We start from the raw sequence: 121,896 nt of genomic DNA on the forward strand, positions 1-121,896 counted from the left end.
ATTTGAATTTGAAAGAACAAGTGGACATAAATTTAGGTATAAGGAAGGTGAATGAGATGCTTCATTATCCAATCCCTCTTGATCTATATAATCTCAGATCCCAAGACAGGGTTAGGTTTCCAATAATATTAAATTTCAAATTATAAAAATATTTGGTGGCTTTCAAAATTTAAATTCCATTCATCTCCCTTATTATTACTCGAGAAAAAAAAAACAAACTGAAAAAACAGCTGTGAGAAAAATAAAAAAGAAAAAGAAAAAAAAGGTAAATAAATATATGTATATAGTTGGAAAAAGAGATTGATTAAATTAAATGAAGTTTGCTGGGGAGGGCTAGGGTTTGATTTCTTAGCATATCGTACAGATTCGGATTTTAATCTCCACCGATTTTTTTTTTTCTTTCTCCTTTTAATTTAATATTCCACCTGTCAAGTTTTCATTTATTTATTAATGCAATACCGATTCTTTTCTCTCGTCTCTCGCATGCACCTCATTTAATATTTTTGCCTTTTCTTCTTTTTTCAATGCAATTTTTCTTTTGTTTGTTGGGAAATTTTGTGACATTTATTTATATCTCGTATCTAATTTTATATATCATTCCTACTTTATTTATTGTGTGGGAATTGGTATGTGTTTTCAAGTTTAGGATGATTTAATTTTACAGTTTTAAGGAAATTAATTATGTTGGTCATATTTAATAGTTTATTATTAAAACAAAAATTACTCTTGTTATTAAGCTAATATATGGTATTTAGTTCTCTAAATTAAGTGCATAAACGCCACATCATCTATTAATTTTGTGAGTATTTTCAAAATCAAAGTTAAAAAGAAATAAAAAAAAACAATTTAATTAACATATAATATTGCATGAGAAATTAAAAAGAAAAGAAAATGTATAGCTTCAGAATTGGGAAGTTTGAATATTTCAACCAAAAATTAATGACTTCATAAAAAGAAAATCATAGTCCACGTGTGTTGTAGAATGGGGGAAAAAATAATAATAATAAGGAAAAGGGTGGGGACTTGGGAAGAGAGATTGAATCATGTGGCGGAGAGAAGAGGATGAAGAAGCATCAGAAACAAAAACACGCGTCGTTGGGTGGGCGACACGTGGGCCAATGAACCAGTTCGACTTGTCGGAGGTGTTACCCTACAATGTCGTCTTCCTGTGGCGGTGCTGTCGTTTCTTTTGTTTTCTTTCTATACCCCTTTCTCCACCTTTTGATCCTCATCTCTTCTCAAATCCTACGGTCCCACCCTAACCAACTGCTGTACACACGCCTATACCTGATCACAACCCACAACTACACCCGCGCGTGCGCTTCCCATCCTGCTTTTATTTTTCTTTCTAATTTCTACCACCTCTACAATTACCTAATTAATTTAAATACGATCAAAGAAGGTATTCGTGTTTATGTCATCTTTGCATTATTTCCGATTTTCTTTTTCATAAAATTTAGATAACACCCATAAAATTATCTATTATGTATTTTGACGTTATTTTCTCTAATAAATACCCTTTCTTCATCGATGTAACTTTATATTTTGATTTCTTATAATTATACGTTTTTATTTATTGATTATATATAACAAAGATACAGTGATTAAGGATCTGCTAAAAGCAAAATTGAAAAAATATATATACTTATAAAATTTTGTAGTATTTATTATATACAAATATGTATTAATTATCAACCGATGAAGCATTAAGTTAAATTTGTTACAACCGAATAAGAAGAAGAATCGTTAGGAGTTTGCAGTTTTGAGATCAACCACGAGAATGCAAGGAGAGAACAATAAACAAATTAATATCATACTAAGTGTGAGAATAAATTAAACTTACCCAAATATTATTAAAACAAATGGCTATATAAATATACAAAAAAAAAAAATTAAGAAACCCTAATAATATTTCTTCTTATCTCGTAATAAAAATCAAGAAACATCTTTATTAGTTCATCTTACTAACGTTGTACGATTCAGAATTATTTGACAAGCATGTTGGGTAGACAAATAGTCTAAGAACTATATTTAACTACTCCTAATTGTTCCCTTTTAATTAAAGATAAATGTACTTCCATTAATATTTTATAACTTGAATTCCTATTTCCAAAGAGGTAAATTCTTATTAATTTCCTTAATTTTTAAGCTGAGGTTGTCTAATCTCAATTAGATGCTAAATTTATATAATATAAGATGTTTTATTTTAGTCATAAATTTTCTATTGACAGAATCTAAGTTTGGCATCTAATGCTAGATATTCATATTGTCATTAGCATAGTTTATATTAGGGCTATATATTTTTTTAAATAATTTGAATGTACTTTAATACTACTATATTGCTTAAAAGAAATATAACTAAAAAAGGGGTTTCAAATGTACTTTAGATTTTTGTATGTATCGCATTTGTAGTAACATTATTATATTTATTTGAGTTTAAATAGTGGGCAACACTTAATCTATAGCCACTACTCACTACTATATCTTGAGTTCAACTTTTTTACTATTACTTTAGCATAACATATTGTGATTATTTTAGTATAAAGTAAATGAAAAAGAAAAAGTAAATTATTTAAAAAATATTTTTCTATAAACTCTTTTGACAATAATTGTTCAAAATAAGATTTGAAAGTGTTTACAATACTATTCTAACGATTATCAAACTGTTCTTTTTAATTAAAATGATCTATTTAAAATTAAAAAGTGAAATAATTTATTTTGGCAGAGTCTTGTTATTTGAATCCAATCCACCAAATTTTATGCTCAATTAGATCATTTCCACATCCATCTCATTTTTCCAAATTCAATTTTTCTTTTTATCATTTTACCATATTTATAGATAAGTCAATAATTTTATTATATATATATAAAAAAAACCCTTTTGATATATATTTTTTAAAAATGAATTAACAATCATTAATATTATAATATAAGACGAATATTTAACATAAAATCAAACCCTAAACCCTAAAATTACATATTAAATAGAAACAAAACAAAACATTCAATTATATAATACTAACATTTTAAAAATAGCAACAAAATTAAAATCGGATCCAAAATTTCAATACTGAAATTATAACTTGTTTTTTTTCCAAAAAAATAAAATAAAATGATGGTAGAAAAGTGTATTAACTATATCCTAAAATAGGTCTAAAAAGCTATACGTCGAATCTGATAATCATAGGGAGGGTAATAGTATTAGTAATATATATAGTAATAATAAAAGGAAATTGAAGAAAAATAAAGAGGAAGGAATTGGAAAATGAAAGCAACGAATGTGTATTATAATAGAGGGTTAATAATAATAATAGTGATTGTTGTACGAAAAACAAAGTCAATCAAAGTCACGCGTGTGATGGAACTAGAGCGGGGTCCACTTTCCTTTATAATAATCATAATATAATAATAATAATAATTCTTAGTATTTCGTTACAAACAAACCTTATAAATAAATAAATATGTATATCTTTTTATTTTTGAAAATTAAAAAGGGTAGATGATCTAATAGAAGCCGTTGGATTTAGTGGGAATTTCTGAAGTATGCGTCAGCAATTGTGAATAACCGTATGATGGTGACTGATTAGAGTAGTAGTGGTGGTGGGCCCAGAATTTAAAGGTAGAACTTAGAAAGAAAAAAAATCTATTTTTTTAAAATAAAAAAATTAAAGAGAAAAAGAAAAATAGAATCCCGTATATCTGAAAATTCCGTTGACTGGGAGTTTTATTCATTCAAAAATAAAAGTGAAGATTCTAACTGTTAACGGAACGGACTCCGCCACTATCCCCTCCGTGGAATTGACAATTTAATTTTAATAATAATGATAAAAAGTGGGATTCTTTTTTTAAAAAAATTGAACTAAAATCCTTCTTTACCATAACACATCAAATTTTGGTGACACGTATTCTTTTAAGTTTTAATCCGATTCGAAATAATTCCAATTTGGGTTATCAATTTATTTGGAATTGAATTGAGTTTGGAATACAAATTTTATGGATTGAGTTGGTTCTTGAATTTACCTAAAATTATTCAAACTAATCTAAACGAATCCTCTAATTATTATTATTAGTTTTTTATTATGGCATATATTCCTTTTCCTTGTATTAGGGTTGTACACATAATTATATTTGGACAATAAGAAAGTAAGATGTGTGGGTCTCTTATTTGGAGATTAGTCTCTCTTTTTCGATTTGATGGTGTCAAATAAAGCTACTAGCTTCTCTTCTCACACTCACTTTCAGTTACGTGTGAAGTGACAATATTAGTGTAGTTATAAGACTCGAGGTGTTGTTCTTCCTTTGACACTCAACTTGTGTTTATGTGTGATGTCAAATAGTGTAAGGGAGAGTGTAGACTTGACACGATTATTCCTTAAGCTCATTTAATCTTCTTACAATCTGAGGTATTGAGTTTTGCCTTTTGAACCCATGTTTTCCTTTATGGGGCATTTTCATTATCCTTGAGCTTTTAGACCTTGTCTTGAACAACTCTCAACACATTGTAAATAATCATGGGTATGAATATATATCAGGAACTATATACCTATGAATATAAATTATTTTGTGTTTTTAAGAAAAGAACAAAATATATTTTTTTCTACTACGTTATTTTTCTCAAAAGAAAAAGGGGTTTAATGTACTCAAGAACATTAGACATAATATTTATAAATATTTACACAAATACAACACAAATGGGAAGAACAATATATATTTCAAACCATGTCACTAATGTACATGGGCACACCTTGTGAGTCAAAAGACCAACGATCATAAAGTGCCTTTGAAAAATAAAATAAACCAATATAACGTAAATAATTAGACGGTTTGTTTAAAGTAAATTTAACTCAATCGTAAATAACATATACTCACTTTAAATGCACTTGTAGTTGAATGTTTGACATTGAATCTCTACTGTTATTGTAATAAATAAAACATATAATAAACAATATTTTTCTTTACCTGTAAATTGAAAAAGTGAAAAGATAAAGCCGAGATGAACACGTGCCTTTAAATCTTACCCTATACTCAAAAAGTTGGCCATCCGCCTTCCCTTCCCTGGTTAATTAAATTGTGATATTGATAGTTTAGGGGAAATTAGAAAAAAAAAACGTTAATTAAAAGTAAAACAATGAAATTTAGAAATAAATAAATAAAAATATATATAATAGGGAAAGAGAAGATTTAATTTAATTGTTTATTAAAAAGGTTGAAAGGAAGGGTTAGGTTTGAAGGGACGAAGATGGATGTACGGGCGCGAGACAACGAGTTTTTGGTATGAGCGATTTTTGTCTTCTTGTTTCACTTGCGCCTTTTGACCGTAGCCAAAATATATCAGTCATCAGTATATGCACCATACCATGTCTCTCTTTCTCTCTCTCTGATCTCTCTCTCATTAAACATACGTTACAAGTATAAGATAACATAATATATAATATTATGGTATTAGAAATTTCTTAATTATCATGCGTTAAGAGTTGGCAAGATATTGGTGTGAGCGAGACACAGGCTAGAATTCCCAGGCCGAAAAAATCAAAATGAATATTTTTATACATAATGATAAGAAGAAAAAATAATTTAGGGGTTCGAAGGGAAGGGAAGGGAAGGAAGGAAGGAAGGAGGGAGCTTGAAATTAGGGTTTTGAACGTGCGGGTCACGAGGTACCACGTGGTAGCACCCCCGCCCAAGTGCCGGTGGGTCCCACCACGGTGTTGTAATTTGTTTTTAAAAAGAATTGAAATTTTGTTAATTGTTTAATTAATTTTCTTTTGGGTTTACGAGGCAGACTCGACTTTTTACGCTGCATTAAACTTAAATCAATAAATATATATTAATTACGTATTACTAACAATTTCTTTATTTCTTTTTTGGAATTATGTGACGAAAAATACATTGATAATTCCACAACATCGACGTTGAAATTAGTAGACCTCACGTGCATTACCCTTTTTTTTTTCTCTTTATTTTCTTTAATGTTTAGTTTTATTTATTTTTGTCTTTTTTTTTTAATATTAATTAATTGATTAACTATGGTGGGCAATTTAATCTATCTTAATCGTCTCATTACTTTACACGTACTTCGATTATCACTGACCCTGTTTTCCTTTGGTAAACATCATTAGAAAGTTGTTTAGTGATGTTTCCTTTTATTTTAAATATACATATATATATATATATATATAACCATATAACTATTCTATTCTTTTAATTTATTTGCAATCATTTTTACATATCTTATATAAATATTCAAACTATTAATTACTTTTTTAGACTCTCTCTCTTTTATATTCATATTTACTAAAAAAAGAAGGCATGGCTAACATGAAGATAAACAAATGTATTTATTTGTAAATTTAATTTTAAAAAACTAAAAGATAAAAAATTATAAATTTACGTTTCTTGGCATTAGAGAAATTAAATTTAAAATATTAAACCGTGGATAAGTTTTTAAATCTTTTATTATTCTAATAACATTGATCAAGCAAATAGTTAAAAAGAAAAAAAAAACATGTTCAAATATTTACAAATAAGAATGAAATAAAAACAAAAATGTGAAGTCTAGAATTATTTTACGTATGTTAATATAGGGTTTTATTAATCTATTAAAAAAAGGGTTGGGGATAACAAAGGTACGTACTCTTCTTGGTACCGAAATTGGGTGAAGGCATTTAAACCAAAATTCAATGCATTGTAAGGTTGATGTTCGACTTGGTATCTTTATTAATTCAGCAACAACAATAAAAAGAAAACCACATAATAGGATTTTTTTTTACAAATTGAAACTTTATTTAAACTTAAATAATAAACAAAGTTTTATGTTAGTGTTTAGAAATAAACATTTAGTCTCTTCTACGCATCTCAACAAATAATATATATTATGGATAAAATTAAAATGAAGATTCTTTCGATTATCAAAAACATATAAGTGAAACATAACTTTATATGGAGAGGAGAGGAAGAAATTATTATATTTTGTTAATTTTATTTGCGATCGCAATAATAATAATAATAGTAGTAGTAAAAATAAATGTTTATGTAAATTTACATTATTCAAATGTGTAAATAGATCTTTTAATATTATATAGTTATTTTATGGTCGAACAAGGTCCAAATACTTCTACTTTTAACACCCATCGTGATGATAACCGACTATCAAATCTCCAACTTATATAGGAAGAATTGATGATGCATTGATAATGAATGGAAATACTATAAAGAAAGTTGAAAAGTTTGAGAGAGAATTTAAGATCATTGGGCCTCCATTTAGAAGGAAGAGTCCCACCATTGATTTATTACACAACACTTTCCCTTTTCATTTGTCTTCTTTGAAACCCTATACTTATTTTTTCAATTGATTTGTAAAACAATTTCTTTTCAAAACCCTTTGTCTTCAACCTCTACATTTGGGCCCCTACCCCCATACAAGATCGAACCACTTCCTTTTGTTGTTGTTTTTTTAGGTTTTTTCTCTTCCCATATCTAAAAAAACAACAAAGAAAAAACTTTTAGTTTATTAAAACTTTTACATTTTACTTTTATAAAGTTGAATTTCAAACTTAAGCTTTATTGATTTATATGAATTTAATCATTAAGGATTTGAACTTTTTTTTTTTTTTAAATTCAGTTTATTTCCTTTCAATTTCTTATAAAAACATGTTATTTTCTACTTCGTTTTCTAAGTTTAACTTGATTTTTAAAAACCTCGTAAAATTGATAACAAAGCAAACAATGTAAAGGTATAACTTATAAAAGTTGTTAATAGTCATAGTTTTCCAAAACCTAGAAACCAAAAATTAAATGATTAAGTCTAAATAAAACAAAATAAAAAGTTGGATTGAGTAAATTTTCTCCTTTTTTTTTTTGTACACAACTTGATTTAACCAATTGTCAAGAAACCATTTTAAACTTACTAGGAGAAAAAAATCTTGGATTTCTGAATAATCAATTTAAAAATTCAAATCTAAAAATATTTTGCAATATTCTAAATATTTTTTTGATCAAAACTTTTGAAGTTTAAAATCATATAGGATATGTGTCATGTCTATTTGTTTGATGGCCTCTAATAATTGCTGAAAACTCCATTGATATATATATATATATATATATATATATATATATATATATATTCGTTTTTTAATTTCTAAAACAAAACCCACCTAATGCTATTTTCTGTTAAAAGCCCAATTTACAAAACCACACATGGCAGCCCAATCTCTCCCAAGTAGCTTATAGCTCAGATGAGCCCAATATTCAAAACACGTCTTGGCCCAATAAAACAGAAGCCCAGCCCGATAATGGAAACTACGGCTTTTTAAAGGACCATAAAAGCCCAGAAGCCTGTAATTTTGGGCGATGGTATTTGGATAGTGTCAAATCTTTAGACTTAAATACCCAAAGAAATACTTAAAATGCATAAATTATATTTTATGTAAATCGTTACATAAAATAATTTTTAGATTGCATTTATTTTAATGCGACCATTGTTATGGGGCAAGGAGATCAAATCTTAGCTCACACCATGTTCAATAAGTGCATCATTTGTTATTAAACTAAGCTTACTTTATTTAAATAATTATGCACAGTAGTTTCAATAAAATCCAGTAATTAGTTTAAAAAATTGTTACCCAACAAACCAAGATTTTTAAGATTTTCAAAGAAGATTCCACGGAAAAGAAAGGAAAAAAGAAACATAAAAGATAGCCAAAACTCCATGAATATGTGTGTATGTGTAAAAAAAGAAAGAAAGAAAAAAAAAGGAAACTATCAAAAATAAAAAATTGACAAAATATTTACAATCCATAAAAAAATTACTTCTAATAAAATCTTGTCTACTAATTTATGTAGGTTAAATAGTTAAAAAAAAAAATACTAACTTTGGGACAAACGGTTGCTAACTTGGTACAATATGAAATTAAAACAGCAATTGAAAATATGTAAAATGAAGATTGAATCATTGGTTTCGAATGATTATAAAGATTAAAATTAGTTGAAAAATGACACCAAAAAAAAGTTGTCTTCATTGTCAAATATGTATTTAAACGTTACCTACAACTTAAAATTTATATAATAACAAAAAATGAGTTGGCAAAAAGCTCATATTGAATTTGTAGTTAAACTTTTTAGATATGTTTTAGACGTAGCAAAATAATTAAACTAAAATATTTACTGTATATGAATATTAAACCTAATTAAACTTTGGCAAAGATGTCTTAGCAACGAAGGAAGAAGATGGATATATAAATTTTTTAAAAAAATCAAAGCTAACTGATTCAATCATCCATTCAAACAGACTTAATTAATAATATGTATCAATTATCTACGTTTTTCCTAACCTAATAACCCTCATTTGAAAGCTTAATTTACAAGGAAAATTAATCATCATAAAGTTGAAACACAATATTGATCTTTATTATATTATAGAAAACCCAAGGCATATATATGACTAATTCTAGCAGAAGAAACTGGTGAGGTGGGAAGAGGGTAAGTGACCCATTATAGGATCTTCTAAATTATGATCCGAAGGGGAATGAGCATGTCTTCCTTCATAAGTTGTTATCACCATTCTTGGATCATCGGCTAACCTTTCTACTCTCTTTTTTACCTTACAATTCTCTTCCGTGCAACGATAGTAACTCCTGCATGCACATCCAACTTCTCTCTCACAATTACATAAAATTTCATTCCTAATGTTTATACATTATAAGCATCAGTTTGTCACGACAGTTTTCATAACACGAGAGATACATATAGACGAACGGGCTTTTTTGTAGACACAAATTTCAAAGATCACTTGTAAAAAAAAAAAAAATTAGCAAAATTGAAATTTACCAATTCTTAAAATTTGGGGTTGTTTTGTATAATTTGAACAAAGATGGATCAAGAAAGCTGTTCTATTTTTTAGAAAAGCAGCACCTAATTCTATATTCTCTTTGTCTATAATTTTTCACAGCAAAACATGGTTTTGTCATTTTCAGTTATTATTTTAGCTAGGTTTCAGAATATATATAATTAAGCTCTACAATGGGCCTAGATCTTGACAATACACAAACAAACAAACATATAAAATGAATTTTCTAAATTACCATCATTGTGAATTTACTTTTCAGATCGATTTTAAAAAAGTTTAACCTATGATTTGGCTAATGAGATCGTATGAACAATTAAGAATAAAATTTGAGATATATTTTTATTAACTCAAATATGTTCCATTGATTATATAATTAGAGCAATAAAAATAACAAACATAGTAATATATAATATAGGGTTTATAGTATTATTGTAGTATATACATAGGAGCAAAAAATATCAATGACAATAATAATGAGAACTAGCTATCTTTCTGCATACAATCGTTGAAAAGATAACAATAGATCTCCATATTCCCATTTAACATGACATTATGATTATTATTATTATTATTTCGCATTTAATAAAGGTGTTCCAATATGGTAATAATGAAGTCTTCATTTGGCAATTATTTCAAAATAATACTTACACACGCTCAAAATAAGTACATTTATTCAAATAAATATAGCAAGCAATCCATACTGCCCATGCATACTTATAAAACTAAAACACACCAAAGTTAATTAATTCAATCATTAGAGATTATTCATAAGAAGCCCAATGGAAAAAGAAATAGTGAAAAGTGGAAGGAGTAAGATGATATTACCTTGGATGGAGAGTGTTCTTAACAACTTTTTGGCCATACTTTCTCCATTTGTAACCATCGTCAAGAACATCCACATCCGTCATGGTTTTGAAGCTGAATCTTGGCTCTCTCACTTTCTTCCTACCTTTTATCCTCTTCATCTTCATCGTCGACACCCTCAACCGAGGCTTACCGTCATTTTCCTTGTCGTCATCACCGCCATAATTTCCAATCGCATTTCTCCCTCTCATAAAGCTCAACCCCCTCTCATCCCTGTAAAAAAAATGATTAACATTGATAATGGAATCTTCCAACAAATGGGAGATCCCATGATCTAAATAACCTAATCTCTCTAACCTGCATGTGTGGCTGAGAGGTTTGATTCTCCTGCTTCACAAATTAATTTAATATCTTTGTAAATATATTTGAAAACAAATGTTCGATTCTCATCTCATACATTAATTCAACGTCTTTACAAATTTCATGCTATAAAAATTGTTTTAAATAACAAAACCCTTATTTTCAAAATAATTCTGTAATCAACAAAAATTTATTTCAATAGCTTACAAACATGACATAAGTTTGAGATCAAAACTAAGAAGTGTGAATCTATGAGAGAATTTTAAAACCCTGAAATTCTTGCATCAAAATGATTGAATTAATTTTTCGTCGATTAGTTTGTAAAGTTAATAAAACCTAAAACAAATATACGCAAGAGGAAAATACTGAAAAAAAACATTATTCTAAAAAATTAAAAAAGGAAAGAAAAAAAAAACAGAAAAACAAAGGACGTCATAAATTACCAGAGAGATGAAGGAGAGGATGTAAGGAGATGGGAGGTAGTAGTTGTTGAGGGGAAGCAAAAGGGGAAAAGGGATTGTTGTTGTTGTTGGTGGTGGTGAGTGGTAGTGAAGAAAAGGGGTTTCAAAGATTGTTGAACAACATTAATAAAATTGTTGTTGTTGTTGTTGTTTTCAGGCAAACAAATCAAGTTGGTTGTCACAGCGGCGGCCGCCACTTGATCTCCTCCTTGCAGTAGACTCACAATCATCTCTTCTTCCGACGCCGATGATCCCATTTCTCTTTTGATATGATAATATGATATAGCTTCACAGCTCTTTTTCTCTCCTTCTCTTCTCTTCAACTTTGAACCTTTGTTTCTTCAACTATCGGTTATGGAGACAGAAACTTGGCCCAAATTCATGGTATCATCTAAATCATATATATATATATATATATGTCAAATTTAATTAGTACTGTCCCACTCTTTTTCTTTTTTGTATGGGTTTAGATTTAAAAAGTAAGTTATTTCTAGAAAATTGAAATATTTGGCAATTTTTAAATAATTTTTAACGTTTAAATAAAAATAATTGTTTTTAAAAATACTTTTTCTTTAATCAATCCAAGTATAAATTCTTAAATTTTGACAATTTAGTTCTGGAATAAAATATTAATTCAAGTATTCTTTAGCTACAACGATAACATCACCACAATCTATTGAAAATCAAAATATCATCATATAATCATAACTAAATCTCAGCCAATTCTACTTTCCTTGCTTTAGATATTTTTAGCTTTGACACTTATTATTGCTTCAATTTATTTTTTTAAAGCAAAGACTACTTTTTTAGAGATTAACGTGTGATATTCTTATACAGTTAGTCTTATATTTTTCAATATAATTTGAACTTTCTTTTATTTGTCTTACTTATTTATGGTCGAAGGTAAGTATATTAGTTCAATAATTTGTATTCTTGTTTTTGTATATTCTGGATTGTTATTTGATATACTTTCTCGCTTTCTGTGTTTTTGAGGTTATTGTTGTTCGCCTTTGGGAGTTTTCGTTCCTGTTTTACCGTTGTTTGGTGCCTTGGCCACGGACACGAGGTTTTTGTTTGTTCTTTCGTTCTCTCTTTCCTCATGGATCACTTTACCAAAGATTGATTTTCATCTCATTGAGATTGTTCTATTAATTTCTTTGTTTGTTGGGAATCTTTGTAGACTCTGAGTGATGAGAGAATGACTCAATCTCTCTCAATTCCAATTTCATCGAGCCTTGTTAAAATAAAATTAGTTACTTTTTTTTTTCCATTTTTTCTTCTTACAAAAACCTTGTTCATGACTTAAAAAACCCTAATATATGTAATTATAATATTCTACTGTTCTTGGCCCTCATATATCATACTTACATAGAAGCTAACATACATTTTTAAAAAAAAAAAAACCATAGAATAAAATACCTAAGGAGGGTTTGGCTCATAGATATTTTAGACTTATATAATTCGTATCAAGCGGTCAAGCCTATAAATGTAAGAGAATCAAAGTTTAAAATTCACAGACAAAATTGAACTTACAAATCCTAATTTTCACGGGTTCAATCTTACTAAACTGGTGAACCAAAAAACTCTTGCAAAGAGGAAGAAAAAAAATGATATTTTGATACAAAAATCTTAAACCATGTACACAAAGCAATAATTTAAACAAAATATAGGCAACACACTGGTCTACACTCCGAACTAACTAATATAGTTGTATTAATTTAAATTCTAAATTTAGAGTTTCAATTAATATAGTTATTAGTTAAACATTTAAATTTATACCTCTCGTTTAAACTAATATTAAATAATAATGAAAAGACGTGTATTATCTGTTAGAAAATTAGAAAAGAGGGAAAAAGAAGAATTAAAAAAGAGATCAGAAGACAATGATGGATAAATATCTGATGTTCAAATCTGTCTTTTCTTGTTCTGTATCGGCGGTGAAGAAAAATGATTGTGATTCATACAGATAAAACCTCTCTGCTTGACCTTTTGCCAGAGAGGAATATTTCTAAATTTTCCCTTCTTCTTTTCTTTCTTCCCAGAATATATTGTATTAAAAGTAAACTTTTAGTTAAATATATTTATCGTTTTGTTTTTTAATTTTAAAGTCGCACAAAATTGGTTTTGATTATTCGCTTTTTTGTGCTCCAACCAACTCCACATTTAACCACCAAACCTCTCAATGTGATTCAAAATTTTCTGAACTCCTAACATATTATTTTGTCATCATATTCTCACCTCTCTTTATTTTGAGCATCATGATCCTTTGTCCTATTGTTTTGAAAATATGTCGAATGTATGCCAAATTACTTTTTATTTAGGGTAAAAAAATTAATTAACCTTTGATAAAGAAACCCCATTACTCCTTTAAATCCCCTATGAAATTAATTATAATAATATACTTCACAGATATGGAAGAAAAAGGATGAATTTTTTTATGAATAATCTACTTTCCTTTATTGTTTTGTATATATTTTTTCATTGCTTTTCTTTTAGTTTTAAAAAATTATTAAATTGTATTTTTCTGATAAAATACTTACATTTCTACTCTCTAAAAGTTTCGATTACTTTTCTATTTTAATCTCTCCTATTATTGATTTTATTCAATAAAAAGATGTTGATAGATATATTTACATATAAGTTTATAATTATAGAGTAATTATACTTTCATTCATCGTTGTGTAATAATTCATCTAAGCTAATTAGAGAATGATTCATGTGAATTGAGTATAATATTCACATTTCATCATCCATACCTCATATGGCACTCATGGAAGATCATATAATAATGTCATAGTTAAATATCGATTTAAAAAGGAGAGTGTAATTAATAAATTTAAGGTAGGGAAACCAATGTATGGTAGATTTAAATCATTGAAAATTTAATTAATGACAAAGCTTTATTCAAAACATGCATAAAACTAATATCCAAAGGCCAAATAAATATGAAAAATAATTTCACTTTTTTTTTTTCAAAAATTAATAAAGATTTGGAGTAAAAGTCAATGTAGGCGCAGCCTTATCATTGTTGATCTTTGGGGCCACAATTCCAACAACAATAAAAATCAACTCTAGGTTAAAGAAAAGGTGGAAGAGTAAGTTCTATGTTATTCATTTCAACACTCCAAATTTAACAAAAAATATATATATATATATATATATATATATTTATTATTATTATTTTTTTTTCTCTCTTGTTGATGCTCTAAATTAATTAAAGTCGTCATTCCAAAGTTCATTTGAACGTGTTAAATGTTATTTGAGACAAACTATTTCAAACTTTGATGTATTCTAGATTTTTTCACTTATTTTCAACATCAAAAATAATTTTTTTACAGTGTTATAGTAACTATAATAACAAGTATGATTACTTTTCTCAATTACATATACAAAAATGTTTGGCATAAATTTATTTTAATATCTGGATTATTTTTCCTAATCTGTTTTATTAATTAAATGGGAAACATGAAGAATAGTGGTGGCAAATATAGATAGAGTTTGTCGAACGAGAAAGAACACGTTGATGGTGGGTAGTGAAAGAGAAAAAAAAAAAAAAAGAAGAAAAAGAGTAATGATTAGAAGATAAATTAAAAGATAGAAATATAATAATCAAAAAATATTTTATCTTTTCATATTTAAAAAAAAAATGGATCTGAAACCGTAAATTTATAAAGTATGAAAGAAAAGAGAAAATTGGGGGATGAGCTTTTGACCTGAGTTTTAAAAATGGTCGAAATTATTTATCTGTCTCTAAATTTTGTACAAGGTCTTATTATGCTCTCCAATTTCTCGTTTATTTCATTCGCTTTAGGTTTGTGGTTCGAAAACTCTCTAACAAGTCATGACAATAAACGTAGTATATTTTAATTGTATTGAAGTGTTTACTTTCTTTCTTTGTTTGCAGTTTGATTTTCAAGAAAAAATTATTTTTATAATTATTTTAAGTTTAGTTACCATCTTAATTTTTTGGTTTTGAGTTTGTTCTAGTTGAGTCTCATCTACTTTTAAATATTCAATTTTATAATTTTAAATTTTATTTAATCTATTGATAAAATAAATTTTAATAATAATGATAGTAATAGTTTTCATTCAAGAAGTTTGATATGTGAATATTTTTCCAAAATTTATAGTAAAAGGTTAATAAATAACAAAAAAAAAAAAAATTGAAACATTAACTAAAGAAAAAAAAAACTAGCATTAAAGCTCAATTTAAGATTGATTGTACAACAACTAAAAATGTCAATTCTTAAGCTGCTTTGATTTATGTTGTATAACAACTTTGTTCTATTATTTTGATATTTCTTTCTTTTTGATATATTCTCGACTTTTGAGCTATTCTCTTGCACTTTCCGGTAATTATCTCGGTGCGTATTCTAGAGGTGTAAATGGATTGGATTAGGGTTTGAGACGATATTTTGGATAATGATCAAATTGACAGCTCAAATAGAATTTTCAACGTAATCCAAACCTTTGAAATTCAAATTAGGTTGTCAAATTATTTATTTACTTATTTAAGTACATTTTTTATTAACTTAAAATGCTTAGACCTATCTGTAACATAGACAAATTTTACAATGATATGTAATAGAAACATTTCTAGAAATAGCAAAATCATCCAATTATTTAAAAAAAAAATTAAAACTTTAAGTATATAAGTTATCTATATGTTATAATATATATATTTTAATAATATTAAAAATTCATGTTAGGACAGATCCAACCCAATTCAAAAAATACATACAAAATTTAGTCAAATCCAACTCAAAGTAAAAATTAACCTAACCAACCCTTACAATATATCTTTGATAGTCCGGATCATTCGAACACCCTTAGCGTCTTCGATCTTTCAGTCTTGAAAATATATAAATTACTAAATCTCATGATTATTCATCCCCATATTCATAATATCTTTTACCATTAACTTGATTATGTGGGAACATTTTGCATTGATTATCATATGGAGTTGAATACCTTTATTGCAATTTCTTAGTACGTACAACAACAATCATACAAATATTTTTGACCTTAAAAACTTTAAGGGAAAAAAGAAAAAGAAGAAATATGATTATTAGTACTTAGTTATGCTGGTTTAATTTTATTAGCACCCTAATTCATTCTCAAATCACGTGAAATTAAAACTTAAAAAAAACCATAATTACCTTTGGATTGAAATTGGATACGAGGTCTTAAGCACCCAACATTTTTCCAAATTGTTCACTCATTTTCCTCACATTCTTTTACCTTTTACCACTTTTTAAGATTCGATTTTATGGAAAAAGATCAAAACAACACAAAACCCTAATTATTATGAACAATTAATTAGGGTTTCCTCGGAACTGTGTTGGGTTGGTGACGTATTGATGACCTATATATATCGTCATAATTAAATCCCACTTTTATATATATGTCTTAAAGGTCTAGTTTTCAAATTGATGTTTTAATAAATAAAAGAAAAGGAACATTTTAAAATTAAAAGGAAAATTGACTCTCTTTTTCTGGGCCATGGTCTAGTGGGCCAGAATCCTGAGAAGAAGATAGGTAGGGGATGGGTGTGGGGGTGCCAAACACATCATTTCTTTTTGTCTCTCCTTCTATAGGGTTCCCATTATGCCCCACTTTTTTTTATATATTTCCCTTGTCAGTATTTACTATAAAATTAGAGGTATCCTCTCTATTAATAACCAACTAAAATTATAATAACTATCGTCTTTTAATGTAAATACTACTTAACAGTTCTTAACGGACTTAACTAGACCCTATTTCAAATTTATCAGTTGGATGTCCTTTTTCTACCGTGTTTTAATTAGTTATTAGTTTATACATAAAATATATACTATTATAACTCAAACTAAAATCATTTATATCTAAAAATAATTTATTATAATCCAACCACAATAACTTATAATTGTAATGATTTATTACTTGTTTCAAACGTCCTCTTATTTTTTAGTATTTATAAAATTAGAAGAAAAATATGATGTTTTGTTTTGTAATTTTTCATTTCTTTAATTAATAATCAATTTGGAGGTACTAAAATAAGTAGTTGTGCGTGTAGATTAGGGTTTTGTTTGTGCTATATTCAATACACTCCTTTATAGACTTGGGTTTTTCTTTTCTTTTTTTTTTTTCTTTTGCTCTTTGGTCGATTTTTTCTCGCAACTTCTTTCTCCATTGGCTTTGGATGTTTCTATCATCTTTTTTGTTTTATCTTACTCTTTTGTTATATAACAACATACACAATATACTCTCATGACTTTGCTTTTGGATACCAAAATGTCTCATATCAATATAGATAGTTGTCCTCATTTATATATCCAAAATTACCTCCTTATCTAACCCATGTGGGGTTTTGGTCGGATTCACCATCCTCCCCTCGAACAAGTCCCCATTTTTTCGACTCAAAGAAATATGCCCACTTTTTTAAAATGGAAGTATTTTGTTTTTGGAAATTTTTAGTACAACAACCTCTCTCCCCTCCTTCGAATATCTCCACAATGGTATACACTCTTATGACTTTATTTTTAGTATCGTCCCAAAATGCCTCATTCCATTGTGGAGATATTCTAGGGTCGAAAATTTAAGTCGAACTATACAAGTGTCTCATAACATTATTGTGATCAATTATTACTACGAAAATAATAACAACTTACTCGTATTACGATTTCATCAAAATATACTCTACTTAGAAAAATATTGTCAATCTTGACTTTAAATTAAGGTGTTATAATTTAAGCTACTTTGTTAAGTGGCTATGTTAATTATCATCGAATGAAGTTTGAATTTTATTAAAACCAGTGGTTTATTGGAAAAGTTTTACCTTTTTTCTTTATCTAATTAAGCATCATACATTTTTAGGAAATATTTAGGTATATTAAGAAAATTATCCTTTTGCCTTTCCAATGGTAATTTCAATATCTTTTAAATTTATTTATTAATTAAAAATTAAACGTACATTTGACCACATATATTGATGGTAGGAAAATATATATCAATGAATTATACTCGTTTTTTATATTATTTCTTTTTATCCAGAAAGGTCATCGATCTTAATAGTAGACCAATTACAAATTGACATGTGAACATAGAAAAATATAAATAATTAATTAAATTTATGATTAATTAGAAATCGACGTAGATCTCAAATTGAATTTAAATATATAAATTAGTCAATGTCATGTGTTTTCATGTCGTTGATTGTTTTTGTAAACGTAAATATTGTTTATTTGGGAAAAGTGCAATTAAGCTAAAAAGAAATAGACTTAATTTATCCTAAATACTAGATATGATCTAAATTCACACGGTTGAACTTATAGATGATCTAAAAATCAACAAAGCCCAAATTCATAAAGACAATGAGACTCTAGTTTTGGAAGACAAAAAGTTTTACTCGTTTAAGAGAATTATCTAGATAATAGGAAGATAAAGCAGGATCAATTTTTAGAAAACGAACAATATCACGTTATAACCAACATCAACACAATTTTAATTGTACGAGAATAAATCGTGAATGACTGTAAAATTCAAAAAGTTGTTTGTAATTTTAAAAGTATAGATTTAAAAAATAGAAGATATTTAATAGAAAAATGGCTAGCAAATACAATGTAAAGTTAGAAGTCGAGCAGTAGCGAATATTAAGGAAGGAAAAGAACAAAAAATGAAAAGGTGAAGTGAAACAAACAGAAAGAAGCCAAGGAAGGGGATTGAGATGTGAAGCATGCTATAACGGTGGGCTTGCGCGGCAGGGAATCACTCACTTCGTATGGATGAAATTTAATCATTACCCTCACCGTCACCCTCACAGTCACTGTTCCTCTCTCTCTCTCTCTCTCTTTACTAAGGAATATATTTTAAATTCTATACAAATATTTGATAGAATCGTAGCACTAATGATAATGCTATATCTTTTTTTTCCTTTTCTATATTTTATAAATACGTATATGAAAATAATTATAATAAAAATAATGCGACACCAATGCATGTGTGGAATGGATAATTAAGAAGATTTGTTTAGTTGAAAATTAAATATATGTAGGAAAGTTATATCTGAATTAAAAGATGAGAGTTAATTAAGTAAAATTACATGCAGGATCATGGAAACTCTTTCGAGAATTAAATAGACTAAAATGCCTAAGTTATAATTAGTAATGAGACTATTTACTTATCCCTTTGAGATTGATCGTACTAAGTTATTTGCCAGACACTTCCTCTAACATCTATTTAAAGAGATACTATTATGTCGGCGGTGCCATAAAAGTGTGACCCTTGCCAATTACGGGGTTGACTCGAGTATTTTTTTTTTTTTGTTTGATGATAAAACTCCATGAGCTCGGTTGGTCAACTTGAAATCATGTGCTATTTAACTTTTCATTTTGAGTGTATGGACCTCTATGGAAGCCTCCCTATTCTTTCTCAAGTTGAAATTAGATTAACAATGAAACCATACTCCATAATCACAATTGTTATTTTAACATATATAGTACCAAAGCAATACAAAATGTCTTGTGCATCCAAATCCTTGTCATGTTATTTTCTCACTAATTAATATTGATATCTACAAATTAGATCTTCTGCATATTTCAAGCATACAAATAACAAAAAAGATTAAATATATAGTATCAAATTTTCGTTCCCATATAAATTTAAGCCTTTTTTAAGTCCATGATTTAATCGTCCTAAACTTTAAACCACAACCAACTCTCATACAAAAATGTGGAACATCGTTCGACACCTTTTCTACTCCTGCACTATTAAAATATAATATATATGATTCGACCAAAGTATATTTAATATCATTTGAAATTCAAAATCTAAATATAAAGCCTATTCAAATAGAATATAATATATTTGTTGAGAAAAATCGTAAAGATCTGGTTTTTTATAGCCATTTCTGTGTGAAATTTATGACGAAAGATCATATATATATAGCTTTTTAATAATTGTTTAACACTGAAAAACAGGTGGTTTACAGTTTAGTATTTAATTTTTAATTCATTCGATTAGTTTGATAAACACTCAAAAGATACCCATTAGACTTCTATGAAGACAATACACATTTTCAAGAGAATGGGATAATTCATATATCTAAAATAATACAATATCTTAATTCGTCCTTGTATACTTAAGGGGAAAAAGAAAAAAGAAAACTTATATGAGTGGAAAGAACCTCGATTTTTGGTGCATGGTAATGGGTCAAATCGCCATTATAGTAACTTTGGTAAAAGATAGAATTTAAGAGTACCACACAGTATTTCATTGCCTAATTATTAGTTCACATGCCCTAAAGCTTAATTATATTAAATTAATTCGTTTCAGTAAAAAAAATTATATCTAATTAATTTGCCTAACAATTTATATCTATAATTAATAATAATATAATAAGTTGTTAATTACTTTTCATTTATATTTCTCGTAAACAGCTTTTGTTGAATTGAATAAAATATGGTTAAATTGAATGTATTTTATGCCTTTGCCAATTATATTATAAAGTATAAATTGGAAGGCATTTGTTTCTTAACTTATACAAAATAAATTATTTTTCGATATATCAACCATGCATGGTTTATACTTAAAAAAGAAGTGTTTCAAACCCTTTTGAAGCCATATATTTAATGGGAGATACAAAAAAGTGATAATTTGTTTTCTTAATTAGAATAAAAAAATCTGAACCCTGCTTGTAAAAATATACCACTTGTGTACTTTAATGCTAAGAAACTTTAATGCTGACTGTTATAGTTTGTTTGGTGAATATCATAATTAATTTAGGAAATTTTTAAAAATAATTCTAAGTTCTTTTTAAGGTAATTATTTTGGAGTAAAATAATGAAATATTAAGATTTCACTTCATACTTATATTTATATTTAAGATGTTTAAAGCCCACCAATCTGCTTCTCTAGATATTTCTAATTTTTTCTCTTTGGTATAGTTGGATCAAATGTCAGGGATATGATACGAATCTATTTGTTGTTTTCTTTTATTTTTGATGAACTCGATGCTTTGGGTGAGCCATCGATGAAAAGTTTGTGAAATTGTGCTAGAAATCGGTTGCTAATTACTACGAGATCCTTTTTCTTTAATTGGATTGGTGATATAATTAGGTGGACGACTTTTGTTATGTTACCCCTAAAATTTGGAAATTCATACAAAGGTATGCATAAATTTTCTTAAAAAAACATTCACTTAATTAACTATATAACCATTATCATTCAACCCAAAAATCACCTAAATAAAATTATATTTGGTAAAGCTCCAACATGCTGCATCAAAATAGGAAAATAATAGTTATAATGTGGATATTTTTCCTTGATTAAATTTTTAATAACCATGTGAAAATAATGTCTAAACAGATTCAAGACATGATTTTAACTTAGGATGTGAATAAAATTGGTGAAAATTTAAAGTTGAAATTTAATGATTAATTTAGAATTTTAATTAATGCAATTTCAAAAGCTTAACGATATAAGTTAATTTTCTTTAGCCTAATTCACATTTAATCTAAGTTTTGACTTTGTCTAAATAGATTTTCTTTTTTTGACTTTTTGGGCACCAATCAGCAATAAAAGAGCAATGGAAAAATAATGAGATATAGATTTGTTTATTTGTGCATAAAAATGCCCACATAATATGAAGTTTTAAAGTCTCTGTAATTATTACTTATGTCTGCCATTACAAGTTATAATTATTCAGTTTAAAACTTTCTAATAAGCTAATCATTGTAATTAAATATAATGATCTCCAAGCCATGGCCACAATTTTTCTACGCCTTGTTTTTCTGTGACAAAAGTTTCTATTTCTTTTTGGATGCGTCTTCCTCCTACTTAAAATATTAATTTATTCTCTAATGAAACAATTTTATATTATAAAAACAAATTTAAATTATTAATACATCGAAATTTCACGATGTACGTCTAATAAACACAATAGATTACTACGTGTATCATGACAGATGATCTAGATAGACACCGATAATAATTTATCTTATCTCTTATGATTTATTATAGATATACTATGATATTTTTTTTTTATTTTATAAATATTTTAATTTGTTTCGATCTATTTGAAAAGAGGTTTTGGTATTATAATGTAATTTTTATTATCAACGTTAAATCTAATCATAATTTAGTACGATCTTCACTTTTTTTTTTATGATTTTATGATTTTATATTTTTGTAATTACTAAAAATCTTCACATTTACATCGCTACTATGATCCTTAAATATTTAAATAATTATTAGTTTTTCATTTATTATGATTATTTGTAAATTGTTGGATAGAGATCCAATGTAACATCTTTTTTAAAAATGATATATATGTATGCTTGCAATAGCAAACGTTTATTTACTTATTCTTTCTACTGTGTCTTCGTTAAATTATGCCTTTTGATACTTGATATTTACTTTTCAAATAAATGAGTCATTTTCTTATAATAAGAAAGTACGTTTTAATATCAAGTAGAGTAAAAGTTGGGTATGGCCTAGTACAACCCAATTAAAAAAAGAGGAATTAAATATTCGATCTTGTTAAGCTAATTAAATTTAGTTTGTGAGATGTTGAATATTTATAAAGATACAAAATATTTCATATATTTATAAAATATTAGAAGGCTATTGAATTATACCTCGATTTGATTTGATCAACTGAATTTATAAAGTTTTTTTTTTAGTGTATGTGCATTATTTATAGAATGAAAATTTCAATCTTATCAGTCATTGTTAAGCTAAAATTACTTTAATGGTGAGATATTGAATATTCATAAAGATATAAAATATTACTTATATTCATATATTTAATTAAAAAAATATTGAAAGACCATTCAATTAATTAGTTATACAACGAAATATTATTTGATTGGTTTTTAGCAACACTGTTAATTTAATTCAAACCATTTCTAATACTTTGGAAAAAATATTTAGAATTCTTTTGTCTAGTCAATTCAAATTTTCCTTTGTTATGGCATAAACATTGTTTAAATATTTTTATATATACTCATTAATAAACTATTTGTATTTTTCTCTCCTACCTCTTTTGAAGTTACAATATCTATTGTCATCGTAAACCAAACTAATAATAAACCGATCTACATAAAAAAAATTGATAGATTTTGTTATTTATTATACATTGGTTTGAATTTTTATCATGTAAAACCAATTGATTTGCCCCCTCCAAAACCAAACCAACAATCACCCCTAAGCAATGTATAGTCGAAGACCGAAAAAAAAGTCATTGTTATCAAAATTGTATGTCAGTTAGCACTTCCTATTTTATTGGGTTCACCAAGTGATTTTTCTGAGCAAGGCCCATAGGCTTTCAATAATGGGCCTGGCCTTGATAGACGGGTCAATACCAAAAAACATTTTTCTAATAATAAAAATAAAAAGTACTAACAGAGGGAATAGCTAAAATAAAGGAAAAAAAAAAAAAAAACGACTGTTTAATTATTTGAATTTCTATAATGATATATTTTTTTAGATACGTTTACTCATCTCTTAGTTAGTGTTTTTATATTTTGCAAGTTGTTTAAACCATTTTAATTTACAAGTCATTTAATTTGAAGCTGGTTGTTATACTTACTATCTCTTCATCAAATATTTATCTTTGTTTATTTTATTTTTTATTTGCAGATGTCTGCACCTATGTGGAGACTCAAACAAAACTATTATAAAAATAAATTAAAATTTAATTATCATTTTTTTCAATTTTTTTATTTGGATAGAAGGATATGATAGCTTATTATTTTTGGTCTTGATGGATTATTTTCGAAATGATCGTGTTATAATTTTATGAATTTTAAAAATATAAAATAGATTAACTATAACCCAATGAAAACATAATTGAAAATACAATGAATTATTGGATAAAATAAAAAAAGAAAAATCAATTACCAATTTTTAGAAAGTGCAAGCTTCACACGTAAAGGAGAATCTCTTCTAGTTCATCCAATTACATAAACCATTCGATTATGGCATCAAATGAAAGTTTTTGAGAGAATGTTAAAATATAAATATAAAAAAAAATATCAAATCGGTAATCTAGCTATTAAATATTATTTATAGTTGAATAACTGGGATTATTCATAAGATAATAACTTTTGAGATAATATTTACCATGATAATGAATGGTTTATAGTTATGTTGAAATTGGCTATCTATGATCGTTATTGAAAAGAATATTGAAGAATAGAATTTGATAAAATTACCTCGTATGAGTATTAAGTGAAAATAACCCAAGAAATTCCAGCATAGGGTCCGGACAACGACTGAAAGAATATGAATGTAAATTGACCAAAAAGCCCATACTATCCGCAAATTCGGTCGGTAAACAAGAACGTAACTATTCCTTTGCAAAATCCTTTCGTCTTCTCCGTTGCCATCTATTGCTCAATTCCGATAACGCAGCTCAGACAGATTCAGACGGAGAGAAATCCCGATTCTGAAAATGGCTTCCTCGGTCGATTAGGTTGCCACTTTGACTTCCAGGTTTCTCTTCTGTACACCTTTCCTTAATCCTGATTTTGCCGGATATTGTATTTTTCTGTAATCCTTTTGTATTACAATTGTTATGGCCGTAGTTTTAATTCACCTACCATGTTGCGTAACGATGCCGTTTGATAGTACTTTGATTAGTTGGTATTAGAGTGGTGATTGCTGGCACTTTTTTTTTTTTTTTTTTTTTTTGGTTTTGTTTTCTTGTTCCAGTGGCATGTTGTTCTTCAACTTCGTTATGCTGAAATTTGTGTTAATTCTGTTATGGAAATCGCTTGTTCCCACTGGGAACCGAAGGATTCAATTATTTGGTTTGAGCTCGACTTTCTAACCGTTGCTTTTGAATGTCTGAGATTTAATTTTTTTGAAAGTATCTTGATATCACGATGTCAATTGTTTGTGATAGTTAAATTTTATGAAATGGAGTTGTTCTAAAAGTATAGCTGTTCATGCAAAAATGTTTGGAGATTCCACTATTGATGTGAGTTTGTGTGTTTGTCTTTAACTGTTAGTTAGTTACTGTTTACCAAGCGTTTGTTGTATAGGAAGAGGTTTAATCTCATCTCACGGTGTTATCATTATTCTACTGTTACCCTCACCATCACCGTGCTCTCTCTCTCTCTCTCTCTCTCCTCTCTTTATCTCATAGTCAGCATTTGGTTTGTTCACTTTCTAACATTTGGCTGTGCCCTGTTTTCTGCATCGGGAATCAGGATGGACTCGGTTTCAGGTTGTGAAGGTCCTGCCATTCTGCAGCTGCAGAAGTGGAATCCTTCACAGCCTCAACTTAACCTCCCAGAGTATCGGGAAGCTTTTATTTCTCCAACGAGGCAAAATTTGTTATTGCATTCATACAAACATGAAGCTTTGCTTCTTCCTCTAAATACAGGTAAATCACCATTTTCTTTCTCCTTAGAATTTCCTCCTTTGGTTTGATGTTTAATTCTACACGCGCAATTTAAAAGGTACAAGGACAGAAATCTACATCTTAAAAAGTATCATGCAAAGCATCAATTTTCGCTGTTACCTATGGTACATTTTTATGTGTTTCTTTTCTCAACCTCAAATATTACTGTGTTAGACAACTATCTGATAGGACTTGGGAATGTAAAATGGCCTACACACCTGATATTAAATAAATTTCAAACATTACATCACATCCGTACAAAGAATTAGGAGGCTCATTATCTTTCAACGTAATTCTTCTGAAGATGCTAGAATTTTAATTTTTCACATGTTTAGCTTTCCAACACTCTTATTCTTGTCTTGCTTCTCCACAAGTTTAATATTAAGTTGTTTTTCTTTTGATTGAATTTGCAGGGGACATTAGGTGTAGTGATAACTTCCCAAACGATTATGATACCAACTTAAAGGATTTGGGATCATTAGCTTTCTCAGATGTGTCAACTGCATTTAGTTCAGAAGATGCAGTAGGTGATGTACAATGCTCTAATCAATCAATTGTTGATATTGATAAGGATTCTCCTACCAGAGATGAATCTTCTATGGCTAATTGTAACAACTTCCTTGGTGATGTAAGTTCACTTGCTTGGGGGCTTTGTGGAGATAACTATAAGAAGCATGAAGATTATTTTTTTATGGAAATTTTATTTGTATCTGGAAGTCATGGTGTCACTGCTCATGCTTTTTGCAAACCGAAAATAGCAGTTGCAGAGGCTAAAAATATGGTCCAGTCTGAGTTTCGGAAAGGAAGATGGGTGGAATGGGGGCCTTATCCAATGTTATCTCAAATTTTGGGGGCCCAAGAACGTTCTGGTTCTAGTGAAACCTGTGGAAATGTTGATGAAAATGGGAGGAATCAGAATAGGGAAATGTTGCCTAGTTCATATTCTGAGTGTGAGAATGATGCACTGTTGTCAGGAAATAGCACATCAAAGAGATATTTACGATCATTTCTTGCAAAAGTTAAGACTATTGAGTATGAAGATGACATTTGGACTATGTACCCGGAAAAAACCTCAGTTCCTTGCTTTACAAAGGTGGTTTCATTTAATATATTTAATTATAACCTGCCGCCCCCAAATTCTCTTGATAATTCTTCTGTTAATGAACAGAACTGGCATGAAATAATTCTTGGAACACCCGGTAATATAAGGTCTACTTCATCTGGCACACGTGTTTTATCTGACATTTTATCCAATGTATTTGGCATTGGCATGAATAAATCATACAAATGTTCCAGAATATTTGCTAGCAACTCGCATATTTTAATCGGATTTGTCTTGAAGATGGTGGAATCAGTGTCTGCTGATGAAGATGCTGAAACTGAAAGCAGAAATGATACCTTAATTCTTGTTGCTAGAGCTGGAAGTTTGGGAATTAAGTGGGTTTCTTCTGTACAATTTGAGAAAAGCCAATATGTTTCACAGAGGATGGAGTGGGCAGATTTCTGCTTTTCAAATGACTTTATGGTGTGTTTAAGTGACTCCGGTTTTATTTTCATACACTCTGCCTTGTCTGGCAAGCATGTTACAAGTATAGATGTTTTACAGGCTTGTGGACTTGATCCTAAGTACTTACATGAGAAACAGGATTTGCAAATGAAACAAGTAGATCATGTCCAGGATGTTGTATCCTGTAGAAGTGGTAGTTTTTATGGCACAAGAAAATTTAGAAGGTTGTTATCAGATTCTCTTTCCTCACGTTTTGCTGTGATTGATACATTTGGTGTAATGTATGTTGTTTCTGCTGTTGACCATTATGGTTCTGAAAATTTGCTTGGACATTCTCACGATTTTGAACTTGTGAAGGTTCCAGTTGGTTCGGAGGGTGGTGGTTATGACATAGGCTGCCAGAGAAACTATTATGAATCACTGGGGTCTCATTCACGTGGAAATTGTTCTATGAAAAATGAAGGTGCTTCAATTTGGGGTAATTCTAAATATAACGTGCTTCAGAATATCCAGGACTCAAAGGTTTATACGGGTAAAAGATATAAATGCTCTTGTTTAACTGCTTCTGCTCCGATTTTACACGATCAGAAGTCCCAGGGTGGTGAATTACAGTCTTGCATGATGCGGAAGATATTTCTTTCTGCTTGTAAAACTAATGAAAATGATTGCTTCTGCTTCTCCCCTATGGGACTTACTCAATACATTAGAAGATGTAATATAAGTGGCCAAAATTGCTTTCAAGTTGTCCATTTTGATCTCCATCTGAAGTCTGAAGTCCATGATGATAGCTGCTTGAAATCCCAAATGAATTTTATTGATGGAAGGAAAAAAGATCTTGTTGGAGAGGCAGTTGGTTGCACTTCACAGGGATCACTTTATTTGGTGACAAACGAAGGTCTTTCTGTGGTTTTGCCTTCTATCACCGTCTCATCAAATTCCCTGCCCTATGAGTCTGTTGCCAGGTTGCAACCTGGCAGTCTTCTTGGGACTACTAACCAAGTAAAAGACTTGGAACTCAAAGAATCTAAGTGTCCATGGTCACCCTGGCAAGTTGAAGTTTTGGATAGGGTTCTTTTATATGAAAGCATAGATGAGGCAGATCGCCTATGTTCTGAGAATGGTGAGATTAAAGAACAATAATACGTTATGTAGTTTATAGCGATATTTTCAGTTCATTTCATAAGAATGCTCTTCTAGTTGTAAATCTTATGACATTGGAGGAATTTGTTTTAATATACTCTCAATTCTCTGGGTTTTGTGGCAAATTTTCCTTATGAAAAGTGATGGTATATTTTTTTTCCTTTTATAGGGATCCATATAAATAGACTATGAAACAACCTTCACTGAATGAGATTCTCCATTTGCTAGTTCTTCCCAGCCGGCTAACGCAGGCAAGGCCTTGCCATAGCTTAGAATTTAAGTCAAACTGATATCCTGTTATCAATGTGAATGGCTCCTAGTTAGGATTATATTAGGACAATTAGTATGATTAGTGGTAAAAGGAATTCTAGTAATTAGACATTAAGTTTGTTAGGTTTTTGGGTTATAAATAGTTGGAAGGAGTATGGTTAGTGTTGTGAAGAATATTTCGTGGTTTCCTTTTGGGAAATTTAGGAAAGTCTAGCCCTTCTGAAAGGCTAGTGGTTACCTTTTCTTATGATTTTATAGCACATTTCTATATATTTCCGTACTCTAATGTTCTTGAGTGTTTTTTTTTTTGGGTGTGTGTGTGTTCTTATTGGGAGGTATTCTAAAAAATTGGTATTAGAATTGGTTGTTGACATTCTAGGGAGAAGCACCGACGTTGGGTTTTGACTAGGGGTGAGCATGATAGCCCGAAATACCAAGCCGGTCGAGTTGGTTTGGTCGGAGAATGAGAGGGGTTGACGATTTGGGAAAGTTTCAAATCGAGAAATTTAAAAAATCTTTCATAGAGTTAAACCGATGGATCGACCAACATTTATTCATCGACAACCGAGGTTGGTTTGAACATTTTTTAAACTGACTAGTTGGTTTGGTCGAAAAACCGACTCCGACCAACTGATGATCACCCCTAGTTTTGATCGGGTTTTTTTAGTGAAGAACCATCAGTATAGCTGACAGGATGTTGACTTTTCATGGATGGGGTATTGTTAGGAACCAAGGTAGTATGAGCTACTTTTGACTCACATTGGTTAGAATGGGATTATCAATGTGGTACTTGAGTGTCTTGGTTCTCTCACCTTAATAGTTGGCTTTTGGAACATGGTTCTCCAAGGTGCTTAACTACCTAACACAATATTGTCTGTCTGACATTTACCACCAATAGTGAAGGTTTTTTTTTTTTTTTTTTTGAAGAAATGTTCATTAAAAAACAGCAACTAGATTCTCAATTATAGCCGAGGAGATCCAACCAGGAACATCAATTCCCCAAAAACAAACCCCAGGATCTTCCAAGGAGGAGGAAGAAGCATGAGAACTCAAAAGAGAACAAAAGTTAATAATCATAGTTTTAGCATTTTGTTGCATCATTGTGAGTAGGATGAATGAGATGTAGACGTGGCTGAGTAGGCGTGTCATTCTATGAAAGAATGTTTTTTCCCCTCACTTTATCGTTATGTGGTGATGATCAGAGAAGGGTAGCAAGGTGCAAAACATATATTTTTATTTTGAGTAGCGATCTTGTCATCTAAGTTTTAGAGATAACTTATATATATGTATAAGGAAATAGAATTTTCATTGAAATTATAAAAACTCACAGAGAAACTTGCACAATTTCCTTGATGAACAGATTCTTGGTGTGCTTTTTTGAAAGACTTCTGCAATTGTTATTCTTGTGATATTTTGTTAATGTTAAGAGTATTTTTTATTTTTCATTTTAGATCGTCAGTTGGTTTGGTCCTTCTACTTAGTGTAGCCTCCACACTGGGGTCTTGTTTTTCATTCTCCTCAAGGTCCTTTGAAGTCATCTGTTTAACTTAAATATCAATGAAGAATTCTACTTTTCTATATATATACATATACATACATACATATATATATAGAGAGAGAGAGGAGGCTGACGTCCTATTATTTCAGAGTGTGTAGTTGTTCTTCTTGGTTATATTCTAAAAGGTTTCGGAAGTTAAATTAGATTTAGGGAAGTATAACTCAGCAACACTATTCAAGCAGAACTTAAATCTTTGTAGTACTCGGTTTCTTTTGTTGCTTTTGCTGCTGTGAAGTTCTAGTCCTTCCCTACAAACCAAAATGGTAGAACATTCAAGTCTTTTTTGGTCATCCTATTTTCAAACTGTACTCAGAATTTCGCTCATGGTCTATGGATTCTGTTGTCAGGACCACATATTACAGGCGGTTATATAGAGAATACGATTACAATTTACAAATAGAACATCAGTTATCTTTTGTACTTTCTTTTAAACATTTAAGGGATAATGAATTCTTCATGTGGTTATTAGTAGCAGTGTTAAGACATGACAAATAATTGGTATTGATGTATCATATATATTTGTTTCAGGGTGGGACTTGAAAGTTGTGCGGATGCGTCGGTTTCAAATGACATTGCATTATTTGAGATTTGATGAATTAGAGCGGTAAGATCCAAAATTTTATGTTTCAATGTCTTTGATTGAAATTAGAAGTGTTTGAGGCAAGAAGTAGAGTTGTTTAGTCGAGGGTCCATAGTGAGCTTAAGAACTCCTTGGGCCAAACAAGGAGTGAAGTTAGCAGCTCCACTCCACCCAACTCCTTCCTCTAAACATCCCATTAATGGTTGTTAAGCTAAGCAATACTTGTGCCACTGTCATTACGCCTCGTAAAGTCAGAGGTACTTGATTGGTATAAAAATTAATTTTGAAAATCCCCAATTTAATTACTTTCGAAGATACAAGATATTGGAATCTGTGCTGCCTTCATTGTTTTACCTGTTGTTAATTTAACTCTGTCTGGTTGCTTATAATTATGGCTTGGGTTTTGATGTTTGTACCCCAACGAGGAGAGATATACTGTATAAATATCTGACACATCTTTATGATTTGCTCAAGTCTTGTTGTACAAGTTGTTATAGTTTCAAGTTTGTGATGGACAGATCTCTAGAAATGCTTGTGGATGTTGATTTGGAAGAAGAAGGAATTCTGAGATTACTCTTTGCTTCCGTACATCTGATGTTTCAAAAAGCTGGTAATGATAATGATATTTCAGCCGCATCAAGGTAGAAATCTGTATACATTTTTTTCTCTCTATCATCCTCCTAAGCACTGTGGCCAATCTATTATTTTCCAAGCAATTTTATGATAAATAAGAACATTTAAAGAGAAAGTGCTAATCTGAAACTGGTGATCTTCTACCTGAAATGTGAGTCTGATGCATTCTGCAGAAAGGAAAGATGGGGTGGGGGGTTAGGTTGGAAGTTAATACAAAAAATGGTCGTCTTTTTTGAATGCAAAGTCTCTTTTTCCAAAAAGAACCAGAACTGTGCTGAAGCTTGTTGGGATGGAAAATATTACAGAAATGGCCTAACAGGGCAGGGGTCATAAGTTGAAACCAGAATAAGATGCTGAAGCTTGTCCGGATGGAAGACATTATGGAAGTGGTGTAGTCTACGGATAAAGAAAATTAGGTGGTTCAAGCTGTGTTTCTTCAAGGGGAAGTGTTAAAAGTGCTAAAAAATGCCAGACTGCATTAGATCGTCAGAGTCTTGTGCAAGGTGTATAAGAGTTTGGAGGGGTTGAACGATTTTCTTTGGTAAGGGTTTGAAGAAGGAAAAGACAAGAGGTTGCATTTGATTAGGTGGGAGATTATCGAGGATTCAAGAGACTTGTTTCCTCAGGTTTCTTGAAATTGTTAACCTTAGGGTGCAAAACAAAACTTTGTTGGCCAAGTGACTGTGGCGTTTTTTCTTTGAGCCCAATTTGTTTTGTAGGATTTTTGAAATGGAAACATGACTTTTAGTTGAAATAATGATCAATGAATGAGTTTAATGCTCCAAGTACATGAGAGTAAACAAAAACGAAAAAGCTTCAAACTTGCCAATACAAGGCTAGGACCAAATTACAACTAAGGACTAAAGCTCTGAAGAATAATTAAAAGCTTTCCAATTTAAAAAATATCTCAAAACCAATAATCAGCTAAGAGCTTTGAAAGAGAACAATGCTATAAGACTTGAGTTCGAGCAAACATGGCCCCCTTCCTTTTGAGTTGTTGTCTAAGAGGGTTAAAGGTACATAGTGGAATTTGTGAAGAAAACACTTGTTAGGAATCTTTCTTTGCAAAATTTCAGCTGAATTTAGGTTGCATTGAGCTTAAATTATGAGGTCCTTATTTAGTGGGATGGTTAGAAAGTTGGGAGTCATTGTGAAAAATTGACAGTTTCCTATGTTCCACTTGAAGGCACGGTGAAAGTTTGGGTTGGAGGTAGTGATACAAAATGCTCGGGCCCTAATATGTTTCACCTAGCCAACAAGATCTTAGTTCAACTGGCATTCGAGTGTACTAGTAACCATGGGGTCTATGGTTTGAATTCTCCTACCCCCGATTGTTGTACTAAAAAGAATCTTTCAGTTTGAGTTACAGTTTTGTTAGTGGGTACTGGGTAGTGTATTGAGTGGAGGGTAGGGAGGTCAGTTATTACAGTCAAGAATATAGTTTGTCCGGAAGATAGAAGTAAGTAGGGAAACTGTAGGAGGGAGGGGGATTAGATTGTTAGTTAGAAATGAATTCCTGAATGATCTCTCAGTGGAGAGGGAGAGCTCCAAACCCTTCAAAATTCCGGGAACATGAAACTATTTTCTCTTTCTTGCAATAAGATTCCAATAAGTATTTTGATTTGTTGATGTTGCTTTATTGATTTATTGCTTTATTTATTTTAATTGGCTATTGCATTTGAAGTTATTTTCTTTTTGTTGATTGCAAATTAGCTTGATTTTATTATCCTAAATTGATGAATATTCTTGTCTATTTTGTGCTTGCACACACTTGTTATATTCTCATGTAATTTCTACTTTTTGGGTTGCGTATCTTCTATTGACTATTGACTATTCTTTTCTTTGTGTTTTATATAGTATAAACCACAATTTCTATTTTGTACAAGCTAACAATAGACAGTCTACTCAATGAAATGTTTGATTTCATTTTATTTTTTAAATAAGAAACTAAAGACTATCGCTAGAAAAGCTAGAGAAAATAACAACCTAAAGGCCACAGACTACAAAAGGCTTCTACTAGTTAATAATCATCCATAGACTATAATTTTGAAAAAAAATTCCTGTGGTAAATGCTTGGTGATTTATGGCGGTTTTGTTTTCTCAAATCCTATCAATTGGGGATGCCAAAGATTGATTGCCTATATGATTGTAAGTTGTACCTGAGTTTAGTATCCAAATTTGGGTGTACATTCTCAAATATTTCCTTCATGCTTTCTACAGCCATTTAGTTTAGAAGGGTTATTGTCTGCTCAAAATTTGATTTCATTTAAAGAGAAATGTCTTACTTCTGAACTTAACTTGAAATGAATTTCATTTGTAGGCTTCTTGCACTCGGCACACACTTTGCGACAAGAATGATCCATCAATATGGGATGGCTGAGCTCAAGAAAAATGCTACTACATTTGATGATTTCAGTAGCAGCCTAGAAATTTCCATTTTCCCCGATTTTCCTTTTCGAATGCAAAATGAATTGGACTACTCAAGAAAACTTCATGAGATGTCTCACTTTTTGGAGATAATAAGAAATCTGCATTGCCATATTAGTTCAAAATTTAAGAGGCCATGCCAGGAATTGGTATGTTTATATAGGGCATTACATGAATTTATTCATTGAACTATAAAATATCTTGTTTGAATGTTGAATTTTATAGGTAGCTGGGGAGGCATCGATATCAGACCAAACCAGTCAGTTGCTGGATGAACCTCAGTTTGTTTCTACAGATGTAATACCATCAGGGAGTACAAGTCAATATGAACTTTCATTTCCTTCAAATGATTTGAACTCTAACGTTGTAGATGGCCTTGTCATGATGCCCATGATTTCCGGATCCCAAATGGATTCAGAAGATTTAGATGGAGACTCAGCTGTTGTACCACAAGGAGTCTTTGAAAAGAAAGTCCTTCCGTTGGAGAATCCTAATCAGATGATTGCACGTTGGAAGTCAGATAAGCTGCCACTTAAAAATGTTGTTAAAGATGCTCTTCTCTCTGGTCGTCTTCCTTTGGCTGTTCTTCAACTACACATTAATCACGTGAGAGAATTAATTGGAGAGAATGAACCTCATGATACGTTCTCTGAAATTCGCGACATTGGAAGAGCTATTGCTTATGATCTCTTCCTAAAGGTAACAGGTCAGTAACTTTTTATGCTGATCGTGTATCCAGATCTTCTGAACAGCATTTTTGTGTGTTTTACAGGGTGACACTGGGGTTGCCATTGCTACACTGCAGAGACTTGGAGATGACATTGAAGTTAGTCTCAAACAGTTGTTGTATGGTACAATTAACAGAACTTTTCGAGTGGAAATTGCGGAGGAGATGAAAAAATATGGTTATCTGGGGCCATTTGACCAAAGGATGATGGATATAATATTACATATTGAGGTATTAGACACTTTAGTTGCATCCATTTTGAGTCTACTAAAGTTTGAATCATATCCTTTTTATCCATTTGGAACTAAAGTATGTTCTTTTCTGCACTTCTTTAAAAATGGGGGAATGGATTAGAGGCTCTACCCAAGCAGTAATTTCTGGAAAACATTTCTGAGCAGGCAGAAAGCAAATATGGGATTCCCATCAAGTTCTAACAGCCCGGGAGAAAATGATTTGAAGACATTGCATTTCCATTTAATCAACAATACTATCATCGACTGTGGTGAGGTTGATGGTGTTGTTTTAGGTTCGTGGCCCGATGCAAATGAGAACTCTCCTGTCCTGGAGATCAATGAAGATAATGTTCATATGGGATATTGGGCTGCAGCTGCAATTTGGACAAACACGTGGGATCAACGTACAACTGATCGTGTAAGTCACCTTTAGGTTCCCTGACCTAAGTACCTGATAGTTTTGAAACAATGAATCTGCATTAATATTTTCTTTCTTTAAAGCTGGTTGCTAGAATGAATGGATACACTAATCGGGTACATTTTCATAATCTTCTTTTTGACTTTTCACTCCTTCAACCGCAATGCCACGATTTTCACTTTGAAAATGATATTTCCTCATTGATCTACAAAAATAAATGAAAACTCATATATAAGATTATAAAGTTCTCAAAGGACAATACACTATCCTAGTAAAATAGATGCAATCCGTGAGTACAGAGTTTCCTTACCAGCTAGACCAGAACACGATTTTTTTGGTCCCATGGTTCCGGAGGAAAAACAATACTAATGGGATCTAATCACAAGTGATTTATCACCGTCGGTTTGGAAAGGGATTAAACTAATGGAGGAAGAGTTGCAATGTGATAGCTTGTATCTTGTTCCGAAAAAGAAATGGCTGGAGGGTTTGGCAGTCAGAATAACCAACAGCCAACTGGATCACCCAGCCTAATTAGTTAGTCAACAACTAACTTCCGTCAGCTTTTGCATAAATACGTCAGTTGTGAAAGAGCTTCATGAGGCAGGAAAAAACAAGCTACTCATGATAAATAAAAAATGTTAATATTAACTTACTGATTATATAATTTTTCTTATCAAGAAAAATTTAGGGTTTATGAGCGAAAAGTTTTAGTCTGTTCAAGAAACCAACCTAACTTTTACCATTTTCTCCAACCAGATATTCCGATGTAAAGGTTAGGTAGTGTTAATTCACAATATCTAATTTTGGCACAAGAAGAATGTGTAATATAGTTTAAACTGTTATCCGGCACTCCCTTTTCTCCTCTCCTTTTTTTATCTCCCCTACAATCCCCCAGGTCAATTTGACATCCTTCTTTTTGCAGATATTACTGGATCAATCTTTGGATATTGGTATCCATGTGACGTGGGAATCCCAACTTGATTATCATATATGTCACGATAACTGGGATGGAGTATCAAGACTTCTCGACATGATTCCTGCTGCTAATTTGTTGGATGGGAGTCTCCAAGTAAGCTTAGACAGTTTGCAGACAGCTACAGCAGTTGGGTGCAACAGAGAGTCTTCTTTTTACGGCAATTATATGTACCCTCTTGAGGAGTTGGATGCTGTTTGCTTGTATATTCCCAACGCCAAAATTTTCAGATTCTCAACTAATATTATGTGCTCCAAATGGTTGGGTGTGCTCTTGGAGGAGAAGCTTGCAAGGTATTTTATATTTTTGAAGGAATATTGGGAAGGCACAATGGAGCTGGTACCTCTTCTTGCTCGTGCTGGCTTCATTACACCCAGACTTGATGATATTGCTTTTATGGATGATCACATCAACAGTTCAGTTGGCCAAAGTGCCTCAAACAAGGGTGGATCATTTTCTGTTGATTCTATGCAAGCATTATATAAAGTTTTTATACATCACTGTTCACAGTATAACTTGCCCTTTCTTCTGGACCTTTATCTTGACCATCATAAACTGGTTACCGATAATAATTCAGTTCGCTCGCTACTGGAAGCTGCGGTAAGTACCCACACATTCAGTCAGTGGCTTATTTATTTATTTTTTATTTATTTATATATATATATCCTCATTTTGTTTAATAATCATCATTCATCTGTCTTTTGTTGTCTCTTACATATTTTAAGTAGCTTATACGAGTGCTTGAGTTCGTGAGATTAAGGGATGAGTTAGTAGTGACTTAGCAATGGGCTTTAAGGGAGTTTGCATTTGCAATTATAATTGAAAGAGAATCAACAAGGCAAAGGAGGGAAATTTTAGTGGGATTTACATTGACCTTGGCTCAATCTAAATGAGTCCAGTATATTTTATTTTTCATCTGCTTCATTTTATACTTTCCCAACATGTTACTCTTTTTGCTTTAGATGCTTCTGTTTTGAGTTCTTCCTTTTTTTGCCCTTCTTTTTTCTAAAATTGAAGATGGAGTCTGGGGAATTGACAAAAGTAGCTGAATTGAAGTATAAAATTGACTTGCAAGTGCAACCTATTTTTAGAAAAGAATCATGAAGAATAACCTTTCGTTGGTATCTTTTTTTTGAAAAGGAAACGAGCCTCTTTTATTAATATTAATAATGAGACGGAAGCTCAAAGTACCAAAGGATTATACAATGGGCATAAGAACCTAGAGATCAGTAGACGCACTTAGATATCTCAACTAGGTTGATATCCCTTTAGTGTTCTCGTCATATCCGTACAAGCAGTTAAGGACAAATGAAGGTCTCTGCAGCACAAGCAAATATAAAAGTATTGGAAGTAGAGACGTAGAACAAACACAAATTACATGACCTAAGCCCACTATTTCTAACAAAAAGCAAATAAAAAAAAAAACCAAAATCCAAGATCTTGTACACCAAAACTAGTCTGAAACGCACCTGTAAGGAAGGAGACCAAACAACTCTGAGCCTTGATTAGATTGCTGAAATGAAAGCACCCCAATTTAGATTTAACCTTCAGATGGTATCACAAATAGGTAATTTTTTTAAATGCTATATTTTGAATTATTTTTGTCAAAATACATATTTGAACTTATTTTCAATGACCAAACCATCCACTCAAATTTCCCTTCATTTTATCATAGTGCCTAGTCTTGCTAAGATGTGACAGAAGTTCAATTTCTGCTTACACAATGCTGGAATGTTGGCATTTGAACCATTTTGGGAGTCATGCAATGTTTGGTTGCTTCTGAGACAATGTGCCTCACTAACAGAGGAAAACTTATAACCTTTTACAATTTTCCTCACGACCTTAATTTAACAAACACTCCTTTGGGTATCCCTCTGATATTTTCTATTCATACTCTTTAAAAATTAGTTTATATGCTCATTTTTGCCTTCTGTTCTTGTGCTTTGCTGATATAGGGAGATTGTCTATGGGCAAGATGGCTTCTTTGAGTATCTCTTTGATATTGCCTATTCATACTATTTAAACAATAATTTATGTTCTCATCCTTTTCCTCTATTCTTGTGGTGGGCTGATGTAGGGAGATTGTCAATGGGCAAGATGGCTACTTCTGTCGAGGACCAAGGGCTGTGAATATGATGCATCATTTTCTAATGCTCGCTCAATAATGTCACCTAATTTAGTTCATGATCCTAACCTCAGTGTTCGAAATATTGATGAGATTATTTCCACTGTTGCTGACATTGCTGAAGGAGCAGGAGAAATGGCAGCCCTAGCAACTCTAATGTATGCTCCTTCCCCGATCCAAGATTGTTTGAATTGCAGTGGTGTAAACAGACACAGTAGCTCGTCAGCCCAATGTACTCTTGAAAACCTTAGGCCAGTCCTGCAACGATTCCCTACATTGTGCCGTGCGCTAGTTACATCAGCTTTCCAGCAAGATACAGCTTGCAATTTCTTGGGTCCAAAATCAAAGAATGGTTAGCTCTTCCTCCCATTTGATTTTTGAACTTATTATGCAGAAACTTTATTACACTTCAGTTTATTATGATTTTTAGACTCTCTCTTTCTCTCTATCATACTGTTCCAGCGATTGAGCTTTTAATCAGTTTACAATTCATTTTTTCTGCATTTCAGCTTTATCAGAATATCTACATTGGCGTAACATAATCTTTCTTTCTGCTGGACGTGACACTTCACTTTTGCATATGCTACCATGCTGGTTTCCAAATACAGTTAGGAGATTGCTTCAGCTCTATGTTCAGGTGTCATTTTCTGTCCTTCTATCAACACAACCCGTGCATTTTTTTCATCATTCTGAATTAAGTGATTCATCGAATTAGCAGACAGTAGATTAGAAATGTATCCATTTCTTTTCCTTAACTTTTTATTTTTATTATTATTATCATCATTGAATTAACGGGTGGACATTGCTAATGCTATCTGACGCTATCCACAAAAGGGTGGGGCAACCTTTGAGCGGATCTTCTTATGTTAATTGACTATTCTTTTCTATCCACAAAAATTTCTTTCTTTTGGCAGTTAGCACAGAATCATAGAATCTTCTTTTATTTGAAATTACACATAGGCTTAACCATCGGTTTGAGTTAACAAAAGCTTGTCAAGGCAGCTATTCAACTGAACTAACAACTAACGATTTGATCATAACAATCGAAATGAGTGTTACCATTCTTCCAGTATCCCACATTGGAATTATCCCAAGTACGAGGGATGCTAATTTTAAAAATCAACGTGCTTATATTTTTGTATGTGCTTGATGTTTGAGCAAATTCTGCCACAGGGTCCTCTTGGATGGCAGTCACTCTCAGGTTTGCCAACAGGGCAGACAATATGGGACAGGGATGTGTATTTTTTCATGAATGACGATGAACATTCTGAAATCAGTCCAATCTCTTGGGAAGCAACGATTCAGAAGCACATTGAAGATGAGCTATATGATTCATCTCTCAAGGTATGCCCAACTTATGATTTATGTATATTTTATTGAATTCTCCAAGCAGCCATTAGTTGTTCTTTTTTATCATGCAAAGTAGAAAGTTCTTCATTTATGGAAGCATTTATATACCATATAAATTTTTTTCTTTACCTCCCCTGAGAATATGATAGATTATGATTTTTTTTTAATCAAAGCAAGTAGATTCCTAATTGAGAACGACACAGCAATAGATTTCAAAATTTAACATATGCCAGGGGAGATAAGGGAACCCTTACATAAGGTATTGTTTCCTTTCATGTTAGTTAGAAAAGTTGATTATCATTGGTGGTTTAAATAAAGATTGTATCTTGTGTTATCTTGCCTCCATGGGAGGTCTCTGGAGTTGGCCGTCGACAGTGGTGTCGGATGTGGCCGGAGTTGCAACGGGAGCATTGTTGGGGAAGAATGCTGAGTGCACTGATGGTGGACATGGTATAAAATATCATCAACATACAAATTGCCCTCCCGAAGGTTGAGATGAGTTTATATCTCAAGATGCCATCACCCCAAACTCCCCCTAAAGGGTGAAACAGATTCTGAAGCTTGATTTCCTCTTTTTTTCCCCCTTCCTGTTTACATGAAACATTTCTCTCTCAAATAGACTCACAATCTTAAATTTGTGCATGATTACTAGTTAGTAAAAAGAAATTGATGACGTTCATAGGTGTCAAAATTCTTGATAAAACCACTATGTATTGCAAGCGTTGCATGGTCCAAAGAAATAAACTGCCTAGCTTATCCATCAAATCACGTCTTTTTTATCTTGACTGAACCTCATTGCCGTCAATCTTGTTTATTTTTATTCTTATACTTCAACTTGTGGGCTACTATTTTAACTAACATCTGTTGCCACATTTTCTTATGGGGAATCTGGCACTATATTATTACTTCCATTATTTGTGGAAACATGTGTGCTTCTGTTAAGCCGTACACTCAGCTCAGCATTTCTATGGCCTTTAGGAAACTGGACTTGGGCTGGAGCACAATTTGCATCGTGGACGTGCATTATCAGCTTTTAACCATCTTCTTGCTGCTAGAGTTCAGAAACTAAAATCAGAGACTCAATTGAGTTCAGCACCTGGACATTCAAATGTACAGTTGGATCTACAGACACTGTTTGCACCTTTGACATCAAGGGAACAGTCCCTTCTTTCTTCTGTAAGGATTTATTTAATATTATCATTTCGTTTATAGGAAGACGGTAACAAAACACTTGGCGGATAAGGTAAATGTCAAAACATAAAAAATGGACATCATGGAGTACAAAGAACCAAAAGAAATGTCAAAATATGAATAATTGTTGGATCAACAAATAAGTTATTCATTTCTTTTCTAAGTGACTTTGAGATCAGCTTTTTCTACAAGTATTCTCCTATTCCTTTCAATTAATAAATAACCTGACAATAAAGAAAATTATACCATTACAGAATTTTTTTTCTATTGTTAGGTGTCCTTCCATATTAAAGCATTCCATCTTAATGATCGTAGATATTCCACATTGAAACGATAATTCAAACTGTAATTGTGGGTGTTGGGAAAAGGAAATAAAATGGTTTACTGATTCTTTGCACATGCACAGATAGTATTTTCATAAGCTCGTTTAATAAGTTTCAAATCTTTATTATTGATTGGTCTTCCTATCAAAAAATTACTACTGATTCATCCATACATCGTGCAATATGAGCTATTCTGGTTAACTCAATTTATTATTCAAAGTTTAACTGTTCTACTTTAGTGTTGAAAAATTTCTCCCTACTTGATTTTCAGATTATTCCACTTGCCATTACACATTTTGAGAACTCCGTGTTAGTTGCTTCGTGTGCCTTTCTCCTAGAGCTAGGTGGTTTATCTGCCAATATGCTCCGTGTAGATGTAGCAGCTTTAAGAAGAATATCTACATTTTACAAGTCTGGGCAATCCTTTGAGAATTTCAGGCAAATTTCACCAAAGGGTTCTGCTTTTCATCCAGTACCCCTAGAATCTGATAAAATAGAGACTCTTGCTCGAGCTCTGGCTGATGAGTATCTGCACCAGGAAAGTTCAGTTGTTAAAAAATCAGAGGGAACTTCTGATTCAGAACCTCCAAAACGTTGTCCACAGGTGCTTTTGTTCGTTCTACAGCATTTGGAAGAGGTTAGTCTTCCCCAAGTGGTCGATGGAAATTCATGTGGATCATGGCTATTAAGTGGTAAAGGTGATGGGACTGAGCTTAGAAATCAGCAAAAAGCTGCAAGCCATTACTGGAATTTAGTTACAGTCTTTTGTCGGATGCATAGCCTTCCTCTAAGTTCTAAGTATCTTGCTTTGTTAGCCAGAGACAATGACTGGGTATTCTCCTTTAGTCTATCATCTGTGTTTTACCGAACTAATTTTCTTACTTTTGATGATTCCAATCTGATTTTATGTCTTTGTATTTGTAAGGTTGGATTTTTAACTGAGGCTCACGTAGGTGGGTACCCTTTCGACACAGTTATCCAAGTTGTAAGTCCTATACATTGATTAATGATTAGTTTGGTCACTTTCCTATATCTCTTATCCTTATGTTACATATTTTCTTCCATTTTAGGCCTCAAAGGAGTTCAGTGATCCATGTCTCAAAATCCATATATTGACCGTATTGAAGGCTGTACAATTAAGGAAAAGCCCCAGCCCTTCATCACACTCTGACACTGAAGAGAAAAAAGGCCAAACCACCTTTTTAGATGGAAAGATGTATATTCCTGTTGAGCTTTTTACAATTTTAGCTGAATGTGAGAAGAAGAAAAACCCTGGAAAAGCTCTCTTGATAAAGGCAGAGGAGTTGTCCTGGTCTATTTTGGCAATGATTGCTTCTTGCTTCTCGGATGTTTCTCCATTATCCTGTCTTACTGTTTGGCTAGAAATTACTGCAGCAAGGTGATGGGCAATTATTCCTTTTAGAAATGAAATGTGTAGATAGTTATTTTCATACTTGGAAATAGACCTTTAATTTTAAGTTCTTATTTCATTGATTTTATTCAAGTTTTATATTTATATGTACTCGGTTTTTATTATCCTTCATTTTTTATTGGCTTTATCATACAAAATACTATATTAATAAATATTTAACTGAAGATAGTTTCTGGTTCTGTGTTGTGTACAGGGAAACTACATCCATTAAGGTAAATGATATTGCTTCCCAGATTGCAGAAAATGTTGGGGCAGCAGTAGAAGCTACCAATACTTTGCCAGTTGGGTGCAGATCGCCTGCATTTCATTACTGCCGGAAAAATCCCAAACGGAGGCGAACCATGGATTTCTTTTCTGAGGAACCATCTGTTGGAGTGATGTCTGATAATAGCAGTGCTTCAGCAGGTGCATCAACTAATGTTTCAGCCGACTGTATTGTAAAGGAAGAAGGAAAGGTGGTTCAGGATCGCCAACGTATTTCTGTTTCATATGATTCAGATGAAGCAGCATCATCTCTGTCCAAGATGGTCTCTGTTCTTTGTGAACAGCAGCTATACTTGCCTCTCTTGAGGGCTTTCGAGATGTTCCTTCCTTCATGTTCCTTGCTATCATTCATCCGTGCACTTCAGGTTTTTGTGCTTATCCATTATCCAAATGCAACCTTTTCATCTCGTATAATCCCCACTGCTTTCCTTACTTTAACCAAATCATCTACTGATGTAAAATTAACTGTTCATTAGGCATTTTCGCAAATGCGTTTAGCTGAAGCTTCAGCCCATTTAGGTTCTTTTTCAGTACGAGTTAAGGATGAAGCAAGCTATTCACATTCAAATGTCGAAGGAGAAGAAAATATTGGAACATCATGGACTGGGTCCACTGCCGTCCAGGCTGCCAATGCTGTACTGTCTGTTTGTCCATCTCCATATGAAAGAAGATGCCTACTGAAACTTCTAGCTGCAACTGATTTTGGTGATGGAGGCTTTGCTGCCACATATTATCGACGTCTATATTGGAAAATTGATTTAGCAGAGCCTTTGTTACGTATAGATGATGGCCTGCACCTTGGAAATGAGGCTCTAGATGATGCATCACTTTTAACAGCGCTAGAAAATAATGGACACTGGGAGCAAGCGCGCAATTGGGCAAAGCAACTGGAAGCTAGTGGGGGTTCTTGGAAATCAGCTAGTCATCATGTCACGGAAACTCAGGTATATTAGCTAAACCCCGGTTGACATTTTGACCAGACAGTTGCAAATTATTCTTCTTATTGGCAGTTTAAATAAATAGAATATTTCTAATTTCTATACATTATGATCTACACTAGATATTCATAATCAATCTATAGTTTCTGGTTTGAATTATTTGAGGAATCATTTTGTTTAAGCTTTGCTAGGACTTGTGATAGTTTGGATATATTTTTGCTAAGATGAGAAAAAAGATTTTATTTGGTATGGCTGCTTCAATATCTAAAAGCACCTTGCTGTAAGCTTTATATGCCACGAGGAATTGTATAATATAATACTCTTTGCAGAGAAAAACTTGAAAATAACTGTTGTTTTTTTACTCACGTCCATTAAGCTATACTAGATTCTGTGAGGATGTAGACTTAAATGAAGATCATCATTCTGTTTAAGTTTGTGCTGTATGCCTCCTACTTCACGTGATATTCCTCATTTAACCTTTTAAATACATGGTCACTTCTACCAAATTTTCAATTCTATTATATTTCTGCTGTGAAGGAAAACAGAAGCTAAAATATAGCATGGTTACTGGCTTAATGGAGAAGTGTGACGTGCTGAACTATTTTTAACCTTTTATGTTTTCATGGAACTAAATTGTTGAAGTTTGTAAGACATAAAATAACTTTTGCCTTCATGTTACCCTACAAAAGGGGGTAAAAAGAAAAAGACAAGAAAGATTTTGACGTGATCAGTTACTGTTGGGTTGATGGTCCTCATTATTTAGGCCGAATCTATGGTAGCAGAATGGAAGGAATTCTTGTGGGATGTTCAAGAAGAGAGAGTTGCCTTGTGGGGTCACTGCCAGGCACTCTTTGTCAGATATTCCTTTCCTGCTCTACAGGTAAATTACAGTGATTTTTGGTGTGGAACTGGAAGATGTATTTTCTGCTTAATTTTCAAATGAAAAATGTTTACTTGTGAATAGTCTACTTGTCATTGATGTCAATGTTTGTAGGCTGGATTGTTTTTCCTCAAACATGCAGAAGCAGTGGAGAAAGATCTTCCAGCTAAGGAGCTTCATGAACTATTATTACTTTCCTTGCAATGGTTAAGTGGGATGTTTACTATGTCCAATCCGTAAGAAAATTTCTTTAACTTCAACTTATGCTTCTTATTTTGCATTTAACAAACATTGCCATGACTTATATGATTCGATTTATTAGGGTTTATCCATTGCATCTTCTACGAGAAATGGAGACCAAGGTTTGGCTGCTGGCTGTAGAATCAGAAGCTGAACTGAAAAATGAACGGGACCTGAACATTAGCGGCTCCAGCCGAGAATGTATAACTAAGAATAGCTCAAGTATTATCGACTCGACTGCAAATATGATATCAAAAATGGATAAACATATAAGCACAACGAAGAATAAAAATATGGATAAACATGAGGCAAGAGAAAACAGCCAGACTCATCATAAAGGTCAAGTTTTAGATGCTGGTCTTTCAACTGCAGGAGGGGGGAATACAAAGGCAAAGAGGAGGACCAAAGGTTCCATGCTATTACGGCGGTCAGTGGTGGACTCTACAGACATGAACACTAACCCTGAAGATGGATCTTCCAATTTTAAGAACGACTTGCCGTCACAAGATGAAAACTTAAAAATGGACACATCATTTTCAGGCTGGGAAGAAAGGGTTGGACCTGCAGAGGCGGATAGAGCTGTTCTTTCATTGCTAGAGTTTGGACAAATTACGGCTGCCAAGCAGCTTCAACAAAAGCTGTCTCCTGGGCAAGTACCTTCAGAATTCCTTCTTGTGGATGCTTCTTTTAAGCTTGCAGCTCTGTCAACCCCCAATCGTGAAGTTTCAATGTCTATGGTTGATGATGATTTGAGTTCAGTTATTCTTTCGAATAATATTCCAGTTGATCGATATCTCAACCCATTGCAGGTTTTTGTCAATCTTTGCTCTCCCACTCTTCTTTATGTTAAGCTGAATAGCAATCATTAAAATGAAAATATCCTTCCCTTTTTACTAGGTTCTTTCAGTTTCCTGAATCGGTTGCCATCGAATGACTTGTATCTCACGGTTTTATATCTATGTAGGTTTTGGAGATTTTAGCAACAATTTTTGCTGAAGGTAGTGGACTTGGGCTTTGTAAAAGAGTAATTGCAGTTGTAAAAGCTGCAAATGTTTTGGGACTATCGTTTTCAGAGGCATATAACAAACAGCCGATCGAATTATTACAGCTGCTCTCTCTCAAGGCACAAGAGTCATTTGAGGAGGCAAATTTACTCGTGCAGACTCACTCCATGCCTGCTGCCAGTATTGCTCAAATTCTTGCAGAATCCTTTCTCAAGGTTCTTTTTTGCAGATATTTTGTATAAATCTGGATAATTTTCCTTAGGATGAACGAATCCAGGGTAATTATCAGTACTTAATTTTAACTGACCTCTGAGTATTTTGTAAAAACCAGGGCTTATTGGCTGCACATCGTGGAGGTTATATGGATTCCCAGAAAGATGAAGGACCTGCTCCTCTACTGTGGAGATTCTCTGACTTCTTGAAGTGGTCAGAACTTTGTCCTTCTGAACCAGAGGTTGGACATGCATTAATGCGTTTAGTAATTACTGGACAAGAGATACCACATGCCTGTGAGGTACTGCTATGACTACCATCTATATCTTGCCATTATGTCGCCAATGTTGTTCATTATGGAAGAGGATATAGATATGTATAGGGTGCAAATAGAAGAGATTAAGAAGAAACTATAGAAATTTGTTTTTGGAGGTATGGTATTGCTTGTTATTAGTAATATGTGAATCGACTGTGAATGATATTACTTTTATGTTATACTTTTATTAACTGCCGTTCTGTTGGGTATAAAGATTTGGTCTTCTTAGTGCGAATTGATTGTGGTAATATTCTGGAAGAAATAAACCTCTGGAAGTGATGGAAACTGAAAGATTATTTGCTTTTAATGTCACTGTTAAACACAGTTGGGACTAGGACTTTGCGAGTTTTGGTCAATTTAGTGTGGTATGGAAATCCTTCCATCTCTAGCAAAATGTCTAGCTGTTTCTATGTTTATCAAGATATTTCAGAATCGATATTTTGTTCAATTGGTGAGCTAATTTTTTACTCTTTGAAAAACTTGACTCATTTTCTTTAACGTTTTAAAAAATATTCTGTTTTAGGTTGAGCTATTAATTTTGTCTCACCACTTCTACAAATCATCGGCCTGCCTTGATGGGGTGGATGTTCTTGTTGCTCTAGCTGCCACTAGAGTTGAGGCTTATGTAGCTGAGGGTGATTTTCCATGTTTAGCTCGACTTATAACTGGAGTTGGAAACTTCTACGCCCTTAGCTTTATTCTTGGCATTCTTATCGAGAATGGCCAGCTAGAGCTTCTTCTTCAAAAGTTTTCAGCTGCTGTGAATACAAGTGCAGGCAGTGCTGAGGCTGTCAGGGGCTTTCGTATTGCCGTTCTTACATCCCTCAAGCATTTTAACCCCAATGATCTTGATGCATTTGCTAAGGTTTGTAGACACTGTTCACAATTTACAAGGTGTCATATTGCTATCACATAAATTCAGTAGGTGCCATATTTAAATAATTTGGTTATTTACATTCTGTGTACAGGTCTACAGCCATTTTGACATGAAGCATGAAACGGCTGCTCTTTTGGAGTCACAGGCAGAGCAATCTTGTGAGATGTGGTTCCGCCGCTATGACAAGGACCAGAACGAAGACCTTTTAGATGCCATGCATTACTATATTAAAGCTGCTGAAGTTTATTCTTCCATTGATGCTGGCAACAAAACTCGCAGATCCTGTGCACAGGCTTCTCTAGTGTCTCTTCAAATTAGGATGCCGGACTTTAAGTGGCTCTTCCAGACGGAAACCAATGCCAGAAGAGCTCTTGTTGAGCAATCAAGATTCCAAGAGGCATTAATTGTTGCTGAAGCATATGATCTCGACCAGCCGAGCGAGTGGGCTTTAGTCATTTGGAATCAGATGCTTAAACCGGAGATTCTAGAAGAATTTGTGGCTGAATTTGTGACCGTGCTTCCACTCCATCCTTCAATGTTAACTGACATTGCAAGATTTTATAGGTCGGAAGTCGCTGCACGTGGGGACCAATCACAATTCTCCGTCTGGCTAACTGGAGGAGGGTTGCCCGCAGATTGGGCAAAATATTTGGGAAGATCATTTAGATGCTTGATGAAAAGAACTCGGGATTTGAGGCTCCGTTTGCAACTAGCTCAACTTGCCACTGGCTTTTTGGATGTTATTAATGCTTGCACAAAAGCGCTTGATAAGGTACCTGAAAATGCTGGCCCTCTTGTGCTTAGGAAAGGGCATGGCGGTACGTATCTTCCGCTGATGTGAATCGACAAATCATCAGTGATAACGGTGACAAAACATCATGTTCAGTTTTGTAGACACCTGGAAAGAACTATTAAATGTAGACAACGGCAATGGCGATAACATCGTATTCTTTGATCCTTGTGAATAATTGGCCGTGGAACTTTTCTACCTCTGCCCTAATTTATTTGTTGATGGGGAGGGATGATGAGATGGCTCAAGGAGGATGTGTAGAGTTGTAAAATCCGCAAATCAGTTTATTCATTTCAAGATTCCTGCTTCCTTTTTGTAGTTTTATTTCACAAGCCAGGTCTTTTGAAGCAACAATCATATATTAGGTTCAATCCTAGAGAAGCCTTTTGTATATCAGTTTTGTGGGATCTCTTTTTCATTGTGCTTATTGATTGATTTTTTTTTTCACTATCAATATGTCCATAGCACCTCGATTTGTTGGAAATTGTTTATTTTGATGAGTGTATTTGTCTTTGTTTGTTGAATAAATATTTTATAATTTAATCTAAGAGAGAAAGTATACAAGAACGAATATTGCTTGCATCCTAATGACTAATGGAAATAGCTTAGAGTGATTTTAAAAGATTAATATAATTATTTTGATCAGTTTTGTAAAAATGGTTGTGATAGAGAAAAAAATGTAACTATTTACAAAATATATTATATATATATATATATAAAAGAATTTAACTATAAGAGAGTAGTGGATCTTATTATATTTTGTAAATAGTTATAATAGTTATAATATTTTGTTGTGTTTAAACGGTTGTTTTTTATACATGCAAATTGTAATATTTCATTCATGTAAGTTTACTCTGATTTGTATAAAAAGAGGGGACATTTTTTAGCCATGTAAACAATCCCCATAGATCACGATTTCTTGCATATAAATTTCGGTTCACTTTTTTGTTGAAAGAAAATACATAAGAAAAATACTTCTATCTTTTCTTTTTTGAGAGAGAAACTACGTTTGAAAATAACTACAAAACATTTGGTAGTTTTGTACTAAATAACTAACTCACGTGGATTTAGTATAGGTGGGGACTTGAGTCCTCCTTGACATATAATATATATTATTAATTAATATAATATCAGCTTCATTAATTAGTTTAGTGGTAAAATCGCTGTTCCCTCTAGATTCTGGTTTAAGTTTCATTTTTTATTTTTTTTTCAAATTGTTTATACAAAATTACAAAGCTTTCGTTAACACCTTTTTTTTTTTTTCAAATTGTTTATTTCTCCTTTTTTCAAATTGTTTATACTAAATTATAAACCTCTCGTTAACAACATTTTTGGGTTCATCACTTGACTGATAGGTTCGTCTAGATTTTGATGACTGAATCACGTTGAGTTGATAAATTCAATTTTCACTTAATAGAAACTAAAAGGGTCTTTTGCCCTCCTATTGGATTGGGTTAGGTTGGTAAAAAACTAACACACACCGTATAGTTAACCAATAAGTTAAATGGTTTTGTTTTCTCGTGATTTGTATTAACATACATTAGTCACTTCATTATTCACATCAACTATTCCAATTAGTTCCTTATATAATAATTAATAAATCAATTCGTCAAATCAAACACTCTTTTAACATATCTATACGTTTATTTTTGCACTCCAATTGATGGATAGCTTTAGTATTTTCTTTCTTTTTTGTTTTGTAAAAGAGGAAAAATGTGTTTTAAGGGTTTGATTTTGAAAATAATCCATGAATTTGAAGTGTCTAACATTAAAACAGTCTCGAAATTCATTTTAAACAATTTTTGTAAAATAAAGTTTAAATAAAAATGATCCTTTGAAAAAACACTTTTTTTTTTGCTAGTCAACCCAAACGGACTTGACTTCTAAGAGATTCTTTTTCTCTTTTGAAACAAAAAGAGTAAGTAACTAAGTTATGATAAACCATGGCAGTTGGAGTTTGAAGGGAAGACAAATACAGTAAGATCCATCTACCCGATTACAATATAAGAAAGAACGAAAAAAAGAAAATCAATTTTCTTAAGCATATACTAAAATGGGTCGTTTTGAAGACCAAATGTATTTAAGATTATCAAAAATTTGAGAAATGTTAAAATGAGTGAGAAAACAACTCGATTGCGTTGAGAACTATAGAAATCAAATGAGTTTCCTATTACAAATCATACTTAAAATGCACAATTCAATAACAATACAAACTCATTCAATCGAGAACCTCCAAACACCCTCACATTCTTCACTCCACAAGATTATCTCCCAAGTATGTGAGAACTGAGAGAAAAGGATATGGTCAATTAGGTTAATTATTTAAATAACAACCAAGTTTTAAATTCTTCTTCCCCTAAACAAGAGGAACATTACTACTCATTTGACCTTTTCAACTTCCAAACTAGAATTACCTAAAAACCATCAAAACCAAAATTAAACCTTTCCTATTTATAAATCAAATCACAATCACCAAATTAATTAACCATTACCCGAATCTCTCACTCTGTCTCTTCCATAAAAAGGGCAATAAAATAATTTAAAAATAAAATCAAATCCCTTTTCTGTCCTGAAGAATCGGCGGCCTGAAGAAGACCGAATGACCGGGGTGTCGATCGTCCCCGCCGTGTGGGCGGCCGTAATGACAGTGGCAGCGGTGTTTTCGGTGGTTGAAGGGGCCGGAATCGGGGCGAATTGGGGAATAATGTCATCGCACCCACTGCGTCCGAACATTGTGGTGAAATTGCTGAAAGATAATGGGATTAAAAAAGTGAAGCTGTTCGATTCGGATTCATGGACTGTGAGTGCGTTGAGTGGTTCAAAAATTGAAACGGTCATTGGAATCCCTAACGATCAGCTTAAGAAATTTGCGGAAAGTTACGATGACGCTAAAGATTGGGTTAAAGAAAACGTTACCACTCACATGTTTGAAGGCGGTGTTGATCTCAGGTTTAACTTCCATCTCTTTTTAGTTAAATATTTAACACAAAACAATGTTTTCTAATATTCTAATTTTTTAAATTTTATTATCTAAATAGTTAGAACGAAGAATACAAAATTAAAATTTATGAGATTTTAAAAAGAAAAGGGACGTCATTATTAGTTCAATTGTATATCAACCATATTAAACTTTTTTTTTTATTTTATATACTAACGACATTTTGTACTCTTTTATAGGAGTGTCTCATGAAAAATAATAAAATTTTTTATAATAATAAAATTTCTATCACTATATTAAAATAACAAACTTAAAAGCAGATAATTCTTTGATAAAAATATATTGATTCATAGTACTATGTAAATGTGAAATATCAACGTATATTAAAATTAATACTATAAATAAAAAAGGGACAAAATGTTACCTTAAACCAATTTTTAGGATTGAATGTGATGTTTGGTATTATGATCTAAATCACATTCATACATGAAATTATGTTTATATATAATTTACACTTCCTTAACTTTGGACAAAAGAAAGTTCACATTAAATATTAATCCAAATGATATGATATATAAAAAAGGCATTTCGAATGATATGTTATTTAATGAAAAAAATCTAAGAATTTGTCGTACAATAACAATTTTTCAGGTACGTGTCTGTGGGAAACGAAGCTTTCTTGTCGGCTTACAATGGAACCTACGTGAAAGTCACTTATCCGGCAATGCAAAACATACAGAAAGCTCTCGACGCCGCCGGCCATGGCAAAAAAGTCAAGGTCACGACTGCTCTCAACGCCGACGTCTATGAATCCAGCACCAACCTACCTTCCGACGGCCAATTCCGACCAGACATTTACAAGACAATGAAGGATATAGTCCACTTCCTCGACCGTAACAAAGCCCCTTTCATGGTCAACATTTACCCTTTCCTCAGTCTTTACCAGAACCCTAATTTCCCCCTCGATTACGCCTTCTTCGGCGGCGGTGCTAAGGCCACCAACGACAAGGGCAAATCCTACACCAACGTCTTCGACGCCAATTACGACACACTCATTTGGTCCTTGAAGAAAATCGGCGTCACCGACATGAAAATTATCGTCGGAGAAGTCGGCTGGCCGACGGACGGCAACAAATTCGCGAATGTAGAACTTGCGAAACGATTCTACGACGGACTGTTCAAGAAATTGGCCTCCGGCAATGGAACTCCGATGAGGCCGAAGGAGAAATTCGAGGTTTATTTGTTCGGACTTTTAGATGAGGACATGAAAAGCGTTCTGCCAGGGTTTTTCGAGCGACATTGGGGGATTTTCCAATTCGACGGAAAACCTAAGTTTCCGATGGATATGTCGGGGAAAGGGAACGACAAAATGCTGGTGGCGGCGAAAGGAGTGCAGTATTTGGAGAAAAAATGGTGCGTTTTGAAGGAGAATGTAAAAAATTTCGATAAAATTTCGAAGGAGGTGGATTACGCTTGTGGTCTTTCGGATTGTACGAGTTTGGGATATGGATCGTCGTGCAACAATTTGGATAAGCGAGGGAATATTTCTTATGCGTTCAATATGTATTACCAGATGCAGGATCAGAGTGTGGAGGCCTGCGATTTCAGCGGATCCGCCCATATTGTCAAGAAAAATGCTTCGGTTGGAAGCTGCTTGTTTCCGATCCAGATTGTGAGCACCGGAGAGAGGTTGAAGGCGGCGGCGGCGGCGGCCGTGGTTGGGCTTGTGTTGGGCTTGTTTGCTTTAGGTCTTTGAAGGAGGAACTTTTTTCAGTTTCTTTTCGAGGGATTTCTTTAGGGTAATTTTGAGGGATTTCTTTTCATTTGTTATTTATTTATGGAATTGTATTTTGTAGGTTTGAAGGATAACAAATAACACTTGTTGTCCCAAAAATGAATACTTATACCACTTTTGAGAAAGGAAAAAACTAATATTTGTTTTTTAAATTTAGCTTTAATTTATATTAAAACATTAATTAAACTCACACAACAATAATGGGGGCCAATAGATTTGCTTTTCAAATTATCCCATCTATTTGTACTTATGTTTAGGATTCAAACCTGATTACTCTACCATTGAGCTCTTGTAGACTTTACTAGTCAATATTATCTATATGGTGTAACAAGAGTTGGTACTTAACTCAAAATATGAATTATACATGATTGTCTTAAATTTTAAGAGTCAATTTTTATCATTTGAAAGTTTAATTTTTACGACAACGATAAATTTGAGAATCTAATTATAATATTTATGGTCAATTTTAATAATTAATTGAACCTACCACTTCACCTAATTTTGAAATTTGCTGTGGAGTCTATCTCGACATATTTTAGAATAATTTAACCTAATTTAAATTGAAACATAACCCCTTACGTAATTATTCCCTCCCATTTACTTTAGGGTTAGTTATTCACACCGATCCACTTCACACTCAGACAGCAGTTCCCTCCTTTCTTTCCTTCTATCTCTCTTACGCCCCTCTCAGCCTTGCGCCGCCGCATCTCTGTATCTCTCTGTCTCTCCGCCTGCAGCCACCGCATCTCTCTCCCAGTCTCCCTCTGTTGTCAGTCTACTGTCTCCTTCGCCGACCAATAAAAAAAAGAAAAAAAAAAAGAAAAAGAAAAAGAAAAAGAAAAAGAAAAGGGAAAATCGATTGCTTGACCGGTCCAACCATAACCGGACCGAATAGAACCGATCGTCTCAACTTTTCGAATCGGACCGAACCGATTTGCACGTCTTAGCTTACCTTGCCCAGTTACCCTTTGGCGCTAATTTATGAAATCAGACGCCTTTAAGGAGAGTACCCCTGCATATTTCTCTTCTTTCTCTCTTTCAATTCTGGGATTGGTTGACAATTCCCTGTTGGTTTCTTAGAATTCTATTCCCACGACAAAACATCTTCACTCAGTTCATAATTTATACGAAGAGAATTTCGCTCTCGTTCGAATTTGCGAAAACAACTAAATCTACAACCTCCTCGAACTTGCGGATTAAATTTTTGGGGTCCGGGGGATATTGGTTCGTTTCATTGATTTCTCTGAAAAGGCATTTATTCTGTTCCCAGTTCCGGTTCTGGCGGTGTTCAAATGGCAAACAGTAAGTATGAGTACGTGAAGCTGTTCGAAGATGATGATGAGGTGATGCTGCCCAATCTGATCGTCGTTCGAGTTGTTGCTCTTGATTTTCGAAGGTTTTCTTATTTAGTGATTCAAAATTTGCATTACTTTCAAAATATTGTGATCGTGATCGTGTCAAGTATTGCATTGAAGTTTTGTGCATTTTCTAATTTCCTCTTAACCATTGTTGATGCGCTTTCTCTTGGTATATATCAATATCTTCAAAGCCTCTTGCTTGCCTGCGCGTGAGGGGCTTATAAAATACATCCACCTAAGTGAGGCGACGCAAATAATGCATGATAAAAAGATGATATATCATGATTACACAAGACTAAATATATGACCTGCCAGAATAAGTTTACATTTGGGAAACCACACTAGGTCAACCTAGTGGCCAATAGGAACACTTGTAAAAAATGCTTAGAGGAGATAGATTCAAGTCATAAGGTCCATTTACCCAAGATTCAATTTCCTATTAATTTCCTTAGCAACAAATGTAGTGGGTTGGACAGATGTCTTGTGAGAATAGACGAGGTGTCTAAGTGAGCCTGAAAATTCATGGATATATATTAAATAACACGAAAGAAAATGATATTTGAAAATTTACTTAGCCATATTATGTGTTTTGATCTGTATTATGGGATAAACTGTTCTTTCAACATTTACTGTCATAACCGTAAGTAAGTTCCCTTTTGTTTATGTTCATCTCGAATATTATTCAGAATTTTTTCCCTTCTGTGGCAGGTTCTCTGAAGTTCATGGATTTGTGAAGCCAAATGACGAAAAGGCTTTGGAGTTGATGAATTGCTGTGCAATGGCCACAATGGAAATGTTTTCAGATGTAATATTTTCATATGGATTTAATGACGAGTATAGGTGATCTGTTAGTTGATTATTATGTTTTCTCCTTCCTTTTAACTATTATTTACTATCGAGTTTGTTGTCTCTTCCTGACAGTATATCAACTATTTATGTATTCTTTATGTAACAGTTTTGTCTTTAAGAAGACATCAAAATTCTACCAAAGGCGTGCCAGGTTATCCTACTGATTTAAGTCCTCTATTTTGATGTTTTTATGACATTGTTCCCTTGGAATTCGATATACATGTGATGTAGAAAAAGTCGCTTTATCCTTTATTGTTGGGCATCATGCACGAGGATTGTTTTAAAAGCACTAAAACAGAAATAAAAACTTTAGTGGTGAGACCCACAAAATCCTTGGGCAAACAAGGAGTGGAATTCCCAAATCCGTACTTCCTAACTACTACTTCCAAACTCCTTAGCCCAAACACAATTTCTTGCTGTTAAGTGAAATATTGTACAAGGACAGCATCAGTATTTGAAATTCTAAAAACCTTCTCATCCTTCAAAAGCCTTCGGGGAGAAATATACCATGAAGAAATGGAAGAGTTCCAATAAGGATTAATCGAGCTATTTTTATTGCAAGTAACAACATAGAGCCCTGTATTATTTTTCTTCTTTCATTCCGTTTAGGAGTTGAATAATAGTGTTTCGTATTATTTCTGTCATAAAACAATGTTCCTGTTTATGTATTAGTTTGCTTCTTTCTTACATATTAATGATGAGATTTAATTGGCCTTATGCAGCAAATTATATTCGCTCGTCGTATCTTTCTTTACCTCAGTATATATAACAAAATGGCAAGATGTCTTTCTTCAGAAGAACTTGAGATATGCACCATCATTTCGTGCACATGTAGTACGTTGTGCTTCTATAGAAGTTCTTCAAGTATATCTTGCTTGGAGACAACAATTCTGTAAGTGGTTGCTTTTTGGTTTGAAAATCCATGATATTTCTAGATCTTGCAGGACCTACAGTGAAGTTGTACGCTCCTATTTAAAAAAAATAATGAACTTGTATGTCTTTTTTTTTTTTTTTTTTTTTCCTTTTGAGTTGGCAAGTGAAAGGTCCTTATTAAACCTTTCAAATTCACCTTTTTTAGGTCATATCAGTAACTTGGACAATACATGCTTTTGGAAACTGGTTGAATGTGGGAAGACAGACAGGGAAGCCCAAGATTTTCTGAAGGTACGAAGTTGTAGTTTTTTGTATTTTGCAAGCTTGTTGACTTAATGTGTATTTTCAAATTTGCAGGTTACGGAGAAGAAAGAGAAGCATGAGTTGCTTTTTCAAAAGTTCAATATTAACTATGCAAATCTTAGTGCAATTTTTCGTCAAGGATCCTGCATTTTGACGACAAAGGTTGTGCTCTTTTAAAAGAATTAAATCAAAATATTGATTGTTCACTAACTTGATTCTTGTTTTACTTGCATCTAGATTTTACCTTATTTGACACTGAAAGTACTTGGAGGCAACAATAAACATTAAAGAAAATTATCTTCTTTGCTGTTTCTATTGAGAAAATAATTGAATATGCGTTTGTATTTTGGTTTCTTTTCCTTCCCGAGAGAATCTGCATCAACTCTCATGGTACGGAGCTCTCCTAACCACATAATCTAAGAAGTTCTACTTTCTTTAGGTTGAAGATATTGTGAAGTACCATGAAGATGGCACTCCTGTTAAGAGATTGCGGAGAAAGGCGACAGTGATTCATTCACCAAATATTGCTGGACGAAAATTTTGGAATGAACATTCCATTCTTTTAAAGGAGCTAGGTGCTTTCGCAACGGACGTTGATAAAATAAATCCAGATTACGTTAGGTCCTTCCAAGTTGAGAAGACACTAATGCCGTGTACATGGGTAGTTATAAGAATAGATGGCTGTCATTTTCACAGGTTTGTTCATCAGATGCACCCAATTTTCACATTTCCCCTTTAAAGCATACAGTCCTTATACATTCATGTAACCTTTATTCTAGACTTCTAGTAGTCATTTGATGAAAACCCAAGTAGAATTGGAATAATATTGAAATAGAAAAGATAAAACCGTACTAATATATCCTTAGCACCATAACAATATTCCTAACTGCTCCAGTGACATTCCCATCATCATTCTTCTATAAGTGAATTGACTCTACAACCTGATTTCTCAGTAGACTAGGATATTTTCTTGCAAATTAATAAATTTAAATCCAAAGAGCATTGTTTTTCATTTTTCGCACTAAATATCTGCAATGGCACCAAAATTATCTAGTGATCACTGTTGGTGATATACAATTAAATTTGCCTTCAACCACTAGCTTAAGCTTTTGGGTGAATTGGCAGTTTAATAATTACCTTTTCATTTCAGTTTGGAGCTAGCACAAACTTGCATTATAATTACAGGAAATGTAGTTATTTCATACTTTTTCTAGCTCAATTTTTTAGTTCAAAGAAAAACAGTTCACAACTATGCTTTATCCTAGCTAGAAGAAAACGTGGAAAGTCCTACAATAGTTAAATGAATAGTGTCATAGACCTTCATTTGATCTTTCACCTTATATCTTATTCTTTTTAGGGTTTCTTTATTCCAGTCTCCAGGTACTTCAAGTACAATTTGGAAGAATACAGAGTTAGTTTCTTAACCATTGTGGTTAGAATTTATTAAGGTGTTTTGCGCTTTAGCAGAAAAAAAGTTTTAATGAGTACATGGTAGTCATTTTCACTTATGAATGATGAGATCGAGAACATGTAGTATTAGGCACATGATACATTCTTTTCCTTAAGAGCTCGGTTATTGGAAACTTAGATATGATACTTAAGTGGATTGGTTGTGGTTTTGGTAGATTTTCAGAAGTTCACGCGTTTGAAAAGCCAAATGATGAGCACGCTTTGAACCTTATGAATTCATGTGCAGTTGCTGTGATGGAGAAACTTCCTGACTTGGTCTTCTCCTATGGCGTTAGTGATGAGTACAGGTGCTTTCTCTATTTTGACTTTTGTTTTAATTTCATTTGCGACACTGTGGATAATTATATGTTTATGATTTTCAGCTTTGTATTGAAGAGGTATTCTCAAATTTATGGACGTACAGCTAGGTTTGTCTTGTTTCCTATTATGTTTCTTCTGCATTTTTATGCTGCTCTCTTATCCATTAGGTACATGGAAGTCTCAGATGGCTGATTATTAGAAATATTTTAACCTCATAATTCATGATTGGTTATCATTACTGCATGAGAATATTCGCATATGACCATTTTCAACTTGTTGGTTATTTGTTAAAATTAATCATTTACACAAAAGTAGAGAGTGGTCTATGATAGGAAATATAAAATCGGAATGTTTGTCAGCCTTGGCATAGCTTAGTTTAAGTGAACACTTTTCGACCCAAGAAGTTTGAATCCCGTAACCCTACATTTTGCACCTAAAAATAGAAAAGATTTAATTATAGTTGTGAACTTGCATACCTTTTTAACGATTATATGACCTAGTTTTGGTCGGAAGTAAAGAAAAGTTTCTATGTTTTCTTGCATTTATGCAAAGTTATATGATAAGCATTTTAGCTAATAAATGTATGTCATTTATTAATGCTTCACTTGAACATTCATCCTTGCAGTGGAATGGTGTCCGCCATTGTCTCATTATTTTCTTCCCTTTATGTAATGAAATGGAGAGAATTCTTCCCACATAAAGAGCTGAAGTACCCACCTTCATTTGATGGACGAGCTGTGTGTTATCCGTCGGATGAGGTCCTTCGGGACTATCTAGCATGGAGACAGGTTGATTGTATGTACTACGTTATCAATGTTAACCTAATCCGGTTTTTTACTTTGCAAGGATATTCATTCTACTTTATTGTCTAATTCTTAGTGCTATAATGAAAATTTAATCTGTCTCTTCAGAGTTCCTAATTTACTTGATACCTATTATCTTATCGTTCCTTTGAATTTACAGGTCACATAAATAATCAGTATAATACATGTTTCTGGGAGCTTGTTAAGTCTGGAAAAAGTAAAAGTGAAGCTCAAGCCTGTCTCAAGGTGCTAATTCGTTTCTTGCTATTTTTGGTTCTATATGTAACACTTTTTTTTAAAAAAAAAAAATTTCTCTGTTCATTGTGGAATTTTTCGGTATGGGGGACTATTTGGAATGACTTTCTAAATGCATAAAAATACTTTTTAAATTTCTTAGAAAATCAATTTAAACAGGTTTGTAAATAGTAGCACCGACTTGGAATGATCTTATTTATTCACATTTGTTTAATTGTGTTTTAAATTTCTACATACAGGGTACTCAAACACAAGAGAAGGAACTCTTGCTTCACTCACGATTCAATATTTCTTACAATGAGTTACCACTCATGTTTCGTCAAGGTTCTTCTGCATTCTGGGACAAGGTTTGTCTTTCTTCTTGTCCTAATAGTTATTTTGTTTGATTATTCCATATTTGCTCTGAACTAAGTTTATGGAATATCATATATTTATGAGTGTATATATATATATTATGATCTTATACAACCATTTGTATATGTTCCCAAGCGAGGTTGATTTTGTTGCGCAGAAAGATGCCACAACGGGGGACAAGAATCCAGATGCTTGTTGCGAGAGAAAAATTGTTGTTGTGCATTCTAATATAATTGAACGTAGTTTTTGGGAAGATCATCCATGGATACTCGACAAAGAAGCATGGATACTCGACAAGGAAGCATGGATACGCGACAAAGCAGCATGGCTTTTTTAAGGAGTCTCTCTCTGTAATTGTATAGAAATCTTGATTTTGTTTATCATTTAGAGAACAAAATTACACTTCTGGCTCCATGAAAGACTTGGTTTCTATTTGGTTCTGTAATGATGTTTAAGGCCCCAACCTATAGAAAGGGCTTCGTATCTAGTACACCTAACAAGTATTATAGAAGAAGAGCTTGGAGGACATACACATGGTTGGTAGTCATAAGATAAGACCCTAGGAGGCACTGCCTCTAGTCAATATTAGGGACTTATTAGACAAAATAAACAAATTCAAGGGTCTAGACTCTTCAGGCTCAAAAGTATAAGAATTAAAGTTATAATTTAATTAATGTAAAACTAGTCAAAACTTCAATTTCATTGCAAACATGACACTTTCGAAGTATTCTTCAAACTTGAGTAACTTTTGTGTATTTTTCAAACTTAACTAGTCTGTCTAACTTTAAGGCGTTCTTATACTAAAAAATTCTTTCAATTTTTTTATTTTTTATAAAAATTATAATTCGGTCATGTAGGTTAGGCTTAAATTACATTTGTGGTTATTTAATTCAATTTATCTATGCATGTAATAAATTAGTTCAAATATAATAGTACTTTCCATGATAGGAATTAAATGATTATGTACAAGAATTGACGAGTATATATTAAAATCGAGGTGTAATTTCAGACACACCAGATTAAGATAACTCAGAACTCTCATAAATGGAAAACTCTCATCAATGGAAAAGATTCAAAAGAACGGTGTGAGAGAGAGAGAGAGAGAAAGATCGAGAGAGTCCGTTTAAAGCAAAAAATCAGGTCCGTTTACTCGCTGAACTACTTCAAATGCAACTTGTGCAACTATTTTGAACCAACCATTACTCCACTGCACTGATAAAAACAGCTCCAGATAATCTCCATTCCTACTTACCGCTCCAGTGCGTGCAGTCTTTCTTGTTCGTTCTTATCAAACAGCCAATACGAATCCATAGTTTGTATTTTAGCCATTACAACCAGATTTCACTACCAACGTTACCGATCACCCTCAACAACTTTTGTTTGCCCGACATGGCACAAGCACGGTTAACTACAGAGTTTTAGTGGTCAGGTGTGTTGGCAGTGGTATGGACCCATTCTATAAACTCTCAAACTAATAACCAGAGAACCCTTTTCTTCTTGGCTTCACTTCTTGTTTGTAAATTCAGCATCAAATTCCTTCTGAAACTGTTCCCGTGATGCAGTCGTAGCCGACAACATAATGTCATCGATAAATTCCCTTTGAGGAAATTCATCAGGCACAAGGGCCTGATATATTTCGAACTGCTCAGCAGCTTCCTTTTTTTTGTCCAGCAGACTGTATATAATCCCCTGCAAGAAAGAAATGCATATAGTTAGATATCTTTCATTTCAGTATTTCATCCTTTCCCCCAAAGAAAAATTTCCTCTTCAATAAGCTAAATGATCATATTTTTCTTACTATGCGAATTGTGATGCTTGGCTAAATCCTACTTTCATTTTCATCTTACTTTTCCCACTCATCAATTCTCTATTCATATTATTCAGTTGAATCAAACCCATAACATTAATTATAAATGTTTCAAATACAGACAACCATATCTTTGGTGCAGTTCATTTAGTTGAAATGAATGCCAACAATCTCAGAACATTCATACCAGTTCTTGACAAAGAAAAAGTATAGTTTCCTCCATATTAACGTGACACATGAGTGCCCTAGTACGCTGACTCGCTGAGTCATTAGACATGCAGTGTGGAAATGGACTAATCCAAAATTATGATAAAAAAGATAGGTAGTCTGAAGATTATGTCAGAACCTGGCAGAGATGGGGTCGAAAATCCCTTGGGTTTTCCTCAACAAGATTTTGGAACTTCTTCAAACCCTCTTCCAGTTCCCCCTGAAAGCCAAACTACGTTGTTGGACAAGAATCCGGAGCATTAAGGTGGAAAATTAGAAATTCTCAAATGCTTAAAGATTCAAAATAATAACAGAAAAGTTCAAGAATTGGTAATCAATTAATAAAAAAAAAGAAATTTAGAAAGGCAAGAGAAGGAACTTTATCTAGAGGCTACATAACAAGCCAGATCTAAATTGCCATTGCCATCTCCACATTTCCATAAAAGTTATGTGATTTCTCTCTAGCATTTCAAGCAATCTGTGTTGACTGGCAAAGTCTTAGCTTTACGCCTTTTCCACAAAACAGCATAATTAACAAAAATGAAAGCAACCTTAGAACACTGAGGATTATACCACCTAGACCTTAAAAATAGGAATACATAATGACATTTTTTTTATCTGGTACTTGTCAATGTACAATCCAGTCTTTCATAACTTTAGTCTCAACAACTTTTTGGAGTAATTCAAATGCATATAACAGCCAGTTAGACAAATAATTTTCCAATGCTAGGCATCCAAACATTTGCACCCTTCTACTAGATGGATACAGTGTAAGAAGCAGGAAATCCCCAAGGGTTGAACATAGTGAGAAAGAAAAATATGGACTCAACCAAAAAGTTACATTTTCAAACAGGGAAGACACAAGAGCCTATTTGAATGACGTTCTAAATATTGAAAAAGTGTTAAGTTGAAGAAAAAGTATTTATTAAGCACTTAGAAAGTCAATCCAAACATGTCCTAAGTAGCAAATGACCTTCACAACATGCATTTGAGCAATTAGTATCCCGATGCTCCTATGTTCGGCAAGTTTTTTCTCATCACGAGCAATATCTAGCGCCTTATTGAGCATCTCAAAGACAGATTCACCTTCATTGTTCTTATGCATCACTAACGCCAAACCCTGAAGAAAGTGCAAATTGAAAGTTTCAAATTAAGCATTGACTTACCTTATTAAAAACATTTAGAAAAGCCATAAAAGGTTGCAGCTTCATACTAGCAAGGCAGCCCACAGACGAGATGACAATATTGAAGTTTTTATTACATACTAACATGTTAGTTAGTATCTTCCCTTGAGAAGTTAAAAGATTTCTAAGACAATATCTTACATCATGCTTGAATAACATGAATAGGACTGAAGAACAAAAATTGCCTTCACAACTACAATACCTTCAGAAAATTTAGCCAGCATGATGTAATAATTCAAGTTCAAATAAAACTTTAGGGTAAAAGTCATATCAACTTCTTTTTAATTGGAAACAAAACTTTTCATTGATATAATGAAAAGAAACCAATGCTTAAATTATAAGGAGAACTAGAAATCATAGAGCGGAAAAAACCACATCAACTATTCTCATAGAAGTCATTTCCTAGCAGTTCTTGCTCAAAAACTGATGTCTTAACATTACTTTCAATTTTTTCCAAAACAATTTCTAATGTAAACATCACATTGGTTTAGTACACAAATAACAACTTCATCTAACATTTGCACCAAATGACATTAAAACCAAGACTATCAGTCTATTGAAACATAAATCTATTTTCATATCACACGGTTGAGCAAAAACCTTACGTGCAGAGCTCTAACCAAAAGAGGTTTCTGCTTCAGAATTTCCATGAACAATCTTTTAGCCGTGCCCAGCTCCCCCAATGTCTCATAACAAAGAGCCAACAAAAGTCTCCATTCAACCTCATCAGGCTCAAGATCAATCAACCTCTTAACATACTTAATGGCCTCCTCTGTCTTTCCACTCCTCATTTTCCCATACAAAACAGCTTTCAGAGTATCAACATTACTTGGATCATGCTCCAAGATCCTCTCCCACATCTCTTCACTATCCCCCTCTGGAATTTGAGCTTTTTCGGCCAATGTTGGGTTTTTGCTGCTTGTCTGAGCAGGCAATGCCCTGGCATATCTTAAATTGAAACAACCCATGAAGATAAATGACCCAACAAGAAAACCCACAAATTTTTCAACGATATACTTCGAAAGTTTTATCTGGGGTGAGGTAGAACGACGTATATCGGACTCAGAGAGGTTTGAGAAGAGGGTATTGTGAATGGGGGAATGAAAAATTTTCGGTGAATAGAACAAGCTTTGGGAGGATAGTTTGTAATTCTTCTGAAGAATGCTAAATCGAAAGTTAGACAATGCCCGGACATTGTAGCTTGAGAATTTGGGTGGTCCGGGAAGTTCAATTTGAGAAGAAACTGAGAAAGCTGAAGTTGAAGTTGAAGCCATTTCTTCTGCCGAAGAGCCGAACGGTTACCTGGATTTTTATTTTATTTATTTTTGGACTTTTTTTTACCTTCATACAAAAACCTAAGGAAACTGCACGTGCGCGGCACACCATGTCTTAAATCCGTGGGTCAGTATTTATACATTGGAGCTTAAACCTTCGAAAAACCCTTTGGAGCGCAGATAAGTTCTCTCCCCAATATTGCTGTGTTAAGCTCCACCGGAAAGACAACAACTTCCGCGACAATCCTACGGAGATAAGCAAATCAAAGAATGAGGAAGAAAGTAGACGAACGTATCAGAACTCTCATTGAAAATGGTGTCAAATCAAGGCATCGTTCCATGTTTGTAATCATCGGAGATAAGTCCCGGGATCAGGTACTCTTCTCCCTCTCCGGTGATGGTTTGACCGTTCTATTATTTTAATTGTTGGGCATTTCTATTTGATGATGTTGGGCGGTTTATACTTGGTTTTAGTACGATATATTTCCAGTACTAAATTCCACTCGAGGGAAGTGATAGCATAAGTTGATTGCTTTATATGGAATTTTACAGATAGTGAATCTCCACTACATGTTAAGTAAGGCGACGATCAAATCCAGGCCAAATGTGCTCTGGTGCTACAGAGATAAACTTGAGCTCAGCAGGTTAGTTCTTGAATGGTAGAATTTTCGTACTTTTTGGCTTTCTATTATCCAACTGTTTTTCGGTTTCTTTAATTTTTTTTAACTAACATCAAACTGTTTGATATTTGATTGGGTCTATATTATATGTGACAGTCATAGGAAAAAACGTGCAAAGCAAGTTAAAAAGTTGATGCAGAGGGGGCTTTTGGATCCTGAGAAGGTCGATCCTTTTTCTCTTTTTCTCGAAACTGGAGGAATAACATATTGTTTGTACAAAGATTCAGAAAGGATTCTTGGTAATACATTCGGAATGTGTATACTTCAGGTAGATATTCATACTGCAGAAATGTTTTATTTATTTATTTATTATTATTATTATCCAGCTTTTCTCATAGTTAATTATCGGCTGTTTAAAAATTGTCACTGTTTTCTATAATCATCATTTCCTGATATTAGGATTTTGAAGCTTTGACCCCCAATCTGCTTGCAAGAACCATAGAAACAGTGGAGGGTGGTGGATTAATAATCTTGCTGTTACGTTCCTTATCCTCATTGACCAGTCTTTACACCATGGTCATGGTATGCGGTTTCTATATTTTTACAAGTTTTCTTTTTCAGCGGAAGCTTATTCATTCATTTAGAGCAGTATATTTTACTAAGAAGCATTGGACATGGATACAACATGGCGACATGCCATGTTTTAAAAATCTAGAACACAACACAGCCAAGGATACATTTATTAAAATATTCATTTTTTAAAAAATATATATGACTTTTATGGTGAAAGAAAATTCATAATGAATGAATTGATGCATTTATATGCTTGCAAGACTTCACTTTATATATGTATGTCCTTTTAGTCTACTCAACGAGTATTCTATGCGTGTCTAATGCATTTGTTCCACAAACAAGTTCTGATAGCAGGTCCACCAAGTGTCAGAGTGTCCAAATGTTCGACATGTGTCGGACATGGACATGCAAGCCAAACTAAAGTGTTTGTGCTTCTTAAATATTTTATATAAGATATAAGAATTACATAGAAGGATATGTGGCAAAAAGATATTCTTTGAAATGTTGAATCAATATGTCTAGTTGACTTCACTAAACCCTAACTGGACCCTTCTCTCGTTTCTTGTAACCATTTATTTTATTTTTAGCATTATCCTATATAGAGGCAATCACTCAAAATGGATGTAGTAATTAGTCTTTATTCATACGTAGGAGTATCAATACTGACGTTCCTGTAAAATACACAGTTGTTCCTGTTTTGGCTATGTAGGGGTGTATGCTACTATGTTGTGGGGAATTTTCGGGGAGAGAAATAATACAGTTTTTTAGAGGGATTTAGAGGCAGTCTTTTGATTCAATGCATCTCTTTGGGCTCTGGTAACATTTTTTTTCCTGGTGCCCTTAGCTTCTGATGTTGACATCGTTTTTCTGTGTCTAAATTTTGATCTTACTCTTCAAGTAGGATGCTAAATATTTTTTTATGATATAAATATCGGTATTCATTGGATGCTAGACCATGATATAGTTTTCGTTGTACCCTTCATAGTTCTTCTTTATTATTTCAAAAACATCTCATAGAGGTTGATGCCAGGATGTTCATGAAAGGTATCGAACAGAATCCCATTTGGAGGCAGCTGGTCGCTTTAATGAACGCTTTTTATTGTCACTTGCATCATGCAAAGCATGCGTTTTAATGGATGACGAGATGAATGTACTACCAATTTCCTCCCATATAAGGTCAATTACTCCAATTCCAGTGAAAGAGGTACATTTCAGCATCTATAGATTGCAAAACAGTATGAACAAGATTTTCTATCACGTGACACACACTCACATATATATAAACTTCTTTGCCAAAATGAAATTACCTGGGTACAGTATTAATTTAATTGTTTAATTATTAAAAAAATAAATGTCCTAATTTCAAATGAGTTAAGTATACTAGCGGAAAGCCAGTAGGAATCTACTTGGCTGTACATAATGTCCCTCCATTCATATTTGGGGATTGCTTCTATACATTTTGATTTTACATTCTCTTGAATGAGAAGTTCATCCTTAATATTTTTAAAGGAGTTAATGATCTGGTCTGGAGGCTCAAAATTGTGGCAATAGAGGGAGCAGAAGTTGACAATAAGAGAGATTGGTAAAAATTGAAACAAGAAGCTTTATTGAATTGTGAAAGGGAAATAAGAAATGTGTGTGATTGTTGTAAATATTCTTAATATTCTTAATGGATTTGCTTGTTGCTGGACGAATTTTTACAAAGGACCTCATATCAAGCTCATTTTCTAAGAGTAGCTTGATAAAGTTTACTTTTAAAAAATGCGTATGTTTAAAAAATTCAGAATTATAATATTAACATGTAAACCTATAAAAATGATAAAGATTGTGCATGTATTGAAATTTTGTATTGTAGAAAGAGGGTGCTAGGTGCCAATCATGAAGTTAAATGTGCAACTGAAAATTATTTTTGATGAATGCATGCCAATATAGCCTTGACGCATGATAATTATTTAAAACATGCAATTAAATGGCATATAGGCACCCCATTATGCATGGACAAATGCATTAGCCTGTCCTCCTGCCCATTGAATGGGTGAAACCATGAGGAGTTCTCAGACGGGCATGATTCATTCAAATTTGATTCTTTTTTCTACATCTAATTCTGTCACAATTTTTTGCACACCCCATATTTAGTGAGGTTGCTCTTGTTTCTTTGAGAAAAGAAAAGAAATAACTTACCCCCGCTGAAGTTCTATTCACCTTTTCTTCTTTGTAATTCCCTCTGAAGTTCTAATTCACCTTTTCTTCTTTGTAATTCTTATTTATCTAACAATATTATTTTCTCTTCATTACAAAGGACTCAGAGGGGCTTCCTGAAGGAGAATGGGACCTTAAGAATCTGAAAGAACAGCTAAGTGATGAGTTCCCTGTTGGCCCTCTTATAAAGAAGTGTTGTACGCTGGACCAGGTTTAGATGATTTCTGCTACAAATTGCAGTTCAGTCTATAACTAATCTGACTGTATTTTTCACTCACGACTTAGATTGGGAGTTTTTTGTTTAATACGTTATAGGGAAGGGCTGTTGTAACATTTTTGGATGCAATTTTGGATAAGACACTTCGATGTACAGTTGCATTGCTTGCTGGTCGTGGTCGGGGCAAATCAGCTGCTTTAGGATTGGCAGTTGCTGGGGCTGTTGCTGCTGGGTAGTGTTTATTTAAATCCGTTTACTACAATATGCTTTTAAATACAAGAGTCCATTGTATTTTGACAAGAGTATTTATGTTCAAGGTACTCCAATATTTTTGTTACTGCACCCAGTCCTGAGAATCTGAAAACATTGTTCGACTTTGTTTGCAAGGGTCTGAATGCAGTTGAATATAAGGTAAGATTGTTTACTGTTTCATTTGTATGGACATGCCTTCTAATATCACTTATGAATTTGATGAAAAATCTTATTACACTAAATTACTTTCAAGGGTTTTCAATTGAATTTATATGAGGCTAATTTCTTTTTCTTTCTAACTTCATGGGTTTATGTTTTTGAATTATACCATTTCAAGCTTGTTGCGTGTGTTGGTTAAGTGGAGGTTGTAGTTAGTCAGTGGAGTGGGGGCTAGGGATTGATAGCTTGAGATTATATAACGAGGCTTTGTTGGAGAAATGGTTGTGGCAGTTCTTCATGAAGCAAGATGCTTTGTGACACAAAGTCATTGTGAGCCGGTATGCCCTGCACCCTTATGAGGGGTAGCGGTTGGTGGTGCCAAAGGGCCTTATAAAAGCCTTTGTTAGGGGAAGGGGCACAAATGTCTGTTTCTAGGAGGATCGGTGGGTAGGAGCTAAACCTTTTCAAGAGTTGTTCCCTTGCTTATACTATACTTCGAGTAAAGAAGTTGCATTTTGTGGCTTTTATTATTTTGGGCATAATTCGTCCTCTTTGTTGTTGGGCTTTAATTGTCTGTCTTTATAACAAAGAGGCACTACAGGTTGTGGATCTGCTTTCTATTCTTCATAATCAGCAGGTGTTTCGAGGGAGAAGGGACTCTAGGCTTTAGACCTTTGATCCCTATAGAAATTTCTCTTGTAGTTATTCTTTTGCCTATTTTCTATCCATTCTCTGTCCCAAACTGTCTCTACTTTCTCCTCCATCAAGTAGGTTAAAATTTATAGGTAGATAATTTTTTCTGTGTGGCATTTTAAAGACAGTCCCTTTATCCCATTTTTCGCTTATTTGCTAGTTTCTAAACAAAAATTACCCTTGGATTGGAGTCCCTTACACTTTGTAGCTCCTTTTTGGTGGGGCTGGTATTTTGTAGTTGTATGCAATACTGCCCTTGCATGGTTTGTATCAAATGTCAATTTTCCCTGTGATCTTTCATCAGTAATCTTAGATGGTCACACTCGGTAAATATTGAGACACTGCCGATGTTTTGTTATTTTTGAAGTATACACCCCCCCCCCCCCCCCCCCCCCCCCCCCCCCGATATATTGCTATTAATTGATGCTTCTTGTCATAAAACTTCAATCCCGTGGGGTGGGGTCTCTTTTGAAAAAGCATTCCTTATCCTTGTTGAGTTCTCTTTCAGGTTAGAAGCCTTTTTTTCTTGGGCTATTAGCAATTATATAGAAGTTGGTGCTATTATTGCATTCTCTTTCAGTTAAGATCTTATTTAAAAATTGATATTTCTGATTCCTCTGGTGTTTGAGGGGGGGATACACTGGGAAAGACAATTGCGCCTTTCATCTCTTCCTCCGATGACCTATATTGGATCTGTGTTATCCTTGTTATTTAAAATTGTGGATATTACATGTGTTTACAGGAACATATAGACTTTGATGTGGTGAAGAGTACCAACCCGGAATTCAAGAAAGCAACAGTGCGCATTAATATCTATAAACAACACAGACAAACAATTCAGGTTGGTAGATTCTCTGACCTTTTCTTTTGACATTTTCCTTGGTGGACGTGTTTATCCTGATGTTAAGGCAAGTTTTCAATTTAAGTAACAAGAACTAAAGAACAATATATCTCTTTTCTAACTGAGATAACATCATAGACTCTGATCAATTTCCTTTTTGTATTCTATTTGTTGTGCAGTACATACAGCCACAGGAGCATGAAAAACTCTCTCAGGTTGAGCTGTTGGTTGTTGATGAAGCAGCAGCCATACCGTTGCCAGTTGTTAAATCTTTACTTGGTCCTTACTTAGTCTTCCTTTCATCTACTGTGAATGGGTATTACTTTGATTCTTTTTAGTTAAGCCTTTTGCTATCTGCTTAGTTATTTCGCTTTGAGTTTCTTGTTGCATACTATGTTGGGAAGTATCCTCGAAGGCATTTTAAATGCGTAGATTCTCTAGTTTCTTTTGATCTTGAAGCGATGAGTAATACCTTTCTTCTTTCATTGTCTGCACCTAAAGGTATGAGGGTACTGGTCGATCATTATCATTAAAGCTCTTGCAGCAGTTGGAGGAGCAAAGCCAGGTTTCGAATAAGAGTGTGGAAGGCTCTGTCTCTGGTAATTTAGAACTAGACTTGTAGTTTTACGTGCCAACGTGATGGTTTCTGCTGTAGCATGCAAATTACACCAGTTCTATCTTGTTGAGCCATAAAATACATTCCCCTTCATTCCAATTTTGGAAGGTTTGTCTTTAAAAGTTCTAAAAAATCCTAAACAAAAGTTACCTACCTAGAAATTTTAAAGACAAACCCTTCGTCCCAATTTTGGCTTATTTGCTAATTTCTCACACAAATTTGAATGTAGGTCGTTTGTTCAAAAAGATAGAACTAAGTGAATCCATTCGATATGCTTCTGCGGATCCTATTGAGCTATGGCTCCATGGTTTGCTTTGCTTAGATGTGACCAGTTCAATCCCGCCTATTAACAGGTTAGGTTGTCTTTCAAACGTACTTTGATTTTATGTTTTTAAGAATATGACAAGGGGGTGTCAACCTAATTGAGATGTTTGGGTGCGCCTGCTGATCTAGTTATGCTTTATGCTTTATACTTTTCGTATAACCCTCATGCTTAGAGCATTAATATCTTTCATTTTACATTTATATGAATAAAGAGTCTGTTTCCTTTTTTAAAAAAGTGTACTTGTACAAAGGAGGAATAGGAGAAAATGGGAAAGAATTCAGTTTAGAAGTTTTACCTCCCGTTCCCTTTTGATGGTAGAAAGATGATTATTTTCCATCTTGTTCTTTGAGAACAGATTGCCTCCGCCAGGTGAGTGTGACCTCTACTATGTAAATCGAGACACACTCTTTTCCTACCACAGAGATAGTGAGCTGTTTTTGCAGGTAATTGGTGTCAAATAATACGATCTGTATTTTATGGTTGGATATGTTAGTTGGAAACTGGGGCTCCTGTGTTATATGTGCCTTCATATTTTCTGGTACTCTGATAATTGCAGCGAATGATGTCCCTTTACGTTGCTTCTCACTACAAAAACTCTCCCAACGATTTGCAACTGATGGCAGATGCGCCAGCACACCATCTATTTGTATTGCTTGGTATGTCTTGCAGTTTTGTGTATTGACCTGCTTGTGAGCAGCTGGTTTTTACTGACGGTAGAAATGCAGGCCCAGTTGATGAGACAAGTAATCAACTTCCAGATATTTTGTGTGTTGTTCAGGTTGATATCTATCTGATTGTTTTTCGTTTTTCTTTTGTTGATAAGAAAACTACCTTGTAGAAGTCACTGGAAAAGTGCAACCCCAATTCACTCTATGATATTTTTTAATTCCATTCAACAGCAAGAAAGATTGCAAGTGGGGGAAAATACCGTCCATTGTATTTAAGCAATAAGCTAAAATTTGAGAAATTTTATGCTTTTCTACTCCTAGGCTAACCTATGATGGTTCTATAAAAGCACCGCTACGGCAAACCCAATCGTATATAAATGGATTTAAGCTAGAATTTGAGAAATTTTGGTGGATGTAAAAGGTCCATTTCTCTTTCACATAATTGATGTTAGTTTTTCTTCCCCTAAATAATTTTTTTGGTTCTCTAAGATTTATGCCCGCCTTATGTCAAATATCTAAATTCTGGACAACGTTCCTATCTTTACGATTTCTTGATTATTTCAATTTTCCTTTGCCTAGGTCTGCCTTGAAGGACAAATCTCGCGTAAATCTGCTATGAAAAGCTTGAGTGCTGGTCATCAGCCATTTGGGGACCAAATACCATGGAAATTTTGTGAACAGTTTCGGGAAGCAAATTTTCCCAGTCTTTCTGGTGCTCGAATAGTACGGATTGCAACCCATCCAAGTGCCATGAGGGTAATGCTTTGGCTATATTGTACAAGTGTGCTCGTCCAAGTTGTGTAAGCTTTTCTAATCGTGCAATTTCATTTTTGTAGCTTGGATATGGATCACAAGCAGTAGAACTTTTGACCAGGTAAGGAAGTACTTTGAGCAAAATTTAATTTTTGATTTTCAATCCTTATGCAGATCGGAAGTTGGGGCTAATCTTGAAATTTTCTTTTTTTTGAACCTTGAATGGTACATGAGCAGGAAAAAAAATACAAATATAAAGATCTGGAATCCATAGCGATTTATCTAAAATAAGTGTGATGGCGTGAAATAATAAAACAGAGGAAAAGATTTGAACAAGAACCCAAGCGAAAGAAGGTACTTGAAGGTCTTCAAATTTGGGGCGAAAAATAAGAGTTAAAAAGAGTAAAACATCTACACAAAGAGACATTATTTAGAAAAGTAGCTGTCGGAAATTCCAAATGATCAAGCTTCTTGTTGAAATTCTGTCATTTCTTTCTAGCCACATTCCCCAAGTGAAACATCTGACCCGGTTTAGCTAAAGAATTTGATTTCTTTTGTAAATGTGATCATATCACTATACAAAGACGGGCAAGTCCTTGGTGCTGTTTGGACGAGTTGTGTTAAAATTGAAGCACAGCCCAAAATATGGTCTCCGTGATAGATTAGATATTTGAAAGGCCGAAGCCAACAAAGGCCAACTGTTTTCAAAAGGACTTCCCAATTGTTTAATATATGTAAAAAAATTCAAATAGTTACAAAATCTGATTTGAGAGATAAGCTGATGAAGTACCCACAAAAGTGACGAGGTGTATAACTTCTTTCCAAGAAAAAATTAACCCACCTAAACCCCTTGTTTAGAATTTTTGATTGCATAGTATCCAGAAGATAGTAATTTTTCGAGCTATTGTTGTATGCTTATGCATTCTTTCATTTGAGAGGTTTCTTGAAAAAAATCATCAAATTGTTGGAACAAACAAACCTGAAACCATAAAGAATCAAGATTAAACCTTCACCCGTATGCATCAAGTACACTTTGAATCTTGAGAACAAAAAACACTCTTAAATCACCAACTCAACCCAAAAGCTTAAGCTAGTGTGTGAGGGTAAATTTAATATATTATCTAACACTCCCCTCACTTGTGGCTTGAATTATGAAAAACGACCAAACGAGTGGAAGTCAATATTTAATAGGGAGGAAACAACAACGCAGGGACTTGAACTCAGGACATCCTGTAGCAACTTACTCTGATAGCATCTTAAATCATCAACTCAACTCAAAAGTTTAAGTTAGTGGGTGAGGATAAATTTAATATAACTTTTCATTGAATAAATGAGAAGAGTCTAATCTGTGGTGTCTAAAGTTTCTTATTAATTTCCTATAAACATAGCAGACTATGAAAATAGTACAGCCTATCAGCTTAACTTCTATTCAAGAATCTTCAAGAAAAATCTCCATTCAAGAAAGTCCTTCCAAAGTCGTCAATTCAGAAGCCTATGGCTTCAGTTTCCAGAGGAATCGAATTATGAAACAGTAAAATTTAACAAAATTACCAAACTAAGCTTAGTTTACCATATTAAGAAGCTAACACTCATTCACTGTACTCAAACATTAGTCTGTCTATTCATGTTCTTATTGAAGAGCTTTGTTTCCTTTCTTTAAAAAAAAAAAAAAGAAGCTAACACTCATTTCTAAGAGGTCCATACTTCCGTTACTGTATATCAGGTACTTTGAAGGTCAGTTTGCTCCTATTACTGAAGTTGAAATATCAGATGAGGATGTTCAGGCTCATGTTAGAGTTACCGAAGCTGCAGAAAAGGTTGCATAATTATAAATACTTTCTTTTCCAAGCTGATTAACTAAAAGTTATGCAGGTTTTAATTGTGTGATTACCGCTTAATTTTATTTTTATGCATGCTTTATCTATTTAATTAGATTTACAGTAATGAGAGGAAATGTCAGGTCTTTAATTTGTCAAGGTAATGATAGTCTATAGAGCATAATTACTTGAAAAAAAATCAAACGGAAGACTGCGTGGTTTATTGTTAACCTATTCCTTAGGGGGCCATGTCTACTTTAGAGAAAGTTCTTCAGATGAAACAAGCTAATAGAGATAGTAATGCAAACATTAAGTATTAATATAGAAATTTTTCTCAAGGAAAATGCTACAGTGAGTTATGTAGGCTCTAATTAAAATTCTTCAGAACTCTTTGAAAATATATTCCTCCCCAGTTTGAGCTCTCTTTGATGCTCTAGATCAATGCACTTGGGAAGGTGACTTGCTTATTCCATCGTTAAACTATGATCTTACAAATTTTCAAGACCACAAGTGAGAGAATGTTGAATTATTGATATATTAAATTTGTTTTAACTTATCAGCTTAAGCTTTTGGGTTGGTAATTTTACAAAATGTCACTCGAGACTTCTTACTTTGTTAAAAACCTCTCCATTCTTGTCCATGTTGGTACAAAAAATTTAGCAAGTTGTGGGAACATTATGACATTGTTAGCATTTTCCTCATTTACTTTAATAAGAAATTGCTAAAATAGTACCGATGTATTTCTTAAATCACCAATTGACTGTAAAAACTTAAGATAACAAGTGAAGACAAATTTAATATTATATCATTTAACATTCCTCCTGTTTGTGGGTTGGAAATATGTAGAAGGTCCAACAAGTGGAAATTAATTTAATTGGGGAGGAAATAACATTGTAGGAGTTTGAAGATCGTCAACTTGATACCATCTTAAATCGTTGATTGACCCGGAAGCTTAAGTTAATGGATGAAGGCGAATTAAATATTATTTCATCTATTTTCCTTATGGGCTTCGAGAAAGCCAGCAGTTCCTTATAACAATAGCATGTCTTTTATATTCTTATCTACACTTCGATAGTTTTGGGCTTACCCCTGATCTCGTCCATGCAGGTTTCATTATTGGAAGAAAGCATAAAGCCTAGAACTAATCTTCCTCCCCTGCTGGTATCTCTCCGTGAACGACGACCTGAAAAACTTCATTATATTGGTGTTTCTTTTGGACTCACGTTGGATCTTTTTCGCTTTTGGAGGAGACATAAATTTGCCCCATTCTACATTGGCCAGATTCCAGTTGAGTTGGATTCTAGATTTTATGCTGTTTGATCACTGTGAACAATTTCATATGCTTGTTTCTTATGAAAAAGTAAGGTAAAGTGCTTTTCGGTTTCTTATATTTCCCTTCTCTTTTCATGGATTAAGAGTACTGTGACGGGTGAGCATACATGCATGGTCCTAAAGCCTTTGAACAATGATGAAATTGAAGCTAATGAATCTGCACAATGGGGCTTTTTTGGTCCATTTTACCGAGGTGAGGTTTTTACATTTAGAAGTGCTATTTCCCTGTGCTATATGCAGTATTTGATTCTACGTTTATGATCCAAACAGATTTCAGGTTAAGGTTTATTAGACTCTTGGGTATTAGTTTCCCTGGAATGGAATATAAGCTAGCAATGAGGTAAGTATATTTAATTATGACCTACTATATAATATATGCCTAGAGATGTCCATGGGCCTCCCCATCCCCATCCCCCATTTCGTTCTCCAACCTTGCAAACTTTCCTGCTTAATTTTGTGGGGATTGGGGTAGAGATTTCCTGCAGAAAATTCGCGTGTCAGGTTGCCCGCTGGGAATTATTCCCCCCTTTTAATTCTCTTTAGAAAAAAAAAAATCAATGAGATGATTTCTTAAAGAAACATTAGTTGGTTTTCCATAATGAATCATCATTTAAATGGTTACTAAAAATATCACATTATTCATACAATATTATCTAGAGATAAGAATTTAAAATCATTCTGACCCATAAAGACATCTTTGTATGTATATATATTACTTTTCTAAAAAATAATTATGAAAATAAACATTGTGGAGAATGGGGAAGGGAAATGAATTTCCCGTCCCCATTTACCTTAGAGGGTCTTTTTGCCCACTCCCCTCTCTTATTGCTCACCGTTGGGAGTGGGTGCCTTCGGCTTCCGACCCGTCAGGGAAAATGGACATCTCTACATTTGTCTTTTCTTACCTCAGTTGACAATTTGATTTAAATTTTACTAGTGTCTTGGATCCAAAAATTAACTTCACGGAACTAGATCCTTCTGAGGATACTATTGGAGAATTTTTAAATGCAATAAGATATCTTATGTCCGCCCATGATATGAAGCGGTTGGAAGCCTATGCAGACAATCTTGTTGATTTCCACTTGGTAAGATTATCATTCCCCATCTCTCTTGTTTTTGTATGGATGGATTCAAAGATAGTTACAGATTTCATGCCTCCATACATGTGTTATCGGAAAAGGCACAGTATCAGGAGTTATGCATTGAATTTTATTAATGGTTTAATCAAATTGACATACATGTTTGAAAATAAGAAATTTTATAGGTAAAATTTTTTTCCTATTCTTTTTGCACCCCGTCCTCTTCACTCCCTACCCGTACTGTGGATAGTTCATAAGGTTTTTACCTGCAGCACAATTTATGCATACCAAATCGTTATACAAAGCATGATGTATCACATTTAATATTCTTCTTTCGTTTACAGATACTAGATCTTGTTCCATTACTTGCTCAATTGTATTTCATGGAGAAACTTCCAGTTACTTTGTCGTACGCACAGGCATCTGTGTTGCTCTGTACTGGACTGCAGTTAAGGAATATTACTTATATTGAGGTCTGATTATATTATCCTTTTGGATTGTTGCTTTTTGTACTAGTTATTAAGTAGGAACGTGGGCCTACTATTTAGCTATATTTACAATTTTTTAAAAAATGTTGCTATACACTTAATTATTATCCTAAAATTGTTATCCATTATAATTACCCACCCTTTATTCAACTAGTTTAGTTATTTATTGTTTTAGCTAGTTAGTTTGTAGTTAATTGGCTTGTAGTTACTAGGTAAGTTTGCAGCCTATAAAGTGAGTAGTTCATTATTTTAGACATAACTTTGATATTGAAGAGGAATGTCTTTAGAACGTGACATCCTGCCAGACTTTACAGAATTACTCCTTTTTCTTTTGTGTGTCATGGTGTTAGGCGGGCATCTAATTGTTGTTACATGTTACACTTATCAATTTTTGGATGTTGCTTCACTTGTACAGGGACAAATGAAGTTGGAGAGGCAGCAGATACTATCACTTTTTATCAAAGTCATGAAAAAGTTTCATAAGTATCTTTATGGAATTGCATCCAAGGAGATAGAATCGACTATGCCACGTATGAGAGAGGTAACAAGCTTAGTATCCTTGGTTGATCATTCCTGCCGTGTGTTCTTATGGAAAGAAAAGATAAATGTAAATATTAAACTACCTAATAATAGTACTACGAAGTTGGCAATTTGTTTAAATACGACAGTGATATTTATTGCTACAATTACATAACTTTAAATGTAGATTCCACTGGAACCCCATGAAATCTCTGTGGACGATGATCTCCATGAAGCTGCAAAACAAGTTGAGGTATGAGTCGTGCTTCTTTTTTCGATGCAACTACACGTGCGCACACATACTCCCTTGTCTTTTATACCGACTCTTTTCTGGAATTGAAATACAGGAGAAAATGAAAATGAATAATGAGGGATTGTTAGATGTTGGGATGCTGCAGCAGTATGCCATTGTGGATGGAGATGTTGATTTTGCTGGTGCTTTGCAAAGTGGTGGTGGAAAGGTTCCATCTGGTGGAGTTGTAAGTGTAAAATCTAATAAAACCAAAGCAGAGAAGCAAGGGAAAAGGAAAGAAAAAGATCAAAGCAGTAAAAAGCGAAGTAAAGATGATGGTTACAAATCAAATAAGAAGAAGAAGGTTTAAACCAAGTCGTAACAAGCAGTAACCATTACAGATTTGAGTTCAAAACAACACAAAAGATGAGACTGTTAAGTAATGGCTAATTAGCCTTGATTTTGTACCATTATTGTTTAGGTTAAAGTTGCGACTCTTACTATCTATGTATTCCTTTTTCCTTGAGAATGTTGGCCCGTTGTTTCTGTGACTTCCATCATTAAATGTAATTTATAGGTTTTATTTTTTAACTTCATGGTGCATATTGTATTTTGATAAGATAAAAAATGCTAACTATATCTCCCTGTGAGGTGTTGATTTATTACACTTAATTACCTGAGAGCAGCATGTTGAGAAGATAATGAATCGTAACTGCATCTCTCGAGTCGCATGACTTACCAAAAAAATCCCTAATTTTATGGCAAATTATTGTTATCATTGTTTAATTCTAGTTTTAGTTTTGCACGTTCAAGAAATTTTAAATGAAGACTGGAAATAATTTCCCAATTAAAATTGTATTTAAATTAATTACTTTTTTTCTTTTCTTTTTCTTGCTACAAAGTTCATTGTTTTTGTATGTATAAAAGCAGCCTTACATAGCGATCCTCCACCTTAGATATTAAACTTTTCTCTGGTGGAATTATTCACTTTCTAAGGAAAGCGATCTTCAACCTTAGGTATAAAAGATTTACAACAATATATTACAAAGTTAAACACTTGCTCCATGAAATTAATTAGAGCAAATAAGCTAAATCACACTGAAAAATAAATTTGGAACCACATCAGCCGAATGATCGAATGAAAATTTCTTGTCAATATCCATCCAGTTATCACCTGGCAATGTAACATGGTAGGATGAATTACAAAAAGAAAAAATAAAAATAAAAATAAAAATTCGGGAACAAACATCAGCCAAATGATGCACTCCCAACATCAGAGCTGCTTTTCTTATTCAAGCTAAAGAGATGTATCCCGGTGTTCATAAACAGCCGAATCAGTTCTGTTGACAGATTTTTCTCAACCACAAAACAAATGAAAAAGCTTTGAAAATCTACAGGAAGTTTCTCACGTCTAGCGACTTCGTATCCACCATCTCGTCGTCTTTAAACTCCTCACTGAAAACAAAGAGGGAAAAGTCGAATACGTTTCAATAAGGATTTGATGAGAGCTAAACAGATCTACCGTAATGCCAATCAAATACGATCCACATTATACATTTTTAGGGCAAGATTATTCCAACATTCAAACTACGCAAAAGGCGGCTGTACATGAATAGAATATCATCACACTTGAAGAAGCACAGAGACACGGTTTGCTCATACTAGACTATCAACTAAGGCTATGTTTTTTGCAGTATAATAATCAAAGTACATACCGCTTCTTTTGAGTTTCCATTGCCTCAAGAGCATCTTTCTTTATCTCTTCCAGTTGTGCCTTGGAAATTTTAAGTTCCAACTGCTCCTCATACTTGGGCAGATCTTCCCTCCTAATACCAAGCCTGATTGGAAAAAAAAAAGCTTAAACAAAGTACTCAAAATACTGTAAATATCCTAAAGAAGGATCGATCAACTGTAAGAATGTAGGAGCTACCAACTATCCTGAGTCTCTGTCAGATATTTAGATTCTAACAGCTAGCGTCTGATTGAAATTAGAAAAGAAATCTACTACTTATTAGGCATCTTTTGTTCTTGATGGCAACCTTGGATTTATTCGTTGTCCATGGCAACATAACCGTCTGTTATTAAACCACTAATTTTTTTGGCAAGGAGCTAAAATAAACGGAAAACATAAAAAGTTAGAATTATACTTTTGATTGATTTTGTCAAACTCGGCCATGAGAATAGACATTCCTTTTTTATCATTCCTCAAGAGAGGTTTCTTTAATTCTTTCTCAACCTTCTCCAGAGCATCAAACATCATAGCTTCTGCACCAAGGTCATCACTGAGACCTCTCCTGAAAAGGTACACATGAATAAGGTCAAGAAACGAAGAGTGAAGTATAACAACGAACTGATGCACTGGCAATCGACATCAGAAAAATGCCACAGGATTCAAGTATAAGAATGAATGCATGGGCAATGAATACCCCCAAAAAAAAAACGTAATTCCCTAAAATTTGGAATAAACAACTCCATAACAGAACCATACAACAGACTTCTGTTGGTTAGAGAAAATATTTAAGACCAGACTGAAAATTAAGGAGGCAGAAGGCCAAAATGTCTGTACAAGCTGACACGAGAACTGAAAAAGATGAGGAAAATAAACAACTAAGAACCAAGCCATTTTGAAATTTTAATTAGTAAAACTTTAGCTTTTGTACATGTAAATGTACTGGACTTCGAAGATTCTTTTGTTCAATTTCAGTAGATTATTTATTTATTTAGAAATTTTGGTGGGGTTTTGAAGCATTTTTCGATTGATACTCGTCAAAGTTTCCAGGTCTCCCTTAAAAAATTAAATATTCATGATACCACAACCGTTAATATGCCGATAGAAATGTTGACAATGCATTGCTCAGGTTGACAAGGAATCCAAGTTCATGGAAGAGGAACATACTTAATCCGGATCTCCTGCAGTGCCAGCAAGTATGATCTGGCATCAGGGATGTCTTGGGTTCTTGTCTGAATTGTGTATTTAATTCGCTGTGATTCTGAGAATAGATCTGCCCTGCGAGGAAGGAAAAAGAGGGTTAAGATTGTAACTCACGTTAATCTTAATGACAACCTTACTAGAACAGGATTTGTTCTATAGGTTGTGCAATTGTGTGTTTGAGTTATATAGGTAGTTCTAACTTAAACTTTTAGTGAGGAAGAGATAATAGGATACCTCAAGAAATGCAGCATGGGACACAATAATAAATAAGAATCCTATATGTACCATTCTCGGAAACTAGTTTCCTTTAAAGTGGTACACTCTAAATTAAAAAAAAATGACATTAGTGTTTGCCCCACTTAATAGTTGAAGCCCACGAAATATTTGTTTCCTATTACTGATTAATTTTAACTTCAGTTCCAGATTGTCGGCCACCAATAAAACACATGATCACCAAATTGTGAGTCCCAGAAGAATATTTATGATTATCATACCATCATTCTCCAGCAATGCCTCTTTATTTCACCTGGAACAAAATTGTTCCAAACAAAATGCAGAGAGTGAATTTCATTAAGCAAAGTGTGTAGGAAGGACAAGGACAAGGACGCTCAAAAGAAGCAACTAAAAACAAAAAATACCAAATGCTAAAATGTAAGTCAGATGGTGAAAGATACCTACATAAGATTTCAGATATACAAAACTCAACACCCCATAATCTTGATCTTTCATTAACTTATTATTTTTGAGCTAGTCAGTATAAATTGAGGCAGGGATATTTGATTGATATGCTCGAAAGGTAAACTGACCCAACTACCACTCCGCACCAGTTAATTGCACAGAGAATGATAGGGCTCAATCCACAAGTAGCCGTAGAGGTTTTGACTAGAAATGTGGTAATCATGCAAAAACACTCACTTCTCTCTCGCCATTTTCATGACCTTAGCGTATTGAGCCACAGCAGCAGGATCATCCGGATCAATTGTGATCTTCTCTTTCTTGAAAACAGCCAATGCTGTCTCAAACTTCTTTTTCACTTCCAAAAATATGTCCTTCAGCATTTCTTTGGCACCCACAGAAAAAAAAACATTATCAATAAAATCACAGAAAATTCAAAATCAGTTTGCACATGAGAAGTTGATACACCAATAATGTAGCTTCATTGCCGTTATGTACATATTTTTTATGCAATTCTCTACATATTTCATGCATGATTCCTTAAATACATAACTACAACTGTGCAATAGACATAAACCAAACGTCATAGCTCTCTTTCTCACTAATTGAGCGTATTTTGCCTCACCATCTCCCTTGAGAGCAGGCCGAGCAGCCTCTTTTGCAAAATGACGAACAGGAAAAGCATGCCCCTGGTGTAAAATACTTTGACTGCCAAGCACCTGTAAAAGCAAAGGGGAATCCAAAAAAAAAAAAAAAAAACACGTTAAGCAACTAATTCAATGATCATACACCTCTATGCAACATTGATTAAGAAACCATTTCCACAATATAAACAGACTACCATTTCCAAACGATGCGTCTAAAATTTAAAGTCTTTAAGGCAGCCCACTAATATCAGAAAAAACCATAGAAACCTACATACTTTACATCAATATCCAAAGAAACCCTAAAATCCCAGATCCCAAAACCTCCAAAAAGCAACAGATTAGAAAAGAAAAGAATTAAAAATCGAATTACGGGGCAAAGAAATTGTCAAGGATTTCACCATTGTCAGGATCCATAAGAGTATTCGGCAATAACAAGCTCCAGTTCGGAATAGAAAACGGAAGAACGAAAATAAAAAACGATTATCACATCACTCATAAACATCAAACATGAAGAATCAGAGAGAGTGAAAAGTAGGGTAAACAGAACCGATCCAGGGTGGGAAAGGGCAAACCTGCTTGGATTTGGACAAGAGACGAGATGAGAGAGCCATGGTGGAGCTAAGCTTGCGCCTTTGTTGGAATGCTTCGATGAATGGAAATGGATTGAGAATTGGGAGTGAGATTATATGCGAAGAGAGAGCCCTGGTTTGAAGAGGAGGCGAATATGCGAACCGGAGGGGAAGACTACTTGAAATGGTTCAGTGGAGTCTGCTCCTCCTTGCTCGCTCTACCTCTAAATCATCACCGTTGGTTTGTTTTACACTCATTTTCTAAATGGATGGATAAGATCTACCGGGAAAGAATAGTGAATACTCCATCAATTTTTGCTTTTCTTTTTCTTTTATTTTCCCCTTTTTCAGTTGAATTATACAAAATGTTTGTAATAAGTTTCCATTATTAGAAGTTTTGTTTTTTATTTTTCTAAAAAAGATTGGATTAATTGTTAGGTTTATATAGTTGTAAATTATTAAAAATTTTCTTGGGGTATTCAGAAATGTGGCATAGTTATTAGATGTGTTTCACTGTTAATTGATATCAACTTACTACATATTTTTAGATAAATAAGTAGTGTCTTACTAGAAAAAAGTTGAATCAAGTTATAGATTACATATTTAGATTGTGTAGATTGTCGCGATGACAAGAATAAATGTATGTAACTATTTTCGAACTTTTCCTTCTAATTTTTATGGTCACGTGTCACATGTTTTGATAAAACGATTACAAGGTATGTAGATCTCTGTATAGGTTGATCACCGCATCAATTTTATTTTTTATTTTAAAAATATATATATTTTTAAAAATAAGATTTAAAGTTGAAAAGTAACTTCTACCGTCCAAAAATATAATTCAAACCTACCCAAAATTTAAAACCTATGACAATGTTTTTACCAAGTAAAAACTCTTTTAAATGTCAGATAGAAAATTAGCCAAATGATAACATTTAAACACGTCAACTTTCTCTCCAACACTACAACCGGTTTTAGACATTTACGAAATTTCAAAGGTAATATTTCAACTTTTTAAAAGCACGGATATATCTTAAACATCAACTTTTTTATATATAATTTAGCCTATGTTTGATAAAGACATGAATTGAATCTGTAAGAAAGTAAGGAGGAAGAGCTAAAAGGCCAATTCCCTTTTCCAGAAGGACTAAAGCGGAAATATCACCAACAGAGAACTAGTAATAGAAGGTATACTATTAGGATCAATTGTCAAGCAAACTAAGAGTTTTTATACATTCTATGTTTTCTTTAACCTGAAACTATCAAGTTTCTATTGAATCATTCATATAAACAAAATATGATCCTACATTTCTGCATTAAATGATTTTCCACAACCACAAGTTTGTGTAGCATTTGGGTTCTTGAAAGAAAATCCCCCACCAATAAGTGCGTCGCTGTAGTCCAATTGCATTCCAAACAAGAAAAGTAGGCTCTTGGGATCACATACTACAAAACAAGAAGAGAGGGAAATTTGTATCAAAAGTTCAGACTAAAAGTGAACTCAAATCCGTGTTCTGACGGTACAACTTAAAAGGGCATAGAGGAAAACGAAGTAGATAAAAAAATACTTTCATAGTTCACTAAAAGATGCTTACTTTGCTTTATCAATAGAGTAGAGAGCAATCATCGAGGATACTCTTTTCATTAGTAACAACAAGGGTGGGAGGACGAAGTTTTGAATCACAAACTTTTTTATCACTAACACATTCCATATGCCGGTTGAGCTATGCTCACTTTGGCAATTATCAAGGAATTGAAACAATATACAACTTTATGTTGAATAGTCTGCTTTAAAGAAAAATATATTTGACAAAAGTTGTCATGCAACTTACTTATCAGTTAGCATAAAGAATTGGTCATGTCAAATAATTCAAGTAATCGAGTGTCGAAGAGAAGAGATAGATTATGAGCTATAGAGTAAAACTTCTTGTAGAGTCCAGCAAATTTATGGCACGCGGCTCATGATATGTAAGCTTCTTTCATTCTAAGAAAAATTGAAAAAACTTGCCCTCTACCGATCCATGGGAAAGAAAGTATCAATCTAACAATATGCAAACCTAAACCTCTTTTCTGGGACTGTCATTATGTGAGGGCAGTTTGGAGTTCTTTCCTGAAGGAGTTTGGTGTTTGTTTTGTTGGCTCTAGGAGTGTCAAAGTGATGACCGATGAGTTCCTCCTCTGTCTGCCTTTCAATGATAAAGGGGGATTTTTTTGGTTGGTTGGGGTGTGTGCTATTGTTTAGGATATTTGGGTTGAGAGGAACGACAGGGTCTTTAGAGGTAGGGAGAGGAGCATAGTGAGACTTGGTCTTTGATTAGATTTCATGTTTCCCTTTGGACTTCGATATCAAAGCACTTTTGTAATTACTCTATTGGTAACATTTTACTTAGTTGGTCCCCTTCTGTTAGTTGGGGTGTTTAGGTGGGCTGGTTTCTTTGCACGCCCTTGTATTCTTTCATTCTTTCTCAATGACAATGAAAGCAGTTTAATTCATAAAAAAAAAATGCAAACCTAGACTTATGTATACCACCGTTTTCTTTTGGAGCTAAAAGATAGATTATGAACTACAGAGAAAAATTATTATTGTAGAGTCCTACAAATTTATGACATATGGCTCATAGAATATCCATCACTATCTGAATGAATAAAACTATAAAAGAGTAAGCCTCTTTCATCCTAAGGAAATTTGAGAACTTGCCCTTAAGGCCTTAACCATTATCCCTCCCCCCCCCCCCCCCCCCCCCCCCCCAAAAAAAAAAAAAGAAAAGAAAAGAAAAGAAAAGGTATGTATATAAAGCAATGGATTATCTACCATAAGCATTGAAAAAAGGATTTCTTCCAACAGTTGCACTATCACTAGTAAAATTCTCACTAGAAATTCAAGGAGAAAAAAAGAAAAGCCATAACTCTTACCTATCACAAAACCATTATATTCTATAATCGAGTCGTCAGGTCTAGCATTTGCCCTGTTCTCAAACTCCATGGTGTAGGACATACCAGAGCATCCACCCTGTCTGACACCAATTCTTAAGCACAAATCTTCATCACGTTCAGATCTCATTTTATTCAAGTGTTTCAATGCATTATCAGTTAATGAGATAGCAGGTGCTATACTCTCGGATGCTGGCGCAGCTGTTTAATCACAGAAAACATAAGATGACCAGGCAAACTTTGATCATAAATGCATGATATACTCATATTTCATATGCAAAATATAGGACAAGATTAAAAGGTTTTATCTTTTGATCTGCAGTAACAGGCAAAGGGAAAGTGCCATAGAGAAAACAACAAATAATTTGCACCAGAAGATATATAAGTGCATGTTCGGACTTATTTTGAAAGGGTTAAAATCCCTTTTTCATATCCAAAATGACTTGAAATATGCTTTTAGTCTTTCAAAATTATTTAAAGATATGGAAACTGCATTTAAAAGTGCAATTATCAAACATTAAATTGTTTTTTTATGATTAAAGACAAATTCCGTAGGGGTTTTGAACATGAAAAAAATCGATTAACCGTTTCAAAACCACTCACAAACGGGCTCTAAAACCAACAACCAACCGATGGTATCAAACACAAGAAAAAATGAACATCTTTGCCTCCACATGAAGACCAATCCATCCTAATCATTTAGGCATTAGAACAAAACAAAGACGTAAATTCATGGTTTGTATAACACCAACTGGATCTCGAACTATAACTCATAAACAATTCATCAGTACAAGTAGAGGGGAAATTTATTTTCCATGAAAATCAACAACCAAGTCCTAAAATTCTGTTACTTAATTTCAACATAAGACTTCCACCAGCTATCAATTTCGATTACAAGCAACCAATAATTTCAATATAATCCTGCGTTTCGTTGATTTAAAAAAAAAAAAAAAAAAAAAAACTCGAATCCGGACGTTCTCCAAAAATTTATAATTTCAATCCAATCCTAAAGGGAAAAAAAAACCCTGATTAATTTCCTCCCAAAAAGTACAACGATGAACTAAGGTGATATAGCCAAGTATAATATCGGGAAGACGAGGAGGAAAACAGATGGGAAAAATAAAAATTAGAGCGTACCTGGGACTGAAACCGATCGAATCGATAAGGATTTACTCCGGCTGAATTTCGTAGGAGAAAAACGAAAGGAAATTGAACTTTGAGGTGCAGAACTTTTAGGAAGGGCTCGCAAGTGAAGGACGGGGGGGAATTTCATGGTAATCGAAGAGAACGCCATCGGAGAAACCCGGTTGTGCTGCCGCGATATTTCCGGCGAACTGTGAACGGCGACCAGTGAATATGCGTACCGCCGTCTTTGACTAGTCGAAAATGTTCGTGTATTGGGATCGTGCGGTCAAGATATATTGTTTTCGTCAAGATCGAGTGATTCAGATATTTTCTTTCTTTCTTCTTTTTTTTTTTTTTTTGTATTTTTCCTCTCTCCTCTTCAAGAAATTGTTTATTACGAGGTGTACAATTTTTCTCTTTGTTATTTCTTTATTTATTTTCGGAAGACTCTCGTTTTTTTGTAATCGATTTTCTTCCCAACTAAAATAACAGTTTGAGTAATTTCTTTGTTTTTTTTCTTCATATTTGTTACGTAGAAACTAGACTCCTTAACGAATATAGTCCGTATTAAAAAGTCTTAGCATTTATTATCTAACTATTTGAATGATCAACTATTAAACTCTTTAATCTTAAAAATATCATTATTCTTTTTTCAATGATATTCTATTCGATTTCCTTATTTTTCTACCATTTCTCGACATTCTATGTTATATGTATTTCCCTTAAAATAGTCTAAATGACTCAATTTTTATCCGATTATCATTTTAAACTTGCAACACTATTATTCTTGTTAGTCTTCAAAAACTAAAAGTTTTAGCTTCATACCATTTCGATCGACATAATTTACTTTCTTTCATAGTATTTGGAAATCTTTTATAGATCGAGTGAAAGATATGTATTAGCTATTTTTTCCCTTATAATCAATCCTCTACAAGTGTTCCATATATATATAAGCACACGTACATGTTGTTTTATACTTCTAAAATTTTAGAGTCTTATAAGTTTAAACTATATGAACTAAAGATATATATATATATAATTATTTAAAATTTAATTTTTACATGTGTATCAATTCATTCATTCCATTTGAAAAACTTACTGTGATAATTATAATTGTATCAAACAAATTCATAAACTTTTAAAAATCGATAAATTTAGACACTCAATCAAATTTTTTTTTTAGAATTGTCAATGTATTTGTTATCTAATCATTCATTTTCTAAAACTAATATATTTCAAGAGGTCTACACACATTTGAAAATCAATATGCATTGACGATATTTCTAAGTGTAACTATACCAAAAGGTCTAAGTTTGGTTAACTTGTGAAAATTTAAAAGTTTAATTTACACAAATTATAAGTTTCACGTGCTTTTTTAAGGAAATTCAGATGAAGGTGTATATTGAGACATTTACTAACCCTAAAAAATACTTGAGTGTAAAAAAAGTCGCGTGATATTAAATTTTAGGTAGGTATACCTTATTAATCCGTTAAATTCAATTTATTTTTAGTTTAACCTAATAAATTAATCTTTGACACATGTGTCTAACTCATGCAAGACATGTCTTTGGAGGTATATGAACAATGAACATACCTATTCTCGAAAGAATAAAAAATTCGAACACACCTTATGGATCATCACATTATCAATAATAAAGAATTTATCATATTTTGTTTTCTCTAGGGAAAACTTAAATATATTCAATTTTCCCATGATGTCTGCTAAATATAATAGCCCCCCAAAAATGAGGATGATTGAAAGGGACAGAAAATTTTCAAATTCATTTCACTGCCCTGTCCATTTTGTTTAAGTCTTCTTTTAGTCTTCCATTTTCGAATATATATATATATATATAGTAACTATGGGGCATCTAATTCATCCACTTGTGATAAATTTTAAGTGTTTAATGAAAATTTTTGTCTTTTTTAAGGTCATTTCTCATGAAATTTGTTTCATAATTGAAATGCTGAGAAATTTTATTATGGAAATTGATAATTTTAAAAATATAAGTTTGTATTTAGTAGTGTCTTTATTATTTTCTGTATTTGTTAATTAGTATCACTTTTAAAATAATACTGCAACCACAAGGTTAATTTTGGAGGAAAAGGCATAAGTAATCATCAAATTCATAGTGTGATATATATAATATTCTCGATTTAAACTTTAAATTGTTCAAAATTTGTTGTAATTTTGCTCTATCACTGTCAACTTTGTATAATTATACGATCTAATTTTAATATGTTTTTAGTAATTTTTAGTTGTAAGAAATAGTTAAAATTCTTTTCGGTAACTATTTTATTTTTTGTTTTTTAATTTTTTAAATTGAATTTGTTTTATCACATTTTTTTATTCACGATTTTAGTATTAAATTCTTTTAGACCAAAATCTAAAAATAAACCTTTGTTAGATACAAAATTTAAAAACTAATTAATAAATACAAATTAATTCAAAAGCTAAAATTATGCTTAAATTTACCGAAAGAAAAAGACCGTAGGGGAACCCACTTTGAACCACAAAGTGACATCACTATTGATGACGCCATCACCCCTAACGTGATGACACGAGTGAAGGAACCTTCTTGGCAGGCAGCCCGAGTTGAAACGAAACTGAGTGGGAAAGACTCAAACATTCAAAGAGAAAAAGAGAAAAAGAAAGAATTAAAACTTTATATAAAGTTTAATTAATTTAAAGCAAGACAAATTCCAACGAGTAACTCTCTTACACTTTTCTCCTTCATTTTTCTCCTCTTCTAAGCCATGAACTCCCTTCAAAACCCTACTTTCTTCTTTGACCACCATCAACAACTTGATCAAGACTCGTCTTCTTCATTCATGGATTTCCTTAATTTCTCAGGGTACCCGCTTCCCGATTTCGGCCTTGAAGCCGAGACCACCATGTTTTCGTTGTCCGAAGCGGGAACCGGCGATGGGAGTAGATCCATGAAAGCAACATCCATAGACAATAATACCATGCAAGTGACATCAATGAGCTTTTAATTATAGTGCTTTATATATATTTACTTAATCAATTAATAAAAGACCATGCACGTAAATATATTGATATTCATTTTTTTTTTCTTTTTTGCAGAGATGATGGGTGGTTTGAGGGTAAGGGTGTAAAGAGAAAAAAAGAGAGAGGAAATGGGTGTAATCATAAAGTTGCATTTATAACAAAATCTGAATTGGAAATCTTGGATGATGGCTACAAATGGAGGAAGTATGGCAAAAAATCTGTCAAGAACAGCCCTCATCCAAGGTAATTTTAAGTTACATTGAACATCGATACTCTTAGAATAGTAGGAGAGAAGGAGAGGGGATAGAATATTGAGATTAAGACAGAGATAAGAAAGAGCTTTTTATTGTGGTGGGAATAAAAGTTGAATTTCATGAAGCTGATAATTAGATATCAAGTAGTGGATAAAGTTAAACTCCAACATTTATACACAATATGCCATTACTAACATTTTTTTCCTTTTTCATGAAAAAAATACATTTTCTTTTTCTTTTAAATCACTCCACAAAATTGCCAATTTGCTCAAATGGGAACTAGACACATCATCTCAAATTCTATTTATTGCTCTGTCTCATTGGGGCAATATATAGATAGCTATGAATATATGAGCCATTAGTTATGAATATATGAGCCATTAGTTATATATATCTAAATGTGATAAATGAAAATTCCTTCTTTTTATGCATTTAATGACGTCTAATATAAGACGCAAATTCAAAACAATACTCTTTAATTACCTTTTCAAATTGATCATAATTTGGACAATAATAGTATAATGCAAGAAATTAACCACAAATTAATATCTTTGTCTAACTAGTTTATTACCTTTTAGGTATGGAGTTTTGTTTATAGTCAGAGAATATATGTTAATATCTAAAATGATAAAACATATAGCCTTTAGTTTCAGCTTAGGGCCGGGTGTGTTAAGCTCGTTATACCTAAGAATAAATATTTGAGTTTAGGTCTCTTTGATAATTATATATAGTGTTTTATAGACCAAGTTGTGCTCTAATTGATTATGATTAAATGGATTATTTTAATTCTTTATGGTGTGTGTGTTTGTATATATAGATTTATTATTTTGATGTTCTAAAATTGTTAGGAATTACTACAAATGCTCAAGTGGAGGGTGCGGAGTGAAAAAGAGAGTAGAAAGAGACAGAGATGATTCAAGCTATGTTATAACAACATATGAAGGAGTTCACAACCACGAGAGCCCTTTTTTGATGTATTCCAATGGTTCAAAATTATGTCATCCTCATCCTCAGCCCATTTGCCCTAATTCCTCTTCTCCCGATCCCTATTCTTCTACTACTACCCTTTGAGTTTCACTTTCTCCATTTTTTATCTCCTTAGATGGGGAAAATAAAATATATATACTTTCCAATAATGTTAAGTAATGATTGGGGGTGATTTAATATTCATATGCACTTTTTAATTTTACTTATCATATACTTCTCTCTCTAACTATTTGGCTTAAAAGTGTAGTTTATATGGATATATATCAGTACCAACCAACAGTGTTTAATTTGTTTTTTTTACCGGTGAGTGCATGGTTGATGATATTTGATTCCGAACTTTTAAAAGTGATATTGTTTTATTATATTCGGTTTCAAAAGCGATCATTCAGGAATAAAATCTAAGGTTTATGTGAATATATATACACAATAGCATTCATATACATCCATTCTGTAGATAAATTCCTTTTCCCCAACAAGAGCAAACAAACAAATAAATAAAATCATATATGAGTATGTATGTGGCTGTTTATTGTAAAGATGAATAGTAAAACTATATACATATATATATTTTTGTGCAAATGTATGTATAAATATTATGTAGTATTCTTGTTCAATTTTGATCAGGGCAAATTTGTTTGAATACCAGCAAACGAGTAGTCGTTTTGGGGCCATGGAGGACATTGTCGATCTGGGTTTGAACATCTTGATCTCCATTTGCTAGTTGTTGTGGTAATTTGAGATCTGAAATTGGCGACCATGATGAATTATTGCTATTGCTATTGTTGTTGTTCTTTTCTTGTCTCTTATTTCCATTATTCTTGTTATTCACCACTCTGTAATATCTCTTCTGATCCATATATTATCCTTCTTCAAATATCCTGCCAATAAATCACCCCAATCAACATAACAAAAAATAGTAATTACGATATATTATTTATTTGTTGGACACATAAACGACCCAAAAATTCTTAGATCATAAAAATAGTTACATCCCTTTATAAAAATCTATCAACACAATCTCTAAGATTAATCAGAAATCAGGACCAAAGCCAAACAAGGAAGATATACTTTCAATTGTGTTCATGGTCTTTATAATGAAGACAATAATAATAAGAAGAAGAAGAAAAAAACCAATAGCAGCCATGTCTCATCCCACCTCTCGTCATCTTTACTTGACTGACTTCTAATTTCCACATTTATAATTTGAAAAAAAAAATATATATATATATATCGAAAAATACATATATGTCGTCTTAATTAATTAACAAAAACAGATCTAGAAAGAACAACCCATGTATACTGTTCATCAACTCCATGGGTTTCCAGTAGTTTTCACTTTTATTTTCAGTGTATCATAAGTTTTTCCATCCACAAATTAGAAAATACAAAAAAAGAAATTTGACTTAAAAAAAAAAACAATAATAATATATGCAAAACTGACCTTTAATTTCTTTTTTCTTGGCTGACCAGACAGAAAGAGCAGTTCTGCAAGAAAATTAGGGTTTTGGAGCTGTCTATATTATATTATATAGAGAGATAAAGAAAGATAATAAAATGGTTGAAAAGGGTAATTTTTTTTTAAAAGAATAATATTCAAGATTAGGAAAACTACTCAAAGTTGATATTTACTATAATTATATGGTAATTTTGGGCTGGCAGTGTAAGTTTGAGACTTTCCTATTTAACTTTTAGCTTTTTTTTCTTCCCTTTTTTAGTTTCTTTTTTCCTTCTTGATCCATAAGTAATTGGTTTTTGTATAGTAATGAATAACCATAGGTGATTAATTCTATGATAACACACCAATTAAAGACGTTTTTTATGTCTTGTTTTTGAAAAACAAGAGCCCTCTTAATTATTGATGATTTGATTTCTATGAAATTAAAATCATTACTTACGAAATCCCAAATAATTAAGTTTTAGAAATTTAAAGAGAAGTAGCATTTAAAATTATAATCCACTTTTTACCTCATAAAAAAATATCCTTACTTTTTGATAATTTAGCATGGTAAGAATTTAAATATTTTCTTTTTCTTTTTGAAGCAATTTATTTTTGTATTTAATTTTTTTTATCATGCATACTTCTTTTATTATTTCATTTAATAACCTGGCTTTTTTTTTGTTTAACTTTCTCCACTTTTTTTTTTAATCATTACATGGACACTAATAATATATATTTCTTTTCTTTTTCTAAAAGAGGTAAGATCTTCGTTCAAATATTAATGGAATATTTCTTAGACTTTCATGATTATGTCTTTGTTGTCGACTTTTTTTTTTATTATTGGACAAAAGTTAGAGGATGTTTGTATGTTGTAATGAAATTGGAATGCATTGCATTTCAAAATTTATGTTTGGATTGAACGTACTGAGTCTAAATTGTAATATTACATTAATTTCGTTAATGTAGTTTTCAATTAAACTCAATTTTATATCATTTTCATTTTTTAATGATGTCATTTACTCATTTTTGTTCTACCCTAATTTGACATACGTTTTAATACTTCTTTAATTTTTAATAATCTTAATTACATTCTAATTCGTCAATTATTGACCATTTTCATTGATTTTCTTACGTGTATTTATTTTGATTATTATTCCTCTCTAAATCTTTTTTCTTTTTGGTAAATATATAACGAAACATTATTAATCAATGACTTAAATTGCTACAATGATAATAAAAGAAAACAAATACATCATTATTAGATGGTTTAGGTTAAGTAATTAATTTAATCTTTGTGTTTAAGGTATTGTGTATTTACAAGTTTTAATAAGCATTCGGTTATTTTTTAATACAATGATATCACCAACTTAATGAATTTCCTCAAATAGAAAAAAACCTCTCGACAAATAAAATATTAAAATATATCATCTTAATCTAATTATCTATGTGATAATACCAAATAAAAGAAGACAAAATTCAATTGTATAATTAAAATTCTAAAACTTTTATAAATGGACCTATTTAAACAGTTTGTTAATCAATAATTTCATACACAGTTGAATTGAGGGGATAGTAAGATATAACAAGGATTGTCAATAATGTGTATCCAACAAATTCAAAGTTAAGTATCTTTTTATTTTTAATACCACAGACAACAATTCAACAACATTTTTAAAAAACAATCATCAAAAGAAAAACAAAATAAATATCAAATATTTAAGAAAGCAAGAGTTGGTGGGGGTGATGTGAGAGACAACTAAAAAGAAAAATATACTTGAGGCTGGTCAAAAACAAGAATAAAGGTTGACTTCAACGAGTCTAATTAGGTGTACCAATTTAATTTTTTCTCTTAATTAATTAAGATTAGCAGCAGCAATTCCCCGATCAACTACCGTTTAAACTTTAATCAATCAATAATGAGCAGATGTGATCCCGTGCCGCCTCATCTTTCCTTATAGTTTAATCTTCTCAATTATTATACAATTTTTCTCTATTCAGCTCGTTTAAAATCAGCCACTTTTGCTGATTTTTCTATTGGGAAAATGGAGGCAAAGAAGTTTCATGGGGTTTCATAACTTTGATTAATATTTTCGAATTCCTTGGCTTGTGGGTGTAGATTTTAATTTTTCTATCTGGGTTTTTATTTTTTTCAATCCCCAGATAGAATCTGAGCTTCGAAAATGGTGGCTGCCCGCTTTGGACAGTGTAATTTGCTTTTAAACCATCATGGGAGAAAGATTGCAGATGGTAATCACGAAAGAGAGATTGAAAAAGAGACGAACAAGATTAAAGAAGTAGGTAGATTGAACAAGAAGGGGCAGCCGACGTTTTCTGGGATTATAGTCGATGGTGGCGGTGCACGGTGGCTCGACGGCGGCGATGTACAGTCTGCCAAATGGAGACACCACTTGGTTGCTATTCATATTTGTGAAGATTTAGGTATTGGTTTGTTTTGACACTGCTACATTGCATGCAGAGCAATTGCTTGACTTAATTTCCGAATGAGTAATAATATTGAGTGTTCTGATTTTTTTTTTATTTCAATTGTCCTCTTCAGACGATGGTCTAAAGTTCAGCGAAAGTTTTCCTGTAATGAAAACGGTGAGTTACCTGTACAGCCTCCGACCGAGCTGTAAGTTGTTTGTTGTTTGGTTTGTTTGTATGCAGGAAACACAGTATAACTATGTTGGTGTTTTTTTTATTAGTTGATTAATTGAATATATATGTTTCAGAACGAAATTAGGGGTTCTGATTCAGGGGAAACTTTTGCTAAGAAATTGATGAAGAGGCTAGCTAAGCAGAGAGGAATGGCTGTGATGTTAGAATTTGATCCGTTCGGTCCACTCGGGTAGGTTAAGCTATGAACTTCACCATTTTAGCAAGCTGATTTGGATTTTGTCTGACTTTACTCTGGAAATTGTCATCCAGCAATTTGGTCTCACTTGCCAAATGTTATTTCAATCAACTACCTGCAACTAGTATTGTGCTTGCTGTTCACAAGGGAAAGACCATCTTTAAAAGGCAGTCAATCGATCAGTTTAGAGGTTCGAATTGCTTCTCGTAAGATTGTCTGCTTTGAAACTGCCTCAATGTTTTCTGATGTTTGTAAAATTTTCAGGTTTTGAATTACACTTGAGGCCTGAATTCTATTTCAGTGAAGTGATTTCTACCTCAAGAAATCGAAAAGCAGCAAAGGGTGATAATTATGAGCTCCTTGCAGCTGTTGCCTCAGATGACTTGGATGCAGAAACAAACTCAAGCAATGGCAATGTGAACAGTCATGGTAAGAAAGCTCTTCTGAGTTCAATTTCCATTGTACGGAGACAGCTTCCAGAATCAAATCTTGGTTGGCCCTTTCAGCAGAGAAGTTCTCAAGGAGGTCAAGAGGTTATAAGAAAAGGAGCTAGAAATGTGTCTGTGGTTCAATGGGTAATGAGCCTGCCTAATAGATCAGGAGCAGGGATACCAAAAAGCCAGAATGATATGACTTTGGAAATACCAAAAATTTCTTTACAAAATAAATCCGAAGGGATGGAAGAAACCAATCATCTAGTGCTTCAGAACTTTGGAGATGAAGCTGAGGATAGTGATGAAAATTTGAAAGGCGGTGAACTTGTTAATGAATTCAAACATAATGCAAAAATGGGCCTTTCATTCTCTTTCATTGTGAAAGAATTTCAACAAGAGATGCCTGGTTGGCCTCTTAGACCTGTAGCTCTTTTGGGAAGGTCAGATTCATTGCAAGAATCTGAGGAAACAGACATACAAGAAGGAGATTCAGAGACGAGCATATCTGACGAAACAATCAACACAAATTTGGAGTCCCAGATTGGTTCTGTTGCCAAGAATTTGAAAGAACGTGAAGAAAGGGTGATCTTTCTTCATTCTGAAGAAAAGAGTATTGAGAATAACATCTTTAAAATAGCATCCAAGCAGCTGGAGTTTCCCATCAAGATGAATCAATCAGTTTGCAAGTGCTTTAGCTATGCAGAGCTGAAGATGGCAACTTCCAATTTCTCGGCAGGTTGGTCAGTTTGATCTTGGAGGCATATATTTCATGTTATACATGAGCTTTATTTCAATCATCAAACTTCTCTGATTTATATGGTAAAGGTCTATTCCTGAGCATTATATTTAATAATTGAACAGAAAATCTCATAGGAGAGGGAGGATATAGCGCTGTATACAAAGGATGTCTTCTTGATGGAACTTCAGTTGTGGTAAAAGTTTTGAAGTCATACAAGGATGCTCGGGACAACTTTCTGCTGGAATTAAACATCGTTTCCTCAATCAAGCACAAACACATCACACCTCTTATTGGTGTATGTATGGAAAATGAGCATCTTATTTCGGTATATGACTACTTTCACGAAGGGAGTTTGGAGGAAAATTTGCATGGTGAGTTTCTATGACTTGGATCATCTCTTTTCTTCATCTTTGAAATTGCATTGTACTCATTATAATTGTGTGGATGGTTCTGTGAGGTAGGTCAAAGTGGAAGAAGTATAATTCAATGGGAAATGAGGTTCAAAGTAGCCATTGCTGTTGCTGAGGCATTAAACTACCTTCATAACGAGCGTTCTTCACCTGTTATTCACAGAGATGTTAAATCTTCCAACGTTCTTCTTTCTGAGAAGTTCCAACCCCAGGTGACTTTCTAGCATATCATACCAAAGTTTATGCATCGTCTCAACAAATATATCCCCTGGGCATTTCAGTGGCATTATATTCCTTTGAAGTTAAAGCGGAGAGTGACCTGAAAAAGACTAACTAGTGGTTGAATTCTTTGCAGCTATCCGATTTTGGGCTTGCTGTGTGGGGACCAACAGATTCATCGTATGTAATTAACACCGATGTGGTTGGCACATTTGGATATATTGCACCAGAATATCTCATGCATGGAAAACTTAGTGACAAAATCGACATTTATGCCTTTGGGATAGTTCTTCTCGAACTTTTGTCAGGCAGACGTCCCATTGATTTCGGTGTTGCTGAAGGACAAAGAAGCTTAGTCCTATGGGTAAGAACTTGGTTCTTTCTTCAACGTATATTCTGTGCCTTGACTAACTACTTTCAAGTTCATAACCATAAAAAATGCTACTTACAGGCCAAGGAAGTGTTAAACAGTGAGAATCCTAAGGCACTAATGGATCCAAACATGGATATAGAGTTCAATGATGATCAAGTTCAAAGAGTGGTTCTGGCAGCCACCCTTTGCATCAATGCATCAGCTCGATTACGGCCAAATGTGAGCAAGGTAAAAAATCCAATGTTCTTATTGTTCAGATTCCGTCATGTGAAATTAGAGTACATATATGTTCTTATTGTATTGGCTTTTAATTTGTTATTGTTTGCTAGAAGGCTAGAAGCTATTGGCTATGTTTAGAAAACTTTGGTATCTATAATGGTGAAGCCAAGTCCACCCCAGTTCGATAAAATATAGTTTGAACATGTGAATTTGGGTTGAGTTATTTCAAATTATTCGAGTCATTTAGTCGAAATGGTGAAGGAATTCAAACCTCTAATTCATGTCAGGGTCAGTTTGGCCTAAACCAAATTCAAAATTCAACTGATTGTATTTGTGTTTGTTTTTATCTTAATCCAGATTCTGAAGCTATTAAAAGGGGAGGCATGTGTAGATGATTTCATAAATTTTCATGATTCGAAACAGCTAAACGATCATGAGGTCGATGATATCTTTCCGAAGTTCATGAGCAAACCTAGTCTAAGTTTTGCACTCCGTGACATAGACAATGATAGTACACCGTCAAGTAATGCAAATACAACATCAAACACCATGGTGAAAAAACCCCGTCGTCTAAAGTTAAAAGACTACTTGAAAGAACCGCATGAATAAACAGATAAAAACTAGGTTTTACTTTTTAGCTCCAAATGAATAGAGAAATAAAAATCAGTGTAAATACAAAAAAGTTGTTTTTTTTTTTTTTTTTTTTTTTTTTTTTTTTAAATTTTTTGGCAACAAGAGTTTTAATCTTGTTAAGTTTTCAATTTTCTCTTTTTCCCAAAAGAGTGAACATTATTTATTATTTTTTTTTGTCATGAATATGACATTGTATATATATACATCGATCAATAAGCAAAATTTGGAGCATAAATAATAAAGTTTCAGCTGTGATATTCTTTTTGTTCCTTTCTTCTTTCATATATTTCTGAAACTAAAAGTTTGGTATTCTAAAAATGACTAAATTATAGAGTAATTATAATGGGTAGCAATTTTTAGAATAATTATTAAGTATGTAACGATATTTTTAGAAAATTGCAAATACAGCGAAGTCTATCACAGATAGACTTCTATTATTGATAGACTCTTATGGTTAATATACTCTATCATTGATAGATTTTGCTATATTTGCAATTTTTTTTAAAATGTTGCTATATACTTCATTATTTTGAATATAATTGCTATATTAGCCACTATCCTAAATTATATAGAATGTTATAAAAAAAATTTCGTACTTCAAAACTTTCAAAAATTTCAAAAATATCCTTAAACTTTAAAAAATAATTCATCGTGAATTCAGTCAAACTTAAAATATATCTCGGACGGAAACATTAAAATTTTGGGTAATTAAAATGGATAGCAATTGTTAGAATAATTATTAACTATTTAGCAACATTTTAAAAAAATTGCAAATATAGCAAAATCTATCGGTGATAGACTTCTATCGTTGATAGACTCCTATGGTTTATCAGTGATAGACCAACATTTGCTACATGGTCTATCGGTGATAGACTCCTATCATTGATAGATTTTGACAAATTTTGCTATATTTGCAATTTTTTTAAAATGTTGCTATATACTTAATTATTTTGAATATAATTGCTACATTTGCAACTATCCCTAAAATTTTATTTTAAAATACCCTTATATTAAAAAAAATGTAATTTATAATACCAAAATTTTCAACATTCAAACTAAAAAAAATTAAGTTAAAATATAAAATTTAACGGTATTTTTGACACCTTGAAAGTGCATTTTCTGAAACTTTAAAAATTTGGAGCATTTTTTACCTACACTAAGTTTGGGACATTTTTTATAATTTGGCCTAAATTTTAACGACTAATTCAATGTTATAAATATATACACTTCTAACAATTCGTAGGGAATTTTCAAACCTCTTGCATACTTGTTTATTACAAATATATGGTCGAGAATATGTTCCCTGTTTACCATTTCATTATTTTGATTTTCTATGTACATTTTACAAAGGGACATTAGAAATTTTGTTAATAAATATATGTAATATCTTGTTACAATTACCCAAGGATATATATTCTTTTGATTTTATAATTATATTTTTATAAAATTATTATTGAAGAAATACATAAGTTTAAAATTTAGCAAAAGTAATCATATCTTAATACTATATTTTATCTAAAAAAAGAATCAACCTCAAAAATATCATAGATTTCATCTAATCTAATTTTTTTATTACAACAATCGACATTTTGGCTATCTAATGGTCAACATGCTTGTTGATATTTAATTTCTGGAAAATTAAATTTATAAACAATATTGATTTTTGAACTGATAGTTTATAATTTTTTTTTTAACGAGAATTCAAAATGTTCAGACAGAATGGATTGAAAGTAAAGGCTAAGAAACTTAATTATTGAATGAAAAAAATTGAATAAACAAATCTCATAGAAATCTAATGGTGGATTATTTATTACAATAATTCTTGACCAAATTCAAAGTCAAAACCATAGAAAAAAATGGCTAATCATAATTCCCTGATCAATTGGAACTATGATCTCTTCCACCATCTCCATCTTGAATCAACAAAATAAATCAAACTCGCAAAGAATTTAAAAAGAAAAAAAAAATAGAAAAAAACTCACGAAGAGGAATGAATTGGACAAATCTCCTCAAAAATTGGCAATCTCTTGGTCTTGCGTGGAGAATAAAGAATAGCATCGATTTTCGAATCGAGTTCATCCAGTGCTTTACCCAATGTCATCTTGCGCGAGAGCTTCACTATATTATCCATCGCCGGAGACCAATTCGCCGTCGATTTTTTTCTCGTTTCACCAGACCTGAGCACAATCGGAGCCTTTTTATCGTCGTTGTTTTTCTTCTCCATGACCGTCGAGTTTTAGTTTAATCACAGAAGAATTCTCGATTGAAACCAGCAACCTACGATTCGAAGTGATGAGATGGGGATTTATAATATATATATAGGTAATGAAATTAGTAGATTTTAAGTCCTTTTCAGCCAATAAAAAAGGGGAGAAGTAGAAGAATTTCCTTTTTTGGTGCAAATGTCGTTAGATCCGGAAAATATGAATTTAGGTTTCTATTTTGATGGATAATATGTTCTATGTTTTTTTTTTTTTTTTTTTTTTTTTTTCTGGGTCCGATAATAATACGTTCTATTTTTATAACATTTTAAAAATGTTTTATTCGAATTTATATCTAATAAAAAATTTAATTTTGTATTTAATATATTTAAAGTTCTATAAAATATAAAATGAGCGATGACCTATTATTCTATTAGACAAAAATTTAGAATGTTCAAAAACTTAAAAAGGACGTAAAACTAAAAGTTTGATATTTAATATACAAATGTTTTCCTAAATATTTAAATCTAACATTAAAGATATTTGATAAATTTTATTATATTTTATAAATAAATTGTTGTTTTTTAAAATGTCTCGTTCTACCAACGAATTAATTTTCATTTGGAGGAGTTTTTTTAACCATTTTTCTTTCTTAAAAAGGTCGATTTCAACAATGTTAAAGTTTGCTTATTTGTCTAAAAATTCTATTGTATGTTTGTAAGTTTAGGAAGAAACTTATCATACAAATTCACATTTCAATCACAAACTTTGCCACCGCATCTAAACTTCTAGACTTCCAATGGTTTAAAAGAATTCGAAGGTAAAAGAAAATAAACTTAATAAAGCAGAGGAACCCTAAACCCTTTTACTATCCTCTTCACGTCCTTCCCTCCTCTCTTCCAGCAGCTGCCTCTCTCCGGTTTAGTTTCGCCGCTGCTGTATTTCTTTGGCTCCTGCCTCCACAGCCTCATCCTTAGAGGGTTTGCTCTGGATTTCTACTCTATCATTGTTTCTGGTATTCTCCCAATCTCCATTTTTTCTTTCTCCTCACTTGAAAATCATAAATTAGGACTTATGAAAAAAAAAAATGGAGGATTGGTTTTGATTTATTATTATTATATTTCTTTTTCTAAAAAACAGAAGCCGAATGGAATTGAAAACTAAACTAGCTCGAACGGCCTTTCGACTTGTTGCACGAGGCAAAGAATTTTCCAATCATCTCATTCTTCTTTATCTATCCAATTCTCCTTTAATCCGTAGCTCTTAGGTGTTATTTTGGTCAACATTCGTTTAGAATGTAGTAAGGAAGAAGACAATGGGTGAGTGAGTCTTCTTTGAAATTGGAATTCTCTCGCTTAGATTTTGTATTATTATTATTATTATTTTGGAGAAACATCAGAAACACTTCATTTCTCTAAGAAAATAGAGACAGCCCAAAGGGGCAGGGAACAAGACTGATAGATTGAGTGATGTAATTACAGAACATTGTGTTGGCTACTCCAATTAGAAACTGTTAACTGTACAAGATCACAAAAATACTAAAAAAGATGACACTTAATTTGAAGTATTGTTATTTCTCTCCTTTCACACTAACCACAACACAGCCTTTGACATGTTGCTCGAGAGCACGCTTTGTCTTTCAACCCTCTTTCAATGAAGGATTCAACCATCCAAACCTTAGTATTAATGATCTCAAGCACCGTGGTAGAATAAGTTGCCAAAATGCTCCCAAGCCCTTGTATGAACTCTCAATGGAGATGCATGGGGTTCAAAGTTTCTTCATTTTTCTTGACTAAATGCACATATTCAGAGAAAGAGCAAAATTTGGATACCTTGTCTGAACTTTGTCGTTAGTATTAATGCTTTCAAGCACCGTGGTTGAATAAGTTGAACAAGAAAAACATGACTTTTTCAGGACTGTTCCTTCCCATATAGAATTTCAAGTAATTTAGTCAAGAATCCTTCTTTTCTTATACAATAAGCTGATTTAACAGACTACTTAGCTCCGGACTATAATCTCCTGACCAAGTGGAGGAAATGCAGTTCTCCAAAGTAACACTAAGGTTCCCCAGCCATTCAACTGTCTATCAAAATAATTTCTTGTCAACTTTAAATCCTAACTTTGGCCCGAGGGGTTCATAACTCACACACCCTGCTTTCTCGCTCTATTTAATTTATTGAAAACAAATGTCATCTATATGCTTTGTAGTCCATGTATGTCAAAAATGTTTAGGGTGAAATAGAAGTATTCACTTAAAGGGGATCCTAAGATTCTCATAGCCACTTTTAACGATAGTATGAGTATAGATATAGATATAGATAGTCTGTGTATATGTCAACTGGATTTTTTTCCCTGAGTTTTGTTTCTGAGTTTGGCTCATTCTTGCATGGGAAATGTGAAGTTTGATTACTAAATGACTGAATGTACCTGAGTGAGTTAAGCTACTAGCCAGCAACGTCAAGTTTAATTGTCTGATCCATTGGTTGGTTGCTAAATCACTGAATACATTAGTTGTTCCTATAGTCACATTTTACTGGTAACAATAGACATTCTTGTTTCTCTTTATAACTTAAATGTCCTGGGGTTGCTTTCTGTCTTACAATGGTTCTGAGAAATATAGAACTATCAAATATTAAATATTCATGGGGACATTGTATGCTCCTTTGTTGTCTTGGTTTGTCTCTCTCACAGTACAGACGGACCCTTGTCATTTTTTTAATTAACCAACTCCAGACAACAACTTTTTAATGGTTTTAGATGAGTTTAGTCAGAATATTGGTAGTTTTAGATCATACTATCATAAATTAATGGTTGAATGAATGATCAATCAATATTCTGTTTCCCCCTATTCCTTTTTTCTGTTTATGCAGCATTAAGGGGGAAGAGAGCTAATGGTGGAAGTATGGTGGTCGCTATTGGGAGCAGCTATTCCAGCAGTAGTTGCAGGGCAAGTATACAGAATGAAGAGGAGGCATTCTGAGGAGCAGAGAATAAAGATTGCTTGGGGTAGGGAGAAGAATCCGGATGACATTTTTGTCTGTGAGAGGGTCTGCACATCAAAAAGAATGTTGAAGAAGGTAGGGTCTTTCTCGAAAGATCCAATTCCCGATACATGCGTGACTGTCTGTGGATTATCTGAACTTGATGCCTGCACGGATGCATGTGCTCGCACTGTTTGTGTGAACCAGCATCAAGTACCAAACTGGAATGACGTTTGTCTTAGGAGATGCCAGAGTGAATGTCTCAAGCTTTCTGCTTCACATTCATCTTAGTGAAATGATATGATTCGTAAATAATGCAGTTTTTTTCTAGTATTGCATTTTGGATTGTAAACGTTGGCCTGGAATTCTTGGTTTTCTGGAGATGATATGAAATGCGTTTCTCAATTTACCCATGTTTTCTTGTCAATACAATGTTGCTTCTTCAAGATTTCAAATTGCTTGCATTCTGTCATTTGATGACTTTATAAATTTAGTTTTGTCTATTACTTTTTTTGTGCAGATTTATCTTAGCCTCTTTACAATTGGAAATTAGGTTTTCTCTAATATAAAAATAAACAAGTCATTTCTAAAGACTTCATTGTGAGAGACAAAAAGGCAAATATACTTCATCCTTCATGGTAGAAGGTTAATAATTAGTGATCCTCATCTGTCACGAGAAGCCTATTGAATTTGAATCTAAGTTTCAAAGAACAGTAACAGAGTCTTAAGAAAGTGGACATGGATGATCAAAGCTCATCATGTTTGTTCTTGACCTTGTCCTTATTATCTACCAAGTTCTCTTTAACTTTGTCTACTGCTTCCTCCATAACTTTTGCTGCAGATTTTGCAGATTCTTCAACTGCATCTTTGCTTACTTCAAAGCTCTTTTCCACTGCTTCTTTCACTTCATCAACCACACCACCCTTTGTTTCATCACTACTCCTAAAACTGCATAACACAATTTTTTCTATATAAAAATGACTTAATAAGATAAAATAATAGTCTGATACTTGACCTATTAGATATAATAAAAGGGTTAAAATTCATTGTCCTATCAGTATTTCTACGACGGATTGGTAAAATATTTGATATTCTTGTGAACCAGACAAATAAAAAGACAGAGAAAGAAACAAAGTTAACAATTTTGTTTTTCAATCTATAGTTGGTAATTATTTAGTAGTTTATTCTAAAGTTTATAATAATTTATTCCTTAAACTTTCACATAAATAAAATTTAGTTCTTAAACTTAGTTAATTATGACTACACTGAAAATTTTAACAATTTTCGTACACTTAATGAGCAACCATTTATCTCTTCTTCTACTTTGTAAATAATTTAGTCTTTGTCATGAATTTTTTTCTTTATTAAACAACTTAATCCATCTTTAGTTTATTAAAGAAAATTATTCGGTCTTCGTAGGTAAGAAATTTCATTAAACTTCAAAAGTATTTTTCATAAAAAGATTAATTTGGACTAAATCGACTAGTTGGTAACTAAATTGTTATTTTTCATGAAATTTTAAGGACCTGTGATTTTTAACATAATATTTTATGGATATATTGACATATCAAACCCTCTGATCTACAATTTAGGAAGCCAAATAGAACAAAATGAAGGTAAATACAAACAGTTAGGAGGAAAAACAATAATGTGGAAAACAGTGTATCTTAAAGGGAAGGAAGTTACTCCAAATTGGGAGGGAAAAACTGGAACTGCATTTGGTGAATGATACTTCTGATTTTGTCCAATGGAGTGGAATGAGATTTCTTCAAAATGGCAACAGTTTCTTGAATAAAATTCCAGAAAGACGGCCTCTCGGGAGCCTTGTTAGAATCTGCAAAACACGAAGCAACATGAAGCATCAAAATTAACAACACAAGAAGCAATCTGCTTCCTGTTCTCGCATCGTAAATTTCCATGGCCTTTTCAGAAAGGGATCTCGTTTCAACCAACTCTACCGTTTGTAGTTATTTGGTTGTTTTCAAATTCCTCTTCCTCTTCACTTCCCTAACTTTAGCTTTTTTGCTTTTGAAAGTTTCCAAGTCCCCTTTTGTGGTTTCAAATTTAGCAATCATACACACTTGTTTTTTCTTGCTATATTTAGATTAGGAGTTTGAAGTTTAATGAGCACTTTTTCTCTTTTTCTTTTCTTATTAGACAAAAGTGAAAATTCAGATTTGGCTTCTTTATATTATAAAATTCAAATTTATGTCTAAAAAAGATCTTTTTTTTAAAAAAAAAAATATTAAAAATTGATCAACAAAATTAAAAGTTTAGAAATTTAGTATAATTCTTAAAAAAAAAAAAAAAAACTGTATTGTTGTTTATATTTGTCAAGAAAGAAAAAAGAAAACTACCGTTATTTATAGTTTAAAAGTCCTATTTTTATACCTAATAAAATTTTTTTTAGCATTTATTCAAATTCACTCTTAACCATCCATGAAAACTCAAAATTTGATATTAATCTTTTGTAGTTTTCTATTATATGAAGTTTGTAATCTTATTTGTTTTTTGTTTTGTTTGTTGTATTCAAAGTTTATGCCATTCTTCATATGTCACACTTATATGTTATATGTGATTGAACACCAAAATAAATGATTAAATAGATGGACAACCTTGTATTTTAAAACCGGACAAAAGGAGCTATTCACAAAGAAATTAGAGAACATGTTTTTTTCTTTCTTTTTTGTCCTTTTGCTTAGATCAAATTTAAGCAGAGGGAGGGAAACATATATTTGGTCTAAATTCCTATTCTTTTGTATCTTTTCCCTAATTCTTTCTGTGGAAGAGCTCTTTTTGTCTAATTTCTTTCCTAAAATACAAAATTCAACCTTTTAAAACAAACTAAAATTTTGATAAAATAATAATATTTTTTTTTCAAATTTTCTATTTTTTAACCATTCCTTAGTGTGAACGCATTATTGTAAAGAGTAAAATAATTAAGATGATAATGATAAATAATACCAATAATAATACTATAACAAGAACAACAAACTCCATGAGTGGATTGAATCTTCCAATTTTAAATAAAACGAGGAAAATTAAAGTAACACAAAATATGTAGCTACTACTCCATTATATATATATTACATCACGAATTACAAGTAGTTAAAGTCTCAAAGCACTTCTCAATGGCAATTATTGATCTTCTTCTTCCCAATTTTCTCATTTCATTACCCTTTCTTTTCGTCATCTTTTATTTCCCCCTCTTTTTCAAATGGAACTCACATGGGATTCCTTGGAATTGGCCAATTTTAGGAATGATTCCGACCGTAATTCAACACATACACCGAATCCACGATCGTATAACCGAAATCTTACAACAAACTTCTTGCACTTTCTACTTCAAAGGCATTTGGTTCACCAACACTGGCTTCTTAATCACAGTTGATCCTTCCAATATTCACCACATCATGACCTCAAACTTTCAAAACTACCCGAAAGGCCCCGATTTCAAGTACATATTCGACGTTTTAGGAGATGGAATTTTCAATTCCGACTCCGATTCGTGGAAGAACCAACGCAAAGTTGCTCAGTCTTTGATTGTTCATGACAAGTTTTTTGAGTTTATGACTGGAGTTGCGAAGGAGAAAGTGGAGAAAGGGTTGGTGCCAATTCTTGAGCATTTTTGTGAAAGTAAAAAAGTGGTTGATTTGAAAGATTTGTTCTTGAGATTAATGTTCGATTCTACTTGTATGATGGTTGCTGGATTTGATTTCAATAGTTTGTCTCTTGATTTCCCTGATATGGCTTTTGCTAAAGCTATGGACGACGTTCAAGAAGTGATTTTTTTTCGCCATTTGTACCCTAAGTTTTATTGGGAGTTGCTTAAGAAGCTTGGGATTGGTGATGCTAAGAAGATGAAAAATGGCACTGATACCATAAATCAAGCCATTGCTAACTTGATCGCTCTAAAAAAACAGCGTCTTAAATTACAACAAGATGATGATGGTGGCGGTCCTGATTTGATCACACGGTATCCTTTTCGTTGATTTTTCTCATTGTTTAAACTAAAACACGTTGGCTCAATTAGGTTAACAACTTCGACTTCCAATTGGCAACTTTTTTTAAATTAATTTTATTTCCTTCTTACCATAACTTGAATCTTATTTTAGCCAAATTCAAGATTTCGAAGTCTGTTTTTTTGAGTTTTCAGAATTTAACTTAGTTTTGGTAATGAGTAAATAGAAAAGTAATAAAGAGTTTTGTTGATAAATGAGTCTGTGTGTTATGTTGATTGTTAATAAAATAAAAATTTAACTCTTTTTTTATTATTATTATAATAAACTTTAAGAACATTTTATTTATTTATTTATTGTGACACATATTAAAATATTGAAATTCAAATTGAAAATTGGATGAATGAATATATAAACGTTTTTCCTTTTCAAAGATCCAATGAATAAACAAGAAAAGGAGCTTTGTTGATATCAATGCTACACGTAACGCTCTTGCAATTGTCGCGAGGGCTATAATTCCTAGACAAAATTTAAAAGTAATAATAATAATAATAACAACAACAATAATAATTTCAAAGCCATTATTATTAGATATATTTAGCAACATATAGTTTAAATTAACACTAGATTAAGAAAGATCTAATCTTTTAATTTTCACTATTCTTGATAGGTATATGATGAATAAACATGACGAGATCAACTATAACGACAAGTTTTTTAGAGACTTGATCTTAACCTATCTAATCGCAGGACGAGATGGTTTGAGCATAGCTTTGTCATGGCTCTTCCATATCCTTTCCAAAAACCCCACTATAGTAGCAAATATTCGAGAAGAACTGAAAAACATAATAATAATCCCACAAAAAGAATCAGAATCTCCAAAAGGATCACAACCACAAATATTTGGTATTGAAGAACTTAGCAACTTGGCTTACTTACATGGAGCTTTATGTGAAATCCTTCGTCTCTATCCTCCAGTTGCATTTGAACACAAATCCTCAGTTGAAGCCGACACACTTCCGAGCGGCCACCTTGTGAAACCTGGTACTAGGATTGTGTTGTCGACGTACGCATTAGGAAGAATGAAGAGTGTTTGGGGAGAAGATTATGAAGAATTTAAACCAGAGAGATGGATTACTGAGAAAGGGAGGATTAAAAGAGAGCCATCATATAAATTCTTCACTTTCAATACAGGGCCGAGATCTTGCTTGGGGAAAGAGGTGACATTTGCTCAATTGAAAATTATTTCAGCTGCAATTATCCATAATTATGACATTGAATCTGTTGTTGAAGACAATAATGGAATTGCTCCAGTTGCTTCTATAATACTTCATATGAAGACTGGGTTTAAGGTTAGGGTTTCTAAGAGATTAAAGTTGTGATATCATTATAAGATTTTCAATAAGGTGCTCTTTTAAATTATATCTATCTCTATATATATAAAATATATACATTGTACGTTATGAACCGTCTCGAGCATCAAATTATTACTTGTATTTTATTTAATAATTTTAATAAAAATTTTAGTATTTTCTAATTTTATAGTATATCTTTTTGCTCCTTGGAGAGTTTAAAAATTATGTTCAAAGTAAATGGAAAAGACAAACCTTTTTTGATTAATCTCAAAATGAACCTCTACAACTCAAGAAGTTGTATATAGTAACTTGTAAAAAAACAAATTAACCTGAAACAAGAAGTGATGGCGTCGCCCGGACTCGAACCGGAGACCTTCAGTGTGTTAGACTGACGTGATAACCAACTACACCACGACACCACGTGTGAAATGGAGTCTACTAATTCGTATAAAACTTTTTGTTTTCCAAAGATTATTTTTTTGGACGGTTACAGAAAAGATTCTCCATTGTATGTTGTAATCTTTAATCCATATATAGTAAAGCAATGTATGAAACTTTTTCAGATTTGTTCTCTCTTAATATATATTTTGAAGGAAAATTGCATTGACTAGCAGTTTAGGAATGTAATATTGTAGCCATGTCATATACTTTTAAACCTCTGTACTTTTCTTCTTTCTCATCGGTGAACCTCCAGCTCCAGGCTCCAATGTCATGCAAGCACAACACAAACACTTTAACGTATGATAAAGCAGTGGCCGATGACAAGCGATGTAGAAAGAAAAACAAAGAAACTAAATGATAGATTCTTATATTAGTACTGATAAAGTAATCAATATCAAATGAAAATCAGATAGTAATTAGATAATAATAATAATAAAACCATTGATGATAATATTAAGAGAGAGAAAAGAGATGGTTTGGTTAAGAGTAAGAGTGTGGGGAGGGCCAAGTTAATGAAAACTAGCTGGAAAGAAATGGAAGTATCAAGTGGATGTCAGAAAATTTATGTTTGGCCAGCGAAATAGGCTTTCCCATCCATGGAACCTGTCACCGTCACCATCCGTAACGGTTGGATGTAGATTCAAAAATTTACATATGATCTCTATACATAAATGTCATACATTCGATTATAAATTTAAAATATTTTACAAGTTCCTTCGCACAATATCGAACTAATGGGCGACCGCCGACCACATATTGTAACGATGGACTACAATTTCTTTGAATGATGTCCCATATTTCTTACTTTGTTAGGTCTCTTTCGTTTAATTTATTGACATACCTCCGAATCTTGAAAAAAATAGGATTTTAATTCATATATATTAACATAATTCATTGAACGTATTTAGAAACATGAGTTAGATAAGGTGGAGTGATTCGGAGTCATTAACTCTACATTCTTTGTTGACCAAGCAATTTTTATATCTCATGACTTACTAACATCGATTTCTTAGATATTGTGAACTCCATGACTAAATAACTTTTTAGGGTAAAGAATTTCATTTATTTTATCGACCGTCCATCGAGTGGCTTTTTGTGGATTTTAGATCCATCTTTTCTCTAAACAAAAATTTAATAAAGTCAAGCTGTCTCAATTAATCATCGAGTAGACCTTAGATTGGAAAATGTATACTAACCCTATCAAATTGATATTGATATGAATACATTGATAACGTATCTATTTATACCATGCTCATTTATGGTCTTTATATTTATTATGTGTTGGTCTTGGATAAGAAAAGGGATTAGGATTGCGCCACTTGCAATATAGCTAAAATTGTAAAAAGGAAAAAAAAAAATCGAAGTTTTGAAGAAAATATATTAAAGTTAGCTGGGTAACCATTTTTTTTATTTGAAATTTACAATATATTTTTCTTGAATTTCATATTATAATCTTTACATTTTTTAGAAACACACTTGAGTTTATAGCCAAATATAAACAAAAATATTTTTTTTTGATTCTTACAAACATTGGTAAATGGAATTAAAAAAAAAAACAAAAACAAAAGGAAATTTTAGGTAAGATTATTTTTTATAAACTTAATTTTTTAAAAGTAAAAAACAAAATATAAAAAACAAGGTTTTGTTTGTTAATCATCTAATTTTTATATCTATATTTTTTATAATTTCCATGCTCGTATGGTTTTCCTGCTTTCTACATAAAAATTTTAATTATTAAATAATTTTTTTAAAAAAAGTTTTTGAAAACTAATTTTTGTTTTAAAGTTTTTTTTTTCAAAGTTGAATTTGGTTATTGAAAACATCCTTCAAATAATATTGAAAACATTTTGCTATTTTTGACAATTTTTTTGATATAAAAATTTAATTTAAGTTATGAAGAATACTTTTAAAATTAGAAGGATTTATATTTGCTTTACGAATTAGACAAGAAGTTAATTAAGACGAAAAAGAGTAAGGACAAAAGAAAATTTGGTTACTTAAACGGGAACAAAAAAGAAAAATTATTTTCCACTTCGTTATATATACATATACACTCCCATGCATACTTCAAAACTTAAAACCAAAGCTCTTCAAAATGGCATCTCTTGATCTTCTTCTTCCCATTTCTCTCATTTCATTACCCTTCATTTTCATCTTCTTTTCACTCTTTCTCAAATGGAACCCACATGGGATTCCTTGGAATTGGCCCATTTTCGGAATGATTCCAACCGTAATTCTACACATCCACCGAGCCCACGATCGTATAACCGAAGTCTTACAACAAACTTCTTGCACTTTCTACTTCAAAGGCATTTGGTTCACCAACACTGGCTTCTTAATGACCGTTGATCCTTCCAACATTCACCACATTATGAGCACAAATTTCCATAACTACCCGAAAGGCCCCGACTTCAAGTACATTTTCGATGTTTTAGGAGACGGAATTTTCAATTCCGACTCGGATTCATGGAAAAACCAAAGGAAAATTGCTCAGTCATTGATTGTTCACGAGAAGTTTCTTGAGTTTATGGCTAGAGCTGCTAAGGAGAAAGTGGAGAAAGGGTTGGTGCCAATTCTTGAGTATTTCTGTGAAAGTAAAAACGTGGTTGATTTGAAAGATTTGTTTTTGAGATTGGCTTTTGATTCAACTTGTATGATGGTAACTGGGTTTGATCTCAATAGTTTGAGTATTGAGTTTCCTGAAATTCCATTCTCTAAAGCTATGGATGATGTTCAAGAAGTGATTTTTCTTCGCCATTTGTATCCTAAGTTTTATTGGGAATTGCTTAAGAAACTTGGGATTGGTGATGGTAAGAGGATGAAGAAGGCTTGTGATATTATTGATGAAGTTATTGCCAACTTGATGGCAGTGAAACGAGAGCGTTTGCAACGAGATCGAGAGGTGAAAGAAGAACAAGATCATGGTGCTGATTTGATCACATGGTATCAATAGTTGAAAAAGAAAAAGAATTAAATTAACATATGACTCCGTTTGGTAACGATTTCAATTTTTTTGTTTTAAATTTTATTTATTAAAAACAAAAACCATATATATTTAATAACTGATTTTGTTTTCTGTTTTTAAAAAACAAAATATATTTTTTTAAGCTTACTAGTTAATAAAATGAAAAAGTAAATATAAAAAAACAAATTAGTTATTAAATACATTTTTTTTACGAATTAATTGTTAAAGTGAGTTTAGCTCAACAGTAATTGACACGATTCCTCGTTTTAGAAATTGAATTTTAATCCTTGTTGTATTAAAAAGTTGTTATTAGATATATAGACTTCAAAGTTTAGAAACCTATTTTGTATTAAAGTTATATAATTAAATAATTCATCAAATATGTAGAGACTTAATTAAAACCTCTAACGTAACACATATTTTTTCAAGATCATGTTATCAAATTGGGCAGCCTATTAGATGTACTTAAACTATTAGGATCGAAATTAAATATTATGAAAACTTCTTTTTATAGATAATTTTAACATAGATGATAATTTTGATACTTGTTAAAATTATAACTAAACATAAAAGCTTTAAGTCCATAATTTTTTGTTTGAAAAACCTTAAGTCAGATTACTTACTTAATATTATATTTAGTCTCTTTATGGATATCCTTAATCTTAACATATCGAGTACTTGACATCAAATTATATTTATAAGAGCTTTAGTTGATTAAGGTTACACAATTATTAATTTTTTCATACCTATTTTTAACAAATAACTTAGCTCTAATACCGTCATCTGACTTCAGCTGAATACAGATCTATATGGTATACTAATAACCAAGGCTCCATGTTTAATTAAATGCCCTCGCTACAACTTGTGTTGGAAAAATTAGCTCTAATATACTAAACATGTGCACGATACAACCACCACAATAACTATATATTCTTGATGATTAAGTTAAAAATTCAAATTATTTGTTAAAATGAATAATACCATATACAATATGTTAATCTTTTATACATATGCACATATCATTATATTTATTACATGCATAATTAATCTCTTCTTTTGATACTATGCTTCATTACCACCGGATATAAAAATCTTTTGTCAATATAGATTATGACATGTATCTAATTTTTCTTTTATTCATATTCTTCACTGCAGGTATATGGTGAATGAACACGACGAGATCGACTGCAACGACAAGTTCTTGAGAGACACGGTCTTGAATTTCATGATCGCCGGTCGCGATGCACTCAGCGTAACTCTCTCCTGGCTTTTCTTCGTCCTCTCAAAAAATCCTACCATAGTAGCAAAAATCCGAGAAGAGTTGAAAGGCATACCAACGATCTCGCAAAACGAGCAAGAACAGCAACAAAAACCAAGAGTATTCACCATTCAAGAGCTCAACAACTTGGTTTACTTGCATGGAGCCTTATGCGAAACCCTTCGTCTCTATCCACCGATTGCATTCGAGCACAAATCTCCAGTAGAAGCTGAGACGCTCCCGAGCGGCCACCACGTGAGACCTGGGATGAGGATACTCTTCTCGTTGTATGCATTGGGAAGAATGAGGTCTGTTTGGGGAGAAGATTGTGAAGAATTCAAACCGGAGAGATGGATTTCGGATAAAGGGACGATCAAGAGAGAGCCATCTTATAAGTTCTTCAGTTTCAATGCGGGGCCAAGGACTTGCCTAGGGAAAGGAGTGGCATTTTCACAATTGAAGATTGTTTCAGCTGCCATTATTCATAATTATGACATTGAAGCTGTTGATGAAGATAGTAACAATGCTGTTGCTCCAGCTGCTTCTGTCATACTTCACATGAAAAGTGGATTTAGGGTTAAGGTTACTAAGAGATAAATAATATAATGGAAGGTTTCTCAGTATATATACATATATGTGGATATATGTTTTATTGGTAATCTTAAATAATGTGTTCAAGAGTTTGTGTGTAACATTTGGTCGTTTCAAATTTGTGTATCTTTATATATATATATATACACTGGTGTTCGTCTTAGGGTTAATAATTAAATGAAAGATAATAATTTAATGAACTATGAGTATGATTTGAATTGAGATCGTGGAAGCCAAAATGAGTATCATTCAATTGATATTGTTTTTTATAATTATCCATCTCCATTTATTGGTGTAGTAGAAAGAGGAAACCAAACTTCAATAAATGAGTATGTCAAGAAGGAAAAACGAATTAAGTTCATCACCGGACTAATATGTCCTACGCGGGCTTCCCCTCCCCACCCTTTCACCACTTCCCTCCCATTCCATGGAATTCCCCAGCCAGTGGTCAATAGCAATGACCTCCTCCAAACTCCTGGACTTTCGCTTTGTCTCTTCCTTCGGCACTTCCGTCACATCAAAAACTCCACCCAGATCTTCGTCGTCGTTGCAGCCACAACTATCACCTCTACATCCAACTGATTCCATGACTTCAATTTCATCTTCTCCACTGTCGCTTGTGATTTTGTACTGGATAAGAAAATCCTATTTTGTGATATACAAGAATCTGTCTTTTTTAACTTTCAAAGATCTTAAAAAATATACCACTTAAGGAGTTCAATCTCCCATAGCACAATTCATTTTTTAAAAAATAATAATAAAGGGAAAAAAACCCATTAATATAGTTTTAAAAAATTCAAAATATCTCGTAAGTATTCCAAAAAAGGAAGACAAATCTCAATTATTGAGGAGATGTAGAGTAGGGAAAGAAAAAAGAAAAAGAAAAAGAAAACCAGAGGGCTCAATATTTTGTTTGTCCCAGGTCGCCCATTTCCTGCATGAATGAGTGATACAGATGATATAAATACGAAGCAACCGATAAAATCAAACTCATACCTTTCTCGGCCTTTTGGCTAAGATCAAGTGTAGTATCACTGATACGTGGCCCATTGGTTCACATGATATTAAATTAATTTTTCATGCGGTTATAGCCCACCACACAGCAGCTTGCTTCTTGGGGCACTCAAGCGTTGCCTTGGCTTGGTTAATTTTTTTTCTAAAATCTCTTCATACCATTTTAAACGCGAATCCCAAATTGGAGCCTTAGTTTTGTTTGTGCTAAGATTTGTATATGCTATTTGATTGCCCTAGAGGTATTTTTGTCGTCTTTTGATATCAGAATTGTTTTTTTGAAATATCAAAAACTATAAACATATTATTGAGACGAATTATTAGGAAACTGAACTGCGGTTCTAGTCAATATATTAACTTGAGATATTAGGAGAAATAGTAAGCTTTTGTGTGTTCAAGATATCTTTTCCCCATCTTGCGAGGGAGTATATAAATGAAGTTACAGTGTTAGTTTGTTTCAGATTCCTAAAAGATTGGGAAGAACAAGAGAGCATCGGACCCCTCTTGAAACAAAAGACACTGCATCAATCTCAACTCAATTGAATTGAGCTTGATAGAGAAAGCCTAAGGAAGATAAGACTCCTTCTGCCGTGGCAAGGAATAATCCAAAGTCAGATGAATCAGCCATAGCCCTAAGATAAAACTCGTTCTGGATCTCAATGGTAAAGGAGAGGGTTGGATAGGCACAATTATCCTTAATTAACCTCCAGAAAGAGGTTAGAATTGGTTTCCTTCCTAACTTCAAGTCAAAGATCAGAACCTACATCCTCCACGCTCCCTTACATTGTAGAAGCTTATTTTCGATGATCCAGCTTATTTGAAGGTAGCCCCCTTCTCTTTCAGTAGACATATTCAAATAAAATCAACAAAACAGAAATAGAGTACTAAAAAGAGAGAAAATTTTTGAAGAAAGAGAGACCTTAGAAAATTGAGAGTGAATTTAGTCAGTTTAGGGGAAAAAAAAATAGTTTGTCAAATGTATAATTTTCTTTGATATTCAATCAAATATTGAAAAGAAAAACAAAACAAAACAATTTTTTTTAAGGTAAAAATGAATCTAGCCAATACATTATTTTGAATTTAGAAATTTGTTAAATCTTGATTTGTATCTTAAATTGCCCAACATAAAGCTATAATAATTAGCATAAAACTGAAAGGTGCACAACAAAGAATTACAAATTTATCTTCTTAAATTCTTTTTTTTTTTTTTTTTTTTTTTTTTTTTTTTACTTTTATCGTCCTTCTTCTTCTCTTCTTCAATTTCAATCTCATCATTTCATAGACAAGAGAAGGAAGGAGTGAAAAGAAAATATTTAAAATGTTTGTTATTTCAAATTTTTAAAAGTATATATTTAATTTTAAAAATTATGAAACAATATCTTATTGTAAGTTGGGTAGAGTCAAACATTAACCAAATAAATTTACTTTTTCTAATTTTGACTCATAAAATAATTCATATTAACACTCTTCATTTGAATAAGTTCTACCATCATATTTTTTTTTTCTATTCATTCTCTCTCTTCTTTATTCTTTATATCATCGTATTTATTAGTTCTTTTATTTCCTATTACCGCTTACTTAAATCGAAAAAAATCTACATCTCAAATCTCATACTCAAACACGTATAATCCAAAAGTCATAATACTTAATTCAATGCCTCAAACCATAAATTCATGTGAAATATAGACTACTCTTGCAGCCATCACATTTTTTCAATAAAGCTAAGAAATAAGAGGTCTCAGAAAATGACCCAATCAATGTCTTTATCATGAAAGAAGCTAAATAGCAATAATTATATGTAAGTCCAAGGCTGGGGATACCCACTTAGCCACATAGAAACCACCACATTGATTTTTCTTAATAATTCAAACGATTTAGACAGAGCATTGGATATAAATTTAATTTTGGAGTTGGTTTTGCATTGATAAAATGTGATTTAGGTATTCGGAAGAGATAAAATGTGATTTAGGGGAAGTGGAGATTGTTAGAGATAAAGTGTGTGTTTTTTTTCAAAATTATACTTTTATTTAAGGTGAAGTAGAGATTGATTAGAGATAGATTGTAAATATTTTTAAATTCTTTTCCCTTTATTTGATGTGAAGTAGATATTGACTATACATAAATTTTAAATTTTGATTTGAGACTGAGAGAAATTTAATATAAAATTATCCCTACAACCATACGCTAAAATAGACAAAAGAAGAAAATCGAAAGCTTTTTTTTCCATAGATTTTAAAAAACTACAAAAATTGTTAAAAAAAAAAAAAAGACAACAAATTTTATAATGATTTTTAAATTTTATCTATCTCTATCTCTGATAAATTGATTTATGAGCGCTAATTTATGGGTGATAGATTTCTATCCGATTTTAATAAATTTTTTATTATATTTATAAACTTTTTAAAATATTGTTATATATTTAATTATTTTAAATTTAATTGTTATATTTTCAATTGTTTGAAACCCTTAAGCCCATGGAGCTCCAACACTGGTTGGGCCAAACTTGAGCCAACCCGATCTTCTAACAAAGACATATAGCCCAATCCACAAATCTTGCTTTTGAATTTGACTCAAATAATTAGCACTTCAAATTTATTATGTTTTTCTATTTTTATTTTACTTATACTAGATGTCAAAGTTTTCTTAAAAAAAAGTTTATTAAGAAGAAAAAGATGGAGAAAACTTAGACTTCATGAACAAAGTTTGGCAATAATTCTTCTTGATCAAATTTATATCATATCATTATAAAACCAACAAACAAACATGCTGATTATGGTACGTTTATTTCACTTTCAAGTCCATCTTTTTGTCACCTTGACTTTAAATCCGTGCTTCATTTGAAGAATAATAGAAGCATTTGAAACAACTTCATGCTCTGTTTGTCTAGTAATGTTGAAGTTGTGAAGAATGGCAGCAGCCAGTAATTTCATCTCAATAAAAGCTACTTCCTTTCCCAAACAAGTCCTTGGCCCTGCATTAAATGCCAAGAATTTATAAGATGGCTCATGTTTGATCTTTCCATTTTTTGAATTAATCCATCTCTCTGGCTTAAACTCCATGCAGTCTTCTCCCCACACATCACTCATTCTTCCCAATGCATATAATGAAAACAGAATCTTTGTATTGGGATCTACACGATGACCTGATGGAAGAATGTCAGGCTTTGAAGGGACTTTATGTTGAAATGGAACTACTGGATAAAGCCTAAGTGTTTCACATAAAGCCCCATGAAAGTAAACAAGTTTCTTCAACTCTTCATAGGAAAATATATGGCATTGATCACGAGTAGCGTCATCGCTAGATAATGGAACCGTTGTTTCAAGCTCTTCTCTTATCTTTGCTTCGACAATTGGATTGTTCGAAAGACAGAAGAAAAACCAAGAGAGAGCTGAACTCACGCTGTCTCTGCCTGCCATCATAAGATTTAAAACCGTGTCTTTCAAGAACTTAGAATCACCATCATCATCATCTTTGACATTATTGTTTGTAATAATGTATGATGATAGCAAATCACGATCGTCAGGATCTACCTCTTCTTGATTCTTCAAGCTTTCCTTTTTTAAAGCTATCAATTTGTGGATTGTTTCATCCATGATGTTCCAAGCTTGTTTCAGCTTCTTGGGTTGGCCAATTTGGAGTTTGTTCTGAAATTCCCATATTTTTTTAGGGAAAAAATGTCGAAGAAATGCGACATCCTTGATATCATCCATAGCCTTTGAGAAAGGAATTTGAGGAAATTCAAGAGATAAACTTTGAAGGTCAAAGCCAGTGACAAACATACAAGTTGAATCAAAAGACAGCCTTTGAAACAAATCTTGCAAATCCAACACTGACCCATTTTCACAAAAACTTTGAAGAACAGGAAAAAGCCCTGCTTTCACTTTCTTCGATATAATTTTCTCCAAGAACTGAAGAAATTTTTGGTTACGAAAAAAAGCATGAGCAGTTACTCGTTGTGATTTCCATGAAGCAAAGTCAGAATTGAAAATCCCGTCTCCAAAAAAGTCAAAAATGTACTTGAAATCAGGGCCTTTAGGATATTGCTCAAAGTTGGCACTCAAAATATGGTGAATATTTGAAGGGTTAGCTGTGAGGAAGAAATCAGTGCCAGAAAACCAAACACCATTGATGAAGAAAGTGGAACGAGCAGCTTGGTGCAAAATTTCTGTGGCACGATCATTGATTCTGTTCATATGGAACACAACTGTAGGGAGCATTCCTAAAACAGGCCAATTCCACGGAATCCCATTCATAGGGTTATTCCATTTCAGAAAAGTGATGAAAATAATGAAGAAAGGGAGAAGAATTGAGAGAATAACAATGGCACTCCACTCCATTATTGGACCTGATGTCTCCTCTAAAGGATGTATTTTTGCTTTACTAGAGACATGCCGACTCTTATTTGTGAAAGATTCCACGTTGACATTATAAAAAAAATATCACATCGAACAGATCGACAGATATCACTCACTTTTGTACGATAGTTGCAACTATTCTAACCCTAATAGCTTATTGTTTAAGAGATTATTAAATGTTTGGCTTTAAATTTATCTTAATTCGTATGATTAGATTTTAAATCAATTGGTTACGTAGTTTAAAAGAAATCTTATGTTTAAACCTTTGCCAGTTGAATCATTATCTTAAATTATTTAACGATTCAAAAGTTTAATTGTTCAATAAAGATAAAACCTCATATTCTTTTTATGAAAAAATACCACAAACATAAAAAAGAAGTTTTATATTTATCTCAAGTTACCCTCATATTTCAATTTTATTTTCATTTAATTGTTTAAACATAGAAAATTAAATATAGTTTTCATACTCTCTACCATATGTTACTAATATACTAATTAACAAGCTATATATAACTTAGTTGGGGAGTAAATAGTAATGACAATATATATATATATTCACAACATCGATTTTTTAAGGTATGTGAGATGAGAGAAAAAAAATTATAACCTTAAAATTAATGTCATTCATTAATATCTTAATCCTCTTTAATATATAATCATTAACATGTACTTAGATTATATATATATTTTATGATGCATGTGTATAACGCTAAATGCTAAAATTATTAAATTATTATTATTATTATTATTATTATTATTATTATTATTATTATTATTATTATTATTATTATTATTGGGTTTGGGTCATATTTATGCTAAATTAAGTTTATTTTCTTGGTTCAATTAGCTAATAAATATGCATTATCATATTTGGTCAATTTATGTTTTTAATTTTAGACACATGTTTTAGTTAATCAAAATACAATTATTTTAGTAAATGACCTAACAATTTGCAATTATGATTTTTATTTTTATAGTAAAATTGAAAGAAAAAGAAAATTAACAAAATAATTATAGTTCCAATTTTATTTTTAGTTGGTTCTTTTCTATGGAGGTTTAATAGTTCTCTTTTCCTATTTTTTTTTCTTTGAAAAATTCTACATTTCATCGCTTAATTCGTAAATTTTGAAAAAAATTAGAAGTTTTAAAAAAATAATGTTTGTAAGTTTGAAAGATAATAAATTGTATATTTTGTTTCTCTTTATTTTTATTCAAAAGTCAACATTCCAAATTATTTTTTACTCTATGTTTTATTTTAATTTGTTTTTTTAATTATGTCCACTCAATGAATTATTAAAATAAAGACTATTTTTTTGGTATAATAAAGTTGGATATTCAAAATACAAATTTTTCCATCATTAAAATTGATATATGTTTACTTTTTTTTTTTATAATGAAATATAAATTTATTCGATAAATGTTTCTTTTAAAAATTAGTTTGATATTAAATATCTTAGAAGCACCAGAAAAAAAAAAAAGTTCAACTAAGATATCTAATTAATTGAAGACCAAATATCCAGAATTTATAGTGGGAAGCTTAGTAGAAAATTATTATTTTCTTTGGTTAAACATATATTCATCCTCCACTTTAATTCTTCAGTTTGAGTTCCTTTATTTTTTATAAATCTCAAAAATGGTCCCTCTTATTAAATTAGAATTAAAACTCAGCTGAGTTTGCAATTTTTATTTTTTTAGAAAATGTGAAATAGGATAGAAAAATAACACAAATTTGGGTTGAAATTTTTCTCTCTTTCTTTCTATTCTCTCCTGTTCTCTAGCACTCAAAGAACCATGGAGGTTTACAGAATGTATGGGATTCTAAAATTGAAACACTCAAAATCAAATAGAATAAACATCAAAATATAGAAATCTATTTGACTTTTTAGCAATCTTTTTATTAGACGACTTATAGCTTTTTATATTATAGTATACTTTCTAATGGAAATGATTGTTAATAAATAATTCACTAACGTTGAAAAAAAAATATTTTAATTCGTTATCATTTATATTCAATCAGGAAAACAATAATCATGTTTATGCATATAATAAAGTTATCACATTAGATGCAAAGAATAGTTTAAATTAAATCAATCAAGACTAAAAAAAGAAAAAGAAAAATCTATTTTCATAAAACGTATATGCATCTTTGTATTTATATAAACTAAAAAATATATATGTTTCAGAAAAATGTTTATAAGAAAGAAATAAACCGTCTCATCTCAACATTGATACTATGAAATTTATAGAGAAATCTGCACACACTTTACAAAATGGATGGAATTGGAAAATTTTTAAAAATAAACCTAACGAATGTTCTAAATTGATTCATTGTATACTGTGTCCAGTTGAGTTATGATAACATTTACTTTTTTCGACGGTTTTGTTTTGGTGAAAATTTTATAATTTTATTGTTGAGATATGAAATTCAATTAAATTTATCAATTTAATAATGTTTAAACATGGGGAAGATTTCGTATCTGGCGTTAGCATAATATGTATGTACATGAGGCCAACTTTACCCTTTCCCTATTTCGATCATCGGTTTGTTCGGGATTTTATTTATTGTTCCAACTCATTTGGAGCTTCTCTTATAGGGATCAATACTATCAAACAACCTAGATTTTTTATTTATTGTTTCAAGTTCCAACTTGGCTTAATGAGATTTTTTCCTGAATTTTTTGTATTTGATTAGTTTTCAACCTTAAATTGTGAGGTTCGTCTCTTTCCCCCTTAGAGATAAAGTAATAAAAGGTAGGGAGAATAGAGTTGTAATTTCAACTAATATTTGGGACCTCTATACCTCTATGGACACTTAAGAAAAATAAAAATAATAGAAGAAGGCCTTAGACGTTAGACTTTTTGGCACTTCCTGTACTGTCAAATCTATCTATCACATAACATACAGAAACGGC

General features: G+C 32.5%; 15 protein-coding genes, 1 long non-coding RNA gene, 1 other non-coding gene and 1 pseudogene across 23 annotated transcripts; 10 read left to right on the forward strand and 8 right to left on the reverse strand.

The window, feature by feature from the left end:
• Positions 1-9,342: 9,342 nt before the first annotated feature.
• Positions 9,343-11,860, reverse strand: LOC103484680 (probable WRKY transcription factor 12). The gene is made up of 3 exons (XM_008441900.2): positions 11,452-11,860; positions 10,670-10,921; positions 9,343-9,632 (listed from the first exon to the last, which is right to left on the reverse strand). The coding sequence occupies exons 1-3, from the start codon at positions 11,724-11,726 to the stop codon at positions 9,446-9,448; spliced, it is 714 nt and encodes a 237-aa protein (XP_008440122.1). The 5' UTR covers positions 11,727-11,860; the 3' UTR covers positions 9,343-9,445.
• Positions 11,861-24,764: 12,904 nt separating this feature from the next.
• Positions 24,765-48,714, forward strand: LOC103484681 (uncharacterized). The gene is made up of 26 exons (XM_008441901.3): positions 24,765-24,942; positions 25,662-25,837; positions 26,269-28,482; positions 30,859-30,934; positions 31,429-31,551; positions 33,864-34,119; positions 34,196-34,669; positions 34,743-34,928; positions 35,052-35,348; positions 36,271-36,921; positions 38,399-38,798; positions 38,956-39,083; positions 39,620-39,790; positions 40,775-40,972; positions 41,582-42,142; positions 42,236-42,295; positions 42,381-42,709; positions 42,936-43,371; positions 43,483-43,950; positions 44,708-44,824; positions 44,939-45,060; positions 45,147-45,873; positions 46,029-46,283; positions 46,400-46,582; positions 47,121-47,462; positions 47,566-48,714. The coding sequence occupies exons 2-26, from the start codon at positions 25,663-25,665 to the stop codon at positions 48,313-48,315; spliced, it is 9,699 nt and encodes a 3,232-aa protein (XP_008440123.1). The 5' UTR covers positions 24,765-24,942; position 25,662; the 3' UTR covers positions 48,316-48,714.
• A 2,040-nt stretch (positions 48,715-50,754) lies between these two features.
• On the forward strand, positions 50,755-53,149 carry LOC103484682 (glucan endo-1,3-beta-glucosidase 8). Its single transcript, XM_008441902.3, has 2 exons — positions 50,755-51,213; positions 51,854-53,149. Exons 1-2 carry the CDS (start codon positions 50,864-50,866, stop codon positions 52,956-52,958), a joined length of 1,455 nt encoding a protein of 484 aa, XP_008440124.1. The 5' UTR covers positions 50,755-50,863; the 3' UTR covers positions 52,959-53,149.
• Positions 53,150-53,592: 443 nt separating this feature from the next.
• LOC103484683 (tRNA(His) guanylyltransferase 2-like) lies at positions 53,593-60,090 on the forward strand. Of its 4 annotated transcripts, XM_051088679.1 has the most exons (14): positions 53,597-54,393; positions 55,064-55,195; positions 55,311-55,355; positions 55,927-56,096; positions 56,283-56,368; positions 56,435-56,542; positions 56,820-57,076; positions 57,738-57,791; positions 58,006-58,137; positions 58,213-58,257; positions 58,776-58,945; positions 59,114-59,199; positions 59,448-59,555; positions 59,720-60,090. In XM_051088679.1, exons 1-14 carry the CDS (start codon positions 54,290-54,292, stop codon positions 59,897-59,899), a joined length of 1,677 nt encoding a protein of 558 aa, XP_050944636.1. In that variant the 5' UTR covers positions 53,597-54,289; the 3' UTR covers positions 59,900-60,090. The 4 variants fall into 4 exon arrangements, 3 of the variants coding, with proteins under 3 accessions (XP_050944637.1, XP_050944636.1, XP_008440125.1); XR_007823105.1 differs by lacking the exon at positions 59,720-60,090 and having other exon boundaries at positions 53,593-54,393; positions 58,776-58,938; positions 59,448-59,511; XM_051088680.1 differs by lacking the exon at positions 58,213-58,257 and having other exon boundaries at positions 53,596-54,393.
• A 594-nt stretch (positions 60,091-60,684) lies between these two features.
• Positions 60,685-64,187, reverse strand: LOC103484686 (protein SLOW GREEN 1, chloroplastic). Of its 2 annotated transcripts, none has more exons than XM_008441905.3 (4): positions 63,366-64,187; positions 62,550-62,696; positions 61,716-61,796; positions 60,685-61,251 (listed from the first exon to the last, which is right to left on the reverse strand). In XM_008441905.3, the coding sequence occupies exons 1-4, from the start codon at positions 64,032-64,034 to the stop codon at positions 61,066-61,068; spliced, it is 1,083 nt and encodes a 360-aa protein (XP_008440127.1). In that variant the 5' UTR covers positions 64,035-64,187; the 3' UTR covers positions 60,685-61,065. The 2 variants fall into 2 exon arrangements, with proteins under 2 accessions (XP_008440127.1, XP_050944638.1); XM_051088681.1 differs by having other exon boundaries at positions 61,716-61,808.
• Positions 64,188-64,259: 72 nt separating this feature from the next.
• LOC103484684 (RNA cytidine acetyltransferase 2) lies at positions 64,260-78,008 on the forward strand. Its single transcript, XM_008441904.3, has 26 exons — positions 64,260-64,409; positions 64,587-64,678; positions 64,811-64,982; positions 65,114-65,236; positions 66,258-66,431; positions 67,527-67,637; positions 67,742-67,875; positions 67,961-68,054; positions 69,490-69,588; positions 69,768-69,904; positions 70,090-70,187; positions 70,434-70,557; positions 70,885-70,972; positions 71,086-71,185; positions 71,255-71,307; positions 71,777-71,953; positions 72,034-72,071; positions 73,674-73,767; positions 74,875-75,054; positions 75,184-75,292; positions 75,370-75,439; positions 76,037-76,184; positions 76,523-76,651; positions 77,082-77,207; positions 77,373-77,438; positions 77,533-78,008. The coding sequence occupies exons 1-26, from the start codon at positions 64,305-64,307 to the stop codon at positions 77,785-77,787; spliced, it is 3,096 nt and encodes a 1,031-aa protein (XP_008440126.1). The 5' UTR covers positions 64,260-64,304; the 3' UTR covers positions 77,788-78,008.
• Positions 78,009-78,548: 540 nt separating this feature from the next.
• LOC103484687 (probable ATP synthase 24 kDa subunit, mitochondrial) lies at positions 78,549-82,444 on the reverse strand. Its single transcript, XM_008441906.3, has 7 exons — positions 82,244-82,444; positions 81,650-81,743; positions 81,265-81,409; positions 80,314-80,424; positions 79,565-79,711; positions 79,133-79,255; positions 78,549-78,872 (listed from the first exon to the last, which is right to left on the reverse strand). The coding sequence occupies exons 1-7, from the start codon at positions 82,280-82,282 to the stop codon at positions 78,809-78,811; spliced, it is 723 nt and encodes a 240-aa protein (XP_008440128.1). The 5' UTR covers positions 82,283-82,444; the 3' UTR covers positions 78,549-78,808.
• Positions 82,445-83,409: 965 nt separating this feature from the next.
• Positions 83,410-86,787, reverse strand: LOC103484688 (iron-sulfur assembly protein IscA, chloroplastic). Its single transcript, XM_008441907.2, has 3 exons — positions 86,306-86,787; positions 85,151-85,369; positions 83,410-83,683 (listed from the first exon to the last, which is right to left on the reverse strand). The coding sequence occupies exons 1-3, from the start codon at positions 86,460-86,462 to the stop codon at positions 83,541-83,543; spliced, it is 519 nt and encodes a 172-aa protein (XP_008440129.1). The 5' UTR covers positions 86,463-86,787; the 3' UTR covers positions 83,410-83,540.
• A 2,196-nt stretch (positions 86,788-88,983) lies between these two features.
• On the forward strand, positions 88,984-90,756 carry LOC103484689 (probable WRKY transcription factor 51). The gene is made up of 3 exons (XM_008441909.2): positions 88,984-89,265; positions 89,382-89,549; positions 90,409-90,756. Exons 1-3 carry the CDS (start codon positions 89,051-89,053, stop codon positions 90,629-90,631), a joined length of 606 nt encoding a protein of 201 aa, XP_008440131.1. The 5' UTR covers positions 88,984-89,050; the 3' UTR covers positions 90,632-90,756.
• Positions 90,757-91,038: 282 nt separating this feature from the next.
• On the reverse strand, positions 91,039-92,070 carry LOC127150604 (uncharacterized). The gene is made up of 2 exons (XR_007823108.1): positions 91,989-92,070; positions 91,039-91,425 (listed from the first exon to the last, which is right to left on the reverse strand). It is a non-coding gene; the product is annotated as an uncharacterized LOC127150604 (long non-coding RNA).
• A 1,859-nt stretch (positions 92,071-93,929) lies between these two features.
• On the forward strand, positions 93,930-98,130 carry LOC103484690 (protein kinase STUNTED-like). 3 transcript variants are annotated; one of them, XM_008441910.3, is made up of 10 exons: positions 93,940-94,424; positions 94,543-94,586; positions 94,718-94,833; positions 94,914-95,029; positions 95,104-96,009; positions 96,135-96,383; positions 96,474-96,634; positions 96,778-97,005; positions 97,093-97,242; positions 97,591-98,130. In XM_008441910.3, the coding sequence occupies exons 1-10, from the start codon at positions 94,166-94,168 to the stop codon at positions 97,840-97,842; spliced, it is 2,481 nt and encodes an 826-aa protein (XP_008440132.1). In that variant the 5' UTR covers positions 93,940-94,165; the 3' UTR covers positions 97,843-98,130. The 3 variants fall into 3 exon arrangements, with proteins under 3 accessions (XP_050944639.1, XP_008440132.1, XP_008440133.1); XM_008441911.2 differs by having other exon boundaries at positions 94,355-94,424; positions 94,543-94,617; XM_051088682.1 differs by lacking the exons at positions 96,778-97,005; positions 97,093-97,242 and having other exon boundaries at positions 93,930-94,424.
• Positions 98,131-100,855: 2,725 nt separating this feature from the next.
• LOC103484691 (uncharacterized protein At5g64816) lies at positions 100,856-103,462 on the forward strand. Its single transcript, XM_008441912.3, has 2 exons — positions 100,856-101,082; positions 102,939-103,462. Exon 2 carries the CDS (start codon positions 102,960-102,962, stop codon positions 103,338-103,340), a length of 381 nt encoding a protein of 126 aa, XP_008440134.1. The 5' UTR covers positions 100,856-101,082; positions 102,939-102,959; the 3' UTR covers positions 103,341-103,462.
• Positions 103,463-103,492: 30 nt separating this feature from the next.
• Positions 103,493-105,191, reverse strand: LOC103484692 (uncharacterized). The gene is made up of 2 exons (XM_008441914.3): positions 104,736-105,191; positions 103,493-103,997 (listed from the first exon to the last, which is right to left on the reverse strand). The coding sequence occupies exons 1-2, from the start codon at positions 104,966-104,968 to the stop codon at positions 103,796-103,798; spliced, it is 435 nt and encodes a 144-aa protein (XP_008440136.1). The 5' UTR covers positions 104,969-105,191; the 3' UTR covers positions 103,493-103,795.
• A 989-nt stretch (positions 105,192-106,180) lies between these two features.
• Positions 106,181-108,390, forward strand: LOC103485331 (alkane hydroxylase MAH1-like). The gene is made up of 2 exons (XM_008442883.2): positions 106,181-107,025; positions 107,679-108,390. The coding sequence occupies exons 1-2, from the start codon at positions 106,181-106,183 to the stop codon at positions 108,388-108,390; spliced, it is 1,557 nt and encodes a 518-aa protein (XP_008441105.2).
• A 318-nt stretch (positions 108,391-108,708) lies between these two features.
• On the reverse strand, positions 108,709-108,782 carry TRNAV-AAC (transfer RNA valine (anticodon AAC)). Its single transcript has one exon. It is a non-coding gene; the product is annotated as a tRNA-Val (tRNA).
• Positions 108,783-110,856: 2,074 nt separating this feature from the next.
• LOC103484693 (alkane hydroxylase MAH1-like) lies at positions 110,857-113,818 on the forward strand. Its single transcript, XM_008441915.3, has 2 exons — positions 110,857-111,747; positions 112,925-113,818. The coding sequence occupies exons 1-2, from the start codon at positions 110,900-110,902 to the stop codon at positions 113,622-113,624; spliced, it is 1,548 nt and encodes a 515-aa protein (XP_008440137.3). The 5' UTR covers positions 110,857-110,899; the 3' UTR covers positions 113,625-113,818.
• Positions 113,819-114,610: 792 nt separating this feature from the next.
• LOC127150801 (U2 spliceosomal RNA) lies at positions 114,611-114,771 on the forward strand (annotated as a pseudogene).
• A 2,650-nt stretch (positions 114,772-117,421) lies between these two features.
• LOC103485332 (alkane hydroxylase MAH1-like) lies at positions 117,422-118,966 on the reverse strand. Its single transcript, XM_008442884.3, has one exon. The coding sequence runs from the start codon at positions 118,964-118,966 to the stop codon at positions 117,422-117,424; it is 1,545 nt and encodes a 514-aa protein (XP_008441106.3).
• Between the last annotated feature and the right edge of the window lie 2,930 nt (positions 118,967-121,896).

The sequence above is a fragment of the Cucumis melo genome, chromosome 8 (genome assembly GCF_025177605.1).
Source record: "Cucumis melo cultivar AY chromosome 8, USDA_Cmelo_AY_1.0, whole genome shotgun sequence".
Classification (NCBI taxonomy): Eukaryota; Viridiplantae; Streptophyta; class Magnoliopsida; order Cucurbitales; family Cucurbitaceae; genus Cucumis; species Cucumis melo.

Coding starts and splice junctions, on each gene's coding strand:
- LOC103484680 (XM_008441900.2), bottom strand. CDS start 11,726: ATGGGATCATCGGCGTCGGAAGAAGAGATGATTGTGAGTCTACTGCAA. Junction 10,922..11,451: donor TCCTCTCCTTCATCTCTCTG/GTAATTTATGAC, acceptor TTTTTTTTACAG/GGATGAGAGGGGGTTGAGCT. Junction 9,633..10,669: donor AAGAACACTCTCCATCCAAG/GTAATATCATCT, acceptor ATGTGCATGCAG/GAGTTACTATCGTTGCACGG.
- LOC103484681 (XM_008441901.3), top strand. CDS start 25,663: ATGGACTCGGTTTCAGGTTGTGAAGGTCCTGCCATTCTGCAGCTGCAG. Junction 38,799..38,955: donor GGGTCCAAAATCAAAGAATG/GTTAGCTCTTCC, acceptor TCTGCATTTCAG/CTTTATCAGAATATCTACAT. Junction 45,061..45,146: donor ATGTTTACTATGTCCAATCC/GTAAGAAAATTT, acceptor TCGATTTATTAG/GGTTTATCCATTGCATCTTC.
- LOC103484682 (XM_008441902.3), top strand. CDS start 50,864: ATGACCGGGGTGTCGATCGTCCCCGCCGTGTGGGCGGCCGTAATGACA. Junction 51,214..51,853: donor GAAGGCGGTGTTGATCTCAG/GTTTAACTTCCA, acceptor ACAATTTTTCAG/GTACGTGTCTGTGGGAAACG.
- LOC103484683 (XM_051088679.1), top strand. CDS start 54,290: ATGGCAAACAGTAAGTATGAGTACGTGAAGCTGTTCGAAGATGATGAT. Junction 55,196..55,310: donor GGATTTAATGACGAGTATAG/GTGATCTGTTAG, acceptor TTTATGTAACAG/TTTTGTCTTTAAGAAGACAT. Junction 56,369..56,434: donor AAGCCCAAGATTTTCTGAAG/GTACGAAGTTGT, acceptor TCAAATTTGCAG/GTTACGGAGAAGAAAGAGAA.
- LOC103484686 (XM_051088681.1), bottom strand. CDS start 64,034: ATGGCTTCAACTTCAACTTCAGCTTTCTCAGTTTCTTCTCAAATTGAA. Junction 61,809..62,549: donor CTCAAATGCATGTTGTGAAG/GTCATTTGCTAC, acceptor CCAACAACGTAG/TTTGGCTTTCAGGGGGAACT. Junction 61,252..61,715: donor TTCGACCCCATCTCTGCCAG/GTTCTGACATAA, acceptor TCTTTCTTGCAG/GGGATTATATACAGTCTGCT.
- LOC103484684 (XM_008441904.3), top strand. CDS start 64,305: ATGAGGAAGAAAGTAGACGAACGTATCAGAACTCTCATTGAAAATGGT. Junction 64,679..64,810: donor GATAAACTTGAGCTCAGCAG/GTTAGTTCTTGA, acceptor TATATGTGACAG/TCATAGGAAAAAACGTGCAA. Junction 75,293..75,369: donor TTTTGGTCCATTTTACCGAG/GTGAGGTTTTTA, acceptor TGATCCAAACAG/ATTTCAGGTTAAGGTTTATT.
- LOC103484687 (XM_008441906.3), bottom strand. CDS start 82,282: ATGGCTCTCTCATCTCGTCTCTTGTCCAAATCCAAGCAG. Junction 80,425..81,264: donor ATGAAAATGGCGAGAGAGAA/GTGAGTGTTTTT, acceptor CCTTCCTCGCAG/GGCAGATCTATTCTCAGAAT. Junction 79,712..80,313: donor CTGCAGGAGATCCGGATTAA/GTATGTTCCTCT, acceptor GTACCTTTTCAG/GAGAGGTCTCAGTGATGACC.
- LOC103484688 (XM_008441907.2), bottom strand. CDS start 86,462: ATGGCGTTCTCTTCGATTACCATGAAATTCCCCCCCGTCCTTCACTTG. Junction 85,370..86,305: donor TCGATCGGTTTCAGTCCCAG/GTACGCTCTAAT, acceptor GTGATTAAACAG/CTGCGCCAGCATCCGAGAGT. Junction 83,684..85,150: donor ATATAATGGTTTTGTGATAG/GTAAGAGTTATG, acceptor CTTGTTTTGTAG/TATGTGATCCCAAGAGCCTA.
- LOC103484689 (XM_008441909.2), top strand. CDS start 89,051: ATGAACTCCCTTCAAAACCCTACTTTCTTCTTTGACCACCATCAACAA. Junction 89,266..89,381: donor TCCATAGACAATAATACCAT/GCAAGTGACATC, acceptor TCTTTTTTGCAG/AGATGATGGGTGGTTTGAGG. Junction 89,550..90,408: donor AAGAACAGCCCTCATCCAAG/GTAATTTTAAGT, acceptor TAAAATTGTTAG/GAATTACTACAAATGCTCAA.
- LOC103484690 (XM_008441910.3), top strand. CDS start 94,166: ATGGTGGCTGCCCGCTTTGGACAGTGTAATTTGCTTTTAAACCATCAT. Junction 94,425..94,542: donor TCATATTTGTGAAGATTTAG/GTATTGGTTTGT, acceptor TGTCCTCTTCAG/ACGATGGTCTAAAGTTCAGC. Junction 97,006..97,092: donor AAAGAAGCTTAGTCCTATGG/GTAAGAACTTGG, acceptor TGCTACTTACAG/GCCAAGGAAGTGTTAAACAG.
- LOC103484691 (XM_008441912.3), top strand. CDS start 102,960: ATGGTGGAAGTATGGTGGTCGCTATTGGGAGCAGCTATTCCAGCAGTA.
- LOC103484692 (XM_008441914.3), bottom strand. CDS start 104,968: ATGGAAATTTACGATGCGAGAACAGGAAGCAGATTGCTTCTTGTGTTG. Junction 103,998..104,735: donor TTTTTCCCTCCCAATTTGGA/GTAACTTCCTTC, acceptor TGTGTTATGCAG/TTTTAGGAGTAGTGATGAAA.
- LOC103485331 (XM_008442883.2), top strand. CDS start 106,181: ATGGCAATTATTGATCTTCTTCTTCCCAATTTTCTCATTTCATTACCC. Junction 107,026..107,678: donor GGTCCTGATTTGATCACACG/GTATCCTTTTCG, acceptor TATTCTTGATAG/GTATATGATGAATAAACATG.
- LOC103484693 (XM_008441915.3), top strand. CDS start 110,900: ATGGCATCTCTTGATCTTCTTCTTCCCATTTCTCTCATTTCATTACCC. Junction 111,748..112,924: donor GGTGCTGATTTGATCACATG/GTATCAATAGTT, acceptor TCTTCACTGCAG/GTATATGGTGAATGAACACG.
- LOC103485332 (XM_008442884.3), bottom strand. CDS start 118,966: ATGGAGTGGAGTGCCATTGTTATTCTCTCAATTCTTCTCCCTTTCTTC.